Below are 144,179 nucleotides of genomic sequence, written 5' to 3'. Positions count from 1 at the left end.
TTACACGGCTCCGGGATAAAAATTGTTAACGCCCAAAGGGCTTTTACATATTTTTTTATTTTTTTTTTATTTGAAAATTTATTTATAAACCCTTACGGATTATTACATTCATATTACATAAAATAATAAAAACATTTTTCATTTATACTCTGTTGTTCAAGATAATATTTTTTACATCTTTTGAAAAGTTTGTCTGAGTCTTTTGTTTAGTTTTGTCTGGTAGTTTATTATATAATTTCAGTCCCTGGTTCATTAGTCTTGATTGTCCTTGTCTTGTTTTAGAAAGTTGTCTATGGTATTTGTCTGATATTCTCGTATTATGTCCATGTTGACTACATTTTTTTACTAGTTTTAGTTCTTCGTCTACAATTACATTAGTGGCTAATTTATGGATAAATTTTAATGATTCTAGTTGAAAGAGTTCAGATATATTTAATTGCTTAGTTTGTTTAAAAAGTTCTCTAGTTGCAGTTAAATAAGGAAGGTCATAACTAACTTTAATATTTTATTTTGTTGTCTGTTTATGTCATTTTGATATCTTGCTCCCCATAATAGTTGCGTATAACATATTTTAGTTTTTACATAGGCTTCATACATTAGAATTTTTTCCGTTTTTGGAATAAGATTTTTGATTTTTAAAAAAAGACTCGATAATGTCGCCACTTTGCTAATTAAATTGTTGATATGAATTGTCCATGTTAGTTGTCTGTCTATTGTTGGTCCTAAGTATTTAACATGTTCAATTTCAGTAAGTCGTTCATTATTTATGTAAGCATCTACTTTATGACATTTTTTTCTAGTTTCAAAATGGATAATATTGCATTTTTTTTCATTAAGTGTAAGTAAGTTTGTGTTTGTCCATTTAGTCAACATAGTTAGGTCTTTGTTTATGTCATTGTTTGTTAATACGTCTGTTTGATTTTTATAGAAAAGGTCCAATGTCGTCGGCATACATAATAATTTTTCCCTTGAAATTGTACAGTGACAAATCATTAATGTTTAAATTATATAATATTGGACCCAAAATGGATCCTTGGGGTACTCCAAAATTTACCGTTTGCAAAAGGCTTTTTTTTTATTTACATATGAATACTGCTTCCGATTTGCTAAGTATGATTTTAATAGTTTTTATATATACAAAGGTTATAAACAACTAACAAAAAAACCAATTTAAAATGAAAAAAATACACATCTTATTTTTTCCCTTTCCGCACTTAATGGTGCATAGGGCACTGCATTAGTACACCAATCGCAGCAAATCTTGATCATTTTTGTTACATGGAGGTAAGATGATCAGTCTTACGCTTCAGGTGCCAGTCCAGGGATCATATAATACTCCTGTGTAAAAACATCATTATAAATAAATACTTTTTTTATTTTTTATTTATTTACAATTTTAAAAAACCCGTTAGGGTTACATTAGAAATTTTATATTGTCAAGTCATTTTATGTCTCATCTAGTCTAGTTAGTTCAGTCATCATGTGCTTTTTCAGATTGATTTTAAATTTGTCTCCAGTAAAAGTTTTCAAGTAGTAAGGTAAGTCGTTGTAGTGTTTAAGTCCATTATGTAGTATTTTTGACTGTCCTGTGTTTGTCTTTGCTTTTTCAATATGATAGTGTTGTTGTTGTCTGGTGTTATATTTGTGTGTGTTGGTTTCATTATAATATTTGAGTTTGTCCAAATGTTCATAGACAAAAGACTGGATTTCACCTCATTCATTTGGACAAACTCAAATATTATAATGAAACCAACTGGTCCAAGAAGAAGTTTAAAAATTGAAAAATTGTTTTCAGGCGTTGCCTAGTATGTGAAATAATTCAGTCAGATAAATCTCTTCACAACAATAAAGGTTTCAGCTCTTAAACTTCACTAAAATCAACAGATGGAAGAATGAAAGAAATATGGATGTTCAAACATAGGCAAAATGGTGAATGTTACACAGTGTGTAAAGTGGCCACTTAAACCAGCCAATGACAGGTCATAAGCCCTGTAAATGCCTTGACTTCCATATTCCCTTATTTAAGGTATTCTCCATCCCTGTTGTAATTTGTTAATCTTAATGACCCCCGAGGGGGTGAAATCCAGTCTTTTGTCTATGAACATTTGGACAAACTCAAATATTATAATATTAGGTCAGTTAGGATTTTTCCACTGGAAAGTTTTAAAAGATTTGCTTAAGATAACATTTGATTATAATTAAATAAAGCAGCTGGAATATGTATTTAAAAACTAATATATTTGGAAATTTCTTCTGGACGCACTCGAGTGAATCAGAATGTACACGATAGTGGACTTAGTTGACATAAGTTCGTCGGGTCCGTTTTTTTTCCAAATGAAGATAACAAGAGAACACAAATTAGGCAATAATCTATTCTTCTTCATTATTTTTCAACGTGTACGGTACTATGGAGAACGAATCCCCCGCAAAAAAGAGGTTTTAGCGTACTTGAATAAATAAATAAATATTATTTTGTACTTACCTGTACTTACTTGCGTGATTAAATTAGTCGTGTTAGGCAGGTAATTGGAAATGAAAATACCAGTGGTTATACCATAAACGTCTTTAATTTCATTTGTCGATGTAATGTTTATAGGAGGACCGTAGCTGCAAGGTAACTCCACGAGTACTCCCATTACACATGGCTGTGGTTATGCGTGTTCCAGATCTCCGTATAGGGAAATAAATTAATAAAAACCGAACTGAGTACTGTGTGTTAATCTTGCGCTCTATCAAAACGAATGCATAATATTTCTGTGAATAGAAAACATACGTCTGGCTGTTTCTAGGTCGCTAAACCCAGACGGAAATTCGTCTTATAAATAAGACGTGTATTATATTTCATACCTTTGACGTATCAGTACTTATTTCTGCACAGGGCGACTTTATTTGATACATTAAGGCTGTAGTCTGGTAAAGCGAACGCAAAATTAGAAAATCATACGATTTTGCCATTTTAAAATGAATGAACTACAGCCTTAACATTTGTTCGGGGCCTCAATTATAAACGCTATCTTCATCTGTACATATCGATTCAGTATGCTTAACTTCTGCACTATCTGTATCTACCTCGGTATGTTCTACCTACTAGTCATCTCGACATCATATGATCGAAACCAACCAATAAATGACCCCAAAGATTTAGTCCGCGTTCCTCACTTCATTGACATTAATAATAGCTCTCATTTATATTTTAAATAGGCTTCTGTGATAAAAAGTACCCACCTCAAGCGATTATAAACTCAAATAAATCCCAATTCAAGCGAAAAATGCTCGCTTGTATTTATCTACTCAGCGATTACATGGCCGGCCCTCGATGCGTACACTCAGAAAGAAAGTAAAACAAATGTAAAAAATATACAAACTAAATTTATTTTTTACAGTGGTAACGTTTTACGGCTAGATGCTCTTGTATGTTAATAGGGCAACATTTAGCCAATCTAGGCACTCCATCTAGCCGCTCGTTAACAAAACTGATGGTTATGTCGGAATTTAATTCAACTTCAAAATTTACTTATTTTCCTCACATACTTTTAATAGGCTTTTAAGAAAAAAGCTTCATCCTCGGAACGATTTAAAATGTAAATAAATCGTAATAAAGGGAAAATTGCTCGGTGGAACCAAGTTTTCGGCACTTGTAATGCGTAGGTAAAAGTAAACGACCCGTCGATACAAACCAATATACTTATATCAAAACTTGATGGCGGGGGGATCCGTAGTGTATTTTCGTAATCGGTCATTTTAGTGCGTAGATTTGTGTTCCGTGACGTACGCTTCCCCTTGTTTCATATCGATATACCTACCCAAAACTTTAAGGTAAGGGGTCGGTAGTGTATCTTCGTAATCTCTAGATATAATTTATATTCAACTATACCGTCAAGGTGAAGGTATGACGTCTTTATCTTCCCATTGTAATCGAGGCCCAGGGCGTTGCTTCCATGTGGACGGAAGTCTTATGTGTAATACTGTTAGTCTTGCAGAATACGATGTATTGTATTCAATATAAAATGCTGAATTGCTTCTTTGGTCTTCGCTCTTTATTTCAGGTAAAATCGTTTGATAAGTTTGGACTTCGAACCTAACAAACATACAGAATACACAATATGATACAGGAAATAATTCAGATTTCAAACGAACAACTTGTATTAAACACAGAACGTCTGTCTTGAACCTGTAGTGAACTCCTTTGTTGGAATGAAATAGTTAGTTTGACTAACCGCAGTTTTTGTTGTGAGGTTGCATGAAATTAAATGAAAAATTCACTTACATTGTTTTAAAGTTTAAAAAATAATATGATGAATTCAATATAATACAACAATCGATTAAATTAAGTACCACGATGAATGAATTTATATTATGGGTGTATTTGAAAGTCTTGGAGAGAGAGAGAGAAAAAAGTTAACTGAACTGAAGCCGACAAGGAACACGGAGATTCTGGCGGGTTTTGATCGTGTCGACGTCGAGCAGTTTCGGTGTGCCTTACGCGGTGTTGTTAGCGATAAAAATGCAGCGTGAGTGCGTACCCTTAAACAACATTATCATACGTTTTAAAAACAAATAAAAAACGAATAATAACTGTTGTTTAGAACAAAGACGTTATGTTAACTTCTCGAGTAAAAAATATAGTCGAGATGAATAATGTGTGGGTTTTTATTTCATTTAGTAGCAGTTAATCATGCCAAAAGTCAGTTCTAGAACTCAATTAGACATTCGGTGAATTGTGAAAACAGAAATGGCCACTTATCGTCACGGATGATGGAGAAGTGACCTCGCTAACCTTTCACCACATCTATCAAGTGTGCCTCCACCTACATACAGCCAGGTACTGTGGAACATCTGACAGGTGTTTATCGTTTGTGTTCCTTACCACCTGAGATCCAAAGCAGGGTTGCCCATCACCAAACTTATCTAATAAACCGATTATTTACAAAAAAATACTATAACTTTGCAAACAATATTTCAAATGTACCTTTACATCATATACACTTGCCAAATTAGCTACTACTTTGCTCAATATACCTTTAAGTATATTTTTTGTACACCTTTTAAAATCATGTTGCTAGAATTACTAGAATTTCACTCGTCCATGCGCTCTGTAGCTACGGGACATGTAATCTAGATTCTGTTTGTATTTATTGACTTTGTAGCAACAGAGAGGGAAACATTTTTAAGAAGGGAATATTGAAATCTAGGCACTTACAGGGCTTATGACCTATCATTGGCTGGTTTACGTGGCCACAGTGTGTTAGTGGGGCTTTGAGCCTAATGAGGCTGTCTCAGTACCCAGCTTCGCAAATATAAAGTAACTGTTTAATTTACTATAGACGACTAGAATTATCTTTTTAAAGGTTATTAAATATTTGTATACAACCACTTATCGACTTTTCTATGTTTTCGGGACGTACCTGTCTCTTTGTCAGGACACCAATTAAACCAACATGCAAACTAACATGCAAAACCCACTATACACCTTCACCATAGTTGTTGCACAAAAATATAAAACCAACACGACATGCATTTTAATAAGCACATGCACTAAATTATCTCCGTTAAAATAATTTTAATAAATTACAATTACTCAATTGTACAATCTTTGTTACAATATGGTATTGTAGGGTGGGGTAGTTCATACGCCAATATATTAAACCCTCTAAAATTAATACAAAGATTAATTATTAAAGTCTTTCTAAAGAAACCCTCAAATTAAATACGGAAAGTCATTTTAAAATATTTAAGGTTCATATAATAGACACTCTTTATAATATAAATTATATTTTACAAATATATAAAAAAGAACAAATAAAAGAATTTGAGATAACTAAGTCACTTAGATAGTAACATAATATTCAAATTCCTAAATTTACACAAGTCATGGTCAAAATAGCTTAGTCTTCGAAGGTGTAAAAAATTATAATAATCTCCCCAATGGACTAAAAACTATTAAAAATAATACATATATCAATCAATCAATTTAAAGTTAATCTAGAGAAACACGTGTAAAAACTACATTAAATTTTAATTAGTGTGAATGTGTTATTGTTTTATGTTTTTTCTTTATATATCCTATGTTTTTTTTTTCTCATTACTCGTATTTAAAATTATATAAACTCTTATAGTAAACAACTAAAACAGTGTAAGTCACTCTCCAAGCACAAGAGTTAGTTTCTTTTTTGGAGAGATACAGAGATAACATTTACTAGATGTGTAAAAGTAGATATGTATAGAATTTTAAAAAAACATGTAGCTCTTTTGAAATTTATTAATAAAAAAAATAAATTTTAAAAAATTAGAAAAACGAAATCAAATAACGGTTTTTTCTAAATAAAAATCCGGTAAATCGTTTTCTGTGTTAACCGGTTTTGGAGCCCTGCTTCGGACACGTTTCTCGTGTAGGCGTAGTTTTTTACAATAACCTCTGACTTTTGATGAAATCTACATTCGGACAGTTAAACATTGCTGATGTGTTTTACTAAGTTCCTGTCAGCGAATTTCGGATTGATTGACTGCGAATTATTTTATTTGACAATCTAAATCATACTTTAAAAAAATTGATCACCTTCTCTGGTTTTGTTATGACGTAAAGGACGGGCTTAATTGAATCACTTTGACAAAAAAAACAATCAAAAAATTGAACTAATTATTCACTGAATTCGGAATGAAGAAGCGCAGTGGTTTTTTATGACAAAAATGTATTTGTTAATAAACAATCAAACTAATTTATTATATAAATAAAAGGCGAGTGATACTTTAATCCATAAATTGAGAATATCCAGTGACCGGTTTCATCGCTTTCGCGACATCTTCGAGACTGGTATCTTTATTAAGGAGTTCGTTCAATGTATTTATATAAAATAGAGGTAAGGATCGACAATTCAAAGTTATATGTAAGTAAATTTAATAAAGTTATTTTTATCTTAAGGATCATTTTCAAAAAAATTTCGGGTTCACTAATGAGTTGATATAATGCTCTTTTAATGAGTTTAAGTATTTTATTTTATTTTTGGTGTCCCAAATTTGTGGATATTCCAAACTTGTGGATTACAGCATCACTCGTCTTTTATTTAAATAATAAATTACAATGAACTCCCATCAAGAATTTTCACTTACAAACTTAAATCGATCAAACTAAGTCAAAATATTAATATTATTAATGTATCGTATTATCAGCGCCATGATCGTTATTTTGAAATTACCACGCCTGTGACGTCACAAGTTTTCTTCGGTGAATTCTGCTGATGGGTAAATTACTTCCGTAAACTAAAAATCTATCGCAACACTATCATTGGTTGATTCGGAAGAACTAGCGACCTCGTTTAAAGTACTTCGTTCCCATTGAAATATTTTTTTTCTAGAAATTCGCTGTACAATAAGAATCTTCAGCCCTACGGGAAATTGGATAAAAAATGTTTTCTTGCGCCGGTAAAAATTAGAGCATTATTGATCAGCCAATAATAAGAAAGCTGTGAAAGATATTTATTTATTTATTTATATACACCAAGATTAATTATTAAAGTAATTCTAAAGAAACCCTCAACATTCAATACGGAAAGTTCATATAAATTTTTTAAGGTTCTTACAGTAGGCACACTTTATAAAATAAATTCTATTATACAAATTTATAAAGAAGAAAAAATAAAAGAATTTGAGATGTCAGTCACACAGATACCAACATAATATTAAAACTCCTAAATTCCACACAAGTCATGGTCAAAATAGCTTTGTCTTCAAAGATGTAAAAAATTATAATAATCTCCCCAGTGAACTAAAAACATTTAAAAATAATATATCAATAAATAAATTTTAAGTAAATCTAAAGAAATTTTTTAAACACGTGTAACAACTGCTTCAAATAATGTTAGTTGTCGAAAAAATCGGAAAATTTACTCGAAAACATTCTTAAAAATTAATTGGTATACATTAATATTGTACAACTGTATAGTAAATTATCTAGTAGGTAGTAATGTTATTGTTTATTTTGCATAAAAATGTCTGCCTTAAAACAGGTTGTACCTAGTTAGGCAGACTAGACGGGATCCAGAGAAATCTATTACCTAAGTGTGTATGTAGTAGATAAAATAATTGTTATTTTTGTTAATTAATCATGATTATTATTATTATTATATAATTTCATACTAATTAAAATTTTATGCAGTTTTTACACTTGTTAAAAAAAATTATTTACCTTGAATTTATTTTATTTTATAAATTTATTTCATAAATTAGTATACATATTTAATAACAGGGAATCTTTATAAAACCAATGAATAGAAAATGAAAACGAAATGTTCTCTGTTTATGATAGTCTCCATCTAACATGGATCAGCCTGTTTTAAGATGGAGATTTTTTATCTTTTAGAGCATGAGTAGTTCTATACTAATACAACAATAACAAAAAAAACTAAAACATCTTAACAATATTTTGAGTTTGTCCAAATTTTTGTAGACAAGGACTGGATTCAACTCCCTGGGGAGCTGTTTATATTAACATATTACAACAGAGATGAAGAACATTTAAGAGAAGGTAATATAGAAGTCTAGGCATCTATAGGGCTTATGACCTGTCAATGACTGGTTTATGTGACCACTTTACACACTGTGTAACATTCACCATTCTGCCCATATTGGAACATCTATATTCCTTCAATTCTTTCATCTGTTATAAATTACCTGGTCCATGAAGAAGTATAGAAATTGAAAAAATAACATTTTCAGGCGTTGCCTAGTATGTAGGTGAAATAATTCAATTAGATGAATCTCACCCGCATAAATAAAGGTTTCAGCTCTTTAACTTCACAAACATCAACAGATGAAAGAATTGAAGGAATATAGATGTTCCAATATGGGCAGAATGGTGAATGTTACACAGTGTGTAAAGTGGCCACTTAAACCAGCCATTGACAGGTCATAAGCCCTGTCGATGCCTAGACTTCTATATTACCTTCTCCTAAATGTTCTTCATCTCTGTTGTAATATGTTTTTAGTTCATTTGGGAGATTATTGTAATTTTTGACACCTTTAAAGACAAAGCTATTTTGACCATGACGTGGGTGGAATGAAGGGATTTGGATATTATTTTGGTATCTGAGTGACTTATTCAATTCTTTTATTTTTTCTTCTTTATAATTTTGTATAATGGAATTTATTTTATAAATACTATCTACTGAATGAACTTTAAATAATTTATAAAGAATTTCCGTATTGAATGTTTGGGGTTTCTTTAAAATTACCTTAATAATTTATCTTTGTACTATTTTAAGAGGATTTGATATATTGGCATATGAACCACCCCATCTAACAATACCAAACTGTAACAAATATTGTACAATTGAGAAATAAGCTATTATTTTATTTAAAGCGCTTAGTGAGTATACAGACATACATAAAAATGTTTTTCGCTCTGTCTATGTGTAACTACTGTCCACAGTATACACAAGCGAGAAAGAGGATTACGATATCCTGTTTTGAAGGAGAAATGATCAGCTTACGCTATAATGATACTAACGCTATTATAATTATACATATAGATTAATGTATGAGATATTGTATGGAGAAACATCCGTTCTTTTTTTGTAGGGTATATATTTATGCTATCAAGAGTTTAGCGTACCTGTCAAACATTGACCAAATATTGAAAATGCTCGCTCTGAAAATTGATTTAATCACAGGCAATGAAACGAATGGGAAATAAAGACTTTTTTGCTTGTGGATTGGCTATTACTTAATCGCAATAAGCAAGAATTGTTTTATTTTCATTTATTTATATTTTTTAGAAACCTGTTTATACCTGCGAATATGTACTGCTGTTCCTAATGAGAATTCACTTATTTATTTTTTTATTTACGGACATTGTCTATTTATTTAATTCATAGGGTATAATTATTTCTTATATTTATGTATGAAAACATTTTTCTTCAATATCCATTTTGATTTTGAAAATACAATTAATTATTCTAAATTCATTTCGTATATTTTTATCGGTATTCGTAGTATGTGATATTTCCCCAATGTAGGTTACTGACGAAAATACTTCAAATTTTCATCCAAATATACACATTTTCGTACAGAATTTCGATTTGACTTTATAGACACTTGAATATAACTCTGTTTAATTCCCATTGCAATCGAGGCCCTGAGACACCCTTAAGCAATGGCCCGATATTACCAAGGCACAATACCCTACAAAGAAACCAAAAATATATATTTTCAAAAATAAATTAATACTCTGCATTTGGTATTGATGCAGTGCCCTGTACACCATGTGAATGTGGATATCGGTATAATTATGTTGATTAATGATTCGCTAGCAAAATAGGCCCTACAATAAAAACATTTTTTTAGATTTTAACTGTGTTAATAAATTATTTAAAAATAAGTTTATCGACTACCTGTTATGCTGCTGGGGTCATATTTATAATTAATTATCCACAAAGATTTAGAAAGTAGATTCGTGGCGTTGTTTATACCTATGACAAATTGTTTTATGTTGAATTTGAATTAAAAACACCTGTCAAAATATAAACAAACAAAACGGCCCGCCATTTCCAATACATTATCGTTTGCTGTACAGAAACAATTCATTTTATTAACTCTTGTGTGGCTGTGATGTCCGCTAGTCGACATAGGTCACAAGATTTGATATATCTCTCTTATTTTTTTAAAATTATGTACTCCTATTTTTTGTAATCATCAAATGGACTTTTTTGAACAAAAATTGCATAACGATACTGGATGTTGATACAAAAAATAATTATCCTTGCTACGCGAAGAATAAATGTCCGCTAATTCTACAACACATCTGTATAAGAGAGACCCCGAAGATAGAATTCATAACAAGAAAGACAGAAACGCTGTTTTGTGGCGGGTGTTGGGTAAAACAGATTAATTCTTCAGTCAGTTGATGACAGAGAGGGGGAACGCACGCGCGTAATTTGAGCGGCGTATTTACGATTTTCAATTTATTTTGCTACAACAGGGCTAAATTAGATGTTTATTTGCATGATTTATGGAAAATGAATTATTTAACAGTATGTCTCCATGTTTTTTTAAATGTCTGAACTTTAGAATATTCCGTCTTTTACTAGTGGTAACATGATGTTACATCACCGCACGCAAAGGGATTATTTACCACAGTCTTTTAAGAGTTGAATAAGAATAAGAAAGTATAATTTCACGTAGAATTAAAGAAAAAATTCACAAAATTTATATTTTTTTAAATACTTGTCTTTATTTTAGAAAATAAAAATTTAATATTTTGCTGCTAGAGTTCGTTTTAAAAAAAAAAAACAAATTTTGGTTTTATACTAAGTTTTAAGAGGCGTAATCTGCATCTTTACTAAAAAAATAATTCGGATCGGAATCGGATCGGAATTAAACGAATCGGGTTGTGGTCCCGTGCCTAGGGTTGCGGACTCACGGAAAAGAGGTCCGAGGTTCGAACTCCACTCTATCCCAACTTGGTTTCAACGAGTTGTAAATGGCCGCCAAATCAAATTTTTGGGTAAATTATAAACACGCTAATATCTCTTTTTTATTATTAAAATAAAAAAAATTAAATTGCGTGATTTTGGAAAATCAGCGATTCAAAATGGCTAAAATTATGATTTCCTTACTCTTTATGAGACTATCGCCGCAAAAAATCCGCTTGCATTTTATATAATATTCATGTGTGTGTGTATTAATTGATTATACTCTATAATCTCTTTTTCAAATCCAGTCGTGATTCGTGATAGACAAGCATGATGATATTATTAAATTAATTAACTGTGAATCATTTATAACTAGAATTTGATCTTGTATGAGTTAAGATTAAGATGACCTTTGATGATAAATGTGATTTGAAATGCAATTCAGTATAATTTACGAGGTTTAAATCATCCATCGCATACAATTTGCATCAAGAATTAACTGATTTTTAAAAAGAGTTTTAGAGGCAATGAATCTATATTCGTTTTTTATATATCTACTAGCTGACCAGTCAGACGTTGTCCTGCCCGCACGTTGGCTTGTATTGGAAAAATACTTTTTATTGATAAGTAGTTACCCAGGTAATTGTTTGTGATTGAATTCCAAAACTAAAAATTGATAATATTCAAATACTAAATCTAAGTAGGTACTTGTTTATGGTTGAATTCCAAAGCATAATTATTATTTTTTTCAAATATGGCATTCTTTTTGCAAACGTCAAACTCCGGTCTTCTCACCAACAGAGGGGTGTACTTATGTGGGAATACGATTTTTAATAACGTATTAAATTTTCATTTATTTCAACCGAAAGGGAAAACATTTTTGAGAAGGAAATAAGGAAGTCTAGGCATTTACAGGGTATATGACCTGTCATTGGCTGGTTTAAGTGGCCACTTTACACACTGTGTAAGATTCACCATTCTGCCCATGTTTGAACATCCACATTTTTTCAACCCTTCCATCTGTTGACTTTTGTGAAGTAAAAGAGCTGAAACCTTTATCACGTGGGTGAGATTCATACGGCTGAACCAAATCACCCGCTAGGCAACGCTTGAAAACAATTTTCCAATTTTTATACTTCTTCTTTTACCAGTAATCAATTAAATTAGTACAAAGTAATTCAACAATGCTTTGTTTAATTACAAATGTCGATCTAAATAACAGAATATCCTTAAAGAATATTTTTGTTTGGGATTTTAAAGCCTTTTCAACCATCAAATATGTAAATAATATTTTTTCTAACAAATTACAACAGGGATGCGGAACATTTTAGAAAAGGAAAAATGAGGGTCTAGGTATTTGCAGGGCTTATGATCTGTCATTGGCAGGTTTAAGTGGCCACTTTACACGTGTACAGTTACACTTACTGTGTAACATTCACCATTTTGCCTATGTTTGAACATCCTCGTTTCTTCAATTCTTCCATCTGTTGATTTTAGAGAAGTTGAAAAGCTGAAACCTTTATTGTTGTGAAGAGAATTCATCAGATTAAATTATTTCACGTGCTAGGCAACGTCAGGAATCAATTTTCCAACCCTTACGCTTCTTCTTTTACCAGGTAGCTAAATCCTGCCAGCAGACTTGCACTTGGACAAGCACTTGGACATACTTAAACATAGTTGTCTTATGTATGAATTTAAAAAAAAATAAAAAAATAAAAAATATTGAATAAATAAAATAAAATTAAAAAATATATTTCGTTTCGGAATCTAAGATTACTTAGAGTCGTTAATTTGAATGTAGGTTAATGAATACAGTAACGATTTTCTGATATGTGTATCTATCTACATGCACACTGGTATATGTTGAACGTACTCTTTTCCGATGAATTATCTTAACATAAGTATTGGTCAGTGCTCTAAATTTGAGTATTTGCCTGCTGGAACAAAAAACAGAGTGCTACTATGTAGTTATCATTAATATTTCTTGATTGATCACTGCGTGTTATGTTTAATGACTAGAGACTAGTACTAGTAACCAAATATAACGGCTTGGTAAAGTGCATGAAATATAAGAAAAAAGAAACATTCTCAATGTTTTTGATACGCCGAAATTGATGCCTATTGGTTTCATAATAATTGATACAATAATTAATAATATTAGGTTGGGGAAAAAGTAATCTTTATAAATATAATTCCTCTGTACGTGTGATGTCACCGTACTCCACTTAAACGGCTTAACCGATCTACGTGCGGTTTTCAGAGAAATATAGATCTTTGCGCTGTGCGTGCTCGTAGATATTAAAATCTTCAATTGAATATGTAAAAAATAAGTTAGGAGCATGAATGTTTTATTCATCGATCTACCAGGGTTGCATTTGAGGAGAATACATTTGCAAAAAAATTGAAAGATGTTTTTTTTTGTGAATAAAAAAAGTTTGTTTTTGAATGTTTACAAACAACGTTTGTGTTTTGTGGATGTCAATCAGATTCTTTCCTTAAATTCCTTATAATTTCTACCCATTTAATTATTTTTATTGGATTTTTTGTAATACTAAAATAATATTAAATTCATTACATTTTTTAAAATCGTATTCCTGCATAAATACACCCCTTTGTTGGTGAGACGACCGGAGCTTGACGTTTGCAAAAAGAATGCCATATTTGAAAATAATATTTTATGTTTTGGAATTCAACCATAAACAAGTACCTGCTTAAATTCAACATTTTTAAGCCCACCATCCACCCGCAGCTGTTATAGAGTCCTGGAGGGCTCTCTGTCAGCTGCGCATAGAGGAAAGTTATTATAAATATTCCTAAGGAATACAAACTCTATGCAGATTAAGGAGGGGGGAGGAGGACGTATGGACAGAGCCCAACACGTCGTCCCCACCCCTCAGGATCCCCTCAATGCCTCTGTTCAATTCTTCCATCTTTTGATTTTAGAGAAGTTAAAAAGCCAAAACCTTTATTGTTGTGAAGAGATTCATCTGATTAAATTATTTCACATCACGCCGTTTCCCCGTAAGGGTAGAAGATGATAGAAAGCCACATCACTCTATATTTGTGTACGAATCTCGCTTCCTCTACATTCATACATCTTCTCATGCACGCGCGCCGATTATTCCGACTTTTGACATGTCCATCTTCAAGTATTTGTTGGATTTGGTCATGCCATGTCTTTCTCGGCCTTCCTCTATTTCTGCATCCATCAACTTTCGCATTGTAAATATTCTTAGCCGCTCTTTCGCTGTCCATTCGCTCTACATGTCTAAACCAGCGCAGAGATCCTTTCTTGATTTTGTCGATAGTGCTAATCTCGGCATTACATAATGTACGGATCTCGACATTTGTGCATCTATCGTGCATAGTTTTACCACGCATTCGCCTGTGAGATCGCATTTCGACAGCATTCAGCCTACTTTCATCCGTGTTTATCCAAGTCCATACTTCGCTGCCATACATCAGGGTCGGGACCAGGACTCCATTGTGAACTGCTAATTTCGTCTCTTGCGACATCTAAATAAATAATAATAATAAATAACCCAATCAACAATATTTCCTTAATCTAAATTTGTTGCAACAGAAAGTTAAAACATTTTTAAGAAGGGAATATGGAAGTCTAGGCATTTACAGGGCTCATGACCTGTCATTGGCTGACTTCCATTCCCTTTTCGAAAAAAATTTTTACCTCTGTTTTGACAAATTAAGATTGATTTAACGTTTATTTTTTTGCGAATGTTTTATCTATTGAGGATAAACTGTTTTTAATTCGCATAGAGTATGTATTGAATATTCAACTTTCGCGAATGATAACTGACCACCCATTTACCAACATTCTCGGTAATAACGCCAATCAATCATCAAAACGTCTTTACAATCTCCAATCAAACTCAGTAATCAATTAGTTATCAAACTTAGCTTGGTTTCAGATCACTTGGATTTAAAAATAATTTTCCGTATCCGAAAATATTCAATTAGAACAAAAAATATTCCGCAAAAAATTCAAATCGTCTTGGATGTGTTCATATTCTGTTGAAATAATTGAAAATTGTTGGACACGGTCGGGTCAGTGGCAAAATCGCAAATCTACAAAAACGTGATCCCGGGATATTGAAAATGTTCCAGGATATTTTTGTTATGAAGGTCCTACGACGAATATTTAGACTTATTTTTATTTATTTCTATTTTTTAAAAATGTGGCCATTATATGAAGCAAAGAAAAAAACGAAAACGTTCAAATTGATCACTCTAAGATCCAGAATACCACCCCAGGAAGACAATGATAAGGTGTAGTTTCCTTAGCTGCAAAGTGGGGGATTCTGGAGTTGTCCATTCTGGTAACATGGTCCAAAATCTTTATTTTTATTTTTTTAAATAATGTTCCTTTGATCAATAATCAAACAAACATACAATATAGTCCTTAATACGATGTTTCACTGTAATGGTCACCTATTATAACCCTATTAAGCTTACCCCCTCCCACCAACCACTCTACTTTTTCATTTATTCTCAAACATTATATTTTTATAATTTAACCAGTGCATGTTGGTCCTAATCAATATTAATAATTTACATAGACCTTTCGTATTGAATGTTGAGGGTTTCTTTAGATTTTTTTATATTTATTTATTAAAAACAAATTAAAATATAATATTACACCTAAATACATTTTTTTACATTAATCAAATACTTATATTTACATTAACGTTACCCATTACGTAAAAGAAATAAACAATTCTTATGTACATAATGAGGAGTGACGTCTTACAATATATTATTTTATTTCAATCAATAATATTTTCAAAATAAACATTTATAAATTACAAAAAAGATACTAACGATGTTTTCAATCAATTTTACATAAAGAAGAATTACAGATGTAATTTATTACTTCTTTCTTAAATATATTGTATTCCTGACTGTACTTTTTATTATCTTTGTTCATTTCATTTAAAAAAAACATTCCTCTGTACTTTAACTTAAATAATTAATATTTATTAGAGGGTTTAATATATTGGCGTATGAACCACCCCACCCCACAATACCATATTGTAACAAAGATTGTACAATTAAGTAATTGGATTGTACAATTAAAGTGGTTATATACAAATATTAAATAACATTTATTAATAAAAACACATAAAACTCACAAACAAAAACACTATAAATAAATACATCTTTCTACCTATTTGGCCTGATCCACTCATCAATCCGTGCGCATCCGCACCTCCCTTATTCATTTCTTAATGGTGATTTTATAGTGACAGTAAACTTACTGTCCTTATGGACAATGGAAGTAGTCTTAGAAAGAACAAGGACGTTCAATGGTTTTAAAAATATACATCTTTACCTCAAAGCTGAAATGCTGGAAGTCACATTTGGTAAATTGTTCGGGAGAGCGGTTTGAAGTTGTAAAACTGTTTCAAATGTGTCTCTCGAAGTAAAAACACAATTTATTTATATTTTTTGTGGATTTATAGGTTTTTGATAGGAATATTTCAGAAAAAAACATTTAAAATACGGACTATCAAATAACTATGGGACTCCAATGTTTTTTGTTACCGCCAGGCCCGCGCCCTAATTCCTCGATTGAATGAAAAACCATGTATTTATAAAACTTTCTTTGGGCAAAAACATTAAGGTACGTTCCATTAATTAAAATATATTTTTGAAAATAACAAGTAAATATAAATTTAATAACATGATACTAGGTTGATAGCAAACAAACTCAATTGAAAGTAAACTGTCCATCATTATAGAGAGGCTGATCAGGGTCAGGACAGGATTTGTTGCACATAATTTTAGTATTTTTTGTATTAATATTAAGACCCAGACGAGTTAAGTTTTCGTCCAGTGTGTCAACAACTTCCTGAAAATCACCAATATTTTTTTTAAAAGGACTGCATCATCTGCATACTCCAAGTCGCGCAACTTTAGGGGGAGTTCACGTCCATACCTCGATCAGGTGGTATTGATTTGCATAAGATAAAATCCATCAGTATGATGAATAAGAAACGGTGCAAGGACGCAGCCTTGCCTCACTCCGGTGGAGACCCCGAACCAATCAGTCAAAGAGCTACCGATTCTCACACGACAATTGCTATGAGGAATACTACGAGTATATAAGGAATATTCTGATAATATATCTCCCCATCCCAGAATGTCCCAACGAGACCCTAGCGAATTATGGTAACCCTACTGTAGTGCCATAATTCAGGTAGAAAATATGACTATACATTTGTATGAAGAAAGGTTAGTTCAATTTATTTTTTTTTGATATGTTTGTACAACGCAACTTGTTATATAATACGGTACCAAAAAAAACATATGTTTAAATTTCGGCTTTGTTTGATTGTCTATTAACAGATAAAAAATACTCATTGTATTAAATTATTAGGTTTATAATAAAATTGACCATCCGATCACACATAATTTCCTAGTTGCTATTTTTGTTATGTTTATTGATCTTCTTTTTCTCTGATCATTCGGGATCAGATCTTCTCCGGGCATGTTCTTTATTAACCCCTGTATCCGCCTATCCTCGCGTTTCTGCTCTATCCTTACAAAAACTTTTGAAGAATATCTCAAAACTCTCCGAAAAGTAGATTCGCGCTTTTGGCGTTGACCCGACGATGTCAGATACCAAGTGTTAATTTGCATCCAAATAATAAAATCATTTTGGTATGGAGATTAATTCTGTTTTAAAGACAGGGCTTGTAATTAAGCAATTAATTTGTATGTTGACGGATGGACACGTCAGATTTTTTTAAATGTTTTTTTTCATAATCAATGCAATTTTTAGCTGTATTTTTTTTTAAAGGTTCATTAATCATCTTTTTTATCGCATTGGAAAATAAAAAAAGTAAAAAATGATTCTCAGACCTCTGATCTGTTATCCACAATTATTCAACAAGACACACAAGAACAATGATATAATTAATATAATAAAACCTTTTGTTTAAAATATATATATATATATATATATAAATGAATCGCCGTAATTAGTCTCTTTCTAAAATTAGTGAAATTCTAAAATCGCTTGACAGATTCACGACACAATCAGGCATTTTGCTTTTCATTTAATTTGGTTTCGAATAAAATATCAAGATTACGTCAAAATACGGCAGGCGATTAAAGAATGACTAAATTCGCGTTGGTCATGAGTTAAGTGTCATAATTTTAGAAGGCCTAGGGTAAAACGCGTATTCTCGTATTTTTTCCCTGGACAATAACACATTCAAATCACAATTTTGCACAATTATGATTTAAGTACGAAGAGGACTCTCAGCCATCCACATGAGGAGATAAAAAAACTAGCCCCTATTACAAATATATGAATAGCTCAAAAAAGTCCAAAATAAATAACGTGTGTCCTTATTTACGAGAAAACGTTCGTTCAACCGGCCAATTGCAGGCAAGCCAACGTTCGGGCAGGACAGCGTCTGTCTGGACCGCTAGTATTATTATAAATAATGATTATAGGACAGATGTGACATGATATATATACTATAGGACAGATGTGAGTATATTTATACTTCTAGAACTAATTTATACTATTTTTACCACTTAGTGAATTATAGAAATTAGTCTACTCATATTAATGAGACCATCTTGTGCTATTTGTGCCACTAAAAATGACACAAATCCGCCTACTTATTTTCTTCAAACTAGAGTTAAAGAGGCACAAAGTTTTTTATTTACGTTTTGAGTAGTCGTATAAGTGTATCTACGAGCAAGAGCCGCAACTTGTAAAAGAACGGCACCTTTCTTCTCAGAATCTCCCCTTAGCTTTGCTAAACGCTGTATAAAACAAAATACGCAGCAGCGTTGGGAGGATCATTACCGCGCTACTTATACATGTAAAATCACCAAAAAAAAATTCCCAACGCTGGCTGATGGAGCAAACTTCCGTCGTCATCACCAACGTACTTTCGAAACGACCCAAATGTTTACCGGACACGGAGCTATGAAAAGTTAGGTTTAAATTAGGAATGGTGACTATTGTCCATGCGATGATATTTCTTCACAGAGTATCGATCATGTGTTATTTCAGTGCCCATTTTTCAGTTTACAACGCCATAATCTTGAAGCAGAATGCAGTAAAGATAGAATTACCTTAACAGATATCCACACTGTCGTTAAAAGTAGTTATCACGCGCCATTGTTCTTGGACTTTGCAACAATGGTGATTGGACTCATAAAGATAATAAACCAAAATCAGTGATCAAACATCCCATTTCCAAGACAAACAAAAATCGATTTTTTCTGAGTACCTTAGCCTTGTACATAACACGTAAGGCTACTAAATATAGGGGTCCAAATGTATATAAAAAAAAAATAATGCACGAGGAACATTTTTTCATATAAATCGTAAAATGAGACAACGAAACCTTGATTTTATTTACTTTAGCTAGGCATAATCAGTCCGACGTGAAGTTGTCTTTTTCACACAGGAATGACATAAAACCATGTTCAAACACCAATTCATCAAATTTCTCTGACATCGCATATCGTCTTAAATTTAAGATCAACATATTGCAACAGAGATGGCGAGAACTTTAGAGAAGATAATATAGATGTATTGGCATTTACAGGGCTTGTGACCGGTCATTGGCTTTTACATTTAAAAAAAAAAAAACTATTTTAATTCCAAATTTGACAAGCGCCGTGACGCAGTCAGTGAGACGGCCAATTGTGAAACTGGCACCCCAGGTCATGCAAGAAAAAAAAAACAAAAAAGATTTTTTCTCTCAATCGGGCTGGGTGGTGTGCTATTTCACTTTCTTCCATATCCTCTCTTTCCCACCTGCTGACAAGTCTCTAAAATAGAAGCTTAGCGGGTTATTCCTTTAAAAATAAAATAAAAAAACATAATTCTTCAAACTCTTTTTCGGTGAATATTCACAGGAAATATCAAATACCATTTAAAGAACTGATTACAATAATTTTACCATTACTACGATTAATGTTAACGTGAATTTGTGAAAAGAATTTAAAATTTCATCACCAAACGATTTTCTAATTGATTTAACATCCGTTGTACTGTGAGAACTTACTTCTGACTTCCCAAGACTATACAACATAAAGTTGTATTAAGCGGATCAGAAATCGCTCAGAGCCATTCTGAATCATCATCGTCATCGACGTTCTCTAACCGCAGCGAATGATACATAGGGCACTGCATTAAACCCATTAATATATTCTTCTTTTTCTTCTTCTTCGACCTTGTTCTCTCCACTGCTGGATGGCAGCCTCTTCCAAACGTTTCCATTCCTTCCTATCACTCGCTTTCATCATTCACGCTTTACCGGCAATAGAGGCGATGTCGTCGACCCATCTTTTCTGTGGCCCAATAACACTTCCTTTGTTTGCCCGGGTCTCCACTTTATTATTTTGAATGTTCACCTGCCATCATTTTGCCTCACCAAGTGTCCTGCCCACTTCGGTGTGAGAAAGTTCAGTGTCTTTTTTTATTTTTTTTAATTGTTTTATTATTTTTATGTATCGTTTTATCAGCGCTATGAATTTTTAAAGTTTTGTTTTTCTGAAATAACTCCGCGTGTGACGTCAGAGGTTGTTCCATGACAGCTCTTTCGATTGGTTCGTTTACGGTGGCCAACTCGGATATTTTATTTTATTTTATTTATTTTATTTTATTAGAGAAATCAACAGTTCTACATACATATTTTTAGTAAACAAACAGATATAGTGTATAAACTCGGAACTAATAACAGATTTCCACATAATATACAAAGTTAGTAAAGAAAATATATTACATATCAAATAAATACATACAATTTATACATAGAAAAATGTTATTTTCATGTACTCAATAATCAAAGATTTTTAAAATATTTATTTTAAGAACATTAAGTTACTGTAAATTGGGCGGGATAAGGACAAAAATGCTTGAAGAGAGGATAAGGAGGGGAGGGAAGATGTACATATTTATTATTATAATGTCCACTAAGTTACAAAATACATTTTTAGTGTAAGTTTTAAATCTGACAGAGTGATGTTTGTGTAATCTATATTTTTAAATTTTGTATTGTACATTGAAAAAGTCCTACGAAAAAAAGCATTTTTAACATTTCACCTTTTAATATTTCACCGTTTTTGCTTGTATATGTAATTTTTAATACTATTTAAATGTTATTTGTGTTTTTTTCTTTTTATATACTTTTTTTGGCTTGTATACATAATTTCAATTTTTTCAACGTTTTTGATAAAAAAAATTAACCTGTATTGGGTGTGCGCATATTTTGTTAATTAAAAAAAAATATTTTATTTTGTACTAGTTCAGTATGTATATATACATCCATGTAATTTTTAAACTTTTTCAATTTTCTTTCCCAGATTGCATAATGTAAACATTATTTTGAATTTATTTCCATGCCTAGTATTCTGTTTATTCTGTTATTTTCAAGTATTTTTCATACCCTTTTTAATTTGTAGTATATCATAATTTTAATTTTTCTGCTTTTGTTAAATAATATTATAGTTTAAAATTTAAAAACGTCTCTAAAAAAATTATTATCTGTATGTCCCTAAATGAGTTTTTTTTTAAAAAACTCCTTGGGAATATTGTATGTATAATATGTTTTCAATATAATAAAAAAAAAATAAAAAAAAATAAAAAAAACATACGATGTTTTACTTATTGGTACATGAAACAGGTGGTACCGTCTACAAATCCTGGCTGGCACATGTATTGTTATTAAACCAAGCAGCTCTATACAGTCAACCATTCCTGTCATAATTTTGTAAAGCAGTAGTTGGTCCGCACACACTCTGCGGTATTGTAGAGAAATGATTCCATGGAAGGTGGAGGCAGTGAGAGTAAATACATAAGAAATACCGGTTTTGTAGTTAAGGTACTTTATGAATTTGTTTTGGATATCCTTCAAAGCTTTCATATCATTGGATGGTTCATTTGAACCAGTGACGTCATTCAAAGTAGTGCATTATTATTAAAATATGTAAAAAAAAATTCGTACATTTTTAAGAAATTTTACTTTACAATTTAATGCTCTAATTTTTACAGCGCGTAAGAAAACATTTTTTTTTATCCTATTTCCCGTAGGGCTGAAGTTCCTCATTTCGCTGCACGTTCCATGATTTCTATAACTCCGGTACGGCGCCTTATTTCTTCATTTCTTATTCTGTCTCTTAGACATACACCGAGCATCTGTCTTTCCATGGATCGTTGCGTGCATTTTTATTTTTGGCTACTTTTCTGTATTACTAGACATAACAATGATATTTCCCTATTAAGGTAGAGGGGCCTGAAAAATACTAAAATGTGATATTTTGATGGGATATTTAAATAACTTGTAGTTGATTTAGCCGAATTAAAAAAATACTTCTTCAAAATTTAATTCTAGGGTTTAATATGTTTTGTTTTTTTATTTTTATCTTGTAAGTTAGTGAAAAAAATTCTCAAAGATCATAAAATCACTAAAAACAGTCAACGTTTAAATAGGTATTTAACGTATTTGTAAATATGGTACTGATTTTATTTTAGTTTATTGCGATTGTAGGCAATTCAAAATTTTTTTGTCGTTGTCTTTTTTTAAAAAAAATATATATATTAATAAAAATGCACATATCATTTAACTAAATTGAATAATCTGTCTTTATTCTATCTCATATTTTAGGAGTTTTTTCACATTTTTTTTTTCAGATTTATCGAATTTTTATTCACTTTTCAAAAATTTTGAATATCACCGCCAGATGGCGCTGTATAAACTCGAAATTATGCCTTCCCGCGATGACATTTTACTAGAATAGGACTGTAGTCATTTATTTATCAACGAAATAATTTCAATCCAGAGTGCATTTTGATTTAATTACTGTGATTTATTTTAATGCGGTGTTCGCTGACTATTGAAATATAAAATACTGGTTTTGTATGTGCGGATATTTTGACATTCCGGCCCGCATCTCTGAGGACAATTTGCAATCTGACCCAGATAAGAAAAAGCTTGCTCATGTTGATTGAATGACTAAAAATTCAGTGGTTTTATCTGTCAGAATATAATATGTATGTTTAATAGTGACTGGCCGAAGTTTCGGTTTCAGTTTTTCAGCACAAACGAAACCTGCAGTCGGGATGTATCGGATTACCTTTGGCTGTACTCGGGTGCATCTTATGACTTGTGGCCGCGTAACCTGTGACCTATGACCATTGGTTTGTTTCGGTTTTCGGCCAAATATAATTAACTGTTCATATATTATTATAGAGGCTTGTTGGCCTCGTGGTGTAGTGGTCAGTACGTTTGCCTGCCATGCAAGAAGGCTCGGTTTTGATTCCCGACATGGTTGATATGAAATTATGCTGAATTATGATATTTACATAAATCGATATTAAAACCTCTCGAATCTGATCAAAAATCAATCATTAAAATAATTTTTAAAAAGCCCTTCAGGTACCCCAGCGTCAAGTTATTCGAGGAATTCGAGATCTTAGATATAAGACAATTATATATTTTTAGAATAATAACGTTTTGCAAGTAAATTATTCTATCAAATCCCAAAAGGAACACTCCCACACTACCAGAAGTCAAACTAGAGGATGGGTCATGGGGTCTATCACAAACTCTGAATTCGGGCAAAGAAATTTCAGGTTTCTGGGCCTAAAAATATTCAATATGCTACCCAAAAATTGCAAAACCATGACCCGGATTCAATTTAACAAATTTGTAAAAAATTGGTTACTGGATTTAGGTCGAGAAAAATCGGAAAATTTACTAAAAACAAATTTAATTACAAATGTCTGCCTTAAAACAGGTTGTACCTAGTTAGGCAGACTAGACATGATCCAGAGAAATCTAATAAATACAAAAAGTTACGCAAATGGCGTCTTAGCCCCGCTGGACCCAGTCACCTGCATAAATGGGAAGATTTATTGTTATTTCTATAACAGCTTTATGTGGGATTCCATTTTTGGCAGGGTTTTACTCTAAAGACTTAATTTTAGAATCTTTATTTTGTTATAATTTCAATTTAGTTGGGTTTTAAAGTGCTATTTTCACTGGCCTTATCGACACGTCCCCTCACCAGCACGTTTGCACCTCGACCATAGCAAGGTACTTAGAAGGGGAGGTCACTTCCGAAAAAAAACGAAAGATTAGTGGAGTAAACAAAAATGAACATAGGTCCAAAGGGGCGAGGACGCCAGTTAAGAGTTAAGGTCGCAATACTGGTATAAATAAAAAAAAACATATATAGTTGCACGTGTTCGTATTTATTTAACATTTAATCATCGGTGTGGCCATATATGTAGCAGGTAAATATTTTTTAAATCTTCAAATTCGTCACTCTCTAAAAGATCCAGAATACCACCCCTGGTTGACCGTCTAGAAGATGGAGAAACAGTTAAAGAATCTCAGCGTTGCAAGAGTTGCAGCTTTCTGCCATAGCAGGTCACTATCTAAACCAAGAGGAAGAAGAATGTAAGAATGGGATCATGTCCGTTGATAAATAAATAATGGTCAAACACGACACCACTAAACCGCGATGCGGCAAAAATTAAACACACCAACATCTTGATTAAAGGGGGCCCATTTACTATGATAAAGTGCCATAAATTACCGTCAGGTTTAACAGTTCTGACATAAAGGAGAAACGATCTCTTTATCTGCTAGGAGATCAGCATTCGCCATAGTGTATTTTGTTCGTGTTGTTAATTTAATTGCGTCAATTTAGCAAATATTTGTCTAAGAGTAAATTATGCCAGTAGGCTTTAAATTGGATAATAACATCATAAATCAAACGAGATTATCTTTATATAAAAATGTAATCAATAACAGTTACAATATTTTTTTATTGATTTTTTTCTTCACCTACGTACATCGACATATTAATACACATAGACATGCCCTGAGCCCTCAAAAACGATGACACTTAACTCATACCTAAACGTTCAGTCACGCCCAATTCGTATTTAGTCGTTCTTTGAACTCATTTAGAATCGAAGCCAATTCATAGTATTTTTAATATTATTCAATTAAAATCTATAATCTACTTCCACTGTCTATTAAAACAATTAGTAACGATAAAATGTTCAAAAAGGCTATAAAAAATGGATTGTTGAACTAGGTAGAAGTAAAATGGATTGTCTCATTCGCCCAAACCAATATTAAATCAACCGCTCCACAAGTGCTTATGTTAGGTTTTTGCTATTTTAATTGTTCGTTTTGTAATATAAATAATATAGATGTACATAAATACCTAGTTTTTAAAACGGTGAATATTTTGTTAATTATCTCTGTTTATTAAGTTAGTCTTCTTTGTTTATTCTCTAACGTAAAAACATTTCAAAAAAGTATATTGTTAAGTGTCCTCGGCACGGGTAACCCCAGTAAGGACACATTATTTTTATTATTAATGACAGTTTGTAAGAGAAAAATATGAATAAATAAATAAAAAATAAGTAGTACGTATTGTATTTAGTTAGCTGGTGGTAGAAATTACGTTCTCCACAGAATGTAATATACTCCGAGTTCTGATGCATTTGGTACTTAACCACCAGGTAAAGCCCCTGAGACCAATATTAACATCCTACGCAATGCAAAAATCATGTTTTTCTATATAAAAGGGTCGTTTATTGTATGCACCTAAAAACCATATGCTTTCGTGCGTGAGAAATATAATTTTGCGTGAATATCAGGATGTTGCGTAGGAAGAATAAATGTACCTATTTTTTGTATCAAACCTATTCCTCCACAGGACTAAAACTTGCATTATATGAATCCATACATCCTTTGAGAATGAATTAGAAATGTAATCTCTCGTGGTTACTACGTTACTCTGACGAAATACTTAGTTTTCATAAATACGGTAGCTTTTAAGTGTAAATGTACTCGTATAATGGCTTTTTGCAATGTCTTTTAAATAATAAATTAATGGACGACATCTTCGTGTCTTGTCAATTGATCTGGTGGACTTCGAATTGTCCTTCCTGTGTGCTAATAAATCGGCACATAACAGTAAGTACTTTGGCGTAAGCATAGCGTTCTTGAAGTCCTGGCTTCGATTCCTGACAGTATGGACAATTAATTGTGTTTTTTTTATTAAAGAATTTCATAAAAGTACATGTTTTAAAAAAATTCTATACATATCTACTTTTATACATCTGGTAAATATTATCAGTGTTACTCTTCAAAAAAGAGACTAACTCTTGTGCTGGGAGAGTGACTTACACTGTTGTATAAAGAAAAAAACATAAAACAATAATACATATATTCATACTAATTAAAATTCAATGTAGTTTTTACACGTGTTCAAAAATTTTTTTTAGATTTATTTTAAATTTATTTATTGATATATTATTTTTAATCGTTTTTCGTTAATTGGGGAGATTATTATAATTTTTTACACCTTCGAAGACAAAGCTATTTTGACCATGACTTGTGTAAATTTAGAAATTTTAATATTATGTTACTATCTGAGTGACTTATTCATATTAAATTCTTTTATATTTTCTTCTTTATACATTTGTAGAATATAATTTATTGAATAAATAGTATTTTAAGTGTGTTTTTACAGTGCAATATTTCATTGTTTTTGAACTTGTATTCATGTAACAGATAATCAATAAATGCTGCATTTGGTGTACAAAAAATAAATAAAATTTTACAATAAGAATTAAATATTTTTTTATTTTTTTTAAAAGTTTTTTGTATACTCGGACGTAAAAATCCTTTCGCCGGCGGATTCATACGGAGTAATACGGAGCTATCAGTCCTCCCTTCTTTCCCCTCTCAAACAAGAGAAAATAATTACAATATTAAAGCGTAAAAAAAAGTAAAAGATTACGTAGGTACAGTTAGACTAAATTATTACGCGGCATTTGGATTTCACTGAGTAAATAACCAAATATATTTGTTAGACCTACATATTGTCTTGTTATATGTAACATGAATCGCTTGAATTGTAATTCTGTACCTGTCATGTAAAAGCCCTGTGTGCGTTTATAATAAATAAATAAACATATGTTTTTTAAGTTTGATAGTATATAAACAAATAAAAACAAAACAACAGAGTTCCGCACTGATAAATGAACAGTAACAGCAAATGGTCATCTTTTGAAATGCTAAAAAAATATGTTTTTAAAGATTGACACAAAGATTATTATTCTAAGATTTTAAGAGTAATCTCATAGCTTTGCAAACTGTGGGGAGTCACGTTCTATACATCAGTGGCGAATGGTGATTTTTTTACAGGTAAGCTATAAAAAAATATCATGTATTTATACCTGCATAGGAGGTACATAAAATAATATAAGTAATATATACTGTTAATTGACTTTTTTATGTGGTTCTGTGTGATACAATAACTCTCATCCATGAAATCAACTCAAACTATGTAAACTATGGATGATATATTATCCATTACTTTTATATATAATTCACCAAAATAAATAAAAAACACCATTATGAATTCAGTTGATATTAGGTATTCAATTGAAATGTCAACTGGCCGCATTGTTCTAGTAATTAATAGTGCTAAAAACGGCCGCGTGGAGCGCTATATATCCCACAATATGACGCATGGAAGTAATTATGGTCTTTTGTCAAAAGTACCATCTCAAAGAAAAATAGTCCTTAAAAAATAATGTTTGAAATACTGTTTTCCAAATCAAGAACCTTCAAATAATTTGTGTAATCCGCAAGTTTAATCTAATAGAAAAAACCCACACTGGGGTTAATTCATTCAAAATATAGTATACTTATTTGTATGAAAAAATTAGCTGGAATAATCGGCTAGTTTCTTGGCTCACCGCAGGCGCTGGAAGCGCTTTACTTAAATGTATATTTTTACTAGGCATATAATTAAGAATAGTCCAGAAACCGCATATGCACATCAAACGGAAGGCGACTCAACTACTCATAAATGAGTAGGTTTACGTTTTGACCCATTAGTTTATTTGTAGACGTCGCTCAGTACGCAACTCCTGATTTAAATTCAACTGTGCCGTGTTGTGTCCTTTTAAAGTGTAGAAATACTGCTAAGATCTTAAAGAAACAGGATGCAACTACATTTCATGTGTAATTAGCAAATGAATATGTATATGGCAAATGTATTACTTAAAAATTGAAATACTTTTCCATCTGTCAGATTGTCGATAAAACAAAATGGAAATTTCGTTAGTGTTGCCAGGGTAGTAAATTTTTTTGCCTTACTTTGCTCGTCTAATGAGAGAATGAAAATGAAAATTGGATCTCGGATTAAACAACTTTGTGGTGGACATTTGACTGACATTATCTTTAAAACATCAAATATTTTTTAACATGCTATAAAAATATTCGTTTTATGTAAAATAAAATTTGTTTTATATTTTAAGTTTAAAGCTCATTAATTCAATTACTCTTATTAAATGACGCTTTACTTATCTACTCTGTTGTGCCAATCAATATTTACGCGTGCACAATAATATTTTAGAGAAATTAACAGATTACTTTTTTTAACCTTATATTTGTGTCATGATTTTTTTTTCTCCGTCAAGCAACATTACGCTACGACCTCACGAATGCGCACGGCGAAAGTAGGGCATAGTGGGGGAATTATTGGACACAGTCCGATGTATTCAAATATGATTATACGCTCCTTATGGACTCTTCTTAATTCAATGATATTAGGATTAAAATACAAACGGTGGAAATGATTTAAAATAAATGGTAATTATTTATTTGTTTTTCTGTAAATAAAGTTACAATAAAACATTATTATTGTTAGTCAAATACAATGGTAAGCTGTGCATAATCGCTTCTATACTCGGTTCGCCCCAGCTATACGTACACATATATGATGGACCTCCCGTCGTTCTCCAACTGTGCGCCGAATAAAAAGATCACAACAAATCCGTACTATAAAAAGTCGATAATTGATCTAGTAATTTGTGATAAAAAACGGTAATCGAACCAGCAGATTCTATTACCCAAAAATAGCGGCATGTTTCGACATTAAAACGATATCATGATATAAAAAACACGTTTGACGTTAGGAGAACCCAGCAACTATGTAGATACGTATATTAATTAATTAAAAAGTTTTTTGTCCTACGCCTGTAGGTATAAATAAATTAGTTGTTAGGCAGATATTCCTTCAGATTTGAGATAGCTGGGGAGAGCGGTTTTATGAATAGGTATTTAAATATATTTACTATTTCTGTCACCTTTGTGCAGATGCCTCTCCGAATACTGTACCAAAAAGACAACTACACGTCGCGTCGGACTGATTATGCCTAGCTAAAATCGACAAAATCGAAGTCTTATACTCCCGTTTTTCGCACTCAAAACAGAGTAGATTAAGATTTTTTTAAGAAAGAGACTCTGGGAGAATTTTTTTTTGTCGGTGATAGTCCTAGCTCCTATCTTTTTATATATAATTCTTATGTACGTGTGATGTCACTGAACTTCTCCTAAACGGCTAAACCGATTTACGTGCGGTTTTTAATGAAATGTAGATCTTTGCGCTGTGCGTGTTCGTAGACATATTTTTTTTTTGTGTAAAAAAAGTAAGAAGCATTTTTTTTTTCCATCGACCTACCAGGGTTGCATTCGACGAGAATGCATTTACAAAAAAAAAGAAGGATTTTGTTTTATTGTGTTTATAAAAAAATATTTAAATGTTTACAAACAACATTCGCTTTTTGTGGATCCCAATCAGATTCTTTCCTTACATTCCTCATAATTTCTTCCTATTTATTTATTTTTACTGGATTTTTGGTATTACTAAAATAATATTAACTGACATTAAATACATTTTTGAAAATTCCATTCATGAATTAAGTGCTCCCCCTATTGGTGAAAGAAAATACGAGAGTCTGGTCGTAAGAAGAAAGAGAGATAAATAATCTCAAATTATTGTGCTAAATAAGCCATAAAAATGTACGAAAAATAAGCTCAAATTATGATGGAAAATATACACAAATATTTTTAATGGAAAATCTCAAATTATACAACAACAACAACAACAACAACAAACCATCACGCCGTTTCCCCATAAGGGTAGGAAGAGATGATAGAACTCCACATCTCTCTATCTTTGCATACAGATCTCGCTTCCTCTACATTCATACATCGTCTCATGCACGGGCGCCGATTTTTCCGAGTTTTGACATGTCCATCTTCAAGTATTCGTTGGATTTGGTCATGCCGTGTCTTTCTCGGTCTTCCTCTATTTCTGCATCCATCAACATTCGCATTGTAAATATTCGTAGCCGTTATTCCGCTGTCCATTCGTTCTACGTGTCCAAACCAGCGCAGAGCCCCTTTTTTGCTTTTGTCGATAATGCTTGTCTCAGCCTTACATAATGTACGGATCTCAACATTTGTGCATATATCGTACATAGTTTTACCACACATTTGCTGGAGAGATCCCATGTCGACAGCATTCAGCCTACTTTCATCCCTGTTTTTTCAAGTCCATACTTCGCTCCCATACATCAGGGTCGGGACCAGGACTCCGTTGTGAACTGCTAATTTTGCGACAAACTAGATCGATTAATTTGGAATCAGCTAAAAGCCAACTCCTGAGACTTTGAGTTTCAGCTGTTCTTCAAACGGCCGGGATTTTGTGGGCAATGGTATAGGGGATTTTGGAGCTGTCCATTAATGGAATTATTGACGTAATCTCTCCATAACCTATTTACTATGCACTGGGTATCGCAAATCCGTCTAACTTCTTGACTCTAGATTCTGCCTCTTTTGGGTTTCCCTGCGATTGCCTTTAGTACTTTCATCTCTGACGTTCTGAGCAGTTATTTGGTTTTTCTATTTAGTTTTTCCCCTAGGTTTTTCGTATTTTTTATTTTCTCTCTATCTATCCTCGCCTCTGTTGCATACACCATGATTTGGTCTGACACACGTTTTGTATATCCGAATTATGTTTCCAATAATTATGTGTTCATTGGACTATACGACATTTCTTAGACATCCAGATGTTTACTAACTGAGATGGATATGTTCTCATCATCACTATGGCAGCATCATCTGCATGACATGTGATGTTAATGACCTTATTTTCCTTAGTAGATTCACAACCTTTTTTTTTATTCTTAAAGGCGTTTTTTTTAATATATTTATTCTGCTTGTGTAAGAAAAGGTTTTAGGCGAAGCAATACAAAGAACAATGAATAAAGCACTTAAAGTAACATTTTATTTTGATAAATATACTAGAACCACAGATTTATATAAAATAACAAAAATGCTCAATTTAGGGGAATTGAGCTACACAGAAAAAATAAAAATGACATTTAAGATGAAAAAGAATAAAATAAAGACAAATAATAAACTTAATTTTAACTACAAGAGCATTAATTAATTTAACTTGCGAACAACCTAGGACTAACAGAAAAAGAAACAGTTTTTTGGATACAGCAATATTTTTTTACAATTCACTTTCTTATGATCTAAAAAGTATACAAAACATATACGTTCCTAAAAAACACCTAAACAAAACAGTTCTTACAGCCCGTGTGACGAGTGATATGTGATGTTATTTTATCGAATTTTTATTTAAACTATTGTGTAATTTTATATAATATCCCCTCATACCAGCACTTTTGCTGATTGGGAATATTTCGTACAAATAAAATATGTAATATAATGTAATATGTAAAGTTGAAAAACCTTGTATTTTGTCATAAATATAAAAATAAATGGTAGATCGGAAAGTTCAAGCTGTTTAAGTATGATACAAATGTGTGTTTAAGTATGATATATTGCTGTGCTGTATTTAGTTATAAAGGTGCTAAACTTGCTTTGTTTCTTTGTTGTTCTCAATATGTGTTATTTTTTAAATATTAATATTATTTATTTCGCGAATTGAGTTGTTGTAACTCCTAAGAATGTAATTCAACGTTTTATACTTGTAAAATACTTTTTGTATAAGATTTACAAATAAAATAAAAGTATAAAAATCGCAAATTATTGTGGTATATAAAAATCTCAAACAACGATGGGAAACATACTCAATATTGATAGAAAATAATCTCTAATTTTGACGAAACATTATTAGGATATTTTAGGCTAGCGCACTGACAGTTCTGAGTTCTGATAATGAATACTAGAAGCTTGTACTTACATATTTTGATTTGAAACCTCAAACCCAATATAAAGTACGAATTAATATTTAATTAATATAGATTATACTGACCTTATTGCTTCGCTGCTACGAAGAAAGTCAAAATGAACTCCAGTGTGCATATTAATATTTTATCTCATTATTAATCTCCTGTACCTAATACTGTTCCATTGATAAAGACATTAACGATTTGACATGGACGTAGATAATTATTTGGAAGTGTCTAAAATAAATTACAGTTTCGATAATCGATTACAAAGTTGCAACTGTTAGATTTACAGTGACGAAATGGAATAACAAATTAAAATGTAATAATGCGATCTTTACAGAATGAGAGACGACCATGAAGAATAATAAATGGACAATCTCAATCATCTCGTTCACAATGTTTAATAGGGATGGAAAAATCGAGAACGGTTAATTAAAATGGAGTTCTGCACCTAATCATGATTCGATTTTTTAGAGGATAAGAAGTGGGGAAGCAGGGGGCTCGCGCGGGGAGGTGGTTGTGAGGGGATTCGTGGGATGTTTGGTGAGGGAAGGGGGAGGGATGAGGTGTACCATTTTGTTTTAACTATCCAAAGCACCACACAACACTCTAATTTCCTTGCCTCCTCTTTCACAGTAGTAGCCGCTCGATTGTGGAATAATCTACCCACTAATGTTAGAGACGCCCCTTCTTTATTTACATTTAAGTCAAGATTGAAACGTCACTATCAAAATATTTAAATTGTTCCTTTATCCTTCTTCTTTCCTTTCCTTCCCATCCTCTCTTCTATCTTCATAGTATAGTGTTAATTTTTTAAAATATATTTATTTCAATTTTTGTACAAAATTGTAAGATTCAATGTGTCCATGTATTTATAATTTTCTCAAACTGAACGGTTTGGGTAGGTAGGAAGAAATTGCCTTAAAGCAATATGCCCGCCCTTATATAAATATATATTGTATATGTATATTTTATTACTTTTATTTGAAAAAAAATCTCTTATTGTTTTTATGTATATTTCATTTTTACTTTCTATGTTTATTCATTAACATATGTTTTTTTTTTCTTTTTAACACTAGTATTTTACACGTATCTTAATTTTTTTTTAAACTATAAATGGTATATTCTGTAATTTATTTTTGTTCTTCAATTTTTAATTACTAACGATATATTTTCAAATTTGTATTTGAGCTTTAATTTTTATTATTATCGGTATGTTTTCCAATTTATATTTTTGTTTAGTTTCTTTATTACTAATTTTATATTTTATAATGTGTATTTGTGGTTCAATTTTTATTATTATTATCGGTATGTTTTATAATTTATAATAATTATGTCTCATTTATTTATTATTAATGGCATATTTTCTAATTTATTTTTATGATTCAATTTTTATTATTATTACTTGTATGTTTTCTAATTTATATTTATATTAATTTTTTTTCTAATGTTATTAATATTCTTTGAATTTATTAAGCATCATTTAATGATATAAAAAATTTAAAAAAAACACATGAAAAAAATAAGGTCCTTCCTAAACACAGGAATTTCCTAGCTAGTCGGGACCTGAAACAAATAAACTCTGTACATTTTAAAACTGTGAAATACATAAATAAATAAATAAATAAATAAAATATAAAGTGTCAAATAAATAAACACTAATACTTTTTATAACATTTACTTAAAATATTAAGTATTAACTTAATTGTTATTTAAATGACTCGCCTACAATATGTATTGAATGCTGCAGCGATACTTATTTTCGGAATCTCTAAGTTCAGTCGTATCCACAGAGGGTCGAATACAAACTCTGTTGGCTTATATATAAATCACTGCATAACTCTGCTCCGGAATATCTAAGGGAACTATGCATTCCAGAGCACCTAGCTGACAGGCATCTTACGCTTAGATCAGCTACGTCTACGGCGAGAGGAAAAGTTATTATACCTCTTAAATTTAGTGAACGCGCATTTGCGGTCGCAGGCCCTATGGCATGGAATGCTCTCCCAGCAGACGTGCGAGGCTGTGAAAGTGTAGAGATGTTTCGGAAAAAACTTAAAACCCACTGGTTCTCTAAATCATTCGAATAAATCCGTAGCATGTGACAACAAAAATTCGTGCATTTATAGAATATGCAACTTATTTAATAATAATATTAGAGCCAATGCGAGTGATATCTTCAATTTGAATAATAATAAATTCAAAAGGGAAATCAGCGACAGCATTCAGGCATTGTCACCGTAGGTGAGTAATGATGAGTAAATATAATATTCTTTTTTCATTTTATTTAAATTTACAATGGTAAATATGTACAAACATTTTATTGATGGTTTTCCAAATTCTATTCTTGTGTAATATAAATTTATTTTTGTCACATTTCGTATATTGATAATTGTAAGTTTGAGATCATTTTTAGTACAGTTTTAATTACCTATTATATTATAAATTTGTTATTGTATATGACTGTAGATTTCAATAAATAAATTTAAAAAAATAAAAAATAGTTTTATTTATTTATATTTATTTATTTATTAATGAAATCATACAGTCTTTATATAAAAAAACAAGGTACAAAAGAACAATTTTAAAAAGTAAGACCAATTACAGATTTCACACTAATGAATGCAGGAGGAGAGGGGAAAAATAATTTAATTCTAAAAAAGTAAAAATAAAAATATTACATCAAAAGTTCATAATAAGGAGAAGACATTGTAAAGCTACTCTATTTTCCTCCCTCTCTCTCTGCTTCCATGAACATTTCAATTTAATTGTAAAAAAAATCACAACTAACAATAAATTATTCGATGCAGGTAGTAGATAAGTAGTAGTAGTAAGTATAAATTAAGAGTTGAAATCAAATTATTAAAATCAAAAGTAAAATTTAAAATTAAAATGAAAAGTTTAAATGAAAATGAAGTTAAAAGTTTAAGTTAAAAGTTAAAATTAAGAATTAAAATTAAACTATAAATTTAAAAGCTTCAATTAGATTTGTTTATGTATAGAATCACAATGTAAAGCGCCCTTGAGGTATTAGATTACGAAAATGGCGCTTTATAAGTTATCTATAATAATAATAATAAATGAGTAATCATTTGTGCCTAATTACGGCAAAGGGAAGTAAAATGTGCACGTGTGAAGCAAGACGGATAGTCGTTCAAAGAATCGCAAAAATGTTGCGTTGAACATCTAAGAACAAATGGAAGCAATATAGTGTATTATCAAACATCGGCGTTTTAAAGCATTGCTAAGCGATTGCAGGCAATTGTTACACTATATAGACGAAATACGGATAGGTCTCTCTTATTGCGCGTCCCTAATAAATATATTTCTCGACAAATTCCAAAAGCCAATAAAATTTTATGTTTCATAAAATACATTCAAACCATCTACTGAAAGTGCATTTATGTACTGGTTTGATCTGAGAATATTGAATATTGAATACAGGGGGCACGCCGGCCCAAGTCAAATTTGACAAGGGGCTCGCCAGCCCAAGTCAAATATGACAAGGGGCGTCCAGCCCAAGTCAAATTTAACAAGGGGCTCGCGCGAACCCCTTCGAGTCCCCTGCAGCCCACCCCTGTGCCTCGAATATGAACGCTATCTTCATCTGTATATATCAAAACGGTATACTCAACTTCTGTACTATCTGTATCTTACCTCGGTATATTCTACCTACTTGTCATATCGACATCATATGATCGAAACAAGCCAATGGAATGACCGCAAACAATTAGTCCGCGTTTCTTACATCATTAACATTTCAAATAGTTCTCATTATTATTTTAAAAAGGCTTCTGTAATAAAAAGTGCTCACTTCAAAGCGATTATAAACTCCAATAAATCCCAATTCAAGCAAAAAATGCTCGCTTGAACATGAATTTTGCACGACTTTTGGAAATCACCTAGACGGTACACTTAACGATCGTCTGTATGTGTCTACCGATCTGTACCGATCGACTACAAAGCCGGCTCCTATAACGTCTCGATACTCGGAAAGATAGTAAAACAGATGGAAAAAATATAATAACTAAATTATTTTTTTAGAGTGGTCACTTTCTGACGCATATAATCTGTGTCTGGCGCCTAGATACTCTTATTTGTTAATAAGAGAGAACCTAGCGACATTATTTTCACATCTAGGCGTTCGTTATATTAAAGTGACAGTTATGTCGGAATTTAATTCGACTTCAAAAATTACTTATTTCTCTCTCATATTTTTAAAAGGCTTTTAAGAAAAAAAGTGCCAACTAACTAACATAATTAAAGGAAAAATTGCTAGATGGAACTAAATTTTGGACACTTTTAATGCGTAGATCAACGTATCGAGGGGTTCTAGATTCTGCTAGAGGGATTTTATCTTCAACTATACCGTCAAGGTGAAGGTATGACGTCTTTATCTTCCCATCATAATTGAGGCCCTGGAAATAGGTATTTGCATCTAGTTTTTGTCTGCCTCCAGCAGTCTTCTGCCATTATCATTCTGCATTTTATCCCCAAACATGCCTAGGGTGGACTCCATCCCGTCTCTTCGAGTTTCCACCCATCCATTTAAATCTCCCCCAAGTTCTACTCTCTCATTCTTTTTTTCCCATTCATCACATTTATTTCGCTAGTCCAAAACCTATCCTTCTCAGTAGCTCAATCACAAATAACTATCGACGTGTGTAAAAACATGCTACGCATTTGAGCGATCACAATGAACAATAATGCATATCTATAATGTTTTGAGTATGTTTAAATGCTTGCAGACTAGCTGGATTTTCTTTCTAAGAAGTTGTTCATGTTTAAATTTGGTGTGTAAAGTGGCAGGTCATAAGCCCTGTAAATGCCTAAACTTCAATTCCCCTCTCAAAAATGTTTTTCCCTCTCTGTTGCAACAAATTTAAATAATGAACATGCTTAAGCTATCGCAGTCATAAATCAGCGCGTGTGTAATCTCTAAGTCAACGCTCGAGTCGGTTTGTTTTTTTTTTCCTCGTAAATAAATACAGTTCATTCGCAAAAAATCGGCGTTTACTATAAAAAAAAATGCACCATGTATCTGATACAAAAAAGTGAAAATTAAATTACAATTACTATGGCGACTGCTTTTCTTGAAATTTGGCTTGCCAACCGCTGGCTAAATGCAATGAACATCATGATAAATAATAAATAAATAAATAAACATAGCGGATTTGGAATATTTTCCGCATTTACACCGGTGAAATTCAAGTATGTGATTGCGCAGCAGGATTATACGTCGCGAAACGTAAATATTTTTACATTTAATATTAGGTGTTCACGAATGTTTCATTGTGATCGCGAATACAATAAACAACCATGGTGAAAAATTGTTATCGTGTCGCTTATTAGAACGTCAATAGTTATTTGTGATTAAGCTACTGATTCGCAGTCGGAATTCATTGTAATATGTACATTTGTTTATATTCCAAATAAAATAAAATATAAAATAAATATAAGATGCTCGAAAAATTATCTTTTTATGCCTGTATAATTTTATATTGGTATAAAATAATGTTTAAAAAAATAAATAAAATACTTAGTCGTTATATTGACTCGTGTTAATAATCAATATTATTAGTTAGTTGATAATTTATTGTTATGGCTTGACAATAAGCCGTGGGTTGCAATGGAGCCGTTTGGATGGCGATGAGAAAAATAATTACGTGCAATATTTTAAGCCGCCTGGCGAGATTTTATTAAAAAACCCATGACTTAAGCCGTATTATACAGATCAGAAAACGCAGATCTTGTAGCTAATTTTACTTTACATACTACACGGTTCGTTTAGTGTAGTGTCTTGATAATTTGATGTTCCTCTGTGATTTGGTATAGATACGTATTGTTTTTCTTCTGTTGCTTGAGTGCATGTTGTATAGGGCAAATTATTATAATGTTTCCTATATGTATTTGGGTTATATGTCGTTGTTTGATTTGTTTGTATTACTACGTTCTTCTTCCTCTCCGAGGCGGGATCTGGAGCGTGCGGCCGAATTCTCAATTTGGGACCAACACTGTATTCCTTCACTGTCATACTGGGAAATTAAAAAAAAAAAAAAAAAATGGCATTAAAAATGTTGGGCTTTATTTCGAGAAATACAAAAAATTTCAAGTCCATCCGATCATTGAAAATATTATACTGTTCTCTTGTAAGAAGTAATTTAGATTTTAATTCATCAATATGGTCACCCTGCTATAATGTTCATGTTTATAATATAGAAAACATTCAACATAAATTTCTACTATATATAAACTACAAACTAAACATTCCAATACAAAATGTGAATTACGACTATTTATTAACACTGCTTAACCTAACAACACTTTCTGAAAGAAGAACTATTAATGATCTCATTGTACTGTATAAAATTGTAAACTCTCTTTTTGACGCACCAAAAATAATTGAATTGATTAATTTTAGAGTACCTGCGGTCAACACTAGGAGTACTTTATTGTTTCATTGCTCCAGTACTTCTTCCAACCAACAAAACAATTCATTGATACCGAGACTGCATAGTGCGTAGGTTAGGTAAGACTTATGGAACGGCTGCAGACATTCTGTCCAATACTTTACTATCTTCTAAGTCCACAATATCAAGTTTATTTGTAGCTGCTCGTCAAACTATTATTGACAATTCAATTCCATAAATTAAAAAAAAATACTTACTTGTTTTTTTTTATTACCTTATACTTGTTTTTTTTTTTTTACTATTATATCAAATTGCATTGTAGTATTGGCAAATACGCATTTCATAGATACATATTTTTATTTCTTAATTTTTCGTGATAATATATGCTTGCTTGTTTATTAATTTAACTTAAAAATGTCTTTATTGCTTACCGTAACACTTTATTTATTGTTTGCTTTACAGAATTTATTTCATAAGCTTATATCTTTACATTTTTTGTTAATATGTTTACTGTTTTTTCTTGCATACCTTTGTTATTATTGTTTTTTTTTTACTTTGTAAAACTTTTTATCATATTCTATTTAACTAATTTCACCATTTTTTTCTGTATATTCTATGTTTATTATTTAGTATGTTAGCATGTATTTCTTTTTTTTTAATGCCTTTTGGGCGTTAATGAACAAAATAAATAAATAAATAAACTAGAAAACGGTGATTGTGCCGACCATGTGTATTTGATTGATCACAAATTGACAATACTGCAGTGAGGGGTACAATAAAAGCTTTTAAAGTTTCTTTATTTTGTTATTTCGCTTTATTAAATTTTCGCTTTATTAGTTTTAAAAATATTGATATTGATATGCGAAACTGAAGAAAGACTCAAGTTTTTGGTGGATGCTTTCGTTGTACACGGTTGTTTGTTTGTATGTTGTGATAATTTTTTTTATTTATTTATTTTTTTTGTTTATTTTTCCTTACTGTTACATATTATGCATGTATTAAATTACATATTTTATACATTATATTTATTAAACATTAGAAGAGAAAAGGAGAAAAAATACATATTCTAAAAATAAACATAGCCTTAAATTTGGAAAAAATGCCCACAAAGACTTAAACGTCTGAGCGTGGGCCATTCCTTTTTTATTGTTTTTGGTGAATTTTTTGGTATACAAACACAAATATGACAATGCCATTAAAAATCATACAGAAATAACAGGAAAATGACATAAACAATGTAATTAAGACATCAAAGTTTAGAATATGCTGTTGTACGACTCTTTCACAATAGGTGTATATCTGTATTTTCCATGCTGATCCAAGTCCTCAAAGCCGCTTTAAACTTTGGAAGGGATTCTATATTTTGTATTTCCTTGGGTAGGAGATTAAAAGATCTTGGACCAACATGGAAAGAGTGTCTCTGTGCGAACTTAGTTCTGCATCCTGGAACCGACAGTACACTTTCTGATCTGCTACTAGTCCTATTTAAATTATTGCCAAACAATTCCCTATTTTTGTGTACATATTTTAAGCATTGTAATAAATATAACTTTTTTAAATTAAGGAGTCCGCTCTCTATGTGCAATTCGTTACTAGGAAATAGTCTATGCTTTTTGTACATTATCTTAATTATACTCTTCTGTGCGATTTCTACAGGGTGACTATGCTGAAATAGAGTCAATGTTAAATATTTCTAGTCTACAAAAACGTATAACTAATATTGACTCCATATATATGTTCGGCATACTAAATGGTATAATCGATGTTCCATCATTACTGGGACAAGTAAAATTCAATATTCCGACTCGTTGATTGAGAAACAATGAAGTACTGTTCATCGATCAGCATAGAACAAACTATGGCCTAAATTCTCCAATGACCCGCCTTTGTCGTATTGTTAACTCAAGACGAGATCTGGACTTTTTTGGTTTGAGTTTACAACGATTTAAACGAGCACTAAATAAATAGTCCAGATATTGTCTCGATGTCCCTTATGTTTGTCAATGCTTCTTTCTTTTTTAAAAAATGTTTTGAACTATTCTTTTATTGTAATATTTAAACCTTATAAATTGTATACATGGACAATGTCCGTTAATAAATAAATAAATAAATAAATTAGCGGGCAAGCACTTTTGCGCATGCTTATTAGCAATGCTCAATAAATAAAATGCGTACTGTTACTGGTATACGTAACACAAACTAAGTTGAGGCGAACACGAACAACACAGTACTCACACAGATGAATATCTTATATGCAGTGCGTTCCTATTCAGTCTATTAGATGTTAACATAAGTCGGTGGTCGATGGCAGAAGTAACCATCTGGATTTTTTAACAGTTTCAATAAAAACATAGAGCAAAAAACAGCGTCATTTAAAATGGAAATTATTTATTGAAAAGTAAAACTAAATTTTAGTTTGGAGATAAATTTCCTTCTCAAAAATCTTCTTCGCCTCTGTTGTGATCTCTTCAATCTGAGCCTTATGTCTGAGAATGGTGATCAAGTCCGGCTCTAGGCTTGACTCGTCTCCCTCCAACTTATTCGAGTTCAAAATTTACTTATTTCTCTCTCATATTTTTAATAGGCTTTTAAGAAAAAAAGCGTCAACCTTAAAACGATTATAAATTCAAATAAATCGTAATTAAAGGAAAAATTGCTCGGTGGAACAAAGTTTTTGACACTTTTAATGCGTAAATAAACGTATCGAGGGGTTCTAGACCCGTCGGTACAAACCGATGTACTTACATAAAAAATTGATGGTGAGAGGATCGGTAGTGTACCTTTGTAATCGAGAATTTTATCTTCAACTATGACGTCATACTGAAGCTATGTCATGTTAGTGCATAGATATGTGTACTGTGACGTACGCTTTCCCTTGTTTCATATCGATGTACCTACCCAAAACTTGATGGGGGGGAGTTGGTAATGTATCCTAGTAATCGCTAGAGAGAATTTGTCTTCGACTATACTGTCGAGGTAAAGAAATGACCTCTTTATCTTTCCATCATAATCGAACGGTCTTGTGCTGTTCTGTAGAGATTTGTCAGTGATACTTCTGATAATACTATCTCTATGTTGAACAATATTACTTTGGACATTGACATTTTTACGTCCCTAAAGGAGTTTTTCGTTACAAGATTCTCTTACTTTTTTAACATGTTATTCTCCAGATATTATGTATACCTATGCGTTATTTTAAAAAATACCTAATTTTACCTTTTTACTTTCATTATTTCTATATGTATGAATAAAGATATCCCATTTTGTAATTTACATATATATGAATAAATAAAATTGAAAATAATTCCGTGATCAAGCCGTTCCATTATGTCAGTTGACGTCCACGCGGCCTTATCCCTTTGAAACTCTTCAGGAGAATAGTTTTCTCCGAACTATCAAAGTTCCCCCTGGAAAATGTCCAAAAAACTGAAGGATTCTTTTCTCACACATGGATATTCGTCTTTATCTTATAACTAGCAGCATCTATTCGATTAATTAGTTATTTTATTTAAATTTCTAACGATGCAATAAATATTGTGTCATCAGCATATCTCAGGTTGGATAACTTCTTCTTTCTATGCTATATCAGGTCCCCCCGACGTTGGCAATCACTCTACAGTAGGCATTCCGATCTTGTGGTAACTGGAACAGCGCCTCAACCCCGCGCACTTCCGTCCAGTCGCGGATGTTTCTCAGCCAAGACATCTTTCGCCTTCCAACTTCACGCTTTTCCTCGATCTTCCCCATCATGAATAGCTGTAGAAGCGCATATTTGCTTTCGCGCATGATGTGGCCCAGATATGCGATTTTCCTCTGTTTATTGAGGACAGTAGTTCTTTTTCGGCACTGGCTCGTCTCAGCACCTCCACATTGGTCACAAAATCTGTCCAAGGAATTTTCAGCATTCTCCGGTGAAGCCAGATTTCAAAAGCCTGTTATCGTGTTATCATATCATGTTCATAGAGTTCACTTTGAGAGTCTATATTTCAACCCCGTAAAGTAGCATTGACCACACATAGCACTTGACTATCCCCTGTCTCTGCAAAAAAAAAAAATTAAGACTATCACTGCAAAATAATGATTTCATGTCATTTAATGCTGTTCGTGCTATCTCTATTCTGCATCTAATTTCCCTATCTGGGTACAGATCAGAAGTTTTTTGACTACCGAGGTATTTGAAGTAAGTCACTCTCTCGATTGTTTGATCATTCAGTCAAAATACAGTATCATTGTGATTGTTTCGTCTAAACACCATCATCTTTGTTTTAGCCACATTAATATTCAAGCACATTTCGCTACCAGCTTCGTAAATTTTATTAAGGAGTTGCTAAAGGACACATGTGTTGACAGACAGGATAATGGTATCGCCAGCATAATAATTACTTTCTTCTTCCAATTGTAAAGCCTCTTGCCCAGCTGTTGTGATATGGGATATCAACATCTGATCCATATAATACAGCGTTTAGATAAACTGAGGCACGCAGGCCGTAACCCGCCGCCGGCCATAGCAAATAATGCCATCAATCTTGTCAAACGAGTATTCTATCGCTGGGCGTTCATTATTGTGTGAATATCGTTTATTTTATACTTTCGTATTAAAAGTATTTGTGGTGGCAGATACTATTCATGGGTAAGTATTTGAAAACTGCACGTCGGACTCTCAAATGTCAACTAGCCAGTGTAATTTGTTTATTTTTTATTCATATTCATTATTTGACTCTTTGGACATAATATAAATTGTACATTAGCGGGCTTATTGCCAAATGGCAATTTCTTCCAACCAACCAATAAAATTAAAGTTTTATTAATTTTTTGTCCTAGCTTTAATTTTCTTTATTTATATTTTATTTCAATTATGCCTGTATGTATCATAAAGATTTGTGTTTGCTATTTTTCTAATAGACTTACTCCGTTAGTAAATAAATAATTTGAGTAACAAAACATATTTAATACAAAATAAAATTAAAACCTCAGGATATACAAAAATAAAAATAACTGTATTTGTATATAAATTATCTAAAAACAATACTATTTATCATCATCATTCCCTTTCCGTAATGGTGCATAATACCACATCGCAGCGTATCTTTATTTTTTTGTTTGTTTTATGAAGATAAGATGATCAGTCTTACGCTCTAGGTACCAGTCCAGGGACTATGAAATATTCTGATGTGAAAACACCCTTTTAATGAAATATTTCATGTCAACCATGTCTGGAATCGAACCCGAGACCCCATGCTTGGTAGGCAATCGCGCTATCCACTATTTAAAATATAAATAACCTAGTATTTTTTACACTTTATTATGAATATATTTATATTTTTTTATTATTTTTTATGCTTTCTGGCATTTCCTCAAATAACTGTATTTCTTTGTACATAAGGCAGTTCTGGGACATTGCTTTTGATTTCCTTTCTAGTCTTATTTTTTTAGAGCCTCTCGTTGCATAGTTCTGAAAGAACTCTTATTTTTTTTAGTTTGTTTTTAAAATAACTCGGATCTATTCCTTTAATAATTTTGCTAATTTCATCAGCAATATTAAATTTGATTTTTTGATCAATTGTCATTGATCGCGCCACTTGCCCGTTAGCAGATGCACGCTCTAAATTGTTGGATCGCGGGATGCGTTATCCTTTATTCACTTTGCTACAGGACCCTAAATACAATGACTGCAATTTCTACCTTATTCTGGGTTCTGGAACCTTTATTGCTGATACTTCTGTCGCGGCAGTCGGGATCAGCTCCGATCTTGTGGTCGGGAAGGAGGGGCACTTGACGAATTACACAACACAGTGGATTTAGTCGTTATTGATCGCAAAATATCTTCTTTGCGATCGCGGTGAGAATATAAAAAATCACATGTACACACGCCCAGTTCAGTTGTTGTTCCGGTGCCGGAACAATATTGGTACCCACGGTAGGAAAAATGCAACATCTTAACCAGGGTCCCGTAGATAGTAAACAAATCCGAACGCCTCATCCTAGCAAATGTGCTATAAAGTTAATATGTATGATGTGTGCACATAGATGATGTTTCCATGACTGATTTAAGCTGTGAGCAACTAGATAAACTTGAACGACTTCAGAATTAGAACTTAGGAAATATGACCACATTTCTGATTATCGTAGGCAACTGAAATGGCTCAAAATTAGACAGCGGAGAGACTATCACTTCCTCTCACTTTTGTTCAATGTAATTCATAGTCCTAACGATCCTATATACCTGCGTGAAAAGTTTCAACGCTTATCAGTTCTTGGTTTACCTCTTCGTTCTAATTCTCAGGGCACTCTCTTAATACCCATCCACAATTCCTCTTTCTTCTCTAACTCATATAGTGTCCATGCGGCTCGACTGTGGAATCATCTCCCATCCACCATCAAAGATGTTACTACATTATCTCTGTTTAAATCACGTCTGAAGAAACATCTCCTTTCTCTTCCTTAATCTTTCCTCCTTTCCTCCTTTCCTCTTTCCTCTCTTTTTCCTTTTTCCCATTGAGTAATAGTTCTGATTTAAGGTAATTTATTACGTTTATTTCTATTTTAATATATCTTTAGCTTTTTAATCATTTTTTCTTTTGAATATGTTCTGTAACTTGAATTATAAAAATAAAACTTTTATTTTATTGGTTGGTTGGAAGAAATTGTCATTTGACAATAAGCCCGCCAATGTACAAATAACATTATGTACAAAAAGTTTAATAAATAAATAAATAGATTCAATGTAGCGTAACCAGTCATAATATCTAGAAGTTAAATCATTTTCTTAACTTTTGTTCGTCTCCCACATCTTAATATTATCTTCATCGCTTTGTTTTGTAATATTTAGAGTCTTTTTATGTCTCCCTTATTACTTAAATATAAAAAACTGGAGCAATAATCAATGTTGGTAACGATAATACTTTTAAAGATCAATGTTGTAAATAAAAAATATAAAGTTAATTTGATGACATGATATTTGACCCTTAGATAGGTTATGAAATAGCAATTAAGTTAATATCACATTACTTTCGTAAATTGCTTAGAATGCAAGACACAAATATCATTTATGGTCATAAAGATTACAAATCTTGAGTAATTTTCTGTCTTCTTGCGTTGCATAATGTAATTACGGGTTGTGCCTTAAGAGTGTGAAAAATAACGCACTTTACAACAATAATTGCCTTACGAAAAGGTTTTAATGACACGATTTGGCGATAAAGGTTTGATAGGAATGTGATAAGGTTAGGTTAAGTAAGGTTAGAAATTTTGAGGTTAGATTGAGTTTATATGAAATGTCAAGTGTTAGCTCTAAGCCATCATTTTTTAATGTTTCTTTTTAATTAATTCATTACATTTTAAAAATAATCTTACCGAATGTAAAAGTGTATTTAATCATAATGCTCTTTTTGTACGACCAGTTATTTTTAAAAATTATCTAATTTTACAAGGATTTGCAACTGGCGACAGTAATCTAATATGTTGTTTATGCAGAAATTTTAATGTGTAACGGGACGTTATTAAAATAATACTTGTACTATTTTCCAACGGATTTTAGCCATACCAAGGTGGTTCAGAAAATATGTTATTTTAAAAACAGGAAGATTCAGGATAATATAATATAATTACAAAAAAATTCGTATCTGTTATCTGTTGTAACATGTCAATCTTAATAAATCCCTAAGAGTTGAAATCCAGGACTTGCCTACAAACATTAAGACAATTTCGATTTATTTATTTTGTTCATTAACGCCCAAAAGGCATTTACAAAATATAAAAATGAAATATATGCTAACATACTTAATAATAAACACAGAATATACAGAAAAAATATGTGAAATTAGTTAAAAAGGATTTAATAAAAAAAATTACAAAGTAAAAAAAAAACAATAATAACAAAGGTATGCAAGAAAAAACAGAAAGCATATAAACAAAAAATGCAAAGATATAAGCTTATAAAATAAATTCTGTAAAGCAAACAATAAATAAAGTGTTACGGTAAGCAAAAATACATTTTTAAGTTAAATTATTAAACAAGCAAGCATATATTATCACGAAAAAATAAGAAATAAAAATATGTATCCATGAAATTCGTATTTGCCAATACTACAATGCAATTTGATATAATAGTAAAAAATAAAAAAACAAGTATAAGGTAATAAAAATAAACAAGTAAGTATTTTTTCAATTTATGGAATTGAATTGTCAATAATAGTTTGACGAGCAGCTACAAATAAACTTGATATTGTGGACTTATAAGATAGTAAAGAATTGGACAGAATGTCTGCAGCCGTTCCATAAGTGTTACCTAACCTACGCACTATGCAGTCTCGGTATCGAGGAATTGTTTTGTTGGTTGGAAGAAGTACTGGAGCAATGAAACAATAAAGTACTCCTAGTGTTGACATCGGGTACTCTAAAATTAATCAATTCAAGTATTTTTGGTGCGTCAAAAAGAGAGTTTACAATTTTATACAGTACTATGAGATCATTAATATTGTTGATTAAACCACGTGGTCCAAGACGAAACGTATCAATTAAAAAATATTTTCAGGCGTTGCAGTCGGTTGAATCTTTCCCGAATCAATAAAGGTTTCAAAGCTTTTCAGCTTCACAAAAATTAACAGATGGGAGTATATTAACAATTTTTTTTTGTCATTGTTTAAAATAGTACATTCAAACATAAAAATTCACCGTACCTCCTCTTTGTATCCACGTAGAGCTAAATATATATCCCTACAAACGAAAAAAACCTAATAACTGTTTTATTTAAACATTACTACTACCATTACGCCATTTCCCCGTAGGGGTAGGCAGAGAGAATGGATCACCACACACGTCTATCCTGGCATTCATTCCTAGCTTCTTCCACATTTTTACATTTAAAAAAAAAAAAAAATTGCACCACAACAGGCCAGGAGGCCTAATTACAGTAATGAATTACATCACAGAGCACCCAGGCTTGAGAAAAGTCACATTTTGATTTTTGTGTTCTCACCGGGAATCGAACCCGGAACCTTCCGTGCGTGAGTCAAGCGTCTTGACCACTACACCACGGAGGCCGCCATTCATACATCTTGTCATACATGCCATTCCGTTCTGTCTGCTTTCGACATGACCAGACTTTAGATTTTGGTTTATCTGATCATGCCACGTCTTCCTTGGTCGTCGTCGTTTCACGTTACCGTTCATTTTCGCCATATATACTTGTTTTACCATTCCTTCGTCGTCCATTCGATCTACGTGACCAAACCATCTCAGAGACCCTTTGTTAATCTTATCAATTATACTTGACTCAGATTTACACTCTCGCCTGATTTCACCATTCGTAACATTGTTATGGTATATTTAATATTTATATAGCGTTGAAGTGTGTTGAAGTGCTTTATCTGTTTAGTTTTTTATTGTTTACTTTTTAGCACGAACACTTTACAAATTTACTATTATGCTCGATGTTTGTTTTTGTAAATTTATTTATAATTTTAAGTTGCCAGAATTTCACTCGTCCATGCACTTTGTAGCTGCAAAACGATTAGTAATCTAGCTTCAATAGCCAAATGTTATCAACTATCAAATATCCTAATTTAGTAAATGAGGTCTAGAATTCCAACCGTCCATGAGCTTAGTAGCTGCAAGACTTGTTGTAATCTAACTTCTTTTTTTATAATTTTGTTTTTTTTTTTTTTTTAATATCACTTATCTCCAAACTTTATTGTCAAATAAAAAATGTAAATAGGGGTTAGATTTCTTATTGTCTATGCGCTCGGTAGCTGCAAGACGTGCCGATATTTAGCTCCTGTATATCATAATTGGAGACGAGGAACAAGAATCCCAACCGTCCATGCGCTCTGTAGCTGCAAGACGTGGTGGGATATTTATTTATTGTACGGCGCCCTTTAGGTGATTTCTACAAAAACAGCGCTATACAAATTATCTATATATATATAGCAACGAGGTTCCATTGACTATATGATTGAATTGTGGGAAAAAAAGCATTGTTTTATACCCACATAAATGCCATGCCTTTGCTGTTTTTTTTTTGTTTTTGCCATAGTATATTTTGTATTTGTAACACAAAAATGAATAATTAAATTTAAAAAAAGCACTTATAAAAAATTGTGTATGTGTGTGCTATTTCAAGATTTAAAAAATAATAAAACTTGTTGACTAATGAATAACATTTCTAAAAAGATTTCTCCAAAATAATCGCAAACTATTATGCATTCTGGCCTCAATTTTTACACGTACGTATATTTTAATGGATTATACAGTCATTTCTAATATTTAAATTGGTTCATTTGGTTACTGATTTATACCTTTTGTAAGATTTCTCAAAATGAAGTCATTAAAATATATCAAACATTAAGAATTGACCATTTTTACGACCAATTTTATATCTGCGAACACTTTTAATAGGCACCTTGATTGGGTGTGAGTTATGAATATGTATCACGCACTTTGGATGAATTAAGGTAAACCAAACAGGATACCTGTTTCAATTAATACTTACATGAAAACCCAATGGCTGAACTGTCAGAATGTTCGTTTAGACTTAACTTAGATTAACTAATGAGTTATACTTCCTAAACCTAAAATGATTTTTTTTTTCTGTAACGTTCATAAATTAACATAAATATTTAAAAAAACGTTTTTCTGTGAAAAATGTAAGGGACGCTTTTTTTTTTTTTTTTTTTTTTTTTTATTTATTAGTGTATACACGGCACAAATGCTTTTTATAAACATAAACAAATATAAATACAATTAACATACAGTGTTCTATTACAAAATTATGAAATAATATAATAACAATATATCTTTGCATATTACACAGTTGTTTTATAAATGTTCTATATAATAACTTTGGGATTTTAATACTTAACATACTTATGTAGAAAAATAATAAAAATAAAGATAACGCGGTATATTCGAAATAACAAAAATCATAAATTATTGATTTGTTGGTATTGTTGCAATGTATATTGAATGTCCTGGGAATAATACTAACTGTCTCCTGATAAGAGCTAACGGGCTCTCAACCGTTTTAAAAATAAAATATAAAAAGAAACAACATAATAAACCTTTTTAAAAAATTAAATATTAAAATTTTTAAAAAAATAAAAAAATATAAAAAAATTTAAAAACTAAAAAAAAGAAATATCTAGGCGTACGTTTATAAATATATTTGACATGTGTTTATTTTTCTTTTTATAAATGAACATAAATACTTAAATATCCGTCAAAATCCTAAACTATTTCTTTAATAGCAAGTTCAAACTTTAATTTATTTCAACAGAGAGGGAAGGCGTTTTTGAGAAGGGAATATGGAAGTCTAGGCATTTACAGGGCTTTTGACCTGTGACATGCCAATGACAGTGACATGCCAATGACAGTGACATGCCAATGACAGGTCCCTCTCTGAAGAAATAAATTTAAATATGAACAACTCCCTAGGGACAAAATCCAGCCAGTCTGCAAGCATTTGGACATACTCAAACATTGTTGAATTACTACCTGGTAATAAGAAGTATAAAAATTGGAAAATTGTTTTCAGGCGTTGCCTAATAGGTGATTTGGTTCAACCGGATGAATCTCACCAACATCATAAAGGTTTCAGCTCCTTTACTTCACAAAAGTCGACAGATGGAAGAGTTGAGGAAATATGGATATTCAAACATGGGCAGAATGGTGAATGTTACACAGTGTGTAAAGTGGCCGCTTAAACCAGCCAATGACAGGTCATAAGCCCTGTAAATGCCTAAACTTCCATATTTCCTTCTCAAAAACGTTTTCCCTCTCTGTTGAAATAAATTTAAATATGAACAACTCCCTAGGGAGAAAATCCAGCCAGTCTGCAAGCATTTGGACATACTCAAACATTGTTAGTTTAAACTTCATTTGGCTAATGTGAAAATTGTCAATACAACTGATCTGGTTCCCTAGACTGTGCAATCTTGAAAAAGGTGAATTCATAGCAGCAATATCTATATGAAATGGGACATTATGTCTAGTAGTCCTAACAGGTATTCGGAATTGAATCATGTTTAGCAAGTCAGGAGAGTCCAACATGCCATTTATTATCTCAAAGAGAAACATTAAATCACTCAGTTTCCGTCTGCTGGATAAACTGGATTCTGGATTTTGAAACAAAAATCATGCCTTTTAGCGTGCTTTCATATTTCGAGATAACTGACACTATCATTAATACTACTCTCGGCTCAATGCACAGTAACATAAAGCCCGCTTTCAATAGAGACATCCATCAGTACAGTACTCGACCAAAAAAGAATATTTATATTGGATCTGTGAAGTCTATAAAGTTTGGTACTAGATCTGTATAGTACATAGGTTTCGAGGAATTTAATGAATTGCCACAAAAATTTAAAGTACCAATTTCAAAATACAGAAACAGGACGTGCGAATCGAAGAATCATTTTTTCCAGAAGTACTTCGAATAAATAACGTTAGTTGATCTAGAGAATGCGCATCTTGAACATATAACTTTTTATATTTTACCGTTTTTGCTTGTATATGTGTTTTTTAATACTTGTAGCTAACGCGCTACCGGCGTCGTGTTGTGGTTCCGCTGCAGTCACTAAAGCTAGGGTTTCCTAGGACAGCGGTGCCCGTATCTTTGAGGCCGTAGTGAACGGTGATGCGGTGGACAGCCGTCGTAACGGTGATTAGAGAGTTGTTTCCTAGGAAAACAGTGTTGATAACACCGTTAAAAAATAAAACCACTCTCTAGCAACCTCTACGACGGCTGTCCACCGCATCACCGTTCACTACGGCCGTAAAGATACGGGCACCGCTGTCCTAGGAAACCCTAGCTTTACGCACACGTCCCGATTGTTCGTCCCGTTGTAAGGCAGTGGAGGCTAGGCGATCTTGTTATACTCGTCAGGGCCGGAGATGTCCTCAGAAGGGCCTCCTACTTCAGGTTGAAGTTGCTGGTTCGCCGTGGTCAGGAATCCGTAGGGAGAGAAGTCCAAAATCCAAGTCCAGGGTGAAGCGAAGGTGTCAAGCGAAGTGAAGTAGAATCGAGTAGAAAGCCGGGTCGGGGAGCAGCGAGTAGAGATGAGTAAAAGCCAAACGTCAGAGAAGAAGTGTCATTTATCTTCGAATGTATACGTTATATACCGTTCGCACTACGTGCCCCACCATTCACCCCGCCGAGCGGGTCTAGCCGTCGTATGCCGCGCGGAGAGAGAGAGAGCGATAGAGAAGGCAGCACGCCCGCTCTATCTGTCTCCCTCCCTCCACGTATATAGGCACTACCCCCTCCAGTTCTCACGGCATTCTTGCGGCGGCAACGCAGCGCGAAACGATGGACATTCAAAAATATACTTAAAACTAATTTACAAACTAAATGCCTATTCTAAATGTCTCGGTATGGAAAAGGCCACCCCCGAAAGTGACAAATACTAGTCTTTATTGGAGGGGCAGCTCATTTCTTACACATACCGAGATCCCTAAATCTAAACACTAAAGCTAGGGTTTCCTAAGACAGCGGTGACCGTATTTTAACGGCCGTAGTGAACGGTGATGCAGTGGACAGCCGTCGTAACGTCGACTAGAGAGTGGTTTCCTAGGGAAACGGTGTTAAATGGTGTTGATAACACCGTTTTCCTAGGAAACCACACTCTAGTTACCGTTACGACGGCTGTCCACTGCATCACCGTTCACTACGGCCGTTAAAATACGGTCACCGCTGTCTTAGGAAACCCTAGCTTTAGTCTAGCGCAGTGGCGGTCCCTACAAGAGCCGCTTTCCGTTTTGACGTCCGTAACAATACTATTGAAATGATTTAAAGCTTTTTCATACTTTTTAGCTTGTATTATATATATGTAATTTTAATACGCTTTTGATATTTTGTTAACCTGTATTGTGTACATATATTTTGTTAATTTTAAAAACTTTTTTATTCTTGAAATTTTGTAACATTTGTACGCACTCTTGTCTCGCACTCGTTCAGCTTGAGCAGAGAGTAAACATTTTTGAGAAGGGAATATGGGAGTCTCGGCATTTACTAGGCGTATGACCGTATAGCATAAGGTATATGTATATTTTTTAATTCAGGCGTTGCCCAGTATGTGGGTAAAATAATTTAATCATCTGAATCTCACCAGCAACAATAAAGGTTTCAGCTCTTTAACTTCACAAACATCAACAGATAGAAGAATCAAAGGAATACAGATGTTCAAATATACATATTATTATTTTTATCTTGATAGAATTTCACTCGTCCATGCGCTTTGTAGCTGCACGATGATTGGATTTCAAGCTTCCATGTATCAACTATAAAATACCAAAATTTGTAAATGCGGTCTAGAATTCCAATTGTCCATGCGCTTCGTAGCTGCAAGACGTGTTGTAATCTTACTCCTTTTTATTATTCATATTATTATCTTTTTGTTATTTTTAAATATCATTAATACACTAAATTTATTGGTCAATTTTTAAAATATGTAAATGGGGGCTAGATTTCTTACCGTCCATGCGCTCTGTAGCTGCAAGAAGTGCTGTAATCTAGCTCTTATCTGTTATAATTTTTAATTGATCTCAATTAGAAACGAGGAACTAGAATCCCAACCGTCCATGTGCTTTGTAGCTGCAAGACATGCTGGGATATTTATTTATTGTACAGCGCCTTTGAGGTGATTTTCACAAAAATGGCGCTATATAAATTATCCAACTATATATATATATATATAGGCAGATTGGTGAATGTTACAGTGTGTAAAGTGGTCACTTAAACCAGCCAATGACAGGTCGTAAGCCCTGTGGATGTCTAAACTTTTGCATTACTTTCTCCCAGATTGTTATTTATCTCTGTTGTAATATCTTATTGATTATTTACTAGTTTATGATTAATTAGGATTGGAGTAAGAAACTTCTTGATGATTTTCCGAATGTTTGAGTTTACTTTTTACCATATTGTCTTTTATTATACCTTCTTTGTTTTTATATACTGTTTTTTTAGTGTATTTTGTCTTTTTTATTGTCATTATTTTTGTTGTGTTTCTGATCCTATATAATATTTCTAATCATATATTCTTGCGTCTGTGTCAACTAATTGCTCGTCCCAACTCAACACAGAACTTTTAGTCCCGTGGAGTTGGGACTTATGTCTAAAATAATGTTTAAATAAATAAATAAATTCAAAATGTGCATGGTGCATTTATCTTTTGTAGTATCTAGATGCTACTGTATCTTTCACACAAACGCCGGCCACAGAACAATGTCTTTGTCTTTCTTGTTATAAATTCTATGCTCGCGCTCTTTCTTGTGCAGTCAAACAGATTTATTGTTGTATTGGCATCACTTTCATTTATTTCATTATTGTTCGCATGGCAAGGATAAATATATATTTTTTTTAAATCCTGCATATTTAATCAAATTTTACTTTCCAAACCCAATGTGAAAATATCCATTTAAAGATTACAAAAAACAACATAATTATGTTTTAAAGTGAAAGAAATATCAAATATTGTATTTTATGTAGACTCGTGTTAAACCACAGCCACGCAAGAGTTAAAACAAGTTTTCTTATCCATCTTTTTTGTCTTAATAATAATCATATTTGGCTGATTTAAATAGCGCAATTTTTGTATAAAACCACCTCAAGGGCGCTTTACAATTGTACTCTTAAATTTGCATTCTAACTAAGCTAAAGTGATATATTAGGCTTGAAAGGGCTTCGACGTCCAGAGATCTCGGGGTGTTGTTTGATGCTCAGTTATCTTTTAATCTTCATATAGTTAATCTATGTAATGACTCCCTTAAAATGCTTGGTTTTGTTCTTAGAAACGCCAAGATCTTTTCTAACACTCGGATTATGAGGACATTGTATAATTCCTTGGTAAGAAGTCGTTTGGAGTTTAGTTCCATTATTTGGTCGCCACATGAGACTCGATACTCTTTGATGGTGGAGAGAGTGCAGAAAAAACTTCTGCGCTATCTGTACCTAAAAGAGTGTGGATATTATTCTTGGCTCCGACCGACTTTTTACTGGGGATGCTAGGCTATCAGTCATTATGGAGGAGGAGAGACGTTTATTTGGGTGTTCACTTTTTCCAGGTGATCGGTGGCCGCATACATAACTCAGAAATTCTGATGGATGTAGATCTGTTCGTACCTGATAACTATCTTCGACAAAGGCAGAATCGATTGTTTTACCTACCGCGATGCAGAACCAACCTGCCAATGGTTATGCCGGTTGGTAGAGCAATCTTGCTACTTAATCGCATCGCCTCGGATGTCGACATATTTCACGACAACGGGCCTTCCCTTAGGAAAGCACTTTCTAACTTTTAATTTTTCTTTTTACATTTTGTTATATTATTTTAATCACAAAACTATCTACTGTAATTTGTGATCTATTATTGTATTTAGAATGAATTGGGTCTTTTTTCTGTAATGTTCTAAATATCTGAATAAATAAATAAAATGAAATTATATTTTCTGATTTAAAATTGACGGTATGATAATCTAAAGACGTGAAATTTAAGTTAGGATCTGAACTGACTGGGACTGTCGATGATTCGCAAATTTGAAAGCAATTATTGGTTCCAGGCAGCGGGGCCGGCAACGGCAAAAGCTCTTTTAGGCACTAGTATTTCGAGAAAAGGTCGGTCTAGAATATACGAATATAATTTGTATTTGATTCCAATATTTTATCGTGTTTATTGCTGAATAGTTTAACAATTGAAATTATTAAGTGACATCAGTAAGTAGGCGTTATGAGGCTAACCTGTTTTCAGTGGTTAGACGCCCTTATAAAACAGAAACGGGTTAAGATAAAAAAATGAGACTTTTATTTGCATACGCATACTTTCGAAATATTTACTTTTTAATTGTAGCTTTACATAAAAATGTTCCCAGAAAAATCCGCAAACGCCCGCGGCCTCACGCAAAGCAGGTTGGTGTTTAAAATGTTATTATTTATAGTGTTTGGAACCATTAGATATCAAATTTATTTGTTTGTTTGATCAGATTTCGGGCGTTGGATATTAATTATGTAGGTTAATGTGAATTGCAATGACGAAGCTATAATATTTTCTGGTAGTCTCCGCTATACGTAAATGTAACGACCGAACAACGCCTCTACGCCAATAATAGAGATTATGTGGCGAAGCAGACGAGGGTCACCAGTCACCAGTCTGATCGTATATCTGACCAGCAGCAGTGCGATTCTAAACGTTCTCCCGATTTATTTTTATTTTATTTTATTTATAAATTTATTCCAAAAAACAATATACATACTTAATAACAGGGAATCTATATAAAACCAATCCAAGTAAGGTGAAAACGGAGTGTTCTCTGTTTATGATAATCTCCATCTAACATGGCACAGCCTGTTCTACTGTTGAGATTTTCTATCTTTAGAGCGTAAGTAGTCCTATACTAATAAAACAATAACAGAAAAAAGAAAAACTAAAACTACTTAATTATAAATGCCTAGCTAATCAAATGTAAGAAATTAAAAATCATTATTTTATTTATTTTATTTTTATGTTACAAGAAGACCGGGTGGATTTTTTCATTGCCTAGACTTCTCCAAAATTTTCTTCATCTCTTTTGTAATATGTTAATGTTAACAGCTCCCCAGGGAGTTGAATCCATTCCTTGTCAACAAAAATTTGGGTAAACTCAAAACACAACAAAAAATGGCATAATATTATAAAGGACAATAAATCAAGAAAGGTATACAAAAGTAAACAGTATTTGTATATAAAAAAAAAGAAATATTACATCTGGAGCAAATATAAATATTTACATGGTATATAAAAGAAAGAGATAAAGAAAAAAGCTGTTTTAAAAATGAGGAAGAGAAGAAAAAAGAAAAAGAAAGTCCTTTAAAAGAAAAGTTAAAAAGTTAACATTATGGTTTATATAAATATTAATACTAAACAACAGTAAATTAAAAAATAATTCATAACACAAGAGTAAGGAATTAAAACAAAAGTAAAGAACTAATCACTATTTAATTTTTTTATTCTTTTTCAAAACACAGGACTTGATCATCAGCGGCTTGGTATAAAATAATTCTAAATCATCACTGTATTGATTTGCAAGTCGCTGCATGCGAATGATTGGTGAATTCAATGAATATTTAGTACCATGATGATGACTATAAAACAAACAAATCAGTATTATTGGTCTATGTGGGATACAAAAGTTTATTAAAGTTGACAGTTCTGAGCATTCTATTTTATTATTTAATAATTTATTAATAAACAAAAGGTCATTTATTGTCCTCCTGCTTGAGACAGTAATGTTAAATTTAAATTAGTCTTTAGGGGTTTGTTATTTATTTCTGACACAGGTAGACCTAATTTAAAATGAATGTATCTTTAAAAAACACTTTGTTCTAGTTCAAGATCATATGAGTTGCAGTAATAAGCGGGACTCCAAACTGCAGATGCATACTCTTTCTAGCTGTGATCTTACAATGGAACAAAACAAAATAACGATTGTTTCAATATTTTGAAAATGCTAAGTGTTACGTTTAACAAAACCTAACATTTGCTTAGCCTTATTGGAGATAATTTCATAGTGACGTGAGAAATTTAACTTAGTATCAAAAGTAACACCTCGGTATTGAATAGAATGGACTTGTTCAATGGCTACATTATTAAACAAATATTTTGACACAACGGGTTTCCTGGATCGATCAAAGGAGATATGGTGTTGTGATATATTTCCGGCTTCCGGAAAGCCAACTTATCAATCAGCAGAAATCACCAACCAGAACTTGTAACGTCACTAGCGGAGTTACAAGACTTTGAAAAATCTTAGCGCTAATAACACAATACATAAACATATTTTCAAATATATAGATATTAACAAATTAAAAAATAGTGAAAGATCTCTGAGCTTCCTTATTGCTTCATCATTGTCAGTTGGAGAGTTGATCGTGAATCTAGCGTCGCGGGATTGATTCTCGTCATGTTCGAAATATTCATTTCGTGTTATGTCTACTACTACTAGAGAATAGACCACCACACACGCCTATCCTGGTATACATTCCGAGCTTCTTCCACATTCATACACCTTGTCATACATGCCCTTCGGTTCTGTCTGCTTTTGACATCACCAGACTTTAGATTTTGGTTTATCTGATCATGACACGTCTTCCTTGGTCGTCCCCGTCTCACGTTACCGTTCATTTTCGCCATATATACTTGTTTTACCATTCTTTCATCGTCCATTCGTTCTACGTGACCAAACCATCTCAGATACCCTTTCTTAATCTTATCAATTATACTTGACTCAGATTTACACTCTCGCCTGATTTCATCATTCGTAACTCTGTCATACATTGATTCCCCACACATTCGTCTAAGAGATCGTTATGGTGTTATGGTGGAGAGTGTTTTGGTGTTTTTTTTTATAACTTCCTCAAATTGTATCTTTCTTACCTGCTGATAAGCCTCTAAAATAGAGTCTTAGGGATTATCGAATCTGCTCAAAAATCAATCATTAAAATAATTTTTAAAAAGCCCTTCAGGTACGCCAGCGTCAAGTTATTTGAGGAATTCGAAATTTTAGATATAAGACAATTTTATATTTTTAGAATAATAATGTTTGTGCAAGTAAATTATTCTATCTAATCCCAAAAGGAACACTCCCACACTACCAGAAGTCAAACTAGAGGATAGGTCATGGGGTCTATCACAAACTTTGAATTTGGGCAAAGAAATTTCAGGTTTCTGGGCCCCAAAATATTCAATATGTTACCCAAAGATTGCAAAACCGTGACCCGGATTCAATTTAATTTAACAAATTTGTAAAAAATTGGTTACTGGATTTAGGTCGAGAAAAATCGATCGATCGATAAATAAATATTGTATAACTGTATAGTTTATTAACAAGTAAGTAGTAATGTTTTGTTTATTTTTGCCTAAAAATGTCTGCCTTAAAACAGGTTGTACCTAGTTAGGCAGACTAGACATGATCCAGAGAAATCTATTACCTAAGTGCTTTTTTTTCCCCTCTTGTTCCCGTTATTCATTGCTTTGCTTATGCATACAAAGCTTTTTTTCCTGGTGTGTATATTTTGGACAATAGTTATTTTTCACGTGTCTGAGTCAATTCCTTCATGAATTTTTTTCATTTTTGTAACTATGGCTTTTAGAAAGTCAATGAATTTTTCGGCAGTAGCTTCATTTTTTATAACTTCCTCTGGCTTTTCAAAAAATTGGCTGTATTGTGCGCACATTTGTACGCAGTTTAACATCTCGGCGTCAAACATAGGACAATCTAGTAACATATGGAGGACGTCCTGAGAGCTGAGTCCATCGCAAGGGCAGCAATCGTTTTCTCTTTTTTTAAATCTACGAAGATATATTCGAAAAGCGCCATCACCTGAAAGCATTTGAGTCAGCTCGTAAGTCCGCCCAAAAGTATCCAATATCTCGGCATCTTTTATATTTTTGAAAAAAACAATTTCGTCATTTTTACCTTAGTGTTTATGTAGTAAATAAAGTTATTGTTATTTTTGTTAATAAACTTTGATTATTATTATTATTCTTTTTTTTTAAGTGCTTTTTTATACTTTTGTGGTTACCCTGCCTTTTGCATACCGCGGGCAACGATCTGCCAATTCCGATTTAACGATTCTTTGGAATTTTTATTTAGTGTGTACGTTAGTACTTATCAATTGAGACTGACAACCTGACTAGTATAATAAGCTGAAATTCTAATGTATCTATCTAAATAAGACACCCGTCATGACTGTATCACACGGATAAGAATAGAAAATCCAAGAAAATATTTCAACTTCTTGCAACAGAGAAGGAAAACATTTTTGCGAAGGGAATATAGAAGTCTCGGCATCTACAGGGCTAGACCCGTCATTGGCTGGTTTTGGTGGCCACTTTACACGTTGTGTAACGTTCCTACGTATGTTCAAGAGCAGGTGTATGTATTTTATTTATTCATATTTTTCGCTTACAAACTATAACTAATAATAAAAATAATTTGACCTCACTGGGGTTTCCCGTTCCGAGGACACTTAACAATATACTTTTTTGAATTTACATTTGAGAATAAACAAAGAAGACTAACTTAAAAAACAAACATAATTAACAAATATTCAGACAGTTTTAAAAACAAGGTATATATGTACATCTATATTATTTATATTACATAACACACAATGAAAATAACAAAAACCTAACATAAGCTATACACTTGTGGAGTAGTTGATTAAATATTGGTATGGGCGAATGAGACAATCCATTTTACTTTTACCCAGCTCCACTATCCATTTATTTATTTATTTATTTGACGGACTTATGCAGTCCATTCTAACGATGCTAAATACAATTTCTTATAATAAATACAGGCACTAATAAAATAAAATACAACTTAATAAAATTAAAGCTAGCACAAAAAAAAAATACTACCTCAAGACAAGATCCAGTCTATATTAGTGCATTTTTAAATCTATAAAGACTCACACCAAAAAAGTCCAGATCTTGTCTCGAGGTTACAATACGACGCAATCGGGACATTGGTGCATGCAAGCCATAGTTTGTGCTGTGTTGATCGAGGAACAGCACATTATTATTTCGCAACCGGCGGATCGGAACATTGAATGCCACTTGTTCCAGTAACGATTGTACATCAGTTAAGCCGTTTAGCAAATTAAACATAAATATGGAGTCAATGTTATTTGTACGTTTTTGTAGACTTGAGATTTTAAACATTGACTCCATTTCTCCGTAAGTGTAGTCTCCCCTCTCGAGGCCAATCATCCATGCTACTTTTCTTGGCTAACAATTCCATCTTCCTTGGACACCTTTAACCACATAGAATGTCGTAATAAAGATGCCAGTCTCAAATGTCGCGAAAGCGATGAAACCGGTCACTGGATATTCCAAATTTGTGGATTAAAGTATCACTCGTCTTTTATTTATATTTGATTTTTTATACATTAAACTTTATGATGCAAATTTGCTTATGTAATACATTATTAAGTTTATAAACAATAATAGGTAGCAGTTATACAAAGGTTTAAAAAGTAAGATAATAAAAACATGTTTAAAAAGATACAATAAAAATTCAAATTTATTCCAACAGAGAGGGAAAAAATTTCTGACAAGGGAATATGGAAGTCTAGGCATTTACAGGGCTTTTGACCTGTCATTGGCTGGTTTAAGTGGCCACTTTACACACTGGGTAACATTAACCATTCTGCCCATGTTTGAACATCCACATTTCCTAAACTCTTCAATCTGTTGACTTTTGTGAAGTAAAAGAGCTGAAACCTTTATCACGTGGGTGAGATTCATCCGGCTAAACCAAATCCCCTACTAGGCAACGCCTGAAAACAATTTTCCATTTTTTATACTTTTTCTTTTACCAGGTAGTAATTCAACAATGCTTGATTATGTCCAAATGCTTGCTGGAATAAATTTGAATATGAACAGCTCCCTGGGGAGGAAGTCCAGCCGGTCTGCAAGCATTTGGACATAATCAAACATTGTTACAATAAAAGTTATTTAAAAGTACGTCATTTACTTTTTATAGAATGTAACTTAATATCTAAAATAATATTTTCTATAATAAAAGATAAAATTAAGTTAAATGTTAACTTCCCACTGTAATCGGAGCCTAGGTCTGAAAGAGTTTTTGAAGTACGCCATCTGTCTAAAAACTAGTATTAAAAGCAATATTTATTCGCTTTACTTGACCGCTGTATACTTATTTTCATAGAACCGCGGACATGATTGGAAAATTTATTATAATTCAACTAGCCTCTAGATTCGAGATAATTTAGTTGTCTCAAGATTATTATATAACCGTTGAGTTGCAAATGTAGTTTAAAATCTTACTTCTGATGGTTTGAAATAGTGTTTGGAAGCAAACATAGCAATATCCATAAGCCATTTTATTCGACCAGATTTAAATTTTCAAAATGGCCGTTCCATACGTTTTTTGAATTCGTGTTTCTGATAAATATAATTTATTAGTATCTTAATGTTTAAGTTCAGTGAAAATAACATTTCTAACATGAAGACTCTCTTTGGCATGAGTGTAGAATTTTTTGTTATTTTTCTCGAGAACAACAAAACGCTAGTTTGCTATTTTTGCTTTCAATGCCCTCAATTACATACATGTGCGCGTATGTATGTGCATTAGTGTTTGCGTATATGTTCATGTGTGTATATGTGTATATATATATATATATGCATGTTCATGTATGCATATGTATGTATGTATGTGTATTTATGTATGTGTATGTTTGTACTCGTATGTAAATATATGGATGTGTGTGTGTATGTACATGTATGTATGTTGTATGTGTACATTTTTAAAAATTTTATTTATTTTTTCATTGTTTTATATTAACTTACTATTTCTTCTTCTTCTTCCCTTCCTTCCTTCCTCAATATTTTCACGTCCCACTTCCTTTCACCACTCCCTAGCGAACTGTACGTTTTGTTTTTTTTATATTTTTGTTCCCATATGAAACCCATAATATTGGTCTTGTTATTTGTTGGTTTTCTTTATGTATTGTTTATAACTATGACTGTGTTGGTTTCAAAAATAAAAATAACAAAAAATATATATGTAGGATTTTGCAAGGACATGACCACATTTTCATAGAACCGCGGACATGATTGGAAAATTTATTATAATTCAACTAGCCTTTAGATTCGAGATAATTTAGAAGACTCAGCATTATTATATAACCGTAGCGTGAAGGATGATTTTTTTAACGTTTTTTTTTAAAAGAACTAAAGTTGGGTTTATGTCCGACAGTTGAATTTAAAGATCAGAAGCGGCATCCAGTCTAGTTCTGAATTTGTGTTAAGTGTAGTTTAGGCAATGTTACACGCACTTCTTGGAACTGTGTTTCTCAATTGAATCTGTCATAGGCACACGTGACGTCATTATTGTCATTATACGGACACCTCTGACTCGCGAATCGGGAGCAAGGCTCTATAGAACCCCCGGCTAGTGTTATCAGCCTAGAATGTTAATGTCTTACTTGACTTTGCCATAAACTAAGCCTACAAAAAACGGACATCTTTAGTACAGCATTGAGATGAGGGAATTTTTATGTGTAACTTAACGCGGGGTAAATTAGAACGCTAATATTTTATCGTCAAGCAGTATAAATATTTCTTTAGCAGACAAGCAACTTTTAACACGATGCGTGCCGTCTGGAACTTAGTTAAAAGTAGACGTCGACTTTTCAAATCTTACACTATTTTTTCATTTTATTTATTAATATAGTTACATAAAATGATACATGTATTTTTTTCTATTACAATCCACTTTTATATGTTTAGTTTATCTTAAAACTGTAACCTTACAAAAAAGGGACTAGTTCGTGTACTTGGAGAGTGGCTTACAGCTTACACTGTTAGTAATTTGAAGTTATAGCTATAATTTGAAATATAAAAAAAGTATTATACACAAAAAGACATTTAAAAAAAAATGTAATCTCAAAATATAGTAAATCCTTAATCTCTCGAACAAGCAGTTCCTCCACAAACCCCCACCCCTCTCCTACCCAGCCGCTTCCCTTGTCCGCGTCTGGTGCGTTTTGTTTCGTTGATCAAATACGTTTTATCGCAATTTTTTTTGTCAGGGAGGGGAAGGGGTTTGCGGAAGGGATGCTAGTCCAAGAAATTAAAGATTTACTCAATTTTGAGATGACACTTTTTTTTTTAAATGACGTTTCGGAAAAATTTTCTTACGATTTTTTTTAAAGCTTATCATGAGGAATGTTACTCTGAAGTTTTGCGGTCTGGCCCTGAAAAACCATTCATACATTTACATACACACATATACATACATACATATACAGGTGTTCTTTAAACCCTGTCGCATCCAAAACCACGATGATCAGTATGGGCAAGAAGACATATAAGCATATTTAAAAAAATATTTAGAACGCTTTAGAAGTTTTTTTTAAAATAAAATATTAAAAAAAACAAATGGTTGCTAACTTCTGCAGGGGAGAAGCGAGGGGGGCGTAGTCATGTGGTTGACGGTATATCAGACTCCCCCCTTCTCTCTCCTCGCAGAAGCGAGGGAGAACCCTTGCAGAAGTAAGCATCCATTTGTTTTTAAAAATATTTTATTTTTGTAATTTTTTTTCGTTCTAAAAATTTATTTTAATGTGCCAATATGTCTTCTTGCTCATACTGATCATCGTGGTTTCGGATGTGACAGGGTTTAAAGAACACCCTGTATGCATACATACAAACATACACGCATACATACATTTACACATATATATATATATATATATATACATACATGCATACTTTGTTGTTAGCAAGAAGTACGGCAACATCAGCATACAAAGGTTGACACGACGGTATTATAATATTAAACTACGAAATATAATTCTTTAATGTTGAAGTTATGGCATGAAAATTCTTTTTAGTTTATTTCAAAACACTCAATTTAAATTGTGTTAGATTAGGTTGGATTAGGTTACGCTTCCGATGTATAAGTATATTGTCTAGAAGTTTTAAATAAATGAGTGATTACATTTTTTCGGCAAATTTAAAATGGAAGCATGTTTAATCCGTAAATTATATGTTATCACAAACATTTACTTGAGTCTAGACCAAACCACTAATTTGTCCGAATCTTAGCTCCGAGCTAGTTTTCCGCTCCTAATCAGGTGTACAGTGTAAGTTTCTAGTCTGCGCTCAAAATGAGAAAGATCACTCAACTTAGTTAAATAAATTGCGAGTCGATCACTCAAATAGTCTATAAATCATTCGCCCGTCATTCCAAACTAGTGATGTGAAGAACTAGTAATAGTAATCGAATAATTCGAATATATGAATAATCGTAATCGTAATCGTTCAGTGGCTTTTGAATATATTTTTATTCACAATTTATTTTCATTTACATTTTATTTTATTTTATTAAGAAAACATACTCTCATACATAATAAGTATTAAAAACAAATTTTTTTTAAAAAAAACAGACCAATTAAGTTTTCATAAATTATGCAAAAGATATAAACATTAAATGTGACAAATAAATAAATAAGAATTTCAAATGAGAAAATAATAATTGTCAACATTTGCGTTTTCCATGGAGGTAATAAATAAAAATACCGAATGCACACTCCGAGCCATCCACGCACACACATAAACGCACATGTAAAACATACACAAACATATACATAATATGCGGCACATATACATAGCATAAATCACTCAAGATGTACATTCAGCAACTATCCCAAATAATCGACCCCATGAAGAAATTTTCTGTACAAATGCAACGTGCAGTTAAAAATGTCTACATCAAGACTGAGTCCACTATAATGTTTTGAGTTTGTCTTATTTTTGTAGACAATCCCCTCATCATCATCATTCGCTTTCCGCACCTAATATTGCATAGGGCACTGCATTGGTACACCAATCACAGCGTATCTTGATCATTTTGTTACATGAAGGTAAGATGATCAGCTTTAGGCTTCAGATACCAGTGCAGGGACTATGAAATACTCTGGTGGGAAAACATAGTTTAAAATAAATATTTCATATCCATGTCGGGAATCGAACCCGAGACCTCTCGCGTGGTAGGCAAATGCGCTGACCATTACACCACGAGGACATCCCCTAGGGAGCCGTAAATATTAACATATTACAACAGAGATAAAGAACATTTTAAAGAGTAGAATATAGAAATCTAGTCATCTACGGGGCTTATGACCAATCATTGGCTGGTTTAAGTGGCCACTTTGCACACTGTGTAACATTCAGCATTCTGCCTTTATTTGAAAATTTGCATTCCTTCAATTATTCCATCAAACATTGTTGATAAAGCCACCTGGTCCATGAAGAAGTATGAAAATTGAAAAAAAAAACAGCATTACCTAATATGTAGTTAAAATAATTCAATCAGATGAATCTCACCCGTAATGATAAATGTTTCAGCTCTTTAATTTCACAAACATCAACAGATGGAAGAGTTGAAGGAATATAGATGTTCAAACATAGACTGAATTGTTGATGTTACACAACGTGTAAAGTGGCCACATAAACCAGCCAATGACAGGTCATGTAGATGCCTAGACTTCTATTTTCCCTTCTCTAAAATGTTCTTCATCTCTGTTGTAATATGTTTATATCAACAGCTCCCCAGGGAGTTAAATACAGTTCTCAAAACTCAAAATATTGTTGATAAATCCACCTGGTCCATGAAGAAGTATAGAAATTGATTTATCCATGTTGTGATATGTTAATATTTATTTTTATTTATTAACAAGCGAAGCCAAAAGAAATTATTTTATTTTCATGTATCATAATAAATTAGACATTAAAACCTCTCTGCTGATATTTAAAAGTATTATCGTTCCCCACATTGATTATTGCTCCAGTATTTTATATTTAAGTAATGAAGGAGATCTAAAAAGACTCCAAATAATACAAAACAAAGCGATGAGGATAATATTAAGATGTGGGAGACGAACAAATGTTAAGAAAATGATTCAACTTCTAGATATCATGACAATTGATCAAAGAATCAAATTCAATGTTGCCAATGAAATAAACAAAATTATTAAAGGAATAGTTCCGAGATATTTTCAAAATAAACTAAAAAATAATGAGTTCTTTCATAACTATGCAACAAGAGGATCTAAAAATATAAGACTGGAAAAAAAAACAAAAGCAATGTCCCAGAACTGCCTTATGTACAAGGGAATAAAACTATTTGAAGAAATGCCAGAAAGCATAAAAAATGAAATGAATGTAAATATATTTAAAATTAAATGTAAAAAGTATATATGTGAAAAATATTAGGTAGTAAATAGTGTAAATAGTGAATATAATTAATGAAAATGTACATATGAAACAGTTAATATTATAAATTAGGATACTAAGTGTATAATAGTGATAAATAATGTTAGAATAAGTATAGATGTAAATATTGTGTTGTAAATATATATTAGACTATGTAAATACATAGAACTAAATAAATAAATAATAAAAATAAAAAATAATATCATCAATATGATTTTTGTATACGTTTTATTACTTGGCTGTTACCGGTTGTCAAAACAACATTACAACGCTATAATTTATTGGTTATTGTTAACACGTGTTCATATGAACCCGTGACGTGGTATTAGTTCACTTTTAAATAAATATTTTTGTGGAACTTCTCAGCATAATTAAATACTTTAATTTTTATATCATTATATCCATTCTCGAAAAAAAAAACTTACCAACTTATGCGCCTATCTTATCCTAAAAATCTTCTTTAAATGTAAACGTATTTTCAACGTTTTTCACGATTTCTGATAATATCCAAAAATTTAAAGTACCTATTTCAAAATATAGAAACAGGACGTGCGAATTGAAGAATTATTTTTTCCAGAAGTACTTTGAATAAATAATGTTAGTTTATAGAGAATGCGCATCTTGAACATATACCTTTTAATATTTCACCGTTTTTGCTTGTATATGTAATTTTTAATACTATTTAAATGTTATTTGTGTTTTTTTCTTTTTATATACTTTTTTTGGCTTGTATACATAATTTCAATTTTTTCAACGTTTTTGATAAAAAAAATTAACCTGTATTGGGTGTGCGCATATTTTGTTAATTAAAAAAAATGATTTTATTTTGTACTAGTTCAGTATGTATATATACATCCATGTAATTTTTAAACTTTTTCAATTTTCTTTCCCAGATTGCATAATGTAAACATTATTTTGAATTTATTTCCATGCCTAGTATTCTGTTTATTCTGTTATTTTCAAGTATTTTTCATACCCTTTTTAATTTGTAGTATATCATAATTTTAATTTTTCTGCTTTTGTTAAATAATATTATAGTTTAAAATTTAAAAACGTCTCTAAAAAAAATATTATCTGTGTGTGCCTAAATGAGTTTTTTTTTTAAAAACTCCTTGGGAATATTGTATATAATTATGTATAATATGTTTTCAATATAATAAATAAATAAATAAATAAAATCCTTTTATTCAATTATTGTCGTGGTAATTTTTTCAAATTATTTTGTGATTAATCCACAGGTATGAAATATTATGTTATATGTAAATGTCTCAGCCGGATAGTTACACACACTCAATTTGACGGCTACGCTGTTTGCTGACATTCAATTGAATGACTAACGGACGCCTAGCCAAAATGTTGAATGCAATATGCAGGCTGAACGTTTCTCAGCCTCTTTAATTTGAATACAACAATAATGAAATACAATATATTTAGGTGTAATGATGGTTTCCAAACATACATTTCATCAAAACGCAACGAAATACATGGATGCCAACGAAAAAGATTGCAGGAAAAGAATTGGGAACAATTAGATGATTAATTTGTTGACAAGGATTCGTGCAAAATTATTTTGGTGTAACACAATTATTGAACCACACATTAACTACTGTAACGACGTATTATTTTAATCAAACCAAGAAAATTTAAACAAACTAACTATATTACAAAACAAAGCTTTAATAATCATTTTGTAAAAAAAACGATACACAAAGGTAAATTTAATGTTAAAAGACTTAAAAAATTACTAACATATAGAAAATAATATTTTAGATGAACGGTGCTTTTTTCCATGCTAAAAGCTGGAAGAAAGTATACAGTAAAAGTGAGAGAGGCTTGGAAAAGACGAAAACATGGCTAGATTATAACTTACTTACACTTAACGCGCACAAAACAAAATATCTGACTTTAGTACAGACAAACGGAATCAGTCAATAGAAAGACCCCTTAAAATTCATGAATGTACAAATGCAAGAAACAGCGACTGTGACTGCTAAACTATAGAAAAGGTCGATAATACAAAATATTTAGGTATGCACATTGATAGTTACTTAAGATGGAACTTACACGTAGATAAGACAGCAACCAAACTTAGAAAAATGATATATTTAGTTTAAAACATTAGAAACAGCCTATGCAAAACAACTCTTATTAATGTATACTATGCTCTAGCACAATCAATTTTCAGTTACGGAATAATAGGATGGGGAGGAACAAGTAAAACCACATTATAGCCATTAATGAAAGCACAAAAAGCCTTACTAACAGTAGCCAACAAAAAACCTTACCAATACTCTACAGATAGACTTTTTACAGAATTTCCAGTACTAGACATGAGACAAATATACATTAAAACAATTTTAAGACACTTCCATCAAAATCTTGACAGACATAATGTGACAGACAACAAATTTACGACACTAGGCAAAGACAAAAAACAATACTTCTGCTCCTAAAGAAAAAACAAAATACGGACAAAGGCATTATACTTTTCTGGCCCCTAAGCTATACAACTTTTTAAGCAAGGACATATAGGTGAACAAAATAAAAAACAATATTTTCAAAGCTCGAGTCCATAAACGGATTGCTTAAAAGACTAGACAGGAAGCTGAGGAATATGTTTCATATATCAGAATATAATTTCAGTTTCTTGAAAGTCCTTTCTCGTTTTATTGATGTAGGTATGTTTTAGAATCTTTTTTTACATTTCTTTCGAATTTTTACACAACAATTGATGTGAAAGTATGTAAAATTATATCTAAAATAAATCATACACGACACTCCGGAACGTGCCTGTAGGCCAATGGAGTGGCTACATCCATAAATAAAAATACAATTATATGGAATCTACATATTGTATTAACATTTTCTTTTGTAAACGATGTATTTGTATTTTATATTGGATTAAATAAATAAAAAAATGCGATGACGTTTGTGTATAATATTATGAATTTTTTAAAAATCCCTGAATTTAGGAAAAAATCATATTAACGCCAATATGAACATGATCGCAATACCAAAGAAAAGCGAAAAATCATATTTCCATTTAGAAAAAAGGCGAAATTACGAAATTCAATTTGATATAAAGTAGTAAAATAATATTATATAATAGGAAAACACATTTATAAAGAAAAAAATATCAAAATTTAAACAGAAGGTTAAGAATTTAGTTTTTAATTTATTTTGTTATGTGAAATTAGGTTAGGTTAGGATAGGTTAGATTTAGTTTATTATTAATTTTAAAATCAACAATATTTTGAGTTTGTCCAAATTTTTGTAGACAAGGACTGGATTCAACTCCCTGGGGAGCTGTTTATATTAACATATTACAACAGAGATGAAGAACATTAAGGAAATGTAATATTGAAGTCTAGGCATCTACAGGGCATATGACCTGTCAATGGATGGTTTAAGTGGCCACTTTACACACTGTAGCATTCACCATTCTGCCCATATTTGAACATCTATATTCCTTCAATTCTTCCATCTGTTGATGTTTGTGAAGTTAAAGAGCTGAAACCTTTATTTATGTTGGTGAGATAAAACATGACAGAGAAAATAACATTTTCAGGCGTTGCCTAGTATGTAGGTGAAACAATTCAATTAGATGAATCGTTTCAACCAGCCAGCACGTTGAACGTTCCCATTCAATTGAATGTCGGCGTTTAATGAACTTCCTAGCCGCCAAGTTTAGTGACTAATTTAACTATTTTGGCGGCGACATATACATCAATAACTAATTTACAGTCACTAATTTACAGCCTAATCACTTATTTACAGTCACATGTCTTTATGAAAATTTGATCTATGCACTAAAAAATATTTAAGATTTTGAAAGGAACAGAAATCTTTATAGGTTTGACACGAAAAATAAATATATGCTAGTTGTGCCCACTACTAGACTGCATTTTTTTTTATTCTTTTGCCTCTAACTGCATTCAATTCTACAATAAGGTACCTCTTGAAATTCAGGCTTTGCCAACAAAAAAAAAATTTCAAGCCCAGGCTGTTTGGAAAGAGCTCTACTATAGAGTCGTTGAATGTTTGCAGGACAAGACAGGTTGACATTAGATCAGTGTTAATTGATTTTAGTTTGTTGATTTAATTTGTATTGATGATTAGAATTTATTCGACTGCTAGATTTAATTTACTAATTGTTGAATAATTATAAAGTTGTAATTTATTGACGTTTATAAGTGATTCAATGAATCCTTTGTAAAGAATATACAAAAGTAAACTCAACAAAACTGCAACTACTTAAGGAAATATTTACGATACGCACTGCCATCTAGCGACTAAATATATAAATAACATGGAGTTTTATTGAGATGAAGAACATTTTAGAGAAGGTAATATAATAGATCCCTGTGAATAATGAGTACTTACATATATATACTCGTATACTGTTTTTTATAACTTTTTTTTTTACATATTTTTAAAATTGGCCGGTGCGTTCTTAACAATCTAAACAATTTTACATCGATCGATAAGGTGGTTGATAGGTTTCCTCAATAAAATTATTTAAAAAAACAGATATTTTTTGATAATCATTGATCAATAAAGTCCACTTATATTCGCATACACAGAATAATAATTCATTAATTACACACTTTCAAAATTTTCCTTCTTTTAAAAAACATGCACTATCCTGGATTCAAACTAAAGATACGAACTCTTTTTTTCTATCAATTATTTTGTTGCCCTTTAATAATAAGGAATATTTTTGTGTTTTTTTAAATATTTTTTATTTCCTTTTTTAATTACTATAAAAAAATACCGTTTTATCTTTTACAGTACATCTTTTTTTTCTTATGTTACACAAAAATATTATAACTGTCCATTATTTATTATATTAGCAAAAATTCATTGCCATTTTCTTGTATAGGTACCCACGAACAGGCCATGCCTTTGTGGGATTTTTTTGTTTACTATTTTTACTATTAATATGTATTTCATTGCTATGTAGTTATGCTTAATTTTTTTAATACTCTGTTTTATCAATTATGTTTATTGTAAAAAAACAAAAAAAAAATTATATTTTTAAAAATATATTTTTTTTTTAAATACTCACACACCCTAAATATATATACTCACCCTACTAACATGTACAATAATAAAACGGATACACATTTTTTTTGTGACTAAAACTAGGAATTAGAGTAAATATTATTATGTTATAATAAAAGTTATACTCATAATGCAATTGAGACACATTTAATGTATTTATTTCTACCGACATATTGTTACCACTGTATGAATTCCATAATGTGTTTTGTTTTTATGAGAAAAAAAAGTTGAAAACAAATAAAAAAAAAAATGTATTTATATATATAAATATATATATACATATACAGAAGTCTAGGCATCTACAGGGCTTATGACCTGTCATTAGATGGTTTAACTGGCCACTTTACACACTGTGTATGATTCACCATTCTGCCCATATTTATTTATTTATTTATTTAATCTAATATAGAATACAAATACATAGTTAGCAAAAATGTTTATTCAATATATATATTTTTTATGGATATAGCCACTCCACTGGCCCACAGGCACGTTCCGGATTGTCAGTGTATTATTTATTTATGCATAATTGTACATTATTTCACATAAATTATGTAAAAATTCAAAAGAAATCAATAAAACGAAAAAGGATTTTCAAGAAACTAAAATTATATTCTTATATATGAAACATATTTCTCAGGTTCCTACCTGAACATATATATTCCTTCAATTCTTTCATCTGTTAAATGTTCTTCATCTCTGTTGTAATATGTTAATATTAACAGCTTCCAGGGAGTTCAATTCAGTCCTTGCCTACAAAAATTTGGTCAAACTCAAAATATTGTTTATTATAAGAATATTTAAAAAATGACTTGTGCGTTTCTCAATAATTTTGCAAAAATTAGACACCGGTTTATATTTAATTATTTTATGTACAATGAGCACTGATTTTATTTTATTTTATAAACATAAACGGCAAATCTGTTTTTTCCAAACATTTATAGTATTAACATATTTGGCTTAATACTTTTCTTTTTTTTTTAAACATGAATTTCCTTACCCAAGATTTATAAAAATATAAAAAATTAAACTAAAAATTATACAGCATATTCAGTAGAAAGTTTAAATATTAAAACATTCTACAGTAAAACAACAAGAAAATCATAAGTACTGTTTTACACAGCTAGGCAAAGTGAACAAAAAACTGTATATATATATATTATGAAATGCATGAATAAATAAATATAATTACCATTCCCCATCCGTTTGTTCTATAGGAACAATACCCTACACTAAATATATCGGATACGTGGGAATAACTATTGCCGAGTTCATTAAGTCTGTTTAAAATACGACATTACAAGTATACACTGTCCGTGAATTGTTGCTACAAAACAGTGGCACCTGTCTAGTCATTCTTCATTTTGTCGGATAAATAGTCATGTTCCAATGATTTGTTATTTATTTAATTTTCTTTTTTTTCCAGGAATTCATTGAAAAGCTATTTCAACTTTTTGACCAATCACAGAAAGAGTACCTGTCACAAGAGGATTGGGTGGAATTTCTCAAAGCAAGATTAACGTAAGACTCTTTAAAATATGTTTTTCATTATTATTACAATATCAATGAGGATGTTCAGTGCTATGGGATATTGGATAAAAAAATATTTTCTTGCACGCGGTAAAAATTAAGGCATTTAATTGAGCGGTGAAGTCTATGGAAAATGCATGAAATAAATTCATAAAAATGAACTACTTTGAAACAGGTTTGGGTGAACACGTGTTTCGAATATTTAATCAATTATGTTTTGTGATAGATTTTCGGCTTCCGGGGTAGCCATGTTGAGCGTGTTTTGAAGGGTACGGGGTTCTATTTTTAAATGTCAGAAATACTCACCGTCTGGAACGCTTGGCATAATGTCGCGGGCGGTGGAATTTCAAAATCATAAAATTTAAAAAATCATAGCGATGATAATTCGATACAAAATATATATTTTTTTGTTTGTTTAATTTTATAGTCTTTTAACAAATAAAACAGAGATAGAATATTTTTTAACTTACTGTGATGTTACTTGTGAAATCCTGTAATTCGCTTATTTGTTATTTGTTTTGTTTTATATTCAAGATAAATATAGCTCTTGGTTATCCAGATAAAGAATTTATAAAAAGAATAAAGAAAACCACTGAATTGCCTAAATCGGGTTATCTGGATTCGTGGTGCTTATTTGTGAATATTTAATTATTCATTTATTTTGGCGGAGGTTTTAAATTATGTTTCTGTGTTTTTTTATTATTCTTTCCATATTATAAAACTGAAAATACATGTGTGTTTTTCTGTCATAAAATCTCCTCCTAAACGGTAAGTTGTTGCGACGTGAAATTTGGACACGTCATTCTAGATGCGATTTCTAGATAAACGCTGATACGTATTTTCAAAACAAATTTGACTCTTCTCGATGCAGACTCCACTTTCTTAACGGTAAGTCGTAGAGACGTGAAATTTAGAACCAACATGTAAAATGTCAACTCAAGATCAATCGTGCTGTTTTTAACCAATTTTTTTCAACCATCCTCGCAATTCACTTTATGTTTCCTCGTTATTTGTTTTTTTACTATTTTATTATATTCAGAAAATATACAGTCATACATAATAAGTATTAAAACAAACATTTTATAACATAAAATGACAACTAAGTTTTCATAAGTTAAGATGTAAATATTAAAAGGGACCAAAATTTTTTTAATATTTTTTTAACATAATTAATACATCATTATTTCTTTTTAGGGATGATAAACAAATAGACCTTGTCGAACAGTTAGAGAGTATTTCGTACGTGCTATGCGGGGATGACGTCATCACTCTAGAGAAATTCTCACAAATATTTCAAGCCAAAGGGGTATGTAACTTTTTTTATTATTATATTTACATATATAATTTTGTAGATTTCACTTAAGGCCCAAGACACAAACCAGCTAGCCGCTGATGCTAGGTATTTTATTGTACTTACGAAGTCCAACATACCACCTTATATTTTTCAAAAAAAATAGTAATCAAGCTGACGTGCGTCGAGCTCAAATTATTTTTCCGAACGAAAAAATAAAAATTAATACTTATATCGCTAGAATTATTTCGCCGCGCTGCCGCCGGACGAGTAAACACAAATTTCTATGGAAACATTCACAAAGTTTGATTGAATAACAATGAAAATTAATTTTCATCACAATGGTTTTAATTAATTTAGAACATAATTTAAATTATTTTTGGGAATATAATAAAATCTCCGAAGACAGGCATTTTCACGAGTTTTCATCAATGTTTCTGCATTATTTTTTTTATAATTGAAAAAATGTCTATTTTCGGATTTCAATTTATTTACCCAATTATCAGTATATCAATTATTTCAATCAACCAAGTTCAATCACCAGCAATACATTAAAAAAAAGGAATAACCCGCTAAGCTTCTATTCTAGAGGCTTGTCAGCAGGTAGGAAAGAAAGGACATGGAAGGAAGTTATAAATTATACACCCCAACACTCATACTAATTGAGAAAAAATCTTAGTTTTTTTTTTTTCTTGCAACTGGCGGGAATCGAACCTGCGACGCCAGTTTCACAGCTAGCCGTTAACCAACTGAGCCACGACGCCTGTCTACTTCCTACTGTTTGAAATATGCAAAAAAAACTCTAATATTAATCAAAAAACTCTAATATTAATCAAAAACCAATGGCACGTCCGCTTGGACCATGCAATTTCCATTGTATGCGTCCCAGCGGCGAATTGTCTATATGAGCGATTATACGCAGCTAACCAATATATTTGACGGTATATAAAATGTTTTAAAGAAACTTTGTTTATAGAAAATACAAAAAGAATACTTGTTCATATTTGAATTTGTTGCAACAGAGAGGGAAAACATTTTTGAGAAGGGAATAAGGGAGTCTAGACATTAACAGGGCTAATGACCTGTCATAATTTGCCAAACGCCAAATTTAAATATAAACAACTCCCTAGCGAGAAAGTCCTGCCAGTCTGCAATCATTTTTGACATGCTCAAAACATTGTAAAATACTAGTTATTTATTATCATCATCATCATTCCCTTTCTACACCTAATGGTGCATAGGGCACTGCATTGGTACACCAATCGCAGCGTATCTTGATAATTTTTGTTACGAGAAGGTAAGATGGTCAGCCTTACGCTTCAGGTACCACTTCAGGGACTATGAAATATTTTTTTGTGAAAACACCCTTTTAAATAAATATTTCATATCAACCGTGCGAGAATCGAACCCGAGACCTCTTGCATGGCAGGCTAACGCGCTGACCATTACACCACGAGGCCGAAAATAAATAACAGTAACCTTTTGTATTATATTATAATATTCACAAAGCGCTCGTTCCCAGCAAACGAAGAAACTAGCCGATTATTCCAGCTTATTCCTCCATACAAAAAAGTACGCTATATTGTACATTTTAAAAACCCAGTTGCGGTTATTTTTTTTACTGTACGCAAAGGTTTTTAACCCGTTGACTAATTGGATGGTAATAATTTTTAAGGGATCAAGAAAAAAACTATTTACTTACTTTTTTGTTGTATGAAGCGTCTACTTTTTTTATCACATCATTAAGCATCTGATGTTTGGAATCCTCGATATACAATTTATATATCACAACTAGATAAAATACAGAATAGATTCCTTAAACTTCTGGATCGTAAATCTCATACAAATTTTGACTCGTATGAAGACTCTTCTTCCTTTCATAGTTTAACTTCCCTTACTAAACGTAGAAGCATTTCTGATCTGTCTTTCCTCTTCAAAATTTTAAACAATTTTATCGATAGTCCATATCTTTTGGAGCGTATTTCAATCAATTGTCCCGTAAACTCAACACAAGTTCAATTTTTTTATAATTCATTGCCCAAAAAAAATTATGTTGAAAACTCGTTTATTTATCGTAGCTGATGAAAAATAAATTGCAGAGTCATCTGCAGGCGATTACTTGTACTTAATTTAACTCGGAAGAGTCTTAACTACATAAAATAAAGTAATCTGCTAATTAAAAATACTTAACTTCAATATCAATACATAGATGGCGCTCCAACTCGCTTGTGGATGGTTTCTCGATTCGTAACATGTATACAAAAATCAAAAATGTTACCTGTGTGGATATTCGCTAATAAGCGGAATGGGGATGTTGTAGTACCTACTTAAAGTGGCCACTTAACCCAGCCAATGACAGGTCATAAGCCCTGTAAACGCTCGAATATCCATAATCCTGAATTCGAAAAGAATCTACCTCATCTCTGTAGGGATATAAATAAAAAAAATATCGTAGCTGCTCCAAATTTAATTTACTTTGTTCACAGATATTTTTAATACAAAATTTTGTGTCTTAAAAAAAACTTTTTGAAACACTGTAAAATGAAACATTTGTCAGTGTGTAATAAGTTTATGTTCCTTTAATTATGTTTATTTTATTTTAATGTCAAAATTTTGAATTGGTCAACTATATTATGAAAATCTCTCCTCCACTCCTCCACTCTATTTCCTCATCCCTTAACCTTCTTACGAGCTCTTTTTTTTCTTCTCAAGTCTTATATAATATTTCATTTTTCTCTTTACTGTGTAACATGTTCTCTCATTATATTTGTGAAAAACTTTAACTGGATGTATGTACTATTTTTTTGTATTTTGTATTCTTATATAACAACGATTGTTTTTCCTTAATAAATAAAAATATATATATATTTTTTTTTTAATCATTATGATTTTATCAAAATTTAGACGGTCTAGACGGCTTTTAATGTTTTAATTTCAAAGTGGCTTAACTTGTGGCTTATGGGGCTTTTAAAAATTAAAGTTCAATTACCAAAAAAACAACATTGATATTTTTTTTAACATACTCATTTTTCAGATTGTTGACAAATTGTTCCGCCTAATTGATCAAGATAACGATGGGATTGCTTCTCCAGACGAAATCCTTGAATTTGTCAGCACCATTACAAATACGAGGTAATCATAATGTATTATTATTAAACACTTATTGACTATTCAATTGACTGATAAAGTATTTAAATACTTCGGGTTAAAACACTACTTTGTTTATAATTGACACAGCTTATTTTTATAAAAAAAGGATTGAATTTTTGTTTTTAACTAAAACTTTTACTATTCCAATGGGCTTTATACATATAAGATTCTCTGAAATGTTAAGCATTCACTAGAGTATGATAGTAAAAAAAAATCTCCAGCAAAAGAAACTCAAAAATAAGCTTCGTAAAAATAGCACAAGGTGAGCTTTTAGAAGATTAACTTTTTTGTAAAATTATAGCTTTTCCAAAGAGCTTAGTAAAAAATCATTTTAAAATTGCATATTCATCATAATATGTGTGATTAGTCAATTCTTCACACAATTTGGAATCCTTTGGGATAGATCTTCCGGTTTTTTAAAGAATTCTTCGCCATTACTCTGTTATCTGGTTTCCATATTATGATGTTCACATCAAAAACATTGTTTTTTTTTTAAATAGGCTGGAAGTTGGGTTTATCCAGAAACCAATATATGTATGATGAGTTAGAAACTACCTTAAATATATCTTCTCTCCAAGACCGTAGAATTAAATCCGACCTTCTGCCTGGTCCTATTTAAAATTCTCAACTCACTCTTTGATGTGCCTGAACTACTGAGCTCAATTAAATAAAATATCCCAAATAGAAACCTCGGACAAAACTTACTCTTTCATACCGATACCCATAGAACTAACTATGGTTTTCATTTTCCTATGCCCAGAATTCTTAGGTCTGCCAACAAACATACCAGTCTTGCTTTCTTTGATTACAAGTTGTCTTCTTTCATACGACCACTGAATCAAATTCAATTGTCAACCCTCTCTCCCGCTTCCACCCCCACCAAGTGTACTACATACCATTGTGTCTTTCTACTTTATTTTATAATAATTTTCTATGTATAAATATGTCTTTAAAAATGCCCATTGGGCGTATATATAAATAAATCAATTACCTCAGTGTGGATTGAAGACGAATTGGCGTAAGTTACCTCGAAGTCTTATATCTTAATCGTGTTTTTAAATATATTTTTTACCATAAAGTTTATATTTGAAGCACTAACTTTGTGGTTATTCATTATTATAAAATAAATAAAACATCTTTGTTTTTAACCACTAATTTAGTGAACATAATAGAAATTAAATAAAAAGGAATCAATTCATTAGTTACGTAAACCTTGACGAAGAAGCTTGTTTGCTTTTAAACCGGTCGGTGAAAAATAAAAATTAGTGGTTAAAAACAAAGTCGTTTTATTTATTTTATTATATTTTATACCGTTATTTTATTACCCTTGTTTATCTTTGATACATCGTTTTATATTATGTTATTTTTAATCAGTTTCTTGTACATATGTTTCTTAATATAATTGTTGCTAGGCCGTATGTATAATAAATAAATATAAAAAATACAAAAACACCCCAAGTTGAAATCCTCATTAATATGAAAAAAAAATAAGCTTTTAAGCTTTTTAATTTTTGATATTTTTAAGCTTTTATTCTTCTTCGTTTTTTTTTTAAATCTAAGTAACAGTAGTCTACAATTTTTTTATATACTTCTAACTTCTAACACTGTTGTTTGATTCTGTTTTTTTTTCATCCAGTTTTCAATTTGTGAATGATTATGTTTACAGACCTAGAAATGGATTCGATAAGAGTAGCCTAGAATGGTTGGAGACATTATTCAGGCAGACTGTGGGAGACGAGAAAGAAATTAGAAGAGAAGAATTCCAGAAGATTGTTATCTCAAAAAATGTGAGTATGTACATTTTTACTTCAAAACATTATGTTGATTTTTCACACCTTGACAGTCGTTCATCTTTATGATGAAATCAAAAACTTCCCAATAGAATTTTAAAAATTGAAGGATCACTAACTTGGGAAATAACTGTGAAGAATAGCTAATAAATATTCACCGAGCAGCACCGACTGTCGACGCGACTTAAAAAAGAGTCTTCCACTACTACTACTGCTACTACCATCCCCTAGCTTCTTCCACATTCATACATCTTATCATTCATGCCCTTTGGTTCTGTCTGCGTTTGACATGCCCAGACTTAAGATTTTGATTTATCTGATCATGCCACGTCTTCCTTCTTCATTTTCGCCATATATACTTGTTTTACCGTTCTTTCGTCGTCCATTCGTTCTACATAACCAAACCATCGCAGAGACTCTTTCTAAATCTTATCAATTATACCTGACTCAGATTTACACTCTCGCCTGATTTCATCATTCGCTACATTGATTTCCCACACATTTATATAAAAGATCGCATTTCAACCACGTTCACTCGGCTTTCATCCTTCCTCTGCCAGTTCCATGTTTCACTCCCACACAAGTGTTGGGACTAAAACTCCGTTGTGCACTGCCAGTTTAGCTTCGATTGTCATATTTTTATTAGCAATTACAATGGTTAGTGCGCCGTTCATTTTATTGCCCGCATTCACTCTCCTTTCAACATCTTTTACTACTCTTCCATCTCTTGAAAACATGAGAACTAGTCGTAGTTTCATTAATCTAGAAAGGGTCTATTCCATAAACTTTTAGGTTGTGATATTTATTGTATTTTGAGGACTTATTCATAAATTAGTTTTTTTTTTCTTCATTTTTTGCAGCCTTTCTTCACAGAACGCGTATTCCAAATATTTGACAAGGATAATTCTGGGTCCATATCACTTCAGGAGTTCTTGGACGCTATGCACCAATTTGCTGGGCAGTCTCCAGATGACAAAATTAGATTTTTATTCAAAGTCTACGATCTCGATGGTACGTTATAGTAAAAACTATTCCCTTCTTTTTCTCTTACCAAAAATCCATTTATTTTATTAATTTATTATTAACAACGAAATTGAGAACATAGCAGAAAATGCATTCAATTCATCCTGAATAAGTTATACTAAACTTATAAATTTAATAGACAAACAGTCTTGTAAAATTACATTGCATTACAATTTTTAAATTGCTTTTCTAAGATAAATCTCACTGTCATAAAATATACCGATATTTGAGGCAATACGATTAAATAACTAGATTTCTCTACCTATCGACAATAGGAAAATATTACATAGGTACTACAAATACTTACAAAAATATATGAAATGAATTAAAAATAATTCATATACGAGGTGTGTTTAGATAATAACGGGAACTTTTAAATATCTAATATATAAACAATAATATGGCGCTATGTTAAATTTCCAATACTCTATTTACTGAACCTTCGAATCACTTGGTTTTATTAACTTATTTTGATCTTTAAAATATTTTCTATTTATATATCTAACAGGAGATGGATTGATCCAACAAAGGGAGTTAAGGCACGTCCTACGGGCCTGTATGGAGGAAAATGGAATGAACTTCAATGAGCAACAACTATTAGACTTATCAGATGCTTTATTAGAAGACGCTGATCCAAAGAGAAGAGGAACCATAACCTTTGAATCCCTGAAAAACCAACTTCAAAAACATGGAGGACTCTTAGAAAATTTAACTATAAGGTAAGAAATTTTAAAAATCCACAAACTCAACTGACGTGTTCACATATTTTACTCTTTAAGCTGTTTGTATATTGAACTGATATTAGGATAATCTTGATTTGTGTATTATTTTATTGCGTTTGTTAAATATTTATTTCAAATGTTTCAGCATAGATCGTTGGCTAGTTCCACCAAAGCCCAAACCCCCACCAGCTTCAAAATACGGCCAAATTGTAGCACTAAGACCTTATCAGTTATCCATTCCGTATCTTAAGAACAACTACGTATTCCTCATGTTCTTTGGGGCCTTCATCATAGTCAACCTTGGACTATTCATATCCAGAGCCATTCAGTATCGAAAATCTAATGGATACGTCATCGTCGCCAGAGCATGTGGTGAGAATCATCTTTCTCTTTTAACACTTTGAGCTGTGCCCGGCCCATTTTTGTGAAATTTCATGCTTTGTGAAGGGTTTCCTAATAGTATCGTAATTATGAAAATACTTGGTTAAATTAATTGAAACGTCTCATATTTATTTGAAAGAATTAAATAAGTAAATTTAAAGTTAATCTAAAGAAATTTTTTGAACTCGTGTAAAAACCACATTAAATTTTAATTAGTATAAATGTATTATTGTTTTATGTTTTTTCTTTTTATATCCTTTTTTTTAAATTTTTCTTTTATGTACTCGTATTTAAAATTATATAAACTCTTATAAATAAATCTAAAACAGTGTAAGTCACTCTCCAAGCACAAGAGTTAATTTCTTTTTTGGAGAGTTACAGTGATAACATTTGCTAGATGTATAAAAGTAGTTATGTTTAGAATTTTACAAAAACTTTTTTAAAAGATATGATTTTTTTAGCCTTTATGGAGAGCCACATTGCGCATTACAATATTCGCACATATACAGGGCCTCACTCTCTTTTTTTGTGCTTTGTATCCCGGAGCCGTGTAAACACGTGATTATAATAACAATGCGTTGTATCCCGGTCCCGTGTTTTCACGTGGTTTACCAGCAGCGAAAAAGTACTAAAAAAAGTCATTAGAGGTCGATAAAATGCACTTTTTTAGACAGCCGGCAAACCACGTGAAAACACGGGACCGGGACACAACGCATGGTTATATAATCACGTGTTTACACAGCTCCGGGATACAAAGTGTTAAAATTATATTCTGTATAACCGTTGTTCCTGCCCTCAGTAAAAAATGCATACCTTTATTTTTTGTGTGTTTTACGCTTTTAATTATTCTTAACACGTTGTTTATTTGCATATCTTTGATTTCGATTCTTTGGAATACTATTTTAACTATTAGTATTCTCTAATAAAACTATTAATTTAAGTATTTATTAGTTTCTTCTCGAGCAATTCACCTACCTGGGCTCCAGTATAACTGAGAAAAATCAGGATCCAGCAGAAATCAGAAAATAAATCACAGTAGCCAAAAAAACATACTTTTCTTTGCTACTAGTGTTCAAATCGCGTAACGTCCACAGGAATAGCAAAATTACCATATACAAAACAATTATACGTACTGCATTGGCATATGGGTGTGAGGCGCTAACACTGACAGTAAAGATGGCTGAAATGCTGGACACTTTTGAACGAAAAGTACTCCGAAGAATCTGCGGACTAGTGAGAGAGAATATCAGTGGCACATTTGGTATAACGAAGAACTGTACGATATATACCAGGCCCTGAGTATCTAAGCACATTTGAAGTTGTATAGATTAAGATGGGCCGGACATGTACAGCGAATGCCTGACTCACGTGTCCCTAAAATAATAATGAGCGGACACCCGGGAGGAAAAAGATTAGTGGGAAGACCCAGGCTGAGATGGGAGGATGAAGTAAGAAAAGAAGGCAGTGCAGTTTCTCCAGGTGGCAAATTGGAAGACGGCAGCTGAGAACCAACAGAATTGGTGGCGAAAGTTGCAGAAGGCCAAAGCTCAATATGGGCTGTAGCGCCATTGGAGAGAGAGAGAGTTTCTTCTTAAATAATGTTTCTAAAATAGATCCAGTACCTTGGACAAGCCTTTCTCTTGATAACTACTCTCAGGCAGATATTCTGAAATCTTTTTGATCCCTTAGCTTACTATTTCCGGAGTCCCTGTTCGGATTCGAAGGTCGAAATTAAATATCTATTCAATGGCTGATTATTAACTGCAATATTTATCATCTCTAGAATTGTGCCTGAAGTGTAAAACTAACCATCCTGTCTTCGTATACATTACATATGATCGTGATACGCCGCGTACTGTTGCAGTACCTAAGCCATGCTAATTTATATGCACCATTTGCAGATAATAACGCATTAACCGGGAATCTTAATATCCTCTTACAATTAAGAGGATATTATTGCCAATGCAAGAAAACAATTAATTTTGCAGTTAAACAATAGTTAATCGCTAAGCGCAATTTTATGTCCAAAAGAACAAAACCTAGGCGTAACTTTTCAAAAAGAGGAAAATTCATCGATGGCAGTTGACTCTTTTAAAACTAATTGGATTTTGTCTCTTTATTTCAGGGCAGTGCCTTAACTTTGACTGCATGTGGGTTCTCGTGCTCATGTTACGGCGATGTATAACATTTCTTCGGACGAGAGGACTTGGTCTAGTCCTTCCTCTGGACCAACACATCTACCTCCACAAGGTCACCGGCATGCTTATCTTCTTTTTCAGCGTTCTTCACACACTTATGCATCTTCTTAATTTCAGTAAGTTGATTTAAATCATTTCAAGTTTGAAGAGTTACATCTTTCAATAATATTTTATACCAAACATTCAAAATATCAAAATTCCTATGTTATTTCATCACCTTAGAACATCTCTAAGATGCTTGTAAAAGAAGGTACATTTTATGGGAAAGTAAAAATATTAATACTATTATCGGAATAGATTAATCATCATCGTGAGCTGGACAGCCCTGGGTGGGCCTCAGCTGAATCCAGAAGTCTCTTATTTTCTCGTTTGTCTGCTGTCTTTGTTTTCTAGTTCATATATAGTATAGATATATCAACGCTGACAAACCCATCTATCGCATGTTGGGTCTTCCTGGTCTTCTAAGTCCATGTGTCTAAGTGAGCGTAAAAGTTTTGTGGGGTTGTTATCGTCTCTCAAATGTTGTTATGGATACTTCGATGTACTTTGTCATCACACGGGTTTCCGAGACATATGTGAGGATTGGAGCAGATTAAATTAGTCAAAACAACATTTACAATACACTCGTAGCAGGTGAAATTATGAATTTTGGTTAAAATATTCTACTTACAAAACCATACACCAAAATTACTATAGGTGAACGTCTCATTCCCATTAGTCTCGTGCACGCTTCTACATTGTTTGTTTTTTTTTCACCAGGTGTCATTGTAGTAAACGATCCTGTTGTCAACAAAGCCAACTATACACTGAACCAATGGCTCTTAACGGCAGAGCCTGGACTTTTTGGTTTAGTTGGAGGTTGTGCTAATCCAACTGGAGTCTGTCTGATCATCATTCTTTTCATCATGTTTATCTGTTCACAAGCCTTCGTAAGGAGAGGTGGCAGTTTTGAGGTAAAGTTTTCGTATTTTAAATATATTTCGTACTTTTAGAAATGCACCATTATCTTATATCGAGGCTGTACTGACAGCATGCATTAAGTTAACAGTCTTAATATATTTAAAATATTTTAGATAATTTTTTTTTGAGAAACAAGAAATATTAGCGTTCTTATAACTTACCCAAATATTTCAATTTTGGTGGCCATTTCCAACGAGTTGTAAATAACTCACAATTATAAAATGGAAATCAAGTGGGGGTAGAGTGGGATTTGAACCTCGGGCCTCTGGCCCGTGAGTCCGCAACACTAGCCACGGGGCCACAACCCGATTCTTGCAAGTTGCAAGATGTCGATTTCAACTTTAATGCTATACCTAGAATAAACATTACTCTTTCGTGAGAAAAAATACGATAAAAGAATAAAAAAGCTTTGGAAAAAACTTGTTTTAATGACTTAATGCATTCTATCAGTAAAGCCTCGATATGTATGTATGATTAGTATTTTTTTAAATTTTATTGATCTGTCTTTCAACCTTATCTTTATTCTGTAATTAATTCATTGTTGAATGTATGTTTCTGTAACATAAACAAATACTTTCAATATTTGTGATCATAAAAAAAACGATATCTTTTTCACGAATGTATAAAAAATGTCAGTTCTTGATTTAAATGAGTCAACACTTTAAAAATATACGATAATTATTCGTACCTATATTGAATCCACCTTTATGTTTAATCAATCCATTACCAATTGTCTAAGTATCACAATTAAAAACACGTATTATTTTAAAAAAATATTTGTCAAAAATTCATTAATATAATTAATGTGGCCCATAACTTGACCCACGTGGTACACCTGAAAAATATTATGAATCGCAGATCATTTTCATTTAAATAATTTTCGACAACTAGTTTATGTTTTTCTTGTATATTTTAGGTTTTCTATTGGACTCATTTATTGTACATACCATTCTGGGTTATTTTGATCTTTCACGGTCCAAACTTCTGGAAGTGGTTCATTGTCCCTGGTCTAGTCTACTTCTTCGAGAGAATTTCTCGATGGGCGTGGATGACAGGAGACACCGGAAGAACCTATATCAGCTCTGGCATTCTCCTCCCTTCCAAGGTCACACATCTTGTCATCAAGAGACCCCAACATTTCGACTATCATCCCGGAGACTATATCTTCGTTAATATTCCAGCTATCGCCAAGTATGAGTGGCATCCGTTTACAATCAGCAGTGCTCCTGAACAAGAAGGTAATCAAATCTATTCTGTAATTGTGGAAAATAAGTAACTTTCAACAATCAGTATACGCACGCACAGGCTAATGCCTAGGTGGATTTTTTTCTTATAATGCATCCCGTTTCTGTTTGATTTGTATATTTACTATTAACCTACATGTACACGGTTTTTCAGGGCCAGACCGCGAAACTTTAGAGTAACGTTCCTCATGGTAAGCTTTAAAAAAAATCCTATCCAAAATTTCCCAAAAAGTCATTTTTAAATTTTCTTATTTTTTTATGATCTCAAAATAGAAAAAAATCGTTCGTTTCTCGGACTGGCAGTCCCTCCACAAACCCCTTCCTCTCTCCCACCCAGTCGCTTCCCTTGTCTGCGTCTGCGTATCGCATCGTTGGTCAAATACGTTTTTATAGCAGTTTTTTGTTGTTGTAGAGGGGTAGGAGTTTGCAGAAGGGATGCTAGTCAGAGAAATTAAAGGTTTACTCCATTTTGAGATCATAAAAACGAAACAATTTTTTTTTAAATTACTTTATGGAAAAAGTTTATTAGGTTTTTTTTTAGAGCTTACCAAGAGGAATGTTCCTTATAAGTTTCGTGGTCTGACCCTGAAAAACCGTGTATATAAGAACAAATTACAATATAATTTTGAATAGCCTTAAACAGGTTTTTTTTTTTTTTTAAATGCACAAGTTGTTTACTAATCGTTTCGAAATGTTGAGTGAAAATATCATTTTAGGTTACATGTGGCTCCACATAAGAGGCGTCGGGCAATGGACGAATCGCTTGTATGATTGGTTTGAAAAAGAACGTGAGAAGCTGCACGCTGGCGAAGTGCCTCCAGTTATTCCAAAGGGAACAAGCAAGTGAGACTCAGATATAATACGAGTATTTATTTATTTTATTACTTGTTGTAAAAAAATCACCAATAAAGAAGACAACGTTTTTTTTATTTTTCAATTTTTATTATTTTTTTAATAAAAAGAAATATTTGCGTTCTTATAATTTACGCAAATATTTCATTTTTAGGGCCATTTTCAACGAGTTGTAAATAACTCACTATTAGAAAATGGGAATCAAGTTGGGGTAGAGTGGGATGCGAACCATGGACCTTTGATCCGTGAGTCCGAGACACTAGCCACGGGATCACAACCCGATTATATTATATATATATAATATATATCATCAAATAACCCATGTTATTTGATTAAAGATATTTATATCAAAATTAATATTATAATAATATTATTGTAAATGTTTAGACCTTTTATGTGTAGATTTATAGACATATACGAATATAATTTTTGGATTTGGCCTACTAGAATATTCACATAATGTCTTATCGCGTATGCACGTGGATATTTTTAGGATCATATAGTTTATACGAACATATTATTTATACTTGTATTTTAATTTGGAAGTTTTAAAGATGTACATTTATCTAATTATTATTTTTAGACTGCTGTTAAGTGTTTAAGGAATAAGAAAACACTTAAAATATTTAAATTTGCTGCGCGGTAATATTTCATATAAGGAAATCCCTAGTTATATCATGTTTTGGAATTATGTCGTTTGTTTAGGCGACTTTAATTTCAATTTATTTCAACAGAGAGGGAAAAAAAATTTGAGAAGGGAATTTTTATTTATTCATTTACACGCCCTACGGGCTTTTACATATATTAGAAATTACATTCAAGTGCAGCAGTGAAACATAAGTAGGTAAATTTAGTTAAAATTAAAGATAACATAAGAAAAGCTAAAAGATACAATAATAAGTAAAAATCAGGAAATGTACCAACATAGGTATAGGGTACATAGAAAAATATTTAATAAATTTACATATGAAAACATACACACATACATATACATACATATATGTTTATACATTATTATAGAGATACATGAGAAAACAAAATAGTAAATAAAGAACAATATTAAGAAATTCTATACAAATTAATTTATAACCTTTTGAATACTTAACCTATATTTATATAAAGACAGACGATATATATAAACTTCACCATACTCGTTACCTAGCCAGTGTAGTCTAGGCATTGGTGAATTGTAATAATAATTGTGACTGCCAGGAGATTAAAAAAATAACGTTAGCTGCCGAGTATTTCGAACTGGTACTTTTAAGCTGATAACACTAGTTGATTCCGGGACGTCCAATACGCCATTTGCTATTTTATATAAATTTAATGGATCGTTTATAATTCTTCTTTTACAAAGAGTAGACATATTTAGAGTACATAATAAATTATTGTAGTCAATATTTTCAGTGGGTATATTAAGTTGAGACATTTTTGAGAAGAGAATATGGAAGTCTGGGTATTAACATGGCTTATGACTTGTCATTGGCTGGTTTAAGTGGCCACTTTACACACTGGGTAACATTCACCATTCTGCCCATGTTAAAACATCCATATTTCCTCAACTCTTCCATCTGTTGACTCATTAACCTATAATGACCATTTACAAATTCTTTTTTAATGACAGTCTAGATTCCTCAAATATATCCAACCCTCTATCCTCTTGGAATAAATTATTAAACGTTCGCTGAATTCTTGGTAGGGGTGAGTGGTAACCAATATTTGATTGAAAGATTAGCAAAAAAATGGTTGGTGATGTTGTATTTAGAACTTAGTACAGAAAAAATAATTTGTATAGTTGATTTTGGTGCGACATTTGTAAAGTAAAAGAGCTCAAATCTTTATCATGTGGGTGAGATTCATCTGGCTGAACCAATCCACCTACTAAGCAACGCCTGAAAATAATTTTCCAATTGGTATATTTCTTCTTTTACCAGTTAGTTGATTTAACAATGTTTTGAGTATGTCCAAATATTTGCAGACAGGCTGGATTTTCTCCCTGCGCAAACATTTGGACATGCTCAAAACATTGTTGATCAATTAATTATGCCAAGCTTTTTTTTTTGTTTCTTTCAGGCAACTAGAGAGTGTTTTAACTGGTAAGATAAGCAATTCTTCAGCAAATGGAAATGGAGTTGCTACTAAAAAGAAGAAGTCCATTGAGTTTTCTCCAATAATCGGTTACAACAATGATGCTTTTACCATTGACGAAGAAAAAGAATCTTCAAACATGCCATCAGAGTACTTTGGCGCCTCGAACGGTAAGTTTTTTTCAATTCGCTTAAGTAATGATATTAACTTTTAAAGTTTCGGACAAATTATTCATTATTTTAATTTAAAGAATGCACTAAATCTAATAATCTGTGCTAAATATTATAGTTGGAGTGAAACCTAAAGTAGAGAAACGACTTTCGCTGAAGATGCTGCAAGGAAAAACTCCTTTAGAGAAATCCAGATCCATGCCTGATATACAAGTCAAAACCAAAAAACGGGATAGAATTATGGCGTAAGTATTTGAGATATTACAATATGTAAAAAATTGATCAAATATTTTCCAGGATACCGATTAAACCCTTTAAACTAAACTTAAAGGACGCGCTTCTATCCCTTTACATTTTTTCGCATATTGCTATCCTAGTCGTACAACATATTTACGTATTACCGACTCCTCTTACATGTGCAGTAGGTAATATAGAAGTTTAAGCGTTTACAGGGCTTATGACCCGTCATTGGCTGGTTTAAGTGGCCACTATACATACTATGTAACATTCACCATTCTCCCCATATCCCTTCAATTCTTTCATCTGTTGATGCTTGTGAAGTTAAAGAGCTTATACTTTCAGACTTCTGTATTACCTTCTCTAAAATTTTCTTCATCTCTGTTGTATTATGTTAATATTAACAGCTCCCCAGGGAGTTGAATTCTGTCCTTGTCTCCAAAAATTTGGACAAACTCAAAATATTGTCGATGTGCAGTAGGTTTGCAGACTCTTGCATTCCAACGCGATGCCCTTCCGACATCTCTCATCCACCCGCGCTTACTTCATGCCCCGCAAGACCCCAAAATGTATTATCCCCCTTAATTTTAGCCTTTATAAGGCAGATTTCTAGCCCCAGAAGTCAGAGTAATCCTGGTCTTCTTCTAACCTTTCTGCTTACCAATTTTATTTATTTTTTTTTTATTTAACTTTTTGTACATAATGATTATTTGTACATTGGCGGGCTTATTACCAAATGGCAATTTCTTCCAACCAACCAATAAAATAAAAGTTTTATTTTTATAATTCAAGTTACAGTACATATTCAATAGAAAAAAAGATTAAAAATTTTAAGATATATAAAAATAGAAATAAACGTATTTGTTTATAAATTACCTTAAATCGAAACTATTACTCAATGGGAAAAAGGAAAAAAGAGGAAAGAGGAAAGAGGAAAAAGGAAAGGAGGAGAGATTAAGGAAGAGAAAGGAGATGTTTCTTCAGACGTGATTTAAACAGAGATAATGTAGTAACATCTCTCAATTTTCTTGGTACTTTTTGGTAAAAACACCTACTTAGGGCTCATCTAGCAAACCAGCTTGCTTTCCTTATCTCGTACTCTTTGGTACTAGGCTGCGCCTTGGATTTCATTCTGTTCGGTCAAATTATACTGTCAACCCTTGCTAATCTAGTCGCTTGCCTTATTTGGTAACCGGGTTCTTTGGTTAGACATATATGTAATTTGATTAATCCAGATCATATTAATCGATCCTGAGTACCTACTTAGTGAAGTTCGAATGCTGGCTGTAAGGCCCTTTCATTAACTTCTGAATACGGTGCGAGACATCATATTACTAGAAAGAGATAGTTTGGCCGTCTAAACACTATGTATTCCTTTGCCTGGGCCATCCAAAATCACCCGCTGTCACGAACAATAACTCCACCGCTTCTCAATCTGTAAAATCAGTGCTTGTCAACCCGTGTTACCAACGATATTGTATTTATTTAATTTCCTAGTGCTTGTACTGTATGTAATGTATGAATTGAAGCAATAAACATATTTGAAATATAACCAGGCGTGTTATAAACTTTATTTTAACTAGTCAAATTCGTCATGCGGAAGCCTTTTGTATATATATTTCAAATGTACTGTTTTAGTCTCCGAGAATATACACGTTCAGAATCAGAAAAGCACTTTGATGAGTCCAAAATACAGACAGCTCATCTTCAGTCCTTGGGACTAGCTTACCATAGTCCACAGAACAAGACCTTGGCACATAGTTTCCGTTTCATGAGAACCAAACCAACCATCATCGCTTTCAAGACTCCCAGTCTGGAGAACTGTGAACAGAGGGATTCCAACGCATCAATGCTGACTCTAGGTATTTTATTTTCACTACACTTAGTTGAGTAAAAAAACAAAATTTTCTTGAGTTTGAAATCATCTACCAGCTTTATCCAAAAACAAATAGTCAAATGACGCACAACGAAATAAACCATGTTTTTGATATTAAAAAAATATATTTCATTCCTGGTTAACTTTTTTCAGCCCGACGAAGACTATCAAAGACCCTGAATCCAGATAAAGACAAAGAGAGTAAGGATGCGGAAGAAGGACAAACAGAACTAACGGTTCTGGGTATGGAGTCAACCTCCGGACAACTGCCATTTGTAAATTATCCTGTTGGGAAACCACTAGAAGTAAGTATGAAAATAAGTTGTAGGCAATAAAAAAAAACACGTTTTCAGTCGCGTAGTTTGAAGAAGCTGACAAAAAATTCATCCACTCCAATACCATCTAAAAAACTTTGGTTAATTGAAATGATGGTGCATCTTGCTATGTCAACTTCACTTACAACGAAATGGTATTGTGTTGTAGTTATACAAAACTCCGTGTCTGGGTGAATAAAGAATACATTTATTTGTGAAATAGAGACAGGATCCGAAACGAATGTTTTTGACTCAACGCTCGTCTTTCCTCAGGTAAAAATACTGAAATAGGAAATCGAGTGAACTCTTCACCTCGTAGTGTAGTTGGTACTTTGACCTATCATGTTTGAGGATCTGGATTTGATTCTTGGCAGAGTTGACATGAAATATTGTTTTTCACTGAAATATTTCATTGTTGCTGGACTGGCACTTGAATCGAAACACTGATCACCTCACCTTCCTGTAACACATGATCGAGATATGATGCATTTGCTTTACCAGTATTGGTAACCGTAACCGTATGGTTCCTTTGTTTGCATTGTTGGGTGCAAATAAAGGTTTGATAGTTTTTAAACAAATATTAATTATGGAACATATTTTTTTTTAAAAGAAGTAAAAAAGGTTAATTAAATAAATATTAGATACACAGAGTATCAAACATTTTGAAAAAATCATGTATTTGTTATAGCCTTTGCTGGTGCGCCTTTATCTCGCGTACTAATTTTTGTCTGCGTTTTTCTTCCTTCAAAAAAGTATCTAACGGTTTTCGAACTGGCTGGCCAAAACGAAATAGACAATAAGGTTTTACAATTTATTTCAGTCTAAAACCACCATCCTCCAGAGTTTAACTTAGGATTGGGATGGATTTGGAAACGATAGAGCTTCTTGTTATGTCCTAGTAAATTAGTGATAAGATTAAATTGATACAACTCGTACAGCGGCAGTCTATAAGCTCCTTTCAAGGCTCTTCATCATATTGGAAGAACGTTTTAAAGATCGAAAACTACAGAATAACGGTCACAATGTTCATTCTAAATACTAAATTCTTATCTAGATATACATGGACGGTCCATACGGAGCCCCGTCTTCCCACATCTTCCGCGCCCAGCACGCAGTTCTGGTCGGAACGGGAATCGGAGTAACTCCCTTCGCCTCCATCCTCCAATCCATCATGCACCGCTACTGGAAGGCCCGCCACGGCTGCCCAAAGTGTCGCTACACCTGGGCTAGCGACATCCCACCGACGATTATGAATTTAAGAAAGGTTAGTATTCAATGTTTAGAAATTGATTAAATACTCTTATAATTAACTATTATGATCGTCTAGAATACATTATCATGTTCAGTTTAGAGTTCAGAAAGGTTTCGAATAGTATGGATGATTGGATAGAAAATGGCCAAATCTAATATTTAATGAAACCTCATACAAACACTGAATATATGATGTGACATTAATTTTAATGACATTTTGACATTATGAAATTTTCAGACGGTGATAAATACAGTATTTTTTGTATAAACCGGCCTGGCTATTTTAAGCTGAACATAGAATTGACTTTCTTCAATTCGATAATACCAGCATCTATTTTTTTTTAAATTGTGGACTGGCTGCTTTTCGGCTTAACTACGTTCATTTGACCACAAAAACTACTGAATTTTTTAATAATTTTAGGTTGACTTTTTCTGGATAAACCGCGAGCAACGTTCGTTCGAATGGTTCGTATCTCTCTTGTCCCAACTGGAGATGGAACAAGCAGAACTAGGAGGTGCCATGGAGAGGTTCTTGGATATGCATATGTACATCACTTCTGCTCTCCAGAAGACAGACATGAAAGCAGTTGGACTACAGTTGGCGTTAGATCTTCTGCATGAAAAGGTGAAAAATCTTTCACATGTTTCTGCCATAAGGTTAGGCACATCATCACCAGCAGACCTGGATTATATGATGATACGATATGAAAAATAGATTACGAAACAGTAAATACGAGCATACAAGTAGGATCACGGCATAGGCGGCCTCCGTGGTGTATTGGTCAAGACGCTTGACTCACACTCGAAAGGTTCCGGTGAAATTCCCGGTGAGAACACAAAAATTAAAATGTGATTTTTCTCAAGCCTGGGGTGTTCTGTGATGTAATTCACCACTGTAATTGGGCCTCCTGGCCTGTTGTGGTGCAAAAAATAAAATAATAAATTTAAAAAATCACCGGTGGCTGGGCGATGGGGACCTTAATGCCTTTCGATTGAACCCTTCTGTATGTTCCGCGACATTCAGTCGTTTAAAAGTTATTTGGATTCTTAAGAATTTTTAATCAAAATCTGATTTTAGGCTGGATGTCCCAAGTGTAGCCAAACTATTAGGTCTAGAATCGTTTTTTTTTCTCTTAGTAACGCAATAGTAAGCTTTTTGTCTTACAATACCCTTTTTGAGTCGTTATTTGATAATATTTCAAATAAAGAATAATCTTACAAAATTCTGCAAACCTCATTTTTCAACTGACTTTTAAGGGCTCTAAAAAAATATTTTTGCTTTATATTTGTTTCTACAATTTGACTTAAAAACTACTACCATTCATAAAGAAGTTACTCTGCAAATTTATTTTGTTAAAAGTGAACTTGTATTGTACAAGTTATAAAATCGATAATTTTTCTGCGCATCAAAGACTTACTTTAAAGGTTAGATAGCTTGTTTTAGTTAAACTACGCTACAATAGTAAGTTTAAAAAAAACAAGTTCGCCAAACGAAAATATGGAATTGTGTCCAATAAAAATACAAAGACATGTCGTTTTTTTTTTTGGTAAATGCTCAAAATAGGACCTATTATTCGCTATGCATATTTTTGAGCGCAGTCGTTTAATTGTAAATTATTCTAATGTCCCCAAGATATAAGATTGACCATCATTAGTAGTAGTTATTGTTAAGAAGCACTTTTGTTTTCTTTAATTTATATTTATTTACTTAGAAACCCTTACGTATTACATTTATTTAACAAATAATATTAAATTTTTTACTTCATATTTTATTGTTAATGATAGTATTTTTAACGTGTTTTGTAAAGGTTGTCTAAGTCTTTTGTTTAGTTTTGTCTGGTAGTTTATTGTATGATTTCAGTCCTTGGTTTATTAGTCTCGACTGTCCTTGTCTCGTTTTAGAATGTTGTGGACGATATTGTTCTGTTATTCTCGTATTGCGTCCGTGTTAACTACCATTTTTTTTCAAGTTTTAATTCTTCGTCTACAATTACATAAGTGGCTAATGTATGAATAAATTTTAAAGATTCTAGTTTAAGGAGTTCAGTTACATTTAATTGTTTAGTTTGTTCAAAAAATTCTTCAGTTGCTGTTAGATAGGGAAGGTCATATACTAACTTTAATATTTTATTTTGCTGTCTTAGTTATTTGTCTACAATTACATCAGTGGTTAATTTATGAATAAATTTTTGAGGATTGCAGTCGAAGGAGTTTTTTAAATTTTTTTATTAACATATATGGCAAAAATACCTTTTACGAAATTATACTATAAACATATTTGGTTTAATTAACGCATTCAATACTTTTTACCCAAGATTTTGAAACAAAAAATGGACTTAAAATTATATAGCACATTCAAAAGAGGTTTAAAACAATTAAAAAAATGAATGTCAAAATCAAATTAAATAATAAAATATTTTTAAGGATAAATATAACAATAAAATCACTAAGCACTGTTTCATAAATAAAATAATTATACTAAATGTTTAATTGACATTCACAATCTTTGAAAAAGTTCAATCGGTTTGTTTTATAAGAACAATACCCTTACACTAAATATATTAGATACGTGCCGGGTAATAACCATTGCCGAGTTCCTGGAGTCTATTTAATACAGCATTACAAGTATACACTGTCCGTGAATTGTTGCTATAAAATGGTGACACCTGTCTAGTAATTCTTGTAGGCACCCTGAAGTTGATGAGAGATAACATTCCTGGGCAATCCCATATTGAATTTACAATTTTGAATAAATTTGATAGGTCAATAAATTTTCTTCTATCGCTAAGTTTTAACAAATTGAATGTTTTTAATAAAAAAATGTAATTTAAAAATTCATGGCTAATTCCAAGTTCAGAGTAAATTTAAGTTAGTTTAAATGGTTTTTTAGTTGTTTTAATTTATTTTTGCTCTGTCATCATTTTTCTTTTGTAGGAAAAACGTGATTTAATTACGGGACTGAAGACCCGTACAAACGCCGGGCGACCAAACTGGGACAAAGTCTTCAAGCAGATCCGCGACCAGAGAAAGGGTAAAGTGACCGTCTTCTACTGCGGGCCTCCTCAACTAGCCAGGGTGCTGAGAGTCAAATGTGACCAGTTTGGCTTTAGCTTTAGGAAGGAAGCCTTTTAACCTAGTTTACAATATTTTTAGCATGTTTATATTTTTGTAGACAAATTCTGGATTAACACTCAATGAATAAGGTTACTCGTAGATATGAGGGGGTACCTAAATAGAAGTAGAGATTGCTTAGAGAAGAGAAAAGGGAAAGGCATTTTTTAAAAAGGAATAACCCGCTAAACCTCTATTTTAGTGTAAAAGAGAGGATGTGGAAGCGAGCTTAAAATAAAACACCACAACATCCAGACTATTTGAGAAAAAAATAATTCTAGGTTTTTTTAAATATTTTTTTTACAATAAACATAAGTGGTAAAACGGAGTATTCAAAAAATAAAAGATAATTACATAGCAATGAAATACATATTAATAGTAAAAATAGTAAACAAAAAAATCCCACAAAGGCATGGCAAGGCATTTCCTTCTTGCATCAGGCTGAAATCGAACCCACGACGTCAGTTTCACAAATAGCTGTCTAACCAACTGCGCCACGGCGGCTGCCTTATTTTAAACCTTTCCCTTACTGTGCCAAAAACATCCGCGCGTTACGGTGCCGCGTAGTCATTACACATGCAAAAAAATAATACCTTAACTCTTTAAAGACTGGTAAATAATACCTTTGCGCGCGGTTATTTACCACAAGCAAAAGACGGAATATTCTAAAGAAAAAGAAAAAAAAAGCATGGAGACCTTATTTTTCCATAATTTATAAAAATAAACATATAATTTAGCCCTGTTAAAGCAACAACAAAAATATCTTAAATTCGCCGCTCATAATTTACGCGTACGTCCCCCATCACTATCAACAACGGACTAAATTTGCTTCACACAACACCGGCTATAGAACAGAACAGTCTCTGTCTTTCTTGTTATGTTTTTTATCTTCGTGCTCTCTCTAATACAGATGTATTGCTGTATTTGAGGACATCATTCTTCAGATAGCCAGGTTAAATATTTTTGTTTTATAACAAATTTTACTTTCCACATCTAGTGTGAAAATATATATTTAAAGATCACTAAAAATACAACTTCATCATTTAAAAAAATTAGAGAGATATTGCATATCAAGTCTTGTAGCGTATTTAGACTAGGGTGACATCATAGCCACACGAGAGTTAAATCAGAAAAATTGAATATTCATTAGAAAACGCTTCAATTATCTTAATTTAAAGTCAAAAGTGGTAATATTTTTAATCTAATTGCTAAAAACACGGAAAAACCATTAACTCATACTGGCAGCACAGATCAGCATAAAATATATTATTACAAACCTAAAAAAGAAGTTCGAAAATTCAGATAATGCAACATGGTATACAGTGTCTGAAGTTTATTGTATTTTATAATAGAAATGAAAGACAAGCGATACAAATTTGTGGGTCTAAATATCATTTAATTTTTATTTCTCCACAATTAATGTTAAGTGATTCATTCAAGCAGTTGATGCCAGGTCGAAATTCCTGTAAAAGCCAACATTCTCTTCTCTAAACAAAATCTCCGCCTCTGTCGAGATAGGCATTATCCATTATAATGTGTAATTAAGAACTGATTGTCCAGTTACCAAGTCGAGAATTTCGCACTGCCATAAAACGTATTAAAAAGGTACCGAAACTAGGTCTATTTGAGAAAAGTTACCTAAATTTAAGGAACAGAAATGACATTTTTACTTGCAACAAAGACATTTTTTCTTAAAATTTTAAGTTTATATAATAATAATCGCGTAGATGATAATTTGTACCAAATAAATAAAGGGCACCTTTGAATCGTTTTTTTATATAGCTAAATTAATGATTAATCTTTATTAACAATCCACACGTAGTGGGATTTTTTTAGTACTACCTAATTTTATTTGTTCGTTTTTATTTTTTAAATATTAGGTCTTAACAAAAGTTTTGTAACTTTTTTTAAATTTTAAAATGAGCAAAAAAATAAAACAAAATGATAACGGTTATGCTGTGTTTGCTTTGACGTTACACAAATTATTTCTTTACCTTAAAGCTGAAATGCTGGAAGTCACATTTGGTAAATTGTTCAGGAGAGCGGTTTGAAGTTGTAAAACTGTTTCAAATGTATCTCTCGTAAGTAAATACACAATGTTTTGCTGTTTTTTTTGGATTTATAGGCTCAAAAGCCTATTTAAAATAAGAATATTTAAAAAAAAACATTTAAAGTATGGACTATCAAATGGCTATGCGACTTCGAGGTTTTTTGTTCTAACCGCCCCGGCTCACGCCCTAATTCCTCCTCGGACTTTACAAAAAAAAAGATATGTAGAATATTGAATGAAAATCAATGTATTATAAAACTCTCTTAAGGCAAAAAGATTAAATTACGTGGCATTATTTAAAACATGAATTATTTGTGAAAATGACAGGTAAATACATATTTAATGACATGATATTAACAGCAATAAGACAGTAATTGAAACTAAACAGTATGTGAAAAAGAACCAAGTAAAATAATAAAATTAACGACAAAAAAATGACATAATGGTTAAGTATGCTTGATTGTGACAGTAAGACTTAATCTTGCGCAAAATCCCTCGCTGCATCTGAGGTAGTTTGTTACAAAAATTGTGGAATTGATTCGGTATCCACTGCTTTAATATCAGCAAACTGTTGAATTTTGTTGAAAACATGAGTTGATACTCAGAGTAATAATTTACTGCACTACCGGTGTTTAAGAACAAGTTATTTTAGAAGTGGTATACCGGAGGACTCCAATGCTTTTAGCATTATAGAATCTGAGTATATGAACAAAATGACATTCATCTCAATTTTGCAAAAAATGTGACTTCCAGCCTTTCAGCTTTAAGGTACAAATTTTATTTTATTACAAAGCCTCGAATGGAATGTCAAGTAGGCGGAAAGGAGCATTTTCGACACTTCTTCTGCTCGCGTGTAATCGTTGGAATAAATGAGAAAACATTATTGACTCATGTGTTGTATATTTTTTGTCGTGTCCTCTTTATTTAGAAAAAACGGACACAATTTATCTAAATTAAGTGTAAACATAAGTTATGTCAATTTTTTTCTATTATTTGACAACAAATTAGTCAATTATTTAAAGCATCTTCATCGTACACTACGCAAATATCGCGAGTAGCTTTGGCATATTTATTCTCACGGTGCGAACAAAGGGAGGCTATCGAAAATGCTCACTTTCGTCTACATGACATTCCATTTTAAAGGCTAGTAATCAAATAAAATTATACATGTTAGGTTATTTTCGTAGATTTTCGCATGTTTCATAGATTATGAAAAGGCATTTTACAGGGTAAAACATTATAATTTGATGGAAATGTTCAAGGAGTGTAATATAGACACCAAAATTTATCCAAAATCTATACTGGTACAAAACAGCTGAAATCAGACGCAGAAACGAAATAACAGATGCAATACCCATACGGCCGAGAGTACGACAAGGTTGTATCATGTCTCCCATGCTTTTCAACTTGTATTCTGACAATGTTTTTAAGAAAGCGCTGAACAACGATGAAAGAGGCCCGAAGATCCTTGGAGTTGTTATCAACAATATCAGGTCCGACGACGACACTGTTTTGCTGGCGGATACCATTACCGATATTCAGGAGCTGTCAAATAGTCTGGATGCATTTGGCGAACAACTGGGTTTAACAATAAATGTTGGTAACACAAAATTGATAACATTGGCCGACTTGATTACTCCGTATTTTCTCTCAAATCAAAGGATTTTGGAAAGGTGAACAAGTTTCAGTGTGTTGGCAGTATTCTAACAGAGACCCTAGACTCATATATAGAAATCAAACGCAGAATTGAGGCAGCAAGAGCTGCTTTCAATTAAATGAAATCCCTCTTCTGCAATGATAAACTAAACTTGAATATAAGGCAAAGATTGGTAAAGAGTTATGTGTGATCTAAACAGTTGAATGGTTGTGAGACTTGAACTCTGAAGGTGAACACTATGAACAGGCTGGAGGCTTTTGAAATATTGCATCTCAAAATGCTTAAGATATCCTGGACAGACCTGATAACGAACTCAGAAGTCTTAAATCGAGATAGAACGAACAGAGAACACTTAACCACCATAAAAGTTCGTATAATTTCGTATCTGGGGCATATAATGCGTGGAGAAAACTACGACTTGCTTCATTTAATTTTGAAGGGAAAGATTGAGGGTCACCGAGGGGCTGTAAGAAGACAAATGACTGGACTAGCAGGACTGCGGAGCAGATTTTCTGGGTACTTTCGCTAAAGTGATTACCAACGTTGGGGATACCTGACAGGACACTAAGAGAAGAAGAAGATGTTACGTAAAAGCAAATGCAATATCTTTAAGAGCATAAAATTTTCATTTGAATGACTTTTATACAACCTTTACCATTTTGTTATACTGTTAGTGTTCATCTTAAAATTTTGAAAAAAAAGTTGTTATTCACAAAATGTTGCAAAGTTTTATTAAGACTATGGTTTTTGCCGATTTTTAATTACTCAATATAACACGACTAAAATATATTCATTTTGTTAAATTTCGATGAATTTAATTTAATAACATTAACCCACATTTAAATTACTTAGCTAAGAAAATCTTCAAAAAATTATTTGCTATAGTATTACAATTCTAGTATTAATTAAAACCTTTTTTTTATTTTTAACTTATGCTTGTAAAAATCTGAGATTATTTAAGATATCTTAATTAAGTTAACATTAAAATTTTACGATTTTCTCGAAAATTAAGTTTTAGTAGAAGGAAAAATTATAAAATATATTAGTTTATTGTAAATATTAAAAGCATTAACTTTGTGGTCAAACATTTTACTAATTGTTATTGAATATTTGTTAAAAACCACTTACTGACTTTTCTTTGTCTACCGGTTTCGAGACGAACCCCATCTCTTCGACAGGACACCAATTAAATTAACATGCAAAACCCACTGTACACCTTCACCATAGTTGTTACACAAAAATATAAAAAGCAACCCTGACATGCACTGATTGGGTTGTGAAAATATTTTATGTTGTGGGAAAAATAGTTGAAAAAAGAGGGAGAGGATGTAGGGAAGGGCGTGAGATTAATAGGTATAGGGTGGCAATTGCAATCGAACATCGTATGATGGACTATATTGAGAGGTTTTTTGATTATTGATCAAAGGAACATTATTTTTTAAAGCTTTTCTAATGTGAAATTGTTCCATATTATTTACTTTTAACTCTTTATTATTTCTAAGTAAGATTTTAACTCTTGTATCTTTTTTTAAGTCATGATTAAAATCAATTAGGTGATTTGCCAATTCGGTGAAATTGTTATTGTGAAGACACCTCATGTGTTCTATAACACAAATATCAAAATTTCTTGATGTTCTTTCAACGTAAACTGAAGGACAAGAATTACAATATAGTTGGTAAACCTATTATTAATCACCCTATACCTATTAAACTCACGCCCCTCCCTTCACACCCTTCCTCTTTTTCAACTATTCCTCCCATAACATAATTAATTTATTTTCATAACCCAATCAGTGCATGTAAGGGTTGCTTATTAAAATGCATGTCGTGTTGGTTTCATATAGCTGTGCAACATCTGTGGTGAAGGTGAATAGTAAGTTTTGCAGGTTTGTGTAATTAAGATCCTGACGAAGAGACGGGTACGTCTCGAAACCGATAGACACAGAAAAGTCGGTAAGGTACTGTGTTTATAATCTTTTTTAATAAATTAACATAAATACATATAATATTATATGTATGGAATGTTTATAAAAATTGGTTCTAAGGTAATTTATAAAAAAATACTAAAAAAGTATTTGTTCTTGTAAATGAGTCAATTATTATTATTAAATAAAATTATAATTCTTGTTCATTTCTCTAGCTTATAATGATAATTTATTAACTTTTTCAAAATCATAACATTTCAAAATAAATCGTTTATGGTTTATAAACAAACGTATTATTTTGTATTATCCATTCTTAAAATACGAAGCAATTTCAACAGAACTGTAGACCACAGGTTCCCAAAGTGGGATGATCCGCCCCCCAGGACTAGTATTCCAAACGCCCTTGCGGCCGTATTATCTCGTGTATTTACATACAAAATACACAAAAAAACTGTTTTCTCGTGCCACGAGAGTGGTTCAGAATAGCACCCCAGGGTACGCTAAAATAAACCAAGAGGGCAATGCTGGCCCTGAGGGAAGCAGGGGGACATTGGAAGCAAAAGGGGGGCAATGCTAGCTCTGGTGAAAGTAGGGGGACATTAAAAGCAAAAAGGGGGCAATGAGATAATAATTTTATTACCTTATAAAATATATATGATCTTTATGTAAACAAGAGTTAAATGCGAAAAATATATAACAAAACACCGGCTCATCCTTCGAGTCAATAATATATTATATTTTACTGCTTTTTTGACATTATTCACTACTTACATTTTCAACTTCAAGTACTTTTCATCCAGTGTCTTTATTGAAGTTATGATTATTTTCTGATGATGAAAATTAAATGAAAATAAAATATTAAAATTTGACAACTTAGAAATCTTAGAAATTAAAAAAGCGATTCATAATAAGAAAAAAACAATTAATAACCAAATAAACAATATTTCTCTTAGTCCTCTCCTGTCTAGCTTAGAAAATATTGATATCAAATTACTACCCTTGTATCCTTATTTTCCTAAATAAGACTTGATTTATTGGGTCCACGTGTAGTATTTAGTAAACATGATAAAAACAAAATATGAATTAATTCATTAGTTACGTACACCTCGACGAAGAAACTTGTTTGCTTTGAAACCGGTCGGTGGAAAAATAACAATAAAAAGTTAGTGGTTAAAAACAAAGTTGTTTTATTTATTTTGTTAAACCAAGAAGTTTTATTGATAACTTTATTTATAATTTTATCAAAATCATTAAAGACAAGCATGGCTAAATGTCATTTTATTCGCGGATGTAACATGTCAATTTAATTACTATGTATATCATCGAAGTTGTCATTGGTACAAACTACGCCATTTTTTTTAATACCAAGTAATTTCAATAGGAAACGAATGCAGATGAAAAATTGTAATAGTCATTCAATCATATTTAACAATTAATTTGAATTGTCAGTTCAATCATTATATTATTATAAAATTTTAATAGTGATGGACACATTTGTTTGTAACGTTGTTAATTATCAATATTGTTTTTATTATTTTTGTATTTTCCATATAAAAACTATATTTTGAATAGGGAAATATCACATACTACGAATACCAATAAAAATATGTGAAATGTATTTAGTAAAATTGACTGTATTTTCAAAATCAATATGGATATTGTGGAAAAACAATTTCATTCATCATCATCATCATTCCCTTTCCGCACCTAATGGCGCATAGGGCACTGCATTGGTACACCAATCGCAGCGTATCTTGTTCATTTTTTTCACATGAAGGTAAGATGATGCAGTCTTACGCTTCAGGTCCCAGTCCAGGTATTATGAAATATTTTAGTGTGAAAACACCCTTTTAAATAAATATTTCATTTCAACCATGTCGGGAATCGAACCCGAGACCTCTTGTATGGTAAACCAACGCACTGACCATTACACCACGAGGCCGACAATTGTGTATGGTTTCATTCATAATTTTAAAAATAAAATATTTCAAAAGTACGCCTCCGCGAAAACGCGACAAGACTGGCCATGACAATCGTCACGTCAAGATTCGTGACCGGAAGAATAATATAATATACTAGCGGACCCGTCAGACGTTGTCCTGCCCAAACGTTGCGCATTGGCTTGCCTGCTATTAGCTTGGAAAAAGATTTTTAATTGATAAGTAGATACCTGGGTACTTGTTTGTGATTTAATTCCAAAACTAAAAATTGTTAATATTGAATTTAAGTAGGTACTTGTTTATGGTTGAATTCCAAAAATATTTTTTTTTTTTTCAAATATGGCATTCTTTTTACAAACGTCAAACGCCGGTCTTCTCACCAACAGAGGGGTGTACTTATCTAGGAATACGATTTTTTTTAATGTGTATATATTAATATTATTTTAGTGTTACCAAAAATCCAATAAAAAGAAATAAATGAGTAGAAATTTTAACGAATTTGAGGAAAAAATCTGATCGAGATCCACAAAAAATATATGTTTTTTGTAAACATTCAAAAACAAACTTTTTATATACAAAAAAACTACATCTTTCCATTGTTTTTGTAAACGCATTCTCCTCGAATGCAACCCTGGTAGATCTATGAATAACATATTAATGACCCTTACTTATCTTTTACATATTAGATTGAAGATTTTAATATCTACGAACACGCGCAGCGCAAAAATCTACATTTCTCTGAAAACCGCACGTAAATAGGTTTAGCCGTTTAGGTGGAGTTTGACGACATCACACGTACAGAGGAATTTTATATACAAAGATGACGGTCCATTTAAACGGTCACAAACGACGGTAAAAATTTAAATAAATTGTAACGTAGTAGAAGCGTGGTTAATGCAATTAAGCGTTTTCGCGGGAACTCAAAATTATAATAAAAAAAATAATTTTTATGATGCTATTATTAACACTTAGACTTCAATTTTTAAAAAAATTACTCGGCAGTATTTCATAGACCCTTATTTATTTTCATTTTTTAAGTTATATTGTTTCCCTATTTGCTAAGTTGAGTTAATGATTTCTTTAAATATATTAGGTGAAGGTGGATTGGCAAATAAATAATTACAGCTTTTATAATTACTGGTTTTACAAATGATTTTTTCATTTTTTATGGTGTTTTATTCAAATAATGCACCATTTTCCTTAGGAAAATACATTTTTGTTCAATGGTATCGGTATTTAAAAAAATATATATAATTCTTTTGCCATAGTTACCATGGTGTGCTTTAAACATTAATATTTTTATTCATAAAAACAATAATAAACGGTCTTAAGTGCCATTAATAAAATTATCATAGGCTAAAGATAATAAATATTATATTAAAATTTAAACTATTGTGTATTTTTAACCATGTACTAATAAAACAATAAAATCATGTATTTTTGTTGACTTGATTAAATAAATGTTTATAGTTTATTGTTTAATTATAATTTATTTTTTTGTTGAAATTGTATTTGTATGTCAATTATTTTTGGAATTTCTACATTGTATTATTGTGTACGTTTGTTTTTCACATTTTTACAATAAATATTTTTTTTAATGTGGTCTTATTATTTACAAAACCCACTTCAATATGCAACACAAACTGATTCAATAATAATATAAATATAAATATCGGCCTCTTGGTCTAATGATCAGTGCGTTTGCCTACTATGCAAGAGGTCTCGGGTTCGATTCCCGACATGTAGCTCAATCACAAATAACTATCGACGTGCTAATACGTGACATGATGACAATTTCTCACCATGATTGTTTATTGTGTTCGCGATCACAATGGAACATCCGTGTTCACTTAATATTAAATGTCATATTTGAATTCCACCGGTGTAAATATGGAAAATATTCCAAAACTGCTTTTTTTATTTATTTATTTATCATGATATTCATTGCATTTAGCCGGCGCGGCGGTTGGCGAGCCAAATGTCAAGAAAAGCAGTCGCCGTAGTAATTATGATTTAATTTTCACTTTTTTGTCTTATATACTCCTTACTATTTTAAAAAAGAAATATATTGTATTATTTTTTTATAGTTAACGCCGATTTTTCACCAGTGAACTGTTTTTATTAACGTGTAAGACATAAAACAAACCGACACGAGCATTGACTTGCGGATTACACACGCGTTGACTGCGTTAACTTAAGCATGTTAATTATTGTTCATTGTGATTGCTCAAATGCTTACCATATTTTTAAGCACGTCTATAGTTATTTGTGATTGATCTAATGGTTAATTTAAAATATTTGTTTAAATGGATGTTTTCACTCAAGAATATTTCATAGTCTCTGGACTGGTATCTGAAGCGTAAAACTGATCATGTTACCTTCATGTAACAAAATCAAATATGACCAAGATACGCTGCGATTGGTGTTCTAATGCAGTGCTCTATGCGCCATAAGGTGCGGAAAGGTAATGATGATGATGATTATGTAAAATTATTTTTGATTTGTTTATTTATATTTGCACGGGTCTCAGTTTCAGAGCCAAAATTCGGCATTTATCAAAAATAAATAAAAAACAGTATTTTACATAGGGCAAAGCCCCCAATTATCAATACTTCAAGGCAGTGGTTGGCAAACTCATAAGTCAAAAGAGCCAAAGATCAGCAGTACAACAATTAAAATTTCTTCTAAGAGCCAAATTTCTTTTCACATTAACCTTTCCCTTACTGTCCTAAAAACACCCGCGCGTTACGGTGCTGTGTAGTCACTACACATTAAAAAATAAGAGATTTATAAAGGGAAAAATGGAATATTTATAGGGAATGTCTTTAATTCAAAGATGATAATATTTCAAATATAACTGCTGAAAACATAAAAAACCATTGGGTATCGCTAACGACTCGGACGAAACATGCACCCGCGCTAACTTCCCAAGAGCTACTAAGTAGCTAGTCCTGGACTACGTGACTGACTCCGCGACGGGCGTAAATTATTTACTTTTTTCTTCATACGTAACAATGCGAAACATTGGTATACTGTGATTATAATTTATCTCCGATTTCCGATAAAATGCTTTTTTTGTGCCTTATAAGTACTTATTGTTTAATAACAAATTATTTCAGTCGATACGTAAATGTGTAATAGAGGAATACTGAGATACTTATCTCTCCGAGTCTCGATAGAGAAATCTAAAACCTTATGAACCTAAAGCGCATGCGCGAAAATTTTGACAATTGCTATGAGAACTAGATGCAACTCGACAAGCAGCATCCCGCGTATACAACAAATACTATCAAAAACAAGATACCTAGATATTCAGTTCGTACGATGATATAGGAAATACGCATATGTGGCTAAGTGTGTATACTGATGATATTGTTTGAATCGCGTGCACCCGAACGTTCTCAGTGAGAATTTTAGGAATACATATTTTGAAGGCTTTATTTTTTATTTATGTTTTTTTTTGTAAAATTCATATTATTTTTTAATTTTCAAGAGATGCGCCGCATCTCTTGAAGTATCTATGGACGGAATGCGCCTGTTGTGTTGGCCATCTTGATCACCAAATCCATAACATTGAAAACAAGTATCTCACAAATACAAACTAATACCACTTTTGGACAAAGGGATTTTAAGCTAGGGTTTCCTAGGACAGCGGTGCCCGTATTTTAACGGCCGTAATAAACGGTGATGCGGTGGATAACCGTCGTAACGGTGACTAGAGTGTGGTTTCCTAGGAAAAGGGTGTTATCAACACTATTTAAAACCGTTTTTCTAGGAAACTACTAAATATCCATCTAAAATATCTTTGTTTATTAAGTGAGTCTTCTTTGTTTATTCTCAAATGTAAAATATTTCAAAAAAGTATATTGTTGAGTATTCTCGGCACGGGCACCAGTGAGGTCACATTATTTCTATTATTAATTATAGTTTGTAAGAGAAAAATATGAATAAATACATGAATAAATAAATTTATTAAAATATATCAAGTTATTGGAAAAAGTAACATACGAGTAATATAATATATTATTTCATTAGAAATCCTACAATAATATTATTACTCAGGTCTTATCAATTTTCCGATATAACGCTTTAATCTCATGATATGGTATCAGAATATCATTTCAAATACACTTTATGTGTCAAATTTTCGAGACAATAAATTGAGTAATATTAAATTTCGCTAGGTTTTGATAAAGTTTCAATTATTCAATGAAATCTGTGATTGTGAGAAGTAGTGATAATCTTCTGCGCAAATTGCGCCCACAGTGAAAAATGAAAATAGTTTTGTTTTGTGTTTTTTCAGCCGTGATTTTAAATGTATTTGGTACGTTATTGTTTCCGTAATATAATTTATACTTCAGCGCGTGATAAGCACTATTTAAAACTTTCGTGACTCATTGTTAAAACATTTTTTGAATTTGATAAAAATATCAATAAAAATTGTTTGTTAAAATTTTACTTTGTTTTATAATAAACATAGCTTAATATCGATTTTGGTCAAACAAGAATCTTTTCAAATACAAATGTGAACTGTTTTACAAACTAGTTGTCCTTAAATAAAATACTTACCCAATGTTCTTATCCCCCAAAAACCATGTAAATGTTGAAAATTGTTTAAACTATGTACTATAGTCCTTAAAATATAGCTTGATTAGAATGACAGCTATCAAACTAATTTCATTAGAGATGGGAAATTACTGATCACTGATCAAATCGATTTAATCAGTTATTTCATGCAATCGTGAGACTCTGTTTTCTAAAATTGAAAAAAAAAACGCAAAAAACAAGCCTATTTTAGTGTGTTTGACACAATTATTCACCAAAATATGAGACATTTATACTTTTTTCATGAACAACATCAAATGAATTATTTTTTTATTCGATCAATTTGTCCCATCTCTAACTTTTTTGCAAAATGATGTAACCTTGTAAGAACGTCGTTAATAATTAGGTTTATTTTAGTTTTAAAGCTGATTTTACATATTAACGTTGATTTATGTTTCAAGCATTGTAATAAAAAAATCAATTAACACGCCAGATACAAATGATTTTTTCTGTGTCAATATAAATAACTCCTTTGACGTTACTACAAAGTTATGTCGTCACTTTTTCTGACAACTGTCATTTTAATCATGTAACATTTTAAGGACTATAGTCCTGAAGATGCCAATTTAGGCGGAAGAGCTCGTTGGCAAATAAAACAAAGCAAAACTTATCCGAGGATTTTTTCTTGATATTCTTATCAAAATCGTCATTAACATATTACAACAGAGACGGAGAACATTTTGGAGAAGTCTAGGCATCTGCAGGGCTTATGACCTATCATTGGCTTGTTTAAGTGACCACTTTACGCACCGTGTAACATTCACCATGCTGTTCATATTTGAACATCTATATTCCTTCAATTCTTTCATCTGTTGATGTTTGTGAAGTAAAAGAGCTGAATCCTTTATTTATGCGAGTGAAATTAATCTAATTGAATTATTTAACCTACAAACTAGGCAACGCGCAACGCCTGAAAATCTTATTTTTTAAATTTCTGTACTTCTTTATGGACCATGACTTTCATGGACCAGTTGAATCCAGTCCTTATCTACAAAAATTTGGAGAAACTCAGAATATTGCTGATAAATCCACCTGGTCCATGAAGAAGTATAAAAATTAAAATAATAAGATTTTCAGGCGTCGCCTAGTATGTAGGTGAAATAATTCAATTAGATGAAACTCACCCGCATAAATCAAGGTTTCAGCTTTTTAACTTCACAAACATCAACAGATGAAAGAATTGAAGGAGTATAGATGTTCAAATATGGTCAGAATGGTGAATGTCACACAGTGGGTAAAGTGGCTACTTAAACCAGCCAAAGACATGTCATAAGCCTTGTAAATGCCTAGACTTCTATATTACCTTCTCTAAAATGTTCTTCATCTTTTTTGTAATATGTTAATATTAACAGTTCCCTAAAGAGTTTAATCCAGTCCTTGTCAAGGAAAATTTGGGCAAACTTAAAATATTGTTGAAAAATCGTCATTATTAAAACTACAGACTTTGTAATAGTACTGCCGAGGTATTTAAATTGGTCCACCATCTCCAACAGTTTGTTTCCTAACCGTTAAGTAATGCTAGAGTAGTCTGCTCTGCCAAATGCCATCTACTTCGTATTTTTTTTATTTTTATGCTTAAATTCATCTCCTGCATCATTTATCTTATTAGGTAGTTCTTGAATTTCAAAAATGTTATCAGCCAAGATGATAGTGTCATCGGCATCATATTGTTGATACATGTGCAGTTAATTTTCACTCCTTTCGAACTGTTTTCTGGGGCTTTTTTAAAGACTATATCGGAGTACGTATTGAACAATAATGGCAACAATATGCAACCCTACCGTACGCCTTTTCTAATTTTAATTTCATGGGAACAGGCATTACCAACTCTAATTTCGGCAGTCTGGAACCAGCATTTTTTATAAACATATTATATATGTTTAACCCAAACGGGTGTATTATATCATAAATAAATATGAAAAACAGTCAATGCCATTTTCAATAAAAATGACTATGGTAGCGCGTGAATTACTTGAAAATTACTTGAGTAGTATCGACCACCAACCATCTTTTGTTCCTAGTTACTTTGGAGAAAGATTAACTAATTCAAATCTCTGGCAGCCGTTTTACTTGGCAAAGGCATTTTTAACTGTTAAAACGCTATCTGTTTAGTTTCAGCTAATAAATCAAACATACCTGATAAAGAAAATTTGAAAGTGACACACTTAGAAGAACAAAATAATCAACAAAACCAATCCAAAATTGGAGAAAATTTTTATGATTCTGAATACGAAGACGAATACGAAAACGATGCCAATGAAAAGAATAAGAGTAAAGATACAATAGAAAGAAACACTTCAATATCAGAAGAGGGAGAAGATGATTTAGAACCTACGATTCTCTCTGTTATCCCAATTGAGAAATCTGTACAACCGAGAGTTGTTTCTCGGGTTATAGATGTTCCCATAAATACAGAAGAGTACACAACTGTAACATCTGACAACTTCCCAGACCCTTACCCTCCACAGGCTACTAATTATGAATACACCATTGGATTTGGATCAGGGTACGGAGTTGAAATGATTGTAAGAGAACTTGACTTCAGCGTAGATGACTATCTTGTCATTCAGCCAGGTATTTATGTTCCCTTTGAATTGATTACGACCCGGTAGGCTATACGTTGGACCTACAAATATCGTACACGCCTGTAATACTAAATTTACAAATATTCAACATCTTTCGCTGCTTTTAAGAAACGCCGAAAAATCGCCAAATGAAAAAACACAAATTTCATAATTATACTTGTTCCTTTTTTTAATTGTAACAAATGGGGGCACAAGAAGCAAACTTATAAATCTCCATTGAAGGAGTTACTGAGATATTTAGGAAACACTTGGAAAATAGAATTGTGAGATTTCTAATTATGCTTCACCAACTCAAAGGATAATTTCATTAAAATTATTTATTGAAAATTCTTGATGGAATTCCATTGTAATAATGTATAATAGGGACAATTTAATAGGTCACATTTGACACTTCATCAAAATTCAACAACGTAACCTTGTAAGGGCGGTAATAAAATATTATTTAATTTTTCGAATTTAGAACTGCACAATTGCTTAACTTTTTTCAATTACGATTACATATTTATTGTAATAATTAAAATATTACAACAGAGATGAAGAACATTTGAGAGAAGGTAATATAGAAGTCTAGGCATCTACAGGGCTTATGACCTGTCAATGGCTGGTTTAAGTGGCCACTTTACACACTGTGTAACATTCACCATTCTGCCTATAGTTGAACATCCATATTCCTTCAATTCTTTCATCTGTTGATGTTTGTGAAGTTAAAGAGCTGAAACCTTTATTTATGCGGGTGAGATTCATCTAATTGAATTATTTCACCTACAAACTAGGCAACGCCTGAAAATATTATTTTTTCAATTTCTATACTTCTTCATGGACCAGGTAATTTATCAACAATATTTTGAGTTTGTCCAAATTTTTAAAGACAAGGACTGGATTCAACTCCCTGGGGAGCTGTTTATATCAAAATATTACAACAGAGATGAAGAACATTTGAGAGAAGGTAATATGGAAGTCTAGGCATCTACAGGGCTTATGACCTGTCAATGGCTGGTTTAAGTGGCCACTTTACACACTGTGTAACATTCACCATTCTGCCTATAGTTGAACATAAATATTCCTTCAATTCTTTCATCTGTTGATGTTTGTGAAGTTAAAGAGTTCTCTCAAATGTTCTTCATCTCTGTTGTAATATTTTAATATAAATTTAATTTTAATTTAAAAAAATTTGGACATACTCAAAATGTTATTGTAATAGTGACAAAAGAAGATAATTTTATGATTTACTTTCACTAATAAACCATTCTAAGCATCATAAACTTTTCTGTTCTAAACATCGTTACAATGTTGCATCAGTGAACCCTTCTTTTTTTTAAACACTGGGAATGTACCCATAAAAATAATATGTTGATAGTTTTGTTAAATTATGTACTTATCTTATTTTGTTCCTTAAATTTACGATAGAAAATAAAAATGGGACAGGGCTTCGACTTATGATTTTTAAAATAAAATTACAGTACCTATAAGTACTTTTTCATGGCAACTGAATTCAATTCACATATATTATGTTTGAAGTCCGAATCGATTCATTCACTTAAATCGATATCGCGGTTACCTCACTATGAAGCTAAAACCGACAAATGTCAAACGTGACCTATTAAATTGGCCCTACTATAATAACTTATATTTACATATAAGATATTAATTTTAAAAATACTTGGTACACTTCCACTTATTCATTTTGACGAATTAGCGCTTTCACCATCTAATGGGAATCTTCAGACTGGTGAATAATATTTAGTTTATATAAATTATCCTTACACTGTATAATTTCACCAGTCTGAAGATGCCCATTAGAGGGTGAAAGCGCTAACTGGTCAAAATAAATAAGTGTAAGTGTACCAAGTATTTTTAAATTGATAACTTATATTATGTAAATATAAGTTATTACATCATTTCAAAGGATAATGCTTAGTTTGCGGTGTCAAGTAGTATAATTGAAATCTGTTTTTGCAAGATTTAGAGATGGTTTTGAATTACGCTATTATTTAGGTGGGTAGGTTTTTATGTATAGTTTATTTTGGTATCAATAACTAATTTACCGTTTTTGGTAGAGATTTATAAGTTTGCTTCTAATACCGTCAAATATTTTATTTTGTATTCTTGATTATTTTGCAGGTGGTAATTTGACTTCAGAAAGGAAAATTTTATTTTCATTCTTTATCAAATCTGAAAAAAAGTTTAAACTTCTTCATTTAGACGAGATATTTCTGAAATTTGTTGTTGCAAATAAGGCTTCTAACAAAAATAAAGGATTCAGAATTGACTTCAAGCAACTTGGTAAGTATTTGAGAATCTTCAGTACCTACCTTCCAGATAACAAGACTTTTTATATGTATTTATTATTATTTTTTAATTAATTAATTTATTTATTATTATGACTTTTTTTATATTTTTATTATATGGGAGTTGCTTTATTGTTTACTTTGCTTATAATATACAAGGTTTATATTTCAAAAAGTGGATTTTTCTGCAATTAAATATCTTAAAATTTATCTAAACTATTGGGATCAGGAGGGATATATTAATGTGGGCTAATCAGGAACTTCTCAGCATTTGCTCACGTGGAGTATTATTATAACTAGCAGCCGTGGCCAGTTTGTACAAAATTAAAGTTAAATACAAAGTTAATTAATATAAAGAAAACAAAGTTAATTGTTACGGTTAAACTAAGTAAAAGTAATCTGTAGTAAAAAAATAATAAAATATTTATAGAAAAACAGTGAAGTACAGAAGAAAAGTAGTAAAAAAGAAATGCATTTCAGGGTTGTAAATTTTACAAAGGCACACATTATTAGGAACACAAATTCAGCAAAAATAAAAATAAATTGACCTTTATTTGAGTGCATTATACACACAGACTGAATCTCCGGTTCATCGGTTATTGTTGCAAAGTCAGTAGTACTTACTTCCTATGTACAACCGTCTGAGCATGAACCTATCTAGGCAGCAAGTATGACTGCTTGTATATACAATGTTTCAGGGGTCTCAAACTAATTATTTTATTTATTCTATCATCAAATTAAAGAAAATACATATTGAAAATCAAATGTCAAGTGGGCGAAAGTAGGCATTTTCTACACCTCCTTTTGTTTGCGTTCAATCGGGGAATAAAGCTGCCAACGCTGCCCGTAATATTTGCGTAGTGTACGGTGAAGATGCTATGAATAATTTTACAACAAATTAACCAATAATTCATAGTAATAATGTAATAATAATAATAATATAATAATAAAAAATAAATATTAAAAAAATAACTTCTTAGACTAAAGTAATAAGATTTGGTTACTGTGTTTTTAACATTTAATTTTAATAAATATACCAGAACTACAGATTTACAAAAATAACAAAAATGCTAAATTTAGATAAATTATTTTCACAGAAAAGGTAAGATGAAATTTAACATTGAAATATAGACGTATACGATCGTTCGAATCGAACTTAAAAACACCTTTAAAAACTGTTCTTATAGCTCATGTGACGAGTGATATGTAATGTTATTTTATCTACTTTAAATGGTGTCATTATATATCATATCCATACCAGCACTTTTGCTGATTGGGAATATTTTGTACCAATAAAATATGTAGTCGACAGGCGCCGTGGCGCAGTTGGTTAGACGGCCAACTGTGAAACTGGCGTCGCGGGTTCGATTTCCGCCAAGTTGCAAGAAAAAATCTAAGAAAGATTTTTTCTCAATTGGTCTGGGTATTGTGGTGTATTTTTCATTACCTCCTTCCAAATCCTCTCAATCCCACCTGCTGATAAGCTTTAAAATAGAGGCTTAGCAAGTTATTCCTTGTAATGAATGAAAAAAATGAATTTTAAAAATTAAATGTTATTGTAAAGTAAAACTATATATTTTGTCATAAACATTGATGCATTGAATTTTATAATAAATATCCCAGTCTCAAATATATCGCGGAGGCGATGAAACCGGTCACTAGATAATTTAAATTGTAGAATTAAGTATCGCCCGTCTTTTATTTCTATAATTTATTTATATTTTTATTTATATATATTTATAAATATATATATATTTATGTATATATTTATTTATATTTATATACCTATATTTTAAACCATGGACTGAAATTATACAATAAACTACAAGACAAAACTAAACAAAAGACTCAGACAACCTTTACAAAAGATGTTAAAAATATTTATGTTAAAAGTGAAAATGTGATTTTTTAAGTCAAGATATTTTGTTAAATGTATGTAACCCGTAAGGTTTTATCAATAAAAAATTTTAAAAAATTTAAAAAGTTGTTTAATTGAATGTTATTTTTCAGGAGAGTTAATTCCTACTACTACCCCAGTACCGACCGAGCCACCCCCTGTAATCGTCGCTCCCCTGAATGAGTCTACTATTTACATTGGAGGAAAAACACCACAGCAATTCCTCAACATATCAGAAACCTTCAAGGAAGAACTGGCTTCCATAGCTGAGAAATACTGCACCCTCAACAACATTACTATCGACGAAAACGTCACCATGTAAGCCATATTTTCCAATTATAATTTAAAGAATTTGCTTAAGAAAATCAGTTTTTCTTTTCATGTTTTTGAAAATGCTTTTTTTATTTTTATTTATATATTTTAAACGCTCGAGGCTAAATTCAAAGTTTGAAAAGCATACATGAATAAGTAGGTTTGCTTTAAATTTATTTCAACATAGAGGGAGAACATTTTTGAGAAGGAAATATGGAAGTCTAGGCATTTACAGGGATAATGACCTGTCATTGGCTGGTTTCAGTGGCCACTTTACACACTGTGTAACATTCACCATTCTGCCCATGTTTGAACATCCACATTTCCTCAACTCTTCCATCTGTTGACTTTTGTGAAGTATAAGAGCTGAAACCTTTATCACGTGGGCGAGATTCATCCGGCTGAACCAAATCACCTACTAGGCAACGCCTGAAAACAATTTTCCAATTTTTATACTTCTTCTTTTACCAGGTAGTTAATTCAACAATGTTTGAGTGTGTCCAAATGCTTGCAGAATGGCTGGATTTCTTCCCTGAGGAGTTATTCATATTTAAATTTATTTCAAAAACATTACATAAGTTAAAATATATGGCGATAAATAACGGTAACGTTGGACAAGGTGATCAAAAAATACGTGACGTGATCAAATAAACCAAGTCTCAAATCTGGCCATGTCAAAAGCAGACACAACCCAAAAGCATTTATGACAAGTTGTATGAATGTGGAAGAAACTAGGATAGACATGTGTGGCGGTCCATTCCCTCCGTGTGATTGGAAGCAATAGTAGATAATAAAAAAAACAACAATTTTACTCGATCACAAAATGGCTAAATGGCTAATGTTCTTTTATTTAATTTTGACATTGAACAGCGAGAAAAATCAATAGGAACATAATTCTGCGAGTGAATATTATAATTAGTAGTGAATTTGTCAATATAAAATTTCGCTGCATGTCGCGTATGAATTTTAAGAACATTAAAAGTTATGAGATTCGCTAAATCAAGAATGTACCTTATTTGGTTCAATTTTATGTTTGAGTAACATTATATATCTCTTTTTGATTATTAATTTCACTAAACCACTTGAAGCAGTTGATTCAAATTTACAAACAAAAACTGTAGAATCTAACACAAAAAGGTGAATCTTTTTTATGTTAAAATGTAGAATGGCGTTCCAATTTTGCTAAAATCATACTGTAGAAATGAAATATTTATAACCAAAATATTCTACGTCAAAATATAATTCCGTAAAAAGGAGTATTTAATCAAATATTTTTTTTTTTTAAAACGATTATTGGAGTAATAATTTCACGTACATAGAAATAAACAAAAAATACCCTAAAATTTATATAAGCTGAAATGCTCGTATTTCTTTTCAAAGACAATAATTTAAAAATTTTCTGCAACAATTTTAATGTTTTGTTAATTATCTTTAAACCATTTGAACAAATTTTACTTTAATGTTAAAGTTCTAACATGATAATCAATGTACCAAAGTTCGGTCTAAATTTTAAGATGCGTAATCTGCCGGCCAAAAGAGAATTATGTTTTAGTTAGGTATATAAACATTTTAAGTACATTTTTAAACAGAAATACCTTAAAAAACATTTTTTTATCTAATCCATGTTTCTTTAACATTCTTAATTGCACGAATTTGCAAAAAACTGCGTTTTAAAATGGCTAAATCGCATTATTTTCTCTTTATCAGACTACAGTCTTAACGTAACCCGCAGAATTTCGTGTTTTATATTAATATTCTGGGAAAACACATTTGGTACTCGAGTACGCGCGTGCGCGGGAAACTCGGAGCTATTCTCGTCATGCGCAGATTTCCACGGCGATAGTACTTCGCAGCTTACCTAACCTCAAAACCAAGCCCTCAATCAATCGCACAATACGTAAACTATTATTTGAAAACATATTTATCTAGTAGTGGCTGTTAGTAAATAAATCCGATTCAAATTTTAGTTATTTTTCCCAATTGCGATTCCCGTTCGAAAGTGTAACAGAGATATTGAATATTCTCAAGATTATTAGTTTAAATGTTGGCTTCAGCCCAATAGTGCAACGCTTCTCTTGTTTATGATTCAAAGTTTCCTGTTTGGCATTATGCAATTCCGTTAAGACTGCAGTCGAGCGGATCGCATTGGCGATGGGTAGGAAAATATCGATCGCTTCGGATTGAACTCTGAATGGCCTCCCGAGTTCTTGAACTAGTAAATATAAATGCGGGCAAGTTCTGGGTGGATTGTTATCGGCGTGTTTATAAAAATACTCGCGATTATCGGGATCAATAATAAACACTAACGGTCTCAATGCAGCGGTGATTTTCGTTTGAATGATTTAAAATACTCGTGTGATGTGAAGGAAGATTGTAGGTTCAATTCGTTGAAATGTCGCTTCTCGCGGAAGTATCCATCGTTTATCAAAGTGTAAAGTAAACCGAACGAGATGATTCCTTTATTGGATAAGAACAACTTCGCCATCAGCGCGATGGTGACTTGCGTCATGCAAGTCATATTCTTTGTCATCGCGGCGGCCTTCCAGTGCGACAAGCTGACCGACTTCACGGGAGGAGCGAACTTCGTCATCATAGCATTGATGACCTTCTTCCTGGGCCAAGTGGGGAACCACGCCAAGTCGTACGACAGCAGACAGCTGATGGTCACCGTGTTTGTCTGTCTCTGGGGAGCTCGTCTCTCCGGGTACCTCCTGTACAGGATCGTCCAGATAGGAAGAGACAAACAGTTCGAGGACAGAAAGAGCAACATCGTGCGCTTCGGAGTCTTCTATACCTTCCAAGCTTTCTGGGTGTTCATTGTCAGCCTCCCCGTGATCATCATCAACTCCCCTCACCACTCGTTCCCGAAAGCTCCCAAGACGATGACGACTTTGGACTCCGCCGGGACGGGGATATTCTTCATAGGGTTGCTCGCTGAAACGTACGCTGATCTACAAAAGTTTTCGTTCCGGCAGGATCCGGCCAACGTCGGGAAGTGGTGCAACGACGGACTCTGGAAGCTTTCGCGTCATCCGAATTACTTCGGAGAGATCGTGCTCTGGTGGGGAATCTTCATCATTTCTCTGAACGTAATACAAGGGATGGAATGGATCGCCATTCTCTCCCCCATATTCACGACTCTGATCATTTTATTCCTGTCCGGAATCCCCTTGCTGGAAAGATCGTCGGACGAAAAGCACAAAGACAACCCGGATTACAGGTTCTACAAAGCGTCCACTTCGCCCCTGATCCCCATTCCTCCGGCGATTTACGAAGAGGTTCCCAGGACCTTGAAGTTCATCTTGTGCTGCGAGTTCCCGATGTACGACTCCACGAACGAGAAGACGCCAGCTCCGACCGTGACGGAGTCGATGAGTATCTCCATGGTCCAGTCGCAGACCTAGCTAGTGCTCAGCAGTCACGACCACGTGGCTGCTGCAGGACGGAAGGAGTTCCGCGGGTCCACCCCGACAGCCTTGTGATACCCTCCCCAACAGACGGTGGTCCAACTCACCAAGGGGAACACGACGGAGGAGATCACGATCCACCGAGAGCTGGACAAGTGCCCGGAGTACAAGATGAACGGGGGTCAGCCCCAACACGCGGCGGAAGAAAGAAAGGAAGGCGAATACGCGGAACCCAATCCGGGTAAAATTGTAGAAGAGAAGTTGGTTTAATTAGTCTTCCTAATTTTGGTGCATTTAAAAAAACAACCCACAATGTTATTTTAATATACAAAAATACTTCGATTCGGTATTAATTATCTGTTATTCGTTAATATCCGTATTAAGACTTTTATTATCCTCGGACCTTTAAAATTTCTACGGGACCACAACCCGATTTATTATTTTTTTGATTGCGACACCTAATTGCATTTTATTAATATCAATTTCAAATTATCAACAGAAAAAAAACATTGCATGGTTAATTTTGTAGGTTATAATATAACACTTTAAAAGCAGAAAAGCATTTAGAAATTAATGTTTTTACCATTGCTTGTGTATATATTATAAAAATTCCTTCTGAAGGAATAAAGGATAAGTGTTGTGCATATATATATTACACATATCACAAATAAAATAAAAATTAAAAAATGAAGGAATAATAACTGCATTATTTCCAAATAATGAAAGTTCACTAATAAAATCGTTGAATATTCAAGCAATGTTAAATTTAATAAATAGATACTTTATAAATAGTTAGTAGTTTAGTCCGTGAGAGTAATGAATAAAAATGGGTGTTTCTTTAATCGATAATAATAAATTTTTCGCATGTCAATTATTATATCCTACATATAACTTGATTAGTGTATATAATTATCTTACATTATAATGTTTGTTCTATTAATTTAATTTATAATTAAATCACATGTCAGTGGCCCATATTCATAATATAATGCACAAGGTTTACTGAAAAAACCCGCTACGAATTGAAGGGTACACGGCATGAAATAATAATATTATGTAAAATAATTTATTACGAATTACAAATTACAAATTACCTATTCAGTTATTTCAATATCTTGAAACTTTAATACATTAAAATTAAAGTTATACGTAAATCAAAAATCAATATGGAAAATGTCTATCTTTTAACTACTTTCGCAATAAAATCATAACTTTTATTATATTATATGAAGTATTAAAATGCGTTCAAATCAGAAATTAATTTATTATATTATATAGATGAATTTTTCACATTAGAAAATACAATTTGACTTTATTGACAATTGAAGAAAACCCTGTTAAGTTTCCATTAAAACGGGCCGGGAGTAAATATTATTTTTTATTGCACATTACCCTTATAAACTTATTAAGATAATAAATCCATTATTCTTAGATATAATCTATTTCCAAACTATAGTATTCTAAGCAATGTCAGCTTATAAAATATTTAAATCTATTATATTATGTGTAAAAATATGTACAGTTTGTCCTGAGCGCAAAAATGTACAAAAATGCAAATAATAATTACAGAAATAGCGATGTAATTTTTCGATTCCTTTAAAGAAAATGATAGACTTTTTTGTTTTTAACTAAATGACTCTTGCGAGTTGTATTTCAAATTTGCATTTATGAATTTAAATCTATTGACATAATCAATACATAGACACGCCCGATAGAGTGAAATATATGTATAAATAGTGACACGTGAACGTACCCATAGTTACTAATTTTGGTAAATTCTACCAGGGGCCTTATGCTGGACTCATTCGTCTTTAGAATCGTATGCGACTTCCGTAATTCGACGAGTGATAGTATTCTTGAACCACCCATACGAATGCAGTCAATCTAAAACCAATCGACTTTATCTCGAGTGCCCCAAAGCACTCGACATTGACAATCGAATGCGACATCGAAACTTCAGCTGTCAAAGTTCTTTCTTGTAAAACGCTCGGCATTCATGTTTGAATGACAAGTAGGTATTTTTGTTGTATTTAAACTTAAAATTTACAACACTGATCAATGTTATGATGATGGCGTATCAACAAATGTGCAGCAAATATAACTGTACTTATTATTAATCCATTATCAAATGAAGTTTTACTAAAAACATTATTTCAAAATTATTTATTGCTTGTCAATGTCAAAATACGTATTTAAGATACATTTATATTATTCAATGTGTGTTTAAAATCCATTAAATAAATATGAAATATTTCTAATAACATGTAAATGTGTGTTATGTCAAAGGCAAATAATAATTATCAATGTTGCAGTGTCTCGGTAAAACATTTTCTTTTATTTTTTTCGTAATATTCCATACACAAAATATTCAATGGAAGAAGTCTGACAACAAATAATTAAGGTTTACGTGTGGCAGGAGAGCCATAGATAAATACGGATTTGTTAGTGTTGCCACTTTCTCATTCATCTTTGTAATTTAATTGTCTGAGGGTTTTCAAGAATAGCATTATGACAAAGCAATCGAGATGTCCAATCGACTTTTGTCGAGTGGGTGACAAAATGTCACATCTTTCCAGCATAAGGCTCCAGGGCTGCCTTCAACGATCACGTATATGCAACCAAAAATTGGAGGGCACTCATTTTTGGTGTGTAAAAAAGTTGGTATTTTTACGTTAATATTAAAAATTCCATATAATGGATGTCAATTATATTATTTCCTTAAATTCCTTATAATTTCGACCCATTTCTTTCTTTTCACTTGATTTAGAGAAATGAAAAAATAACATTACCTGACATTTATTATATTTTTTAATGCATTCCCATCAATGCAGCCCTGTAAGTAAAAAGAACTTCGCAACTGCGCCGCTAGGCATAGTCTGACGTTTACAAAAACAGTTTTACATTTGAATATCAATTGTTTTAAGCTTTGATAATCACTCATGAACAAGTATTTACCAAAGAAAAATTCTTCTTCATTTCCTTTCCGCATCTAATGGTGCATAAGCACTACATTGGTAAACCAATCTCAGCGTATCTTGATCATTTTTGTTACACGAAGGTAAAATCATCAGTATTACGCTTCAGGTACCAGTCCAGGGACTATAAATTATCCAGTGTGAAAACACCCTTTTGAATAAATATTTCAAATCAACCATGTCGGGAATCGAATCCGAGACCTCGTGAATGGTAGGCAAACGCACTGACTATTACACCACGAGACCGAAAAAAAAATTGCACAATCCTCTTTACAATGTTTATCCAAAAGATTATTACACGCTTTCGGGACACAATCAGTCATTTTGGTTTCGATATTAAATGTCACGCCTGGCTGATGGTCGAAGATGGGCGGAATCCGTAGTGTAGTGGTCAAGACACTTGACTCACACACGGAAGGTTCCGGGTTCGATTCCCGGTGAGAACACAAAAATTAAAATGTGATTTTTCTAAGGCCTGGGTGTTTTGTGATGTAATTCACCACTATAATTGGGCCTCCTGGCCTGTTGTGGTGCAAAAATAAATGAATGAATGAACAAATAAAATAATGAACGACTAAATACGCTTTGGGCATGAGTTAAGTGTCATCGTTTTTGTGGCCTCGGGATATGTCTTATGTGTATTAATTTGTCAATGTTTAAATCACATTAATTTTAATTATTAAGAAAACATATATTATATACATACCTATGTGTTTTTTTAGTTGTAAGAAGCATAAAACCTATGTTTATTATTTTTATTATCTATAGGATATTATTATGTACATAATTTTATGTTATTTTAATATTATCACAAATTTGGGTGAATATTTACTAGTTGTATATTCTAAATAGGTTTGGCTTAGTTTGGTTTAAAAAACATACTTATTGTATTTAATGTACATAAACGTATAAAACATACTAGTTAGGGTTCTGTAAAAGGAACGGGCGGAAAAATCAATTCTAAAAGTGTAGTAGAAATAAACATTAAATTATAATAGGAATACCATGTTATCTTGATAGTAAGATGAATGACGGATTCTTATACAGTATTGTTAAACTTAGCTATAGGCTATAGCTAAAGCTCTTAGTAAAGTTGCAACAAGAACTATATTTAAAAGTGTTTAAATTTATATTGCGTTTTCTTCAAAATGGACATAATTTTTAAAAACTATAAGCTATAGGGTACCTACTTTTTTTATGAAAATAAAATGAAAAGTTAAAATCCTTTTTACTATGTTTATCCGAAAGGTTTTTTCGCTTTTCATGACACAAGTAACCATTTTAGTTTCGACTCTAAACTTCACGCCTAGCTGGCGGTCGAAAAACGACTAAATACGCATTGAGCATGACTGAGCGTTTGGGCAGGAGTTAAGTGACATAATTTTTGAGGGCTCGGAGCATGTCTTTATGTATTAATATATCAATGTTAAAATCACATTAATTTGACTTATAAAGTAAACATATGTTATACAGCGTGGCCGGAGAAGTGACGTCCAAAAGTAAAATGAAAGTGCCTCATATTGAGAGGTATCCGAATCATCCCATGTATGTTCCTCGATTTTGCGTAGTTTCCAAGATATGGTTTTTTAATGGGTTTTTGAAAATGTTCTACAGGATCTGTTTTTCATGAGTTGTTTTTTCAATTTGTGAAAAGTTTTCTCAGGACTTTTTTTTGTAACTCATTTTTTTATTGTACTTTTACGCATAAAATAATCAGCTTCGTAGCATTGATATAATCTACAAAAGTTATGACCTAAAACGGAAAATTTAAGTTCATCAAATAAACCCTAAAAAACCTTACACAAAAAAAACCAATTCGGTATAAAATTATCGAAAACCCATTTAAAAAATCAAAACTTGAAAACTACTCAAAATCGCGGAACATACCTGAGGGCGATTCGGATACCTCTCAATATGAGGCACCTATATTTTACCTTTTGGGCCTCACTTTTCCGCCCCCTGTATACCTACGTGTTTTTGAGTTATTGTAAGTATGTTTATTATTTTTATTATGTAGAGGATATTATTATGTACATAATTTTATGTTATTTTAATATTACCACAAAATTGTGCAAATAATTACTAATTGTATATACTAAATAGGTTTGGCTTAGTTTGGTTTAAAAAATATATTAATTGTATTTAATGTACATAAACCTATGAAAACATACAAGTTAAGGTTATGTTATAGGAACACGCAGTTAAATCAATTCTAAAGGTGTAAATATTAAATTATAATTATAGGGATTAAGTTATCTCGATAGTAAAGTTATGAATCACGAATTCTTAATGCAGTATTATTTAATTTTAAGTCATATGTAGGCTATAGCTAAAGCTCTTAGTAAAGCTGCACCAAAAACTATGTTTAAAGTGGTTAAATTTCAATAATTGATCTTGCGTTTTCTTCAAAATTTACAAAATTTAAGAAACCTTTTTACAATAGGGTGCCTACTTTTTTTGTATGAATAAAATAAAAAAATACACCAGCATTTTTACAATGTTTATCTAAAAGGTTTTTTCGCTTTTCATGACACAAATAGGCATTTTTGTTTCGATTCTAAACGTCATGGCTGGTGGTTAAAGAACGGCTTAGTACGCGTTGAGCATGACTGAGTGTTTGAACATGAGTTAAGTGTCATAATTTTTGAGGGCTTGAGGCATGTCCAATGTTTAAATCACATAAATTTTGCTTACAAAGAAAACATATATTATATACCTACCTCCGTGTTTTTTAATTATTAGTATATTATTTTTATTATGTAGAGGATGTTATTATGTACATAATTTTATTTCATTTAAATATTACCATGACATTATGCGAATAATTATTCTTTGTACATTCTAAATAGGTTTGGCTTAATAATTTAGTTAAAATAGAAATTATTTACTGTATTTAATGTACATAAAAAACAAAAGCGACAGCTGGCATAATCAGTTCTAAAAGCATATTAGAATTAAAAACTTAATTATTAGAATAGGTATTTTCAGCTTATCTGGATAGTAAAATTCGAATCACGGATTCATAATACAAATGTATAGGGACCTTTTGCTGGACTCGACTTTAGAATTGTATGCGACTTCCGTTATTCGACGAGTGACAGCATTCTTGAACCACCCATATGAATGCAGTCGATTGAAAACCAATCGACTTTATCTCGAGTGCCCCAAAGCACTCGACATTGACAATCGAATGCGACATCGTAACTTCAGCTGTCAAACTTCTTTCTTGTAAAACGCTCGGTTTTCACGTTTGAATGACGAGTTGGTATTTAAATTGTATTTTAACTTAAAATTTACAACACTGATCAATGGTATGATGATGACGTATCAACAAACGTGCAACAAATATAACTGTACTTATTTTTAATCCATTATCAAATGGGATTTCACTAGAAACATGATTTCAAAATTGTTTTATCGTTCTCCAATGTCAAAATACGTATTTGAGATATATATTATCCAATATTTTTTTTAATCCATAAAATAAATATGAAATATTTCTAATAACATGTAGATGTGTGTTATGTCAAAGCCAAATAATAATTATCGATGTTGCAGTGTCTCAGCAAAACATTTTCTTTTATTTTTCTATAATATACCATAAACAAAATATTCAACGAAAGAAGTCCGACAAGAAACAATAAAAGTTTACGTGTGGCAGACCAGGGAGCCATAGATAAATACGGATTTATTAGTGCTGCCACTTTCTCATTCGTCTTTGTAATTAAATTGACGGAGGGTTTTCAAGAATAGCATTATGATAAAGCAATCGAGATGTCCAATCGACTATTGTCCAATGGGTGATAAAATGTCACATCTTTCCAGCATAAGGCTCCTGTATTGTTAAACTTTATGTCATCTATTTGCTATACCTAAAGCTTTTAGTAAAGTTGCAACAAAAACAATGTGTAAATGTAGTTACATTTTAATAATTAATGTTGCGTTATCTGAAAAATTGACAAAATTTTTAATAACGTACCTACTTTTTTGTGTAAATAAAATGAAAACTTTAAATCCTTTTTACAATTTTTATCCGAAAGATTTTTTCGCTTTTCATGACACAAGTAGGCATTTTTGTTTCAATTCTAAACGTCACGCCTAGCTCGCAGCTAGCTCTAGCTTAGGTCGAAGAACAACTAAATACGCGTTGGGCATGACTAAGCGTCTGGGCATGAGCGTTAAGTATCATCAGTTTTGAGGGCTCGGGGCATATCAATGTTTAATTTAATAAAGAAAACATATATTATACACGGTTTTTCAGAGCCAAACTGCGAAACTTCAGAGGAACATTCCTCACAAAAAGCTGTTAAAAAAATCCATTTTTTTTTTCCAAAAAGTTATTTAAAAAAATTAAAAAATTATAATCTCAAAATGGAGAAAATCTTTAACTTCTCGGACTAGCATCCCTTCCACAAACCCCTACCCCTCCTCAACAAAAAAAATTGAGATAAAAACGTATTTGACCAATGACGCGATACGCACCAGACGCGGAAAGGTAAACCGGCTGGGTAGGAGAGGGGTAGGGGTTTCTGGAGGGACTGCTTGTCTGAGAAATTAAGGATTTTTTACATTTTGAGAAAATAAAAATAAAAATATTTTTTTAAAAATGACTTTTTGAAAAAAGTAAAGAGGATTTTTTTTAAAGCTCACCATGAAGAATGTTCCTCTGAAGTTTCACGGTCCGGTAATATTTTTGCTATGTAGAGGATATTATTATTTGTATGTACATAATTTTATGTTATTTAAATACTACTAATACATTGTGCGAATAATATTCATTGTATACTAATAGGTTTGGCTTAATAGTTGAGTTAAAATATAAATTATGTGTTGTATTTAATGTATATAAAAAAACAAAAGGGACAGACGGCATTATCAATTCTCAAAGTGATTAGAAATGAACATTAAATTATAATAATAGTGATTTCATGTTATAGCGATAGTAAAATGGTGAATCACGGATTCTTTACAGTATTATTAAACTTTATGTCATCTATAGGCTTTAACTAAAGCTCTTCGTAAAGTTGTACAAAAAACTATGTTTAAAAGTGTTTAAATTCCAATAATTAATGTTGCATTTTCTTCAAAATTTACAAAATTAAAAAAACTGCACAATAGGGTACCTACTTTTTTTGTGTGAATAAAATGAAAAGTTACATAATCCTTTTTACAATGTTTATACGAAACTCAAAGTAATAATGCTCCAAGCTATAGAGGAGCCCAAACGTAGAAAAACCATTATATGACTATTGGGTATTAAGTTAGCTACAGTTTGCAGCAAAACAATGGGCCGTACTTGGGTTGAGAATTACCAAATGGACATTAATTTGCATTGGAAATACTTTTAAATATGTACCTGTGTATTTATTATTGCAGGGTTATTCCAATTTAATTTTCTATAATTCGCATATATTTATTTTATAAAACTGAAAATACATATGTGTGTTTATTTTTTTATTCATTTATTAATTTTATTCACACTATACTTATGTTACATTTATTGGGACATAAATCCCAAATAAATCCCGCTGGATCCAAATTCCGGTGTTGAATTTGTTTGTTTGTCCGTCACATCTCCGAAACGGCGAGTCGTAGCGGCCTGAAATTTGGACACGTCATTTAAAATGCGATTTCAAGGTTAGCTATTTTCAAGTGAAATTTGAATCGACCTCTACTCGATAAAGACTTGAACTTTAAATGGATGCCTAGTGCGGCCCCGACATATTGCCCTTTATCAACTGCTATTATCAACAGTAAACATACTTTAATTCACCAATGTATCCCCTAAATTGAGATAAAATAATATCTGAAGTATTTACATATTTATGTTGATATAAGGAAAGTTTTTAAGCAACATAATACACGTGTCGGGACAATAAATGCCAGAAATCAATGTAAATCATGGGAAAATATTCGAAATCAATAACCTGTGAAAAGTGACTCCTTTAACACCTTTGACGCTCCTACTGCTGCAACCAAACATACTGCAGTTCGCCATAGAGGATTTTTATTTATCATAACATAAATATCCAAGTTATTTACAAACAAAGCCAAGCACAGCGACAAAAGCATCCGACAGAACCATTATGTGTTTGTTATCAAACGAAACAAAATGGCCACCAATTTGTTGCAGCCAACATCGCTTGCGTTCTATGAGACATAGTGACGCTTGCGTTCTAAACGTCACGCGGTCGAAGAAGGACTAAATACGCGTTGAGCATGACTGAGCGTTTGGGCATGAGTTAAGTGTCATCATTTCTTAAGGCTCGGAGCATGTGTATAAATATTTTAATGTGAATTTCCCACTAAAAGTGGATGCATTTGGGTAAAATATTGATACCCGGATTTATATTATGAGATTGTAATTACTATTCTTAACAAAAGTATTTGCATGCACGTAGATTTAATATGTACTTATAACATATCATTATGTACGGTATAAAATAAAGGTGTTGAAAAAGATGTGAAAATTGATTTAGTAAATGTGAGTTGAGTACCTCTACAGAGTGTTCATTAAACCCAGTTACATCCGGAACCACGATGATCAGTATAAGCAAGAAGACATATTGGCACATTAAAATCAATTTTGGAACGAAAAAAATTTACGAAATAAAATATTTTGAAAAGCAAATAGTTCCTTACTTCTGTAGGGTAGAAACGAGGGGGCGGGGGATACGCCGACAACCGCGCGGCCGCGCTCCCCTCGCTTCTCCCCTGCAGAAGTAAACAAGAATTTGTTTTTTTTTGACATTTTATTTTGTAAATTTTTTTTCCCGAAATTGATTTTGATGTGCCAAAATGTCTTCTTGCTTATACCGATCATCGTGGTTTCGGATAAGACAGGGTTTAAAGAACCCCTGTATACTGTGCGAGTATGTTTTAGCTAGAACTATTTTATATCATTTGCTTTAATTATTATTGCATTTTTTTTTTTTTTATATACGCCTCCACTCGTTTGCGAGTGATTTTGGCTCTTAGAAACAAGAATAAGAAATTAAAAGAATATACGCTTCAGTGAACGACAAAAAAAAAAACCCATACCCACGAAAATATATAATGTGAGGTAGTTAAAATCAGTATGAAAGAGTTATGTGACAATAAAATATTATTACTGGATAAAGTAAACGTAAACATAAAATGACATTTTGGGCCAAAATTAAAGAGGGACATTCAATTAGACTTATTAATTAAATTATGCAAATAATATTTAACAAATTCAAATATTTTTATTATTTGTCCTTAAGAATTTAGTCAGAAGTAAATAAGTATCCAAATCATTCTGGGCTAGTAAAAATTTTACGTTAAGAGGGAACGTATTATATTCTTCACATATATTTTGAAGGAATTCGCTTCTTTCGTAGAGGGGACAGTCAAAAAACAGATGATCTAATGTCTCATCGTCATTTTCACAAGGACACATTGCCGAAGTAAAGACACCTATTCTCGATAAATGCAAGGCAACGAGACAATGTCCTATTCTCATTCTTGATATTAAAGAGATGTTCAATTTTGATTGCTTTTCGATTTCAAACCATGGTGTAATGGGGATGGAGCATTGAATACTCTTATAAAACAACCCAGTCGAGGAATTCTGCCAGAAAATTGTCCACTCAGATCTGATTTTATTAATTATAGTTGGTACACAATCATCAGTAGGACGACTAAAGGAGTGCGGGATGCTTCCATGAAGGCATGCTTCCTTTGCTAGGTGATCAACTCTTTCATTTCCAGAAATTCCGATATGCGAAGGAATCCAGCATAAGGTCACCTTGAAATTTCTCTCGAACGCAAAAAATATAAGATAGTATTATTGCATTAGAAATGTATAAAACTTGCTATGAATGTTGTGTGGTTGACAAATATATATTTATTGTATTACTGTGATGGTTCAAGTATATTATAATAAATATGTTTCTGCAACGTTCTTTACCAATATGTATGTATCGAGAATTCGGCAGATTAAAATTAATACATCATTTTTGAAAATCTATCTCCACAGACGAAAAATTGTTTGCGAATTAAATTTTAGCCTCCACTATTGGCTGTTTTATTTTTAGGTATAGTAGATCTTCAATTATCCGAATCAATTGGGACCGGGGTGGACCCCATTCGGCTTCCCGTAGACCAGGAATCTATCACAACACTCTATCGTTGGTTGATTCGGAAGAACAAGCGACGTCGTTCAAAGTAGTTCTTTTTTATTAAAAAGCGATAGTTTTTTTCATATGTTTTTAAGAAACTTCTCCCTACAATATAATGCTATAATTTTTACTGTGCGTAAGAAAACACTTTTTGTATTCAATTTCCCGTAGCACTGATCTTCCTCATTGGGTGAAATCTGTGGCCAAATTCAGCAAAATTAAAACATGTCCTGTTTTTCAACAAATATTTGAACCAAGATCTGCGCGCGCATCCCACGCCAGTGATACTGTTAGCTGTCAACTTCAACTGTCAACGTGTATTTGTTGTTGCTTGTGCCACTTTTATTATCTTTAGTGTTATTTGTTTCACTGCATTTTCTCACTAAACGTTTGTTTTATTTTCAATAAGGCTCACGATCCATGCTATTTTAGAAACCTAACGTTGATTGTTTATCGCAGAATTATATATTAGTTGCCGTCAAAAGATAGCTCGTTTTGTCAACTGTGAAACTGCCCGTTATCTGTCATGGCGCCGAAAACATCCACATACTGCGCATGCTTACGCGCAATTTTCAATCCCAGAAACTAGCCCATGAAAAACGGCAATTAAAATGTCCGAAGATTTGGCACAAAAATTATTGGTACAAGAAACTGCACAATATCTTTTACCATTTTCCGACCCGCGTAAGAAGAACTTTATTGTGAAACTACCCAAAACATAAAACCGTTGTTAGTGCGTGGCCATAGTGGCGAGCGTTTTGCGGTGAGGCTTGGGCGCGGTACGCGGTGCCTTCCGCGCCCGCGCGGTCTCTATGGACACTACACCCGTTACCACGTTTAAGTTCACCGCGCCCGCGCCATGCCGCAAGACACTCGCCACTATGCCCTAGCACAATCAAACTTTTTGCTTTTTTAAAACGGTGAGCAAATAAATACTGTGTGTTTTATATTTCCTTGTTTTTTGACATAAAAGTATTTATTATTGAATGTGGAATATCATGTTTGTATAATATTTTAGACGGTTTTATTGTTACGCTGTCACAAACATAACTATTTAGTTTTACGTTAAGATATTTGACTTAAAATGCATGCAATGGGTGACTTCTTTTGAAAAAGAAATAATAAGCTCAAAATGTGTTTTATAGTATGTCTAAATTACTTAGACTTGTTTGTTCTGCCAATAAACTATCCAAAACCAAATAAATTGTTTTATTAAAATTATAGGATATGGCAGCCAAGTATTATATTATAAGTAAACACAACTATAGTAGGGCCAATTCACATTTGACACTTCATCAAAATTCAACAACATAACCTTGTAAGGGCGGTAATAAAATATTATTTATTTTTTCGAATTTAGAACTGCACAATTGCTTAACTTTTTTCGTAATAATGACAAAAGAAGGTAATTTTACGATTTACTTTCACTAATAAACCATTCTAAACATAATATTTTTTTTCTGTTCTAAACGCCGTTAATGTTGCAACAGTGAACCCTTTTTCTTTTTAAACACTAGGGATGTTACCCAGAAAAATCGAATGTTGATAGTTTTGTTAAATTATGTACTTATCTTATTTTGTTCCTTAAATTTACGATAGAAAATAATAATGGGACAGGAATTCGACTTATAATTTTTTAAATAAAATAACAGTACATATATGTAATTTTTCATAGCAACTGAATTCAATTCACATATATTTTGTTTGAAGTCTGAATCGATTCATCTACTTTAATCGATGTTTTTAAGCAGGTCACCTCACTATGAAGCTAAAACCGACAAATGTCAAATGTGACCTATTAAATTGGCCCTACTATAGTACAACATAAAAAAAAAATAAAAAAAAAGTAATCCGGCTGAACTTGTTCAAACATGGGCAGAATGGTAAATGTTACACACTGTGTAACTGTGTGCCACTTTTGGCCACTTAAACTAGCCAATGACAGGTCATAAGCCCTGTAAATGCCTAGACTTCCATATTCCCATCTGAAAAATGTTTTCCCTCTTTGTTGAAATAAATTTAAATAAAAGTAAAAATCGATAGATTAACCGTCTGCATTACCTGGATTTAAATGCTTATGATTTTGTTTTAATTTTTGTTTATTTTATTGGGCAAACAAACAGTATGTAGGTACAGAAGTATTGTCAATTTCTTTATACAGGGTGTTCATTAAACCTTGTCACATCCGAAACCACGATGATCAGTATGAGCAAGAAGACATATTGGCACATTAAAATATTTTTTTACAACGAATAAAATTTTAAAAAGTAAAAAAGCAAAAAAACAAATGGTTGATTACTTCTGCAGGGGAGAAACGAGGAGGGGGAAGGGGGAATCTGATACTGCGCCGCGCTCCCCTCACTTCTCCCCTACAGAAGTAGAACACTTGACCAATTTACTACTATACTCTATTTTTTATAGATTTATTGATATTGTTTTAACTTTGCTGGAATTCCTCTCATCCATGCGCTTTGTAGCTGCACGATGATTGGTTATCTAGCTTTCATATTTCAACTTTAAAATACCTTAATTTTGTAAACGGGGTCTAGAATTCCAATCGTCTATGCGCTTAGTAGCAGCAAGGCGTGTTGTAATCTTACTCCTTTTTACTATTCATATTATTATTATTTTGTAATACACTAAATTTATTTGTCAATTTTTAAAATGTGTAAATGGGGGCTAAATTTCTAACTGTCTATGCGCTCTGTAGCTGCAAGACGTCCTGTAATCTAGCTCCTATCTATTATAATTTTTGATTGATCTTAATTGAAAACGAGGAACTAGAATCCCAACCGTCCATGCGCTCTGTAGCTGCAAGACGTACTGGGATATTTATTAATTGTACAGCGCCCTTGAGGTGATTTTCACAAAAATGGCGCTTTATAAATTATCCAACTATATATATATATATAACCATTTGTTTTTTTTAATATAGGACACTCATGTACACCTTCATACCGGCACTTACAGGTCTGGTGTGAAGGTAATAAAAACCTAAATAAGATATTGTTAGAAATTGAATATTACAACCAGAATTGTTTTCTTTAAAAAAAGAATACAATTCTATAAAAAAAAGTTTCAGCTAAAATATTTCAATAATTTTTTTTTAAAAGTTGTACCGAAGGCATAATTTTAGATAGAAATAAAGGAAAATGTCACAAAATTTATTTGATTTAAAGTGGTTTTATTTCTTTTCAAAAACAAAAAACTCAAATTTTGCTTCCCTTATTATTTGATTTATTATTTTCAAATTATAAGAAAAAAATTCAGTTCAATACTCAGTCTTTATAAGAGAATCTAGATTCTAAAGTATAGTCTAAATTTGAAATGGCGTAATCTGCCAGTCGAAAAGTTATTATATGTTGGTTATTTAAAACTTTTAAGTATATTTTTTAATTAATAACCTTTAAAAAATATTGTTATTATTTAATTTATGTTTATTTATTTTTTATTATTGCGCAATTAAAAAAAAAAACATTCGTTTTAAAATGGCAAAATCGTATGATTTTCTCATTTTCGTGCGTTTTACTCGACTACAGCCTTAAGACAATAATTTTATGCTAAATATAACAAATGTAAAAGAGAAGAAATGAAAAAATATGTATCTAATAATTAAATATCTGCTTCTCTCAATATTTCTATGATTTTTTTACTTAAATTTATGTAAATTGTAATAAAAAATATCAGCTTTGGTAAATCTATTTGGTAAATCTATATTGCTCGCTTATTTTAGGTATTGTAGATGTTGTTCGCGTTATCTGTGTAAAACAAAGAATTTTGTCTTGTCGGTCTAGAAGGCACACGGAACGGAAGTCTTTCGAGTAGATTAGGGTAATCAATTAAAATTTTATTAATTTGTGTAAAGATAACTGGTCTAACATAATTCTTCGATTTTTAAGAGAGTTTATTCCATGATACTGCATACTTTCAGCATAGTTAGAAGAGTTAAGGTTGAACCGGTAGTCGACCTGTTTAAATAATTTTCGTTGAACCCTCTCTAGTCTATTAATGCTAATATTATAGTAAGGCGACCGAATATGAGTACAGTATTCTAGCTGGGGGACGAACACATGTTTTATAATGTTTTTCATAATATGTTTATGCATGTTTAAATGGTTTCCATACCAGCATGATAAGTCCGGCCATTTTGTATGTTTTTTAGGACTGATTCAATATGAATATTAAACATTAGTTTACTATCGATAATAACACCTCAGTCGCGAATTAAATACGAGGGTTGTGTAAAAAATAAGGTACTCACATTATTTTCAGGTTTAGGGCATTTTTTATTTGAACTGAAAAATACATCATTAGAAAGCTTAATTTCTTAACTAATTTCAACATTTAAATTTATTTCAACAGAGAGGGAAAAAGTTTTCGAGAAGGGAATATGGAAGTCTAGGCATTTACAGGGCTTATGACCTGTCATTGGCTGGTTTAAGTGGCCACTTAACACACTGTGTAACATTCACCATTCTGCCCATGCTTGAACATCCACATTTCCTCAAATCTTCCATCTGTTGACTTTTGTGAAGTAAAAGAGCTGAAACCTTTATCACGTGGGTGAGATTCATCCGGCTGAACCAAATCACCTACTAGGCAACGCCTGGAAACAATTTTCCAATTTTTATACTTCTTCTTTTACCAGGTAGTAATTCAGCAATGTTTGATTATGTCCAAATGCTTGCAGACTGGCTGGATTTCCTCCCTAGGGAGTTGTTCGTATTTAAATTTATTTCAACAGAGAGGGAAAAAGTTTTCGAGAAGGGAATATGGAAGTCTAGGCATTTTACACAGTGTGTAAAGTGGCCACTTAAACCAGCCAATGACAGGTCATAAGCCCTGTAAATGCCTAGACTTCCATATTCCCTTCTCGAAAACTTTTTCCCTCTCTGTTGAAATAAATTTAAATACGAACAACTCCCTAGGGAGGAAATCCAGCCAGTCTGCAAGCATTTGGACATAATCAAACATTGTTTAATTTCAACATAATCACCAGATTTTTCAACGCATTTTTGCTGACGACTAATCCACTTTTAGAATCCAGCTTCAAAGAAGTCCGCCGCCAGTCCGTGGAGGAATTTGGTGACCGCTTCCTGCACTCTTTCATCAGTCTCTAAACGTTGTCCACCCAAGTGTTGCTTTAATTTTGGAAACAAGTGGAAGTCACTCGATCCAAGATCAGGGCTGTAGGGAGCCTGTTCAACGAGATCAGAGTGACGTGCGGGCGCGCATTGTCGTGGAGCAGTCTAACGCCTTTCGTCAGTCTTCCTCTCCGGCAATTTTGGATGGCTCTTCTGAGTTTTTTCAAGGTCTCGCAATAATTTTCCGAATTTATTGTGGTCCCTCGAGTCATAAACTCAACAAGCAGGACGGTCACCAAATTCCTTCACGGACTGACGGCGGACTTCTTTGAAGCTGGATTAGTCGTCAACAAAAATGCGTTGATAAATCTGATGATTATGTTGAAAAATAGTTAAGAAATTAATCTTTCCAATGATGTATTTTTCAGTTCAAATAAAAAATGCCTTAAACCTAAAAAAAAATGGAGAACCATATTTTTTACACAAACCTCGTAAGTGTGTTATTAAAAGAGTAGGGAAAGCTGACTGTCGTTTGGCGCGAAATACAAAATGTAGTACATTTTCCTTGCAATATTGAAAAAATCTGTCGAGATCTTCTTGCATTTTTGCGCAGTCAGTGGGAGGTTTAATGCATGCGTAAATTTTCATGTCATCAGCGAAAAAGATGTTATTAGAAAATTCAAAACATTTGTTTGGTTTTTGTGACTATTCTTAATTCTATGGTGTTTGTTATATTTTTAATACTTTGTTAAAGGAATAAGCTGTCAATTTTTTTCTTTAGTTCTGAAAATGTGAAATACAACACCATCACAAGATGCAACATTAACTGGCCAGAAAGTGCTAAATGTGTGAAAATCAGATATTCTATCGGCGTCCATTTTGACAATGAAACGGGAGAATATGAGATGACCGTCGAACATCTTGACGACATGTGGATGAAACATGGATCTTCAATGAACTTAACAGTAATGGGTATAAATGTAAGAATCATAACTTATTTATGTTTATAATGATATATCAAATGCAGCATACCTCATCTATCTGTAACGTGAAAGTAATGTGATCAACCTTACGCTTCAAGCGCCATTCTAGGGACAGTAAAATACTGAAGAGTACAATCACCCTATTTTGTTCCGGGCCGATAAGGAATACAGTTCCGTGTGCGAGATAAAACCAGACCCATGGACGAGGGTTTTCAACTCTTAAGTTAAAAAACATAATAAAGGGTATAGAGTGAAAATAAGCTCGCCTCGTCATGTGCAAGTGGTTGGCGCGTTCGCCTATTAAGCTTGAGGCCCCGGGTTCGATTCCTAACCAGTGGCAATTTTGCAGATTTAAAAAAAAACAAAAAATATTATATATTCAAATTTATGTAAAAAAGTAAACAAAATCTAGATCGCGCCAAACTAATAGTCACTAGATGTTCTGCTAACAAAACCTAAAAGTTTTAGGGACTTATTAATCATTCCGATCAATTCCGAGGTCATTAATAGACTTGGCTACATCTAAATGAATATTTTCGATTTTGTAATCAAAGGATCTATAAAAATACATTTTTTAATATTTGGTTCTAGGTTGCTGGCTTTGCACCACATATTAAAATAATCAATATCTAACTGAACTGGCGGTCTCCGTGGTGTAGTGGTCAAGACGCTTGACTCACGCACGAAAGGTTCCAGGTTCGATTCCCGATGAGAACACAAAAATTAAAATGTGATTTTTTTCAAGCCTGGTTGTTCTGCAATGTAATTCACCACTGTAATTGGGCCTCCTGGCCTGTTGTGGTGCAAAAAAATGAAATGAAATGAAGCAGCAAACAGTCATTTGTATTTCGATTAATTTTAAGAATTTTATTGTCATCCGCAAAGCGCCAAAAACGATTAAAAGAGAATACATTTTTTATTTCGTTAAAAAACAAATTAATAAAAAGGGGTGCCAGTTGGACACCCTGAGGTACATCTGATGTAACATTCATACTAGCTGATAAACAGTTTCTAATCCTGACCTTTTTCTGTCTTCCACTTAGATAAGATTCCATGAATGACAAGAGTTTTAAACAAAACACAGAACAGTATTCTTCATCTGCCTGGTTATAGAGAAAACTTTGATTTAAAAATAAACAAACATTATCCATGAATACACACATCATTATTTATCTTTTAACAATTACTATTTTCTCAATAGATTTACCACCCCCCTAATGATACTGAAATTCTCTGGATATGGATTGGAATTTCTATTGGAGTAGCGTTGACGTTCATGTTCTTTATCTTTGTTGTGTGGAAATATAGCTGTATTAATGATTCTGGATTTAAGTAAGTATAACATATTATCTTCTTTAAGTAAGTATTAGAAGTGTATAGTTTTTATTTTTTTATTTTGTAGATATTCAAATGGCTACCAAGTTAAAATATAAAATTCCATGTTAAAGAAAATCGATACTTCTCTAGACATTTGTGATTGTGGTCAAAAGAATGTGATTATTAAAATTATTCGTATATTGAACTAATGTGATTACCTTTTTTCTTTTATTCAGGAAATATACAGTACAATGTCATAGTTTTAGAGTATACAAAATTAGACTTAATTCTAATGGACCAGTGAAGTTTCCATGTTGTATTATATGCTAAGGTTATCAATGAACTATTTTTTTTATTTCAATAATACAATAATAATATGATAAGGAAAAAACCAAACTGAAAGTAGTCAAAAGATTAAATTAAAAATATGTTCAAAGTAATTACGAGAAAACAGTATTTAAAGTAACCCAAAAACAATGGGTAAAAAAGTTATGTTAAAAGTATCGTAATAATATTTATGAAATAGCAATATTAAGAGAGGATTTTAAACTAAAGGTAATTAAAATTACACAAGCCATTTATAATCAAACTTACGTGAGTATTCAAGCCATTCATAATCAAACCTGTGATCGTCATAAGCTCGACAGCCCTTGATAGGCCTTGGATGTATCCAGGAGTCTCCTACACTCTTGTCGGTTCGCTGCTCTTCCTCTCCAGTTCCCCACTTCCAATATTGTCGTACTTGCTCTAATGCACTCCATCCATCGCATCTTGAACCTTCCTGATCTTCGTCATCCTTGGGTCACGAAGAGAGTTGGGCGTTTTATGGGGTTGTCTTCATCCATTCTAAAATATGGTCAGCCTACTTCAAGTGCCCCACTTTGAGGAAGCTGGTCACATCCAATGCTTCGTGGACGTCACATAGCTCCCTATTGTAGCTACGACGCCACTGGTTATTTTCTTTCACGGTGCTATAAATACCTCTAAAGATCTTTCTCTTGAATGCTGCAATAGTTCTCTCAATATTTTTTGTAATAACCCAAGTTTCAGAAGTATATGTCAGGATTGCTTTGATCGGTGTTTTGTATGGTATTAACTTAGTGCATGGCCACAGTGCCGAGCATTTGCGTTTGCGGCGTGAGGCAGATGCCCGCGCGCGATTTTCCATGTGGTTTGTGGGGAAGTCAAACCAGTTTTAAAAAAACTAAAGAATTAAATTGTTTTGACTTTTTAGATGGGAGTTGCATTTATTGTTTACCTTACTTATTATGCACGAGGTTTATATTTCATAAAAGTGGATTTTTCTGCTTTTATATAAGCCTTTATTTCACCTTTAACTGTTGGGATCGGAAGGGATATTCTATACTTGTAGTGACCCTGTCGGCAACTTCCTAAAATCAGGTAATCTACTCAAAACCTGAGTTGATACGAGAGAGATTGTTTGTATCCCTCGCATTACCTGATGGCTATCAAATTTGTCTTTGCATGGAGTCTAGCTTCCTACGGTTGACTTACGTAGCACTTTACATACCACACAACACCACTTGTTTGCAAATCTACGCAAGTCACACAAAACGGCCTCCGTGGTGTAGTGGTCAAGACGCTTGATTCACGCACGGAAAGTTCCGGGTTCGATTCCCGGTGAGAACACAAGCAATAAAATTTGATTTTTCTCAAGCCTGGGTGCTCTGTGATGTAATTCACCACTGTAATTAGGCCTCCTGGCCTGTTGTGGTTCCAAAAAAAAAAAAATTTAAATGTTAAAAAACGTCATGTTGCACGCGTCAAGATCAAACTGGTTTGACCTCCCTGCAAACCACGTGGTCAGACCTTGAATCGCGTGCGGCGCATGGCCCTCGCTGCAAAAACGCTTGCCACTGTGGCCACGCACTAAGTGTTTCTTTGTACTAATTTGGATCGTCGTAATTTCTGGAGCGTAGGTACTAGAAATTAAATTGTTTTTTTAAACCATTTTCAGGTCAACTTCGATGAGAGAGAGTCTCGTGTCACAAAGGAAGAGTGATATGTCTTTATTCTTGTCTCCTCACCAAACTGTACCCCCTCTATACGGATTGGAATCGTTCGATGAGTTTTGGCCGGTTGATAACTTGCCTCCCAAATACTCTGGAGAAAAGATTGAAGATAGTAACTGTGCGTAATACTGATTATATTACAAAACTTAATGAAAAATATCGAGATAAATCGCTATAAATGCATCAATTCAGTGTTTTATGCACCATTGGGTGTGAATAAAATAATTATGACTATTCTCAGTGATAGTTCTCATAATTCAGTGACCAAACCGCTCCCTCTTGTCGGTTGACGTCCACGCGACCTTGTGCCTCTGATACTTCCTAGAAGGATAGTTTCTCCAAACTATCAGTGTTCCCTCTGGAAATATGTCCAAAGAACTGTAGGATTCTTTTCTTGCACGCGGATATTAGTCTTTCTTTCGTGTCTAGCTCCCGGAGTATAAATAAGTTTGTATGTCTGGCTGTCCACGGAATCCACAGCATTCGCTGCAAACACCACATTTCGAAAAATTTGATTTTATTCTTTTCGGATTCTTTGTGGACACACCGCATATGACCACTGAGAAAACCGAGGTCTTCACCAGTCTTTTTTTGGTGTTAATGGTTATCATAGCACTTTTGGCAATACCAACACGTCGCCGTATTTCACATTCACACCCACCACCATCCCTGATGAGAGCACCTAGATAAATGGAATTGTTGACTCTTTCCAAGTTATGCAACAAAGATAATGGTGCTGCTTCATTAGCTCGATCAATGACTATAAGTTTAGTTTTGCTCATTTTCATTGAGAGTTCCAGGTCTGAACTAGCAACACCTTTAATTAGGTTTATATTGCACCAAATGAATTCTTAGTTAAGTTTTGATCTTGTAATATATAATAACATTGTTCAAAATCACTAAAATTACTATTGTTTTACGGCTTTAGAACACAAGTATCAAATAGACTTAAAACAAACACAATTTTCACGTGAGGCATTATGGTCCCGTGGCTAGTACTATTATAGATCAGGAGGTCCGAGGTTCAAGCCTCGCTCTACCACACTTGTTTCCCATTTTCTAACATGGTTATTTATGACACAAAAAAAATTCCAAAAAATCAAACATTTTGGTAAATCATAATTGTATTTGTCGAGTTTGACATCGTTTTTTTTTTCTTTTTTAGTTGGCGCCCGTCAAAACTACGGTTATGTTCGAGACCCTGAGTATAGCGACTTGTACTCCGATGAGATTATAATGTCTATTCCAGAAATTAAGGAACAAGACGGATTTGGGTAATTTTTTATTTTGTTAGTAGAAATCAAATTTAAAAAAGAAAGCTAACTCCAGTAGCAACTGTCATCAAGCGGAGACGATACAGTTGGCTGGGCCGTATACTGCGGATGGCTACTGAGAGCCTTTACCACGCTTGCCTGCTTTACAAGGCATCAGGTTCTCGACGTCCTGGAGGTCCGCTGCTGACTATTCATCGGCAGTTATTATCAGAACTATGGGACGCAAACCTGACTTGAGAGGATGCGCGGGAGACAATATTGGCAGTGGAAAGGCAAAGTTTCTAGGCGACATGTAGCAGCTTTACAGAAGGGTCAATTAAAGTAATTTTGTTTTTTTTTCAATGAATCAAATAATTTCTATAGACATAGTGAAAAATGTCAATAAAAGGGCCAATGTCAGATTTCAATTTTTTCATGCAAACATTTTGTAAAGGGTCGATGTCAATTAAAAAAAATACATTCAACTATTTTGTATACACATACATATGTGGTAAGGTTTTTTTTATTAATACAGTTTCAAACACGTCAAACAGTTCATTATAATGCCAGAAAATGTTCTCTTATTAATCTTAAAAAAATACTCTTTAGACCCAAGCCAAAGAATTGTCCCCTTTAATGAGTACACTGAGGAAGTTCAGTGCTACGGGAAATTGGATATAAAAAATGTTTTTTTACACATGGCAAAAATTAGAGCATTTAATTGTATGGCAAAGTATCTCAAAAATGTATAAAAAAAATATAAAAATGAACTATTTTGAATCATGTCAAAAGTTCTTCCCAACCAACCGATGATAGTGTTGTGATGGATTTCCGGGAAGCCAACTGACCAATCAGGAGAACCCACCAACTAGAACTTGAGACGTTACTGACGGAGTAATTTCAAAATTACAAAACTTTCAAAAATCATAGCGCTTATAATACAGTACATATTTTTTTATTTTTTTTAATTTTGACTTTAAACATTAACAAGGCGGCCTCCGTGGTGTAATGGCAAAGACACTTGACTCACGCACGGAAGGTTATGGGTTTGATTTCCGATGAGAACACAAAAAAAACTGAAACAGAAGAATAAAACAAGGAGAGAGAAAGATGATAATTTGAATCATATCGGGAATATTTTAATTTTTGTAAAAAAATATTAAAACCGACATACGTACATAGATACGGTCATCCACAAATCTTCTGACCATCCATTATCAGATGAAAATTCTGTTCCACCCTATCTTACATCGTCTTATTTCAATACCACTAAATAAAAATAATTTTGACTTCATCACCATCATCGTTCCCTTTCCGCACCTAATGGTGCATAGGGTACTGCATTGGCACACCAATCGCAGCGTATCTTGATCATTATTGTTACATGAAGGTAAGATGATCAGTCTCACGATTCAGGTACCAGTCCAGGGACTATCATGTAATTCACCACTGTAATCCCTGGCCTATTGTGGTAAAAAAAGAAAAATACAAAATAGTTGCAAATAAAATATTAACCACTCTTTCTCATTTTTCAGTGACAAACCAAAAGTATTTTAAGCTTAAATAAAAATAAAACTTACGCTTTGTAATATCTTATCAATGTTTATTTTTATTTTAGGATTCGAGAAAGTAACGACAAAGATGACATTGGAGAATCAAATCTTTAATTTTCACCAAGCCTAAATTGTTATTAAGTAATTAGCATCAGGATAAATAGCGTAAATTATTCACTACAAACACATGAACAGGAATAAATAATTCAAAATTAGTACAGATCCTGATGTGGGGTGGTTACCTCGAAACGTAAATCTAAATTAAAGACGTTTATGTAAATATATGAACAAAGAGTTGAGTCATTCCTGCCCTCCTGAAAATCCCTTAGGTAACTTCAAGATCAAACTTAGCTTATAAACACATATCACCAGTATTCTGAAAAACTCTCTATAGTCCTTAAAATGTAACATGATTAGAATGACAGTTGTCAGAAAAAGTGACGACATAACTTTGTAGTAACGTCAAAGGAGTTATATATATTGACACACGAAAAATCATTTGTATCTGGAGAGCTTATTTTTTTTTTTATTACAATGCTTGAAACATAAATATACATTAATATATAAAATCAGCTTTAAAACTTAAAAAAAAACTAAAATAAACCTAATTACCAACGACGTTCTTACAAGGTTACATCATTTTGCAAAAACGTTAGAGGGGGGACAAATTGATTTAATAAAAAAATTATTCGTTTGAAAAAAGTATAAATGTCTTATTTTTTGGTGAACAATTATGTTGAACACACTATAATAGGGTTGTTATTTCGTTTTTTATATCAATTTTTGGAAACAGAGTTTCATGATTGCATGAAATAACTGATAAAATCGATTTGATCAGTGATCAGTAACTTTCCATCACTAATGAAATTAGTTTGACAGCTGTCGTTCTAATCAAGCTATACTTTAAGGACTATAAATGCATTATTGCCTATACTGAGAAAAATCTATTTCTTTGCAACGTATTTTGGACGTGACACATACTTACAAAACCATAATTGTTCCTATAACCCTTTATAGGACATATATTTTGTGTAGATTTGAGTAGAGCATACAGTGAAAAGTTGCAGAGTCAATTTTTGCCATATTGAAATTTTTAACAAGTGCTGAATGAAAAAAAAACCAAGTCAATTAATACATAATATATGAAAGTTTTTTGACAATATTAATAATTGAACGCAATTATGCAGAAAGCAGCCAGTCCACAATTTTGAAAAAATTAGATATTGATGTTATCGGGTGCAGTAAGGTCTAATATATGTCCTGCTAAAAACAGCCAGACCACTTTCTTACAAAAAATTGTTTTGAATATTGAAAATGGAGTCCATCACAAAAACGGCATTTTTCAATTTGCAGAAAATACCCACAGCACTAGAAAATCTTAACGAACTTTAAAAAACATTCAAACTGGTCAAATACATAATTTAATTCTTGTTTGTACCTAATGCAAAAAAAAAACTAGTATATTCCTTGTTTATTATTTCTAAGAGTCAAAAACATTCTAACTGTTGTGGAGATTTGTTTATTCACTCTTTTCACAAAGGTGCTATTATCTCAGTTTCACTTTTCTATGGCTAGCTGTTTTCTGCATAATATTCAATTGTATATTGATCAAGTCAGTCTATGAAATATTGTTAAAATCTGAATACTTCAATTCCAACAAAATACATTGCTGATGCTTTGTCTATGTAAAGCAAAAGAAACTACGAAAACACACATAACTTTCGCTCAGAGAAATTTATCTTTTGTGGCCCCGAGAGTGTTCAATGTCCTCCATTTTCAAACCCATTTTCAGGAGAAGTGTACGAGTTTGGATTTTGTCTAAGGAAAAATACCATTGCAGGAGACTGCTGCGAGATATTGTATAGATTCATATACTATTAAGTGTGCTGTCCAGATGTTTATTGAAATACATTTATGTTTATGCTAAAATTTTTATTTTTAGTAGGTACTGTTTAATAATATACATGCTTCCACTTTCCATTAAGTTGTATCCCAACTCAACACAGGGCTCTTGGCCTCATAGAGTTGGGAGACATTTTTATTGTTTTGTATACAGGACCTCGACTCACGTGTTTAAACGTGTTATGATTCATATCATTAATTGTAGTGCTTTTGCACTTATAGTTTACGCAGACAGGGTATAGTCAAAGCTTATAACCGAGTTACACAGTTTGAACCCGCGCTGTGCCAGCGGGTACCCTGCAAGACATCGGACCGTCCTTGTATAAATAAATAAAAATCCAAAAGTGTACTAA

At 32.2% G+C, this 144,179-nt stretch overlaps 3 protein-coding genes across 3 annotated transcripts; all 3 read left to right on the top strand.

The window, feature by feature from the left end:
- Positions 1–73,157: 73,157 nt before the first annotated feature.
- Nox (NADPH oxidase) lies at positions 73,158–96,072 on the top strand (the record flags this gene model as incomplete). Its single annotated transcript, XM_088233930.1, has 18 exons — positions 73,158–73,252; positions 74,456–74,567; positions 77,587–77,684; positions 79,369–79,489; positions 80,353–80,503; positions 81,024–81,234; positions 81,383–81,609; positions 83,744–83,932; positions 84,576–84,769; positions 85,693–86,014; positions 86,737–86,863; positions 88,946–89,130; positions 89,249–89,375; positions 91,006–91,229; positions 91,397–91,548; positions 92,612–92,821; positions 93,230–93,433; positions 95,743–96,072. Coding segments are annotated over 18 exons (3,147 nt in total), but the record flags the coding sequence as incomplete, so codon positions are not given.
- An 11,510-nt stretch (positions 96,073–107,582) lies between these two features.
- On the top strand, positions 107,583–143,853 carry LOC148276689 (uncharacterized). Its single transcript, XM_088233940.1, has 9 exons — positions 107,583–107,815; positions 110,209–110,670; positions 112,803–112,964; positions 114,980–115,184; positions 135,567–135,765; positions 136,970–137,100; positions 139,064–139,236; positions 140,284–140,392; positions 141,990–143,853. The coding sequence occupies exons 1-9, from the start codon at positions 107,764–107,766 to the stop codon at positions 142,036–142,038; spliced, it is 1,542 nt and encodes a 513-aa protein (XP_088090066.1). The 5' UTR covers positions 107,583–107,763; the 3' UTR covers positions 142,039–143,853.
- On the top strand, positions 117,010–123,371 carry LOC148276690 (uncharacterized). The gene has a single exon (XM_088233941.1). It carries the CDS (start codon positions 117,629–117,631, stop codon positions 118,580–118,582), a length of 954 nt encoding a protein of 317 aa, XP_088090067.1. The 5' UTR covers positions 117,010–117,628; the 3' UTR covers positions 118,583–123,371.
- Positions 143,854–144,179: the final 326 nt, after the last annotated feature.

Source organism: Micrasema longulum, unplaced genomic scaffold (genome assembly GCF_059751315.1).
Source record: "Micrasema longulum isolate JH-2025_06_02 unplaced genomic scaffold, ASM5975131v1 h1tg001164l, whole genome shotgun sequence".
NCBI classification, from domain to species: Eukaryota; Metazoa; Arthropoda; class Insecta; order Trichoptera; family Brachycentridae; genus Micrasema; species Micrasema longulum.
The sequence above is the reverse complement of the archived record's forward strand: the minus strand, read 5'-3'. Positions and strand labels throughout refer to the sequence as shown.

Coding starts and splice junctions, on each gene's coding strand:
- LOC148276689 (XM_088233940.1), top strand. CDS start 107,764: ATGAAAATAGTTTTGTTTTGTGTTTTTTCAGCCGTGATTTTAAATGTA. Junction 115,185..135,566: donor ATCGACGAAAACGTCACCAT/GTAAGCCATATT, acceptor TTTTTTCTTTAG/TTCTGAAAATGTGAAATACA. Junction 137,101..139,063: donor ATTAATGATTCTGGATTTAA/GTAAGTATAACA, acceptor AACCATTTTCAG/GTCAACTTCGATGAGAGAGA.
- LOC148276690 (XM_088233941.1), top strand. CDS start 117,629: ATGATTCCTTTATTGGATAAGAACAACTTCGCCATCAGCGCGATGGTG.